At 44.9% G+C, this 119,535-nt stretch overlaps 9 protein-coding genes and 1 non-coding gene across 22 annotated transcripts; 4 read left to right on the top strand and 6 right to left on the bottom strand.

Moving 5' to 3' along the window:
- Positions 1 to 2,169: 2,169 nt before the first annotated feature.
- On the bottom strand, positions 2,170 to 24,091 carry LOC120510073 (suppressor of cytokine signaling 1-like). Of its 4 annotated transcripts, none has more exons than XM_039725491.1 (3): positions 24,056 to 24,091; positions 7,124 to 7,248; positions 2,170 to 3,966 (listed from the first exon to the last, which is right to left on the bottom strand). In XM_039725491.1, exon 3 carries the CDS (start codon positions 3,898 to 3,900, stop codon positions 3,217 to 3,219), a length of 684 nt encoding a protein of 227 aa, XP_039581425.1. In that variant the 5' UTR covers positions 3,901 to 3,966; positions 7,124 to 7,248; positions 24,056 to 24,091; the 3' UTR covers positions 2,170 to 3,216. The 4 variants fall into 4 exon arrangements, with proteins under 4 accessions (XP_039581425.1, XP_039581422.1, XP_039581423.1 ...); XM_039725488.1 differs by lacking the exon at positions 24,056 to 24,091 and adding an exon at positions 17,114 to 17,237; XM_039725489.1 differs by lacking the exon at positions 24,056 to 24,091 and adding an exon at positions 16,436 to 16,657.
- A 3,147-nt stretch (positions 24,092 to 27,238) lies between these two features.
- SERHL2 (serine hydrolase like 2) lies at positions 27,239 to 36,232 on the top strand. 4 transcript variants are annotated; one of them, XM_039725354.1, is made up of 12 exons: positions 27,239 to 27,313; positions 28,708 to 28,932; positions 29,004 to 29,117; positions 30,147 to 30,188; positions 30,890 to 30,909; positions 31,101 to 31,175; positions 31,913 to 32,022; positions 32,298 to 32,377; positions 32,706 to 32,740; positions 33,492 to 33,568; positions 34,996 to 35,089; positions 35,430 to 35,546. In XM_039725354.1, the coding sequence occupies exons 2-12, from the start codon at positions 28,785 to 28,787 to the stop codon at positions 35,544 to 35,546; spliced, it is 912 nt and encodes a 303-aa protein (XP_039581288.1). In that variant the 5' UTR covers positions 27,239 to 27,313; positions 28,708 to 28,784. The 4 variants fall into 4 exon arrangements, with proteins under 4 accessions (XP_039581288.1, XP_039581289.1, XP_039581290.1 ...); XM_039725355.1 differs by lacking the exon at positions 27,239 to 27,313 and adding an exon at positions 27,973 to 28,147; XM_039725356.1 differs by lacking the exon at positions 27,239 to 27,313 and having other exon boundaries at positions 28,785 to 28,932; positions 33,495 to 33,568; positions 35,430 to 36,232.
- A 726-nt stretch (positions 36,233 to 36,958) lies between these two features.
- On the bottom strand, positions 36,959 to 41,989 carry RRP7A (ribosomal RNA processing 7 homolog A). 2 transcript variants are annotated; one of them, XM_039725351.1, is made up of 7 exons: positions 40,443 to 41,989; positions 39,994 to 40,136; positions 39,702 to 39,827; positions 39,318 to 39,441; positions 38,633 to 38,730; positions 38,040 to 38,238; positions 36,959 to 37,592 (listed from the first exon to the last, which is right to left on the bottom strand). In XM_039725351.1, the coding sequence occupies exons 1-7, from the start codon at positions 40,726 to 40,728 to the stop codon at positions 37,507 to 37,509; spliced, it is 1,062 nt and encodes a 353-aa protein (XP_039581285.1). In that variant the 5' UTR covers positions 40,729 to 41,989; the 3' UTR covers positions 36,959 to 37,506. The 2 variants fall into 2 exon arrangements, with proteins under 2 accessions (XP_039581285.1, XP_039581286.1); XM_039725352.1 differs by having other exon boundaries at positions 40,483 to 41,989.
- Positions 41,990 to 42,140: 151 nt separating this feature from the next.
- Positions 42,141 to 57,472, bottom strand: POLDIP3 (DNA polymerase delta interacting protein 3). Of its 2 annotated transcripts, none has more exons than XM_039725344.1 (9): positions 57,315 to 57,472; positions 53,666 to 54,053; positions 51,270 to 51,347; positions 49,289 to 49,384; positions 47,336 to 47,518; positions 46,431 to 46,508; positions 45,734 to 45,863; positions 44,494 to 44,560; positions 42,141 to 44,157 (listed from the first exon to the last, which is right to left on the bottom strand). In XM_039725344.1, exons 1-9 carry the CDS (start codon positions 57,371 to 57,373, stop codon positions 43,983 to 43,985), a joined length of 1,254 nt encoding a protein of 417 aa, XP_039581278.1. In that variant the 5' UTR covers positions 57,374 to 57,472; the 3' UTR covers positions 42,141 to 43,982. The 2 variants fall into 2 exon arrangements, with proteins under 2 accessions (XP_039581278.1, XP_039581279.1); XM_039725345.1 differs by having other exon boundaries at positions 51,270 to 51,344.
- A 255-nt stretch (positions 57,473 to 57,727) lies between these two features.
- Positions 57,728 to 57,876, top strand: LOC120510130. Its single transcript, XR_005629423.1, has one exon. It is a non-coding gene; the product is annotated as a U12 minor spliceosomal RNA (small nuclear RNA).
- Positions 57,877 to 61,468: 3,592 nt separating this feature from the next.
- LOC120510000 lies at positions 61,469 to 68,639 on the bottom strand. The gene is made up of 8 exons (XM_039725343.1): positions 68,184 to 68,639; positions 66,517 to 66,843; positions 66,009 to 66,062; positions 65,630 to 65,719; positions 64,969 to 65,149; positions 64,271 to 64,354; positions 63,515 to 63,592; positions 61,469 to 62,145 (listed from the first exon to the last, which is right to left on the bottom strand). Exons 1-8 carry the CDS (start codon positions 68,486 to 68,488, stop codon positions 61,894 to 61,896), a joined length of 1,371 nt encoding a protein of 456 aa, XP_039581277.1. The 5' UTR covers positions 68,489 to 68,639; the 3' UTR covers positions 61,469 to 61,893.
- Positions 65,090 to 74,642, top strand: LOC120509999 (heat shock 70 kDa protein 12A-like). Of its 2 annotated transcripts, XM_039725342.1 has the most exons (5): positions 65,090 to 65,189; positions 68,877 to 69,079; positions 70,277 to 70,501; positions 70,860 to 71,031; positions 71,930 to 74,642. In XM_039725342.1, the coding sequence occupies exons 2-5, from the start codon at positions 68,936 to 68,938 to the stop codon at positions 72,988 to 72,990; spliced, it is 1,602 nt and encodes a 533-aa protein (XP_039581276.1). In that variant the 5' UTR covers positions 65,090 to 65,189; positions 68,877 to 68,935; the 3' UTR covers positions 72,991 to 74,642. The 2 variants fall into 2 exon arrangements, with proteins under 2 accessions (XP_039581276.1, XP_039581275.1); XM_039725341.1 differs by lacking the exon at positions 65,090 to 65,189 and having other exon boundaries at positions 68,768 to 69,079.
- Positions 74,643 to 77,971: 3,329 nt separating this feature from the next.
- On the top strand, positions 77,972 to 81,567 carry LOC120510006 (cytoglobin-1-like). The gene is made up of 3 exons (XM_039725359.1): positions 77,972 to 78,087; positions 79,997 to 80,228; positions 81,432 to 81,567. Exons 1-3 carry the CDS (start codon positions 77,993 to 77,995, stop codon positions 81,558 to 81,560), a joined length of 456 nt encoding a protein of 151 aa, XP_039581293.1. The 5' UTR covers positions 77,972 to 77,992; the 3' UTR covers positions 81,561 to 81,567.
- Positions 81,568 to 87,525: 5,958 nt separating this feature from the next.
- LOC120510003 (putative RNA-binding protein Luc7-like 2) lies at positions 87,526 to 117,374 on the bottom strand. Of its 4 annotated transcripts, none has more exons than XM_039725346.1 (10): positions 116,997 to 117,374; positions 107,396 to 107,490; positions 97,544 to 97,642; positions 96,588 to 96,698; positions 95,780 to 95,923; positions 94,565 to 94,741; positions 92,467 to 92,558; positions 91,570 to 91,599; positions 90,468 to 90,662; positions 87,526 to 88,446 (listed from the first exon to the last, which is right to left on the bottom strand). In XM_039725346.1, exons 1-10 carry the CDS (start codon positions 117,055 to 117,057, stop codon positions 88,254 to 88,256), a joined length of 1,197 nt encoding a protein of 398 aa, XP_039581280.1. In that variant the 5' UTR covers positions 117,058 to 117,374; the 3' UTR covers positions 87,526 to 88,253. The 4 variants fall into 4 exon arrangements, with proteins under 4 accessions (XP_039581280.1, XP_039581284.1, XP_039581283.1 ...); XM_039725350.1 differs by lacking the exon at positions 116,997 to 117,374 and adding an exon at positions 109,139 to 109,204; XM_039725349.1 differs by lacking the exon at positions 116,997 to 117,374 and adding an exon at positions 107,922 to 107,943.
- A 1,838-nt stretch (positions 117,375 to 119,212) lies between these two features.
- On the bottom strand, positions 119,213 to 119,492 carry FMC1 (formation of mitochondrial complex V assembly factor 1 homolog; the record flags this gene model as incomplete). The annotated part of the gene is made up of 1 exon (XM_039725360.1): positions 119,213 to 119,492. A coding segment is annotated over one exon (204 nt), but the record flags the coding sequence as incomplete, so codon positions are not given.
- Positions 119,493 to 119,535: the final 43 nt, after the last annotated feature.

Raw genomic sequence — 119,535 nt, 5'->3', positions numbered from 1 at the left:
CCCTTGGGGCCCCAGAGCATTACCAACAGACAGCTGGTTGGGAGCAGACAAAGAGCAGTTTCCTGCTGGATGCCTGCAGCATATTGGGACTGAGATCCAGGCCCTTCACAGCATGGTAGAGGAAGCCCCTCTCACAAGCACTAAACTTTTCAACTTCTGCTGTTAGGAAGAACACTTGAAAAAAACCATCTGCAAAGCCTGTGTAAGTTTCCTCAACAAAGTGAAATGAGTCAGCTGGAGAAATGTATAACATAACATATAAAAATGCAAACAATTTTCTTCTATTCCCCAAATGGTGCTCAAGAGGTTGTGAGGAAGTTTGCAATTTCTTTTTAAGTCCCCTTAGGAGCCACCAAAAGAAACATTTGGATACAGACCACCAGGAGCTACTCCTACGTGACAGAGGGACCCATTCAGAGGCAGGGTCATTAAAGTGAACATCTCCCTCTCTAATGAAAGCAGCAGGATAGTGTTATCCCATGGAAGTAAATTCTTACCCTTTTGCTTTGTACATCTTTTTTCTCAAGAGCTGAAAGAAAAAGGTTTCACTTCCAACATCCAGGCAGAGAACGAAGGATTCTAATGCTTGCCTCAGCCAATGCACTTTTCACTTTCCTGTTCTTTCTACATTGATTTCCTTTCTTGCACCAATCCTGATCTGCAGAGTGACCTCTCCTTGGGAATAATGAGGATACTCACACATGATGTGCTTTCAACTTCCACAATATAACAATGCTTGGCAGTAATTCACTGCTTTTCATCCACAGATCTCAAATCAATTCGCTGCAGCACTGCATGGAATTGACTTACTTGTAAGACTGAGACAACTGCTTGCTGCGCAATTAAACAACAAAAAAAACCCCAAACAAACAAAAAAAGGAACAAAATAAAGTAGACTTTATTAAAATCCAAACTATTTCCTTCTCCCATGGTGTGATTTTCCTAAAGTGCGATCCAGGCTGCAAATAGGGCTCCTCTGAGCCCCCAGCTACACAACCCAAGCTGCTCATTTGTGGCCAAATGAGAACAGTTCACAGCCAGGTCAGAGCAATACCATCAGAAAGCTCTTCCCTCAGTGAGGTATAACCGTGGCCAGAAAACAGAAGCATTCCTGTGCTCAGTTCTAAACATGGAAGAAATTATACAGCTCCTCCACTGCCTGCTTTCTGAAGGGAAGGCAGGAAGGGAGCCAAGGCAGCTCAGCAGACACCTTCAAGAAAGCAGAAGATCGAGGAGGGGTGGACATGATGCTGGAGCCAGCAGATCCAGTCCCACTCTTCCATGGCAGAGAGGGAGGGCAGCTCTGTGGCTGACCCTGCTGAGGCAGGGGCTTCACCCAAGAGCCTGGGAATGGTCCCAGAGGTGCCCAGAGCCACCTGGGATACTGGCAGCAAGCAACACTGTGCCCACATGTCAGCCACCCCAGGGCACACACCCTGCAGAAATGAACAATCCCAGCTCCTGCTTTTGCACTGGGCTGAGATGCAGAGCTGCCTCTGGCCTCCCTACAGCTGGAAGGAGCATGCAGCAAGGACAAGATCACCACTTCCCAGACACTTACCTAACTACCTTGGTTGATAAGCCAATGTCCTGAGACAGGCAGCCAGGCACCTCACTGCCAGCAGAGCAACAAAGCCCTCCAGAGAATAATTCAGAGTGTCTAAGTTAGGCTCCTGTGACGAATCACAGCCTGTATCTCTCTCTGTGCCGACCACACACTTGAGTTCCTCAGATAAAACAGCTGAAGACAATAGAGAAAGTCACTGTACTATCTTCCCCTGTTCAGCTTTTTTCTTCCATACAGGTCTGAGAAGAGAAAAGTCAGAATGAGCAAAGCAGGCTGCCTGCCCAGTTACGGATGTTTAGCAGCCTTTAAAATGGTTTGGCTCAGAAATTCAGACTATCTGAATTTCTTCTTTCATGTAGCTGTTTTCAATCACTTATTTTGAAGACATCACACTGACAATCCCTGAAATGAACCATTACCCTATTTAAGCCAACTGTGTTCCTCCCATTTCTACTCATACTCACCAGTTAAGTTCTCTGATGCTGTGCCCAGTTCTAAGATCTTGAATTGCTGTTTTTTTCAAACACTCAGTACAAATTTTAAGGTACTAAAAAAACTTTCTACAAATGTAGGGCTTACATTTTCAGAAGTATTCTCTGTTTAGAAAATTCTTCTCTATATTACACTACAAGATGAATTTAAGTTTAATGTTCCCAACTAGGACCACTCATTTATGCTCTGCTTTTGTTCTTTATGAGAAAGTCACTTATTCAGTTTCAGTTTGATTGCCAAACCTGGGTGCTAAACTAACTGGGGTTCCAGCGTTACAAGGGAATGAAGTTATAGCCATGTATTCATTGACTTTTAAAAATCAGTATAAAAATTTTATTAAAATTTTAGAAGTTTTATATAAAAAATTCCTTGCCTTTCAGAGGCAAAACCAAAACATCTTCTGATGCTCGACAGATGGCAGCAGCACACTACCACATGAGCTTAAGAAAGGGTGCAGGATCCCATCTCTTCACACCCTCCCAGGGCAGACACAACCCTCCAGACCAGAGTTATCTCTTCAGGAATGCCATGCCCTTAAGTACAGCATAACCCATCCTCACTCTCAAAAATCCAACTGAATAAAGCAATGCAAAAGGCAGTGAAGCTGCACGCATCGTACACGGCTGCAGTGGTTCCACTTGGTGCAAACATGGGCCTCTGAAGGAACAGGCATCACATTCGTGCTGCAAGGAGTGAAATGTGCTCTTGCTCCACCACAGCTTCGTGGGTCAGCACAAGGGTCATGTCCATCGATGTCCAAGCTGCACTGCTGTGGGACTGGACTCAGCTGCACTCCACCAGGGCAGCTCTGAGGCAGAAATGAGCTCAAGCACTTTGGGGTAGAAGAGAACACAGGGCTGACCTGGGAGGACAGGCAACTCACCTTTTTCCGGAGCTTTTAAGTTATAAATGGAACAAAGAGCAGGATTTGGTGGCAGTGGCAATGTCTGCTCTTTAGGTCTGGCTTTATCCCAGGCATGTCTGGGGAAGTCACACTCACTGCATATGTATGAGGACACATCTGTCACAGCCAGCTCTGCTCCCTCTGCCCTCCCCCTTCCTCTCCCAGCAGCCAGTCCAGCATCACTGGTGCAGCACACATCCCACCAGCACAGCCATAAAACAGGCATCTCCTTTCATCTCCCATAGGCATGGCATCATCTCCTAGCCCAGGACAGAGAGGAGCTGGGGCCAACGCTCCCCTCTGACCCTCCCCTTCTGTCTAGGGGTGAGAACACCTCTTCCCTCAGACACATCCCCAAGGAGCCCCCCAGCCCTGCTCTGTCCTCCGTCGTGGCACCAGCAGGGAGGCTCCGGCAGCACAATTCCCGCAGCGTGGGCACTGCCCGGCGGCTCCGGCACAAGGGCTCAGAGAAGACCAGGGGAGTGCCCCCCATCTCATCAAAGTGCAAGGGATTGTTCCGGGTCCCCGCCACCACCAGCTCCAGCAGGCGGACCACACAGTCTGCAAACCAGTTCTTGAGGCGGAAATAGCCCTCCTGGAAAGAGATCCGAAGGCTGACAGGCCCCGTGGGCATCCGCACGCTCAGGCTGAACAAGCAGTTCCCCTGCGAGCTGTCCCGCACCAAGTAGGTGCCTACAGGCTCCCTCTGGAGCTTGGCATGAGCCTCCCCCACAGACAAGGGGCCCCAGTAGAAGTCACTGGCCTGGAGGATGTTGAGGGATCGCTCCAGGACTTCCCACTCGCAGCTGCGAAACATCCGGAAACGATCGGGCAAGCCGGGCGGCGCGGGGCTGGGGAGAACGCTCCGATGCTGCCTCTGCAGACGAGAAACTGTGCTCTGTGTGTTGTGCAGGTCATCTGGCCTCCCTCTGATCATCTCTCAAAGAGCCCATGAATCCTGGAAAGATGCTGCCTTTACCATGCTTCCTCCTTTGCATCCAGCCTGTGGGACAGAAGGAGAGTGAGGCAAACCAAATACCTTCTTCAGCCTGAGCAAGACACTTCCCAAGGGAAAAAGACAGCAAGAGTACCAAAGAGGGTACCAAGGAGCTATTGCATGTCACCAACCCCCAGCTGCGGGGGGATCCAAGGATATATGTATGGAAAGGGCTCCAGCTGGGTCCCCACCAGCACAAAGTGGCACTTTACAGAGCTCTGCATCCACTGGGTTTCTGTGATTCACAGCCAGGGGCTCCTGCACCTCCTCCAGCAGGCTAGTTTGAACCCAGCAGATCTCAACATTTCAAGACTTGCCCCTGCTAAACGTTCAGAACTCTTCAGAGTGGCCTTGAGATTGGAAATGACACCACAAATCAAAAGGGAAAGACTTCCTAAAGGAGGAAAGTATCATTTACTTTGTCATTCAGTGAAAGGTAGAAAGGTTTCCTCACACTTCTCCAACCCTTTCTCCAACAAAAAGATTGGGAACAGGACTTAGCAAAAGCAGAAATCCCAGGAACCACTCCCTTGTCCCAAGTCATGCCTGTTTCACTATATCAGGAGAAAGCAAAGGTCTCAGATCATGACCTCTTCAAGAAATGTTACACTGACTTCAAGGCTGAGACTACCTTGAATGAGTTCACTTAACGCTGGTACCAGGCACTGCTGATGCCCTTCCAGATTCTTAACTTCTGTTTCTTCCAGAAGGACAACTCCCCCTGCCTGCTGACAACGCTGCCCTCTCGCAGTCACCATCCTCTAATGTAGTGTCATGACCCTGCTCATCTCCTGCACCTTGTTATCGCCAGGCTGTTTTCAGAAATGCACATTTCTGAACCCAGTGTTGCCATCAGCCATCCAAGTCACTTCAATTATATTAAAAAAATACATATTCTAAATGTGTGTGTCTGTATAGGCACAAATAAAAAAACCACAGCCCTAAGCCAGAGGCTCATTCTGTGTGAGAAGCTGAGCTGTAACATACCACTTCCCCAGGCCTGACAAGTCAGTAGCTCGCTGCCAAATGCTGCCCTCGCTCCCTTGACATACTCCATTAACCCAGTCATACTCACTCACTACAGCCATGCTTGGAGCAGAACGGAGTGCTGGCACAGCCTGCAGCAGAGGAAGAGACACACTTCATCTCCAGCAGCCCCCCCAACACAGACTTGCCAGAGCATTGGGGCTCAGGGCTCATATCAGGCAGGCAGCCTCCCAGGGATTGTGCAGGGACCTGTGCTGGGCTTGCTCTGCAGGGAGAGCTTCAAGTTAAGCTTAGCTCCTTGCAAGGTTCCCCTGTCTCACACCCTTTGCCAGCTACTCAAAAGCCTCACAGTCCTTTTGGTGCTGGTGCCAGCTGGGTGGCCATGCTGGTGGCCACACTGTGTGCCCTGGGAGAGGACAAACATCTTTCAAGGGGCACAGTAGTTAGGGAGAGCAGGCAGGCGCCTGGCAGTGCCTTACTAGAGACATCTTTTCTAGTCTAACATCTCTCTCAATACTTAACAGTAATACCAATAATGTAGCTGCCAGGCACGTTTCATATATGGAGCCATAAGCATCCTTTCCAAGAGCAGCCTGGGAAGCTTATCCAGCTTATAGCCCTGTCATTTGCAGTCCACAAGCTGCTAATGTCCCTGGTACTGTTCTGAGTGCTGTTGATCCTGCCCTCTACTTAGTTTCATAGTAGGAGGGAAATTCCGTGCTTAGAGAAAGGTGGGAGGGGTGGGAAGGAGTTAATCAAGTTGGGTTTTTTCTTTTCCATTAAAAAAAAAAAGGCAGCAGTTGAAAGCTGCTCAGACCGTTCAGCAAGTCAGAATAAATCTTATGTGAAGGTGATTTAGTGAGCAGGATGCAAACAAACACAGGCACCACTACAGCAACAAGGGCCATCTATCACCACTGAAAACTCAGCACAGAAGGCACCACAAGGAGTTGCAGCATCTCTGTCCCTCTCCTTCTCTCTGCTGGGTGAAGAAGCCGCTATAGGGCCCTCTGACATCAGCTCCTATAGAAAACAAAGGTCATCCACCAGGTGCCTCCAGGGCTGTGGCTATAACTTCGAAAGGAGTGATAAAGAACCTTCCTAAACAGCAATTTCTCTTGGATCCAAATGGAAATTTTGCCAATTTCACAGGTCGAGATTGGAAATTTAATTCAAGCACGAAAACAGAAGCAGGCAGCTGTCTGTCAATTCCAGGCTAGTTTTAAAAATAACAACAAATATATAATTTGTTTAGGGCTGTAGATTCTGTTTGACAGAAGAAAACCCCAAACTGGTTTGTCCCGGTTTTCAACCTTTAGTCATTCAACCAAGTCCTTTAAGAAAAATCCACTGCTACTAGAAATCTGACTGACTAAGAACTGAGACTGTCATCATTTCAAATTCAAAGTAAATGCAAAAATAGCACCTTGACAATTTGTTCACTTGGTTGAAATCTACATATAGATCAGAGCCTCAGATGGGGAGAATTTGTTTAGCTTCAGTGACCCATTTCCAAGAGGTAAGTGCCCGGCCTGCAGCACAGCATTAGTTACAGTAATATTAGCCCTAGCAGTGCTTCCTGATTCTACCTTTAAGGTTCACTTTTAATGGGTCAACAAGTCCTAGGCGTACATGACCTTCACATCAAGGAGGATGTGCAGACCCAGGATTAGGAATAAACCAAGCCAGGGGTGTAATAAAACATACATGCTTAATTAGTTCTGCTGATTTATCACACCATCATTTTCTTTCCCTCTTTTCCCCTCCAAAAAAACCCCAAAAAACCCCAACGCCCAAACAAGTTACTACCTCCCTACTGCAAGTCAGAACAATGCTTGCAGTCAAAGTAATGTACCCTAAAAAACTGCTGTCCTGCTAATTAAAAGGCTGGATAAATTTTCCCAGACTTTCTGATTTACTTCAAGAGCTTTTCAAAATAAGTGCTCTTGACACAGGGCATTCTGCTTTCCTCCTCACTCACGACCCAGGCAAGGCAGGGTGTTTTATATAAGGAGACAATTCTAGTAAACCAGGGGACTGTATGCAGCGTGTGGTGTCAGACAAGCCAACCCTGCACCCTGGGGCTTGACAAATCTGGCATGCTCAACATCAGCCTCAAGTACTCAGCTATGATGCATCCTTGCACTCTTCTTCCAGTACACTTGAAAAAGCTTACCTCTTTGTCTTTGCCACCCATAGGGATGAGTTTCTGAATGTCAGGACTGGAAGTGGTCCAAATTCAAAAGCTCTGATGTGGCACTTCCCAGTTTTTGCACAGCTTTACTTAAGAGCAAATCCATCCTTTGAAAAGAAAAAGACATCCATCAAGCAGGTGACTAAGCCCATTAGTTTGCTGTAATGTGGATCTAAAATACAACAAATCTGGGGACAGGTTGTTTGTCTCTATCTCTTTGATCTGTGTTACTGTAGAAACATGTATACATGCTATCTTCAGATAGCAACAGAGACAGCAGATTGTTGCTGCTGTTGTTATTATTGCTATTTACAAAGCCATGAACTGATTAGGTCCAGGCAGCTCACAGGTGGCCCAAGGACAAGTGGAAAGACCATAAAGATGCCATCATCTTCTGAAAGCAGGAACCATAAAACCCAAAAATTAAGAGATGATGGCAACAGAAATAAACCTAAGGATTCAGAACAGCAAAGTCCCAACTTGTTCTGAATACAAAACACAACATTTAGAGTATCTAATTTGATACCACAGGTATCCATTCACTGTGACCCAATCTGTTCAGGCCCATGCTCTTCTGCCCTGCTTCCCCAGCTCTCAAGACTTTTACTCCTCACCTTGCAGATGGAAAAGTAAACCCACCGACCTGGTGGAGCAGCAGACCACCACGTGTGCAGTCATGTGTCTCCCAGCAAGCTGAAAAAACAATCCCAGCTTTCTGCACGCCTTTCAGAGGCAGGCCCTGCACAGCTTCACTTCTACCCACGTAACATGACTTCTCTGCACCCTCCAGCCCAGTCCAAACTGGGCACACACCCCACAAGCTACACTGACTTGCCACTAGCAAAACTGCAGGTCCATCCCATTATTACACCTTCCCATTACTGCTCCATTTGGCTTTGTCATCTCCCAGATATGAACCCTGCAGTCCCCAGAGCAGTTAGATGGAGGCTGGGATAATTAGGAAAAGCTCTCCCTAACGTACCCTGCGAGCCCTTGTGACAGAGTCCCTACTGCAGGCAGCAGAGCCGGAGCAGCCATCGCTTGTTTGCACGTCCGCATCCCACAGAAATGCGCTGCCTACTGATTTGTGGCTGGGAAGGCTGCTCCAAAGGAAAGCTTGAGCAAAGGGCTGGAAGAAACCTCCCTGGTAAGAGCCAAGCACGCAGCACTGGGTTTTAATGGTAGGCCAGCCTGGTTGTCAGGCCGCCACCGCCCGCCACACACCGGCACTGGTTGGAATCGCGCTGTCACCGCCACAGTGCATGGTCACACCAAAGCCCCTTGCCATGAGCGCCCTGCCACAGCCAGGGTGACCAGAGCTGATCCAGAAAGGGATCACGGAGGGGGAAGGGAAAGGAGATGCACAGACATGCCAACGAGAACAGAGGGAGCTGTGGTTAGAGGAGGAATGTGGCCCAGCTCAGCCAAGAGGACCAATGTTAATCACAGCCAATTTCTCCAGCACAAAGCAGGCCACGGAGACATTGCAGTTCCCTCTGTCTTTTATGTCATGGCAGTTTGATGTGAGGGTGCCATTATGTCTGACACATGAGAGAATATGTGGGAAAAAAACCAAACCACACCACACATACATACCCCAAACCAAAACTGCATTTCCCTATACAACCAGCATCCAAGGATGCAATATTAAATAAAATAAGCTGAGGCAGCACACACACTGTGGCAGTTCCTATTTCACACAGCAGAGACACAGTGCAGGAAGATCCTGCATGCAGGCTCTGGGAATCAGCAGCTGGACACCTTGCAGCAACACTTGTCTTATCAAACACCCCTGACATTTTGGGTCTGGAGAGCATACTTCAAAACCCACAAATAACTTTGCATGGATCTGATATTATTGTTTGCTACTTCTTAACATAATTTTCTATGACATATGTTTTCTCAATTAATATGGCACTTTGCTGATAGGGGCTGAAAGAAAACCCACTCCAAGAAAACCCACAAGACAGTGTGATGTGTGCCAAATACTCTTCAAGGCAGGAAAGTCTGCAAGCACTTTGACATGTGTTAAGAAAAACCCACCAAGGTGGCAGTTTAAAGGAAAAAATAATTGTCTTTACTGGGCTAACTGAAGAAGCAGGAAGAAAGACATCCATTTTTAGGGTTTCCTCTTCAAGCTTTGGAAATACGATGCACTTTCAGAAATACTTTTAATAAAATAGCCTATTCCTCATCTAAACAGCCCAATGTGAAAATATAATCCTGCAATTTCAGAACAGAGAAGCGTCATCACTTCCCTGAACTCACATCTAAACAGCCCAATGTGAAAATATAATCCTGCAATTTCAGAACAGAAGCGTCATCACTTCCCTGAACTCAGAGGCTGCTCTGCAGTAGCCACAAGCAACTACAGCTTATTCCACAGCAAGTAAAACTACCAAAACTACCATCTGACTTCTGACAGACATCTTCTACTGAAGACTGAATTATCTCTGCCTTCCCCTGTAACTGGGGAAACAAGAAGAAAAAAAAATAGAAAAAGGAAATCAGGAGGAGTTACTACTAAGTTCCAGAGCTGCAGCTGAGCCTATCCTGCTATGGCTTAAGCAAAGACAGTTTTTGCTTGCCTCTGGCCAACAGCATTTTTGGTAAGTGAGAGAAGCCCAGTGGTGTTGCTTCTGACCTTTGCAGTTTCACAGCAAGCAGCCATTCCTGTGAATGTCAGTGCTGCGCAGCTACACAGAACCTCAGCCCTGTGCCTGGCCAGGGAACACAGAATCTGTGCTGCTGCCTTGCCATCCCTCCCTCCACACCACACACTGGCTCAGGAAGCAGCCCTCTGGGAAGGTGGCTGGAGCTCTCCCCACTTTGGGGGCAGAAACAAGGAGACGGGGAGAGAGGACAAGGAGGAAGAAAAAAGAAGCCAAGATAACAGCAGTCCCTCATGTCTCCCTACTTGAAATGCTCTGTCTCATCTCCCTGCTGAGAGGGGGATCAGTGGGAAGGGGGTAGTGATGCCCAGGGCTGCCTCCAACCCATGATGGCTCCTCAGCATTACCAGCTTCCCCCACGCCCAGACCAGCAGCACAGGTACATTTCCTCTGCCTGTCTCTACTAAACTGACTTTGTTCCAGAACCCTGTTTGAGGAAATGAGTAAATCCTGAGACACAAAGGCCATCAGTGGTCCCTGTGCCGACCATGACCACGGCTTTTTAATCAAAACCATCACACTGAGCCTGAAAGGAATTCAAAGAAGAAGCTAACTCTGAGGAATTAGCAGTGTCTGCAGCTAGAGCTGGTTCAGTATCCTTACCAGAACAAGGCTGCTAGAGGAGTCCCAGATGATTAACCAACAGGAGCACAGGGGGACAAGGGAAACACCCTGCTTTGGCTCTTCAGGAGGACCAGCTTCAAAAGATGTGAGGGGCCATTATGCAGCACCAGTTACTGTGCCTTCAGAGCAAAGGGCAAGGGTCAGAAAGCACAGACACACCACAACACTAAGTTTTATAGTGGGGGATTTCCAACACACAACATAAAGAAACTAGTCCTGAGAGTCAAAAGTAAAAACAATAAAAATTTTTAAAAAATTAAGTCATGAAAGGTTATTTAGGAAACCTTAAGTGACAGAGTGTGCAGACCTCCCACAAATGACGGCACAGAGATGCTGCCTGAGGCTTGGGGGACAATACAGGACACACTGCAGGTATCACTGTAGGTGCAACAGCTGGCAAGGGCTTCTGCTGTGGATCAGAGACATCAAACACACACTACAAAACCACAGTCCCTATTCAAATCTCTCTACAACCTCAATAACCCTTCAGAAGATGAAAAAATAATCCTGGAGGAGCCAATATAAAGGAATATAAATTATTGACGGTAGGGAACAAATTTATATGAGGATGGCTGTCACAAAACTGGGACAGTAGGTGGCCAAGATAAACAAAACAAAACCCAGAAAACATATGGCATTTCCAGTTTATCAAAACCAGAAAACCTCGGGGGAATCATTTAGTTGAGTGAGATACCAGCTAGTGGGGACAGGGACACTGCAGAAAAGTTACACAAGCAAGCAGGTATTATTTTTTTCTTGCACAGGATGTTGAGGAGATTTCCCAGTAGTTAAAGCTGATTAACCTGAAAGGAAAAAAGAGAGTGTTCTATCAGAAGAGACAGGGAAAAGTGATATTAAAGCAGAAAGCTAGCTGGGCACAGTGGACTATACCTACAGATTTGGAATTGGAAGTGGATGGTTGAGATACAAAGAGAAGTGCTCTCTCAAGCAAATCAGCTGCATTAGCAATTGCCAGAGTGCTGCAAGTATTGGAACGAACATTTTTTGACACGTGCTGCTAAGGCAGGAGCAGCACAAGGCTACCTGGTGTGGGGGGAGAGCCAGCCCCCAGGCAGAGTTCCCCATCAGGCAGATGGCACCTGAAGAAGCAACAGATGACAGGACACACTCTGTTCTTCCCCAGAGCAAGTCAAAAAGCAAGACAGCTACATGAGCTAAAGAGCCAGCAGCACGCCAGGACCTGGACCAGCAGATGGGCAGAAGGCATGGGGCAGCCATACCACAGGGTGAATGGAAGAGGGCTGGCCAGAGGAAACCAAGACATTTCAGCCCCTGCACATCTGGTCACCTCTCTGCCACCCTCCCAGCCACTGCATCTTCCCCCTGGTTTGACTCAGCCCACTTTGCAGAGCATCCCACCTCACTCCTCAACAGGCTGGTGGGTACAAGCAGCCCAAAGGTTCCCGCATCTTTTATGCGAGGAGCTCCCTCCCCCCTGACTGTGCAAACTCACAGGTTGACCCAGGTCTCTTCCTAGAATTGTCTCTCCATCTTCAAGCTGTCATTACCCACAACACCCCCAAGGCTTAACCTTGCTCCCCAGCAGGCAGCTCACAGCCTCGTGTTACTTAAATCTAGGCAGCCAACTCAAAATAGTGAGCCCTCTCCATCGCCTTCCCAGGGTAAACAGTGACAAAATCACTTCACTCCCTGCAGGACAGAGAAGTCAGAGGTCATTAAAAATTCGTCAGCAGGAAAGCAGCAGGAGGTCAGGCAAGACTCTGTCCTGACACACGCAAATGCACGCAGGCTTGTGGAAAAACCAGCTGGGTCTATCTTTTCAAGAGCAATAAATTAAGTGGTGCAGCTGACCAATGAGCCAAGTAACAGTGCTGAGGGTTCATTAAGGAAAGCTCCAGCTCTGAATGCAAAAGCAGTCATTTAAAAACCAAGAGGCAAGCGGGACTAGAAGGGTGCAAAATGGATGGGAACGTAACAGTAATGTCACCACCTGAGAGAATACAGTCAGTTCTAGTTACCTGAATAAAAACACACAGAGCTGAAACAAAGAGGGTAGGCCTAAAGATGGGTAATAAGAAGTAACACATAACTGTACGGAGAGAGACTGGAGAAATTTCTTGCTCAGTTTAGAGAGCAGATATATATACAAGAGGATGCCAGAGAAAGATACAGTACAATCAGGACATTCTTTTTGTATTCTTTCAGAAAAACCAGATGAGAGGAAGTTCAAAGGTGACCAAGATTGAAAAGTAACTAATTTTAAAACTCATAAAAGAAAAAACTCCAATCATGTAGACTGGGGAAAGTGAGAGAGCTGATCTGAGAAGTCTCATTTCTCTTCTCTCTCAAATGTCTTTGCTTTGTTTCTATGCTGTACCCACCACGTCATGCTTTAGTAGACCTTAAGCAGAGGAATCCAGCAGCAAAGGGCTGGGTTTTTGAGCTACACCTTTTTAAGTCACCTCTTAACCATTCAAACCTGACATAACACTAAGGGGAGCCCAGCACAAGGCATAAATGCCCTTTGTGCAAAACTGAAGTAATAAACAAGGGCATATGAAGTCAACATGAGGAATCAACTATGGACCTGCTGCAGAGTTAAAATAGCTCTGTCCATGTTTTCCTCATTCTTTGATGACTAAAAAGAACAGCATCTCTTCTTTGAATCTGCTGACTTGAATATCAGCATGCCCCCTAGACAAACAGCAGATTTCAGTCTACTGCTAAAACAGTAAATATTTTTCCAGCTCCCTGCTGACTTGAATATCAGCATGCCCCCTAGACAAACAGCAGATTTCAGTCTTTACTGCTAAAACAGTAAATGTTTCTCCAGTTCTGACTTCTCTCCTTCCACACCACAAAATCTCACCAGAAAACAAGGAAGAACTAAAATATGGATAAAGAACAACACTGTGGTCTGTCAAAAAACATAAACAAACCATTCCTGCACACAATCAAACCTGTGCTCATCACCACTAGTGTGCCAACCAAGGCAAACTTATGCTGAATCCCCTTGCTTCAGCAAGGCACCTTCAGCAGGGTGTGCAGAAGCCCAGCTACACAGTACAGACTGCAGATATCTGGCATTTTCCAAGGGCTAACAGCCACACTCATTTTCTTAGCTTTAGCTTAAGTTTCCAAATAAGCTTTGCTACTGAGGAAGTACGAAAGTAGATCCAAACTGTTTCTGAACTGCAGAATAACATACATGCAAAAAACTCCCTCGTTGCACAAGTCATAGTCTGAAGTCAAAATTTTTCTTCAGCATTTGCAGGGAGTGAGGGGAAGGACAAAAACCATCTGCAACAAAAGCAACTGAATGCTGCCAGCTTAACTCAATTTTGCCAGTCACTGCTCCAGTACAAAGCTAAAGGAGACCATCTGCAAACTTAACAGCGGCACCGCTTGATTCTTCCCCTGAACTTTGCATGTGTTTGTGAACAAGCAGAAGCACACAAAGTGCAGGAGGAGCAGGAAGGGAGAAGGCAGAGAGAATGTGCATTATCAAAATACCTTGAGAGCGGTTCTTGGAAATGTGCAGCCTGCAAGCCTGTATCAGACACTCATTTCCTGTGAAGTGCACACAGGCCTTTTCAATTCTCCACTGAAGAGGATGAAAATAAGGGGCAGCTCTGAACTCTCCAAAGACAACATAAACCAGCATTTAACCATTCTACTAAAACTGAACTTACATTTTCACACTCTTAAATACCTATTGAACAGAATCATTGAGTTCCAGAAGTTTAAAAACTAGGATTTTCTACACCTCTCACTTCTAAATCTTAACTTGAAATCTTGCACTTGGTGCGGGGCGGGGGGAAGAATTCTACTGTCATTTTGATCACTCACTAACACAAAGTCACCAAATCCTGCTACAGCAAACAGCACTGCACCTTTTTTTTAAAGGCTGAGACTGATTTCAGCAAAATGGTGAGCTAATAAATACCTTACTGAGGCAGAAGGATGCAGGACGTGCACAAATGCAAACCAGAAGAGTAAGTTGTAATGAAGTAGACTGACAGGATAAAAGGGGATAAGTTGCTATCATACCTGACTCTGCCTCTACTTACATGTAATCAAGGATCTAATTAATGTAGCATTTAGTTGCATTATTTTAAATAAATATGCCTCCTAATGACATAGATGCTTAACACCTTTCCTCTCTAAAAAGATATGGTTCCTGTATGGCTTGCTCAGCTCTCACACCATCCAAATCTTAAATTAGAGATGCATGTGCCTTCCTCTCCCATCTTGAGAGCTTTTGGCAAGCACCAGCAGCTGAGGTCTGCAGCGGCCTGGAGTAACAGCTCAGGAACACACCACCTCCCCACAGCTTTTATTAATCTAACCACAGTATCAACCTGAACCAAATGATGTCATATTTAAGTATTGGCACTATCTCTTTATTGCTGACCAAACCAAGGTTGGAGAAATCAGGACAGAGAAGCCTTTGGGTGGCAAGGGGAGAGTGGGTGGCAAGGAGCTGCAGGGAAAGACTAGGAGAAAAGAGCAAAACATTCCCAGTGGGGACAGAGAAAAAGAGAAACAAGGGAAAAAACACAGCTCTTTAGAGCACATTTTCTCCTTTGTTTCTCAGCAATGCAACCACAGTATTAGTGACAGAATTAAGAATTTACACCACCCAACCCCAGCTCTATCCTTGCGCAAACCGACCACCAACTTCACAGAAATCCCAGCTGCACTGAGGAGGGTGAGAGGCACTGGCTGCATGTTTGAAGCTGTCATCTGGAAACTGAATTTGGACCTCTCTGAACAGGCACAGAGTGGGGACAGAGACACACACCTGGGAGGATCTGAAGAATCCCAGTGCTCCTCTATTCCCATTCTTGGGGACCCTAGCACAGTTTACCTGTGTCTTCCAACATAATCTTACAGAAAACCCCTGTGTTGCCACTCAACCCCACTACATTTAAGTAAGTGATAAGCCAGGCTATTAAAGGACATGCAACATACAGAATACTAACAAGGAGCACAGAAATAACAAAGGCCCAGATCCCAGTTTAACTCAGGAAAACATGGGAACCTGTGTGGGAGGCTGGCATCCCAGTAATCCTGCGGGTTTGTGCCCAAGAGCCTTCCCCTCTGGAGGGAACAAAAATCCATACTTCAACGACTATGTTTTAAATCACATACCCAGCAGAATCACTCATGAACACAGAAACAAAGCTTGGCTTCATCTGCAGCGACTGGCCACATTTCCTAGTAACTCGATTCAACTAAAAGCAACATTATGTGATAATACAGCCTCAGTCTCACAAACTTCTGTGCATGTGCATGACTTTAGAGCACATGACCATTGCCTGCTGTGACCGAATGGGCCATTTGACATTCACACAGGATCTGAATTGCAGTTGCAGTTGTTTGGAGAAAGAAGATATGCTTGCATACCTTCTTAAGGGCACAGTCAATAGAGAATGAAGCATCAGGAAACTAGTTATTTCTGATTCCACCCTATTTCACAGAGTTGAGTATGGTCAACATGTGATTGGGTTTTTCATTGAAATTCTCTGAGAGCTGCAAGGACTAGAACTAGTAAATGGCACTGTCTGGACCACATAGCCCTAAATAGCAGCTTGCTAACAATACTCTTTACCCTCAACTTTCCAGAACAATGGTCAAGCCACATCCCCCTTCTTCACCATGTAGGAGAAGAAAAAAGCCAGGGACATTAACTTAGCATTCTTGAGTTCTTCTCAGCTACCTCTGGGATTCATCCAGATCCGGTTTCCAAGTTTCTATTAAGCAAGAAGTAATACACACTTAAACTAAATTTTTAAAAAAGAAAAAAAAAAAAAAGAAAGAAACCTAAGAGTAGCATGAGCTGAGGTTTACGTGGTAACCATTCCAAAATTCTCAGTAACAGCGCGTGCGTTTGTGGGAAAAAGTGAGTAGCAGATCCTGCATGGCTGTGAGCACCATGACTCAGATTGCATAAAGAAGGAGGATTTAGCGATAACCTTTGCGATGAGCCTTTTCATGGGCGCGCAGCACCGACCTTCTGAGAACCGGCAGGTGTGAGGCTGCGCGCTGACTGTGCCAGGTCCGGAGGATGGCGAGTTCCTCCGCCCTCCAAGGCAACCCCAAACGGGCATGTACGCCCCCGGTTCACAGTCACCCCACTTCCATGTAACGCCTTCGCTTCTGGCAGGCTTTTCCAGCTAACACTAAGTGTAACACTCTGAGCATCGCTTCTCCAGGGTTTTGTGAAAGAAGAGCTGTGAAGACCAAGTTACCAGGACCTGTGCGGCTGCTTCCCTACAGACCCATCTAAGACATTACATAATTTGCAGGTTTCACTTTAAAAGAAACATCTCCCTGCCCTGACGCTGTGAGGAACACCTTGATAGCAGGACAGTCCCCATGGAGCGTCCCAGGCTGCTCCCAGCGCCCCGCCGCCACCACAGTACAGCACATGTGTCCCTTCAAGCGCGGCAGTGAGATGCCAGCACCCCAAATCTCCCTCGACTCCTCGGGAACAGCCCCCCAAGCCCCAACACGCTCCTTCTTCCCAGCCCAGAACGGCCCCAACGCCCCCAGCAGCCAAATCAGCGGGGGCTGCAGCCCCTCGCAAGCCAAGGGGGGATCGGAGCAGACACGCAGACGGACGGACAGACAGACTCCTCGCAGCCCGCCCCCCAAAAAGGCCGTTTCCAGTTAACGCGGCACAACTTACTCTCGGCACCTCCGGGGCCACGGGCGGGCGGCGCTGCCTCCGGTGCGAGCGAGCGAGCGCTCCGTGCCGCGGCGACAGCGGCGCTGCCTGGCCCGGCCCCCGCCGCTCTCCCGCCCCGAAGCCGGGCCCTCCTCGGCCCCGGGGCGGGCGGGCGCCGCGGCGGCGGCTGCGGCTCGGGGGAGCAGAAGGGAGGGGAGAGGTAGGAGGGGAGGAAACCCCCAAAATGTTTCTTTTCCGAGGAAGGAGCCACGGGGGGAGGGGAAGGGGAGGGGTTTCTCCCTCCTCCACCACGCCGTCTTTCCACGGCGTGGCTCTTGCAAGGGGAAAAAAAAAAAAAAGTAAAGAAGAAAAAAGTTTGGGTTTTTGTAAAAGAAAACTTGGATGGATAAGGGAGAGAGAAAGGAAAAAATGAAAGGAAAAAAAAGGGATGCTGTGAAAGCCCCTCCGCCGCAGACTGGCAGAGGAACCCCACCGGGAGGGCACCGCAGCATCCGCCAGCCCCGGGACCCGCCGGAGCCACGTGTCGCCCCGGGGAGGCGGCGGCCCGGCCGGGGTTCTGCCCCTCCTCCCCTCCCTCCCTCTCCCTCCGGCATCAGCCACCCTGCGGCGCGGGGCTGGGGCAGCGGGGCTCGCCAGTTCTGGGCAAGGGGCAATGTCCAGGGCCGGGGGGGGCGGCGCTGAGGGCTCTTTACACCAGCGGAAAGCAGAGCCTGCGCCTGACCTTCACTGCCAGAGTTCTCGTAGCTCCTCTCGGACACTGCAGGAGCTCTCAGAAGGACACCGGGCACCCTGGAAGCACAGCGTGTGTGCCAGGGTAATACGCATTTAAGGAGCGTGCCCCGAAACGCGCGCTGTTGCCTTGGTGGGTCAAATTAAAATACTGGAAATCATTATTTCCAGTTATGATATGAAATATAAATAGTGCACCGCATGGTGCATCCTGTAAGCATATTGCTGTTCAGAGAGAATAGATGTGATAGAAGAAACGCGCGCTGTTGCCTTGGTGGGTCAAATTAAAATACTGGAAATCCAAGTTTATCCAAGATAAACTTTGGAATTCAGTACAAACTTCACAGTTTAAAGGCCTAACCTGTAATGAAGCTATGATTTGATCAAGTAATCAGAGCTCTCATTCACCTACATACTTTCTTTAGATGCTACACACATTCCCTAGTGTGTGCATACCAGGTGAATTGCCCTGTTGAAAAAGCTCTATACAAACCCCAAACCAGATGTGTTCTGGCTGCTCTGTACCAGCCTAGTGATGCAAAGCAGCTGCAATTCCAGCTTGAGCAGCAGACTAAAAGCTTTACAGCTGCTTGGCATTGCCAGGGAGCATAAAGCAGTCAGAAACACCACTGAATCTGATCCTCAGCCTTGCCAGAAGTTCCACTGAGTGTTGAGACATCAGTTCTTGTTTTTTTCTTTCAACCAAGCATGAAGATATTGCTGACCACAGAAGAATTTCTGAACTTCCATAAGAATCTGGGCAAAGCACTTTATTCTTTTTCAGAGCAGCTTCAGTGGGAGGACCTGCCGCTGGAGCTCTAAATCACAGCAGGAATGAAGTGCTCATCTGTTCCATTTTTGGTTTTTAAGTAGGCTTGTCACACTTTTCTTTGTATTTTTGGATGGCAGCTTCAAAAATATCCTGTGGTTTGCTTTACAGTTGCCTAGTAGGGAGTCTGTTTCCCTCTGTGGATATTTATAACATTTATTGGGTGACTTCATAGACTCTTCCAGCCACCTTGCCTTAATGTTAAAAGGCCTGGTCTAATTCTACCTTTTCTTCTTCTTCTTCATCTTTGCCTGTGAAAAGTTAACATCCAGCCTCACTGCTCCGAGACTGTCTGTTCATCCTTCTCTCATCCACTTGAAAGTGTGACCTGGCAGCATTACAGCTGAAACGTATTGCAGCAGTCATCTTCAGCCATAAAAGCCAGCGAGACATGTCACAGTGGCACCATTGACCACAGCTTTCCAAAGCTCAGATGTGAACCACAGGGTCCAAAATGTCTTCAGGATCAAGGTACCTCTGAGGTGGCTTCGTTATAGGTGGAAAATACAAGGATGCTGAAATAGCTTGTGTCCTGTGCCTCCGTGAAGGAGTGGAAGGCAACCACCTGAAAGGCTTTGTGTAATGACAGTGAGAATACAGGCAGGCTAATTTGAGCACTGCCCACTGCTGACTCTCTGCAAAAAGCAGGATCCCTCCTAAAGACAGTTTTTGAGATGCCCAGGATGCTGATGACAGCGTGACAAGGAATAGCTCCCAAGAAGGTGCTAGGATTTGTTCTTAGGATTTACAAGTTTTATCCTACCTCTCATTTTTTCCCCTGCACATGGATACATGTACCCTCACTATCCCCAATGCTAAAACTTGAAAGCACATTAAACATGAAAGCATTAATTGATAGAGCTGCTGACAGAATTAACCATTTCCAGAGAGTTTTGTCTGAAGTGCTGCTGCTGAGAGCACTAGGTCTGAGTTCATTCTACCTTTGGATCATAGTTCTACTTTGTGGTGTTTCTCTGCTTGTTCTTCAGCAACCTCCAAGTCTTTGGTAAGTTCCAAGATGTTGATATCCAGCAGCCCAAGAGCCAGTAATGCCCTAACACCTTCACTCCTTCTCAGCATGCAGATTCCTTACATCTTGCATAAGGCAGAAGGAGCCACAGTCTGCATATTTACTCCTGTCACTTTGGGAGGTGTGGGAAAACGAACGGTATTTTGGGGCAGGTCTCATTGCAAACTACTGAATAAAGATGGGAAAGCAAAAGGCAAACATTGCCTCAGAGGAAGGGAGAGGATAATATGATGAGGGAAAAGAACTGGTGATAATGAAACGCTGAAAACCTGCATAAGAAAGGAAAAAAGATACCAAAAAACCAAAGGAGAAGAACATGGAGGGCAGAGAGGAGGGAAGGTGAGTGAACACATTAAATCATCCAGTACTGACTTGCCCTTCAGGTTTGCAGACCTGTGTGTGGAAGCTCAGCTGGGGTTGGAACACCAATTCCACATCACAGGAATCAGGATCTCAGTGCCTTTTATGGGCCCCCACCAGACCCAAACGTGCTGTTGCCCACGGTGTGGACACTGACTTTCTGGATGGGATGTTCACAGGAATCAGGATCTCAGTGCCTTTTACGGGCCCCCACCAGACCCAAACGTGCTGTTGCCCACTGGTGTGGACACTGACTTTCTGGATGGGACAAGAGTAGGCTATGAGACTGCCCTGACAATGTAGCTGACCAAGTGACCAAGTGGCCCAGACATGGAGCCCCAAGGCTGGGGGATTCCTGCCAGGTGGTTAGATGGGAAGGAAAGGGAGAGAAGAAAGCAAGGGGAAGACCTGGGTACCCTGGGTTGAGAGGTGATGCAGGCAGTGCCTGAGATTTTGTACAGATAGGAGGATGGAAGGATGCTTGTGGGGTGGATAGGAAATGACTGCCACCATCTCCTTATGTGCTGAACATCAAACCTGCAAAGAATACAAAATATACAACGCATTCAGTCTTAGGTAGTTTTTCCCTTTTGACCTTTCCTCCCCTTTTGAGATGGTCTCTCTCTTAACTTGCTAAAAGCCTCCTTTTAGGAGATGCTAACAGCAAAGCATGAAGAAGGAGAAAAAAACCCAATACCACAAAAAGAGAAAGCTAGAAGGACTAAACCAACACACAAAAATCCCCCAACCCTGTTCCTCTGCTCCCCCAGGAAAAAAAAACAAACAAAAAACCCCAAAAAAACTAACCAAACAAAAACAAACAAACTCCTTCAGTGGTTTAGAGCGAGCAGGGGCTGGTTTTGTTCCCCTCTTACAAGAAAAATTAGCACAAGTAGTGGCCCCTTTGCATGAAGCGGTGGCAAGGCCCCTCCTTCCTCTACCAGAGCTCGGCTCTTCTCAGTAACGAAGAGAAATTGCTTTCCAGGAAAGCGAAGGTACAGGGGCAGCCCGGAGCGCGGTGACCCAGCGCGGCTGCGGGGAGCCGGGCGCTGCGGCTTGCGGGCTGCCAGCCCCGGCACGGAGCGGCTGCGCTGCCGTGCCCGGCCGTGCCGCGTGTCCCGGGCCATGGATGGAGCGAGGGCAGCCGGAGCCCGTGCCCCATGCGCCTTCGTGCCCGTCTGCAACACCCTCTGCTGTGGCGGCTTTGCCCCGCAGAACACGAGTCCTCGCTTGCTGCCAGTCCATGCCCCTGGGTCACTCGAGGGAGGAAGACCCAGCAGACCCTTCTGCGTTTTCCAACAAAGCATCAGGCTGCATAATCTGGAAGGTATTTAGGTCAGGTTTGAGCAGCTGCAGTCTTTTATAACTGTACAGCAAACCACTCCCTCACCTCTGAGTCTATATGTCAAATACCCTGGAGCAGTAGAGGACAATCTGGGATGGGGGAAATGAGGTACCAGCCTTCCACAGCGCTGGACTCAGCTGTGAGCTGGACTCAGCTCCTTGAGGCTCTGTGGCCACATAAATCCATGACCAGCCCAGGTGACTTCTCCCAGCATTGCCGCCCAACAGACACAGAGGTGGAAACTCAGTTAAGGATTTCATTGTATCCTTGAGGTCTCTTGCCTCTCCTTGTTATCCCACATTTACAAGACATGTTACTGAAGGCCAAAATGTGTGGATCTTGCCCAAAATCCCTTTGGTCAGAATCCTTCAGTTGAAGAATGTAGCTCAGTCCTGCCCATGCTTTCTGAGACTTGTCCCTCCCGCACTGAGGCAGATGGTGAACCCCTGAACCCCATTCACAGGACACAGGCACCAAGTTCACTCACTTCAGGCATTTCTCCAAAGCAGACAAAAACAACCGGGGGAGGCTGTTTGCAGGGAGTGATCCGAGACAGAGACCCCATAGCAGAAAGGTCCTGAGTCTGTTGGACCTACAAACAGGGGCTTCCTCAGCTGAGGAAACCAAGCCTCTAAATGAAGTAAAACAATGTAAAATGCTAAGAGTATAGATATGGACTATAATTTTGGGAATGGTTGCAGCAAAACCATTTCAGGTTGGTACCATCTGACAGCAGTGCCTATTGCAGTAGACTAATTTCCAGACCACTCTGCTTTCCACTCTGCTTTCCAGATGATCACAGGACAAAGAACTCTGTCACATTAATCATTGTTGTTTTGTTAAACATCCCATCTTCATTAAAAAACTGCCAATGGTTGGAAAGCTGTCAGCACCCTAAGTAAACCCCTGAAGTATTTAACTCCTTTCTCCATTATCTCCTCTCTGGACTGTTTCTTCTTGTGCCATTGTTAGGCAGTGTGACAATAGGAGGAGCAAAAATGCAATGCTACATTGGTATTCCAAGGCTTTGATCATGTTGGTCCTAAATGCTTCTCTCTCATAAACAGGTCTTAAAGCTCTGCCAGGAAGCCTCTCCAACTAGTTCCCTTCCTCATTGAATCACAGCTGTCAAAACTGGGAATTCTTTCACACCAGTAATCACCTCCATGGAATTAGCAGACACAATATAATCTCCTGCAATATAATCTCATTACACCTGTTCCACATTCCCTGCTTATCCATCGGAGAATGGAATTAGCCTTTCTGACTGCACTGGGAGCTCATGCTCAGCTGCTGCTCTGCTGTGAGTCAATCCTTCACCAGAGCCACTTCTTCCACAGCCAGATCAAAAGTGTGGCCCAGGTGGAGTAAGGGGAGTTTCAAAAACCTCCCTTATATGCTTGTATCAACTTTAATATTTTGACACTTGCTACCTAGTCAGTTCTCAGTCCGATTACTACAAAATGTGTTAATTTGGTATCATTCCAGTATTTTAAAAATCAAAACACAGTGTAAGAGTGTATCAGTTTCCTTGCTGGAGAGCTATTACTTCAACAGTTTTTACTTTTGTCAGCCAAATCCATAACCCAAATCTATAGCTTGCATCTCCAAAAGTTCCCAAGCAGTATTATAGATTCTTTTCCATAAACACATGAAACTTAGTGTTAACCAGAACTTTTCCCTTGTTTTTAAATGAACCTAGTATGTGCTATTTCCTTATTCTGTCTGAGGTCAATAAGGAGTTGTTAGGCCTGTAATTACAAGTGTCAGATTACTTATGGTTTTCACTATTATTTCATCTCAGCCTATGGGGAATCTGCCAAATTTTCCAAGTGAAAGATGGTTAAATCAAGACAAGAGCTGGAGAGAAACTTCTCTTCTTCTCCTGCCACTTCATACATTAAAATAGGGGCATGCTCTAAAGGTGGGTTTTGTAGAGATCTGGAGAGTAGCTCACCCCGCAAGTTAATCTAAACAGGCCCAGGGGATGGGAACCAGCAGAGACTCCTGAATCTGTCCCAAATATAACAGACTTTCTGATTAAGGAGGAAATGGAAAGCTGAGACTGGAAAGAGTTTATTTGTATGATGGGTGCTCATATATAATTTATATGCAATAAATGTTTCTAGCTATTTCATTAGCTGCAAATAAAGTGATACAAATGTGCACCACTTGGACCTGATGCATGGTGTGTGCCTGGGGCTGCTTCCAGCTGAATGGTGCTGGTTCATGTGGGAATGATTTAACACCCCAGCAGCCCCACTACCCAAATTATGCTGCAGGTGAATCCCTGAAGTAGATGCACTTCCCTTTTCCAACTACTCATTGCTTGGCTTAAAACAAAGATTTCCATTTAAATTATCATATTGGCCTCAGACTGTAGTGGGTAAAGAGCCAGCATCTCTTTGTCTCTCCCACCTTCTGCACAGCTGGAGAGCCCTGGAAAAACTGAGTTTAGCTCAGTTGGTTACAGCATGATGCCAATAAACAAGGAACACAACAGATCTGGAGTAAGGGGGAGAAACCAAGCCACCACAGCATTAGTTTTGCACTCAATATGTAAGCAACTTTTTCAGTCAGAAATTAACATGAATTAAATTCAACAAGAAATTAGGGAAAACCAAAGAAAAAGTACACCACACAAGGTACCTGGATGAGTCTGTTGCTGTTGAGCAGAGCCCAGAGATCGTGGGATGATATCCTATCCAAACTCTTCCCACCTGGGGAGCTCATTTAAACCCTTGAGATGTGCTGGGACCATCTCCAAGGCAGGCAAGATTTGTAGATGGAGCTCAAACTAAAGCCTGTGAGCCAGCATGTTGGAACTGCTTGCATAATAATATGCTTGCCTGTGATCACTTTTATTTTCCTGTCTACTATAGATTGCAGCATATGCTCACAATATGGGGCTTTATACAGAGGTGTGTCCTCTGTATATCCTCTGAAAGAAATCAGTTAAGCTAGCAATAGCATGTTTGGTTTTTTTATTTGTATAACTGCACAAGAGAAATTGGGGTACAGCACTATTACTAATAAATCAACATAAATAGATCAATATGTCAGTACTTCAGTGCTTGAATCCAACCAGCTATGGGGAATTTGTCCCCTGGTAGCAATCAATCTGCTGTACTTAAAGTTTCCTCACCAGATCTGCAGCTAGCACAAACTGATCAATGCTGTTCCAAGTCAGTGGAGCATAACAGCTTTGCATGTCCCAGTGTTCACCCTTGCAGGTCTCCTGCTCCTTTGCAAGGACACAGAGGTTAAATTACCCTTTGCTAAGCACATGGGATATCTCACACTAACTCACAGTTCTTTACTCAAAACCAGCCTTTCTTACCACCAATCCAGTGTAGCCCAGCCAACACCTCAGCACCTTTCCAGGTGGAATCCAGTTTGGTCCTCCACGAGCAGCAATTCCACTGCAGTGGCCTGTGGCACCCACTAGAAGTAGATGCAGCAAAATGAATTCTGTGAGCCATCCCAATTCTGCTGTGCACCCTGCATAGGGCCCTCCCCCAGGGGGTTTTCCAGGCTGTGCTGGGGGAGATGCACAGTCTGGTCAGATGTTGGGCTGCTCTTTTAGAGGGGTGAGTAGCATTGCTAGAGAAGGTATGAGGACAGCTCAACAATCTGCCTTTGGCTAATAGGGTGACACTCCTGCCACTGAGGGGAGGGTACAGAGCATATCCCAGTGCAATCTTCTCTGCTAGGAGCTCTATCTGAAATCACCTACCCCCAATCTTTTCTGTGAGGAATGCTTCCTTTCCCATCAGGTGGCTGCTGATGGAGCCTCCTACCTGAAGTGATTTAGGATGCAGGTCACAGGAGTCCAATGTCACTAGGGAATGCATTATTCCCACCTGAGTCCCAGAATAATCTCTGTGATCCAAGGCAACAAGAGCCCAGATCCTACTGGCTGCTGGAATGGGGGAGAGAACCCAGTGTGGTGGTCCAAGACCTGTGGGTGGTGATGCATCTACTTCCAGGGCAAGCATTTACAGCAGGATCCCAGGATTATCCCAAACAAGGCTTGTGCCCAAAACCTGGCATTAGGCAGAGGTCAGGTAGAGCTCCAGCATGTAGCTCTCAGGGGATGTTCCTTGTGGGTACAAGTTCTTGGAGGTGAAGTTCCCCATGACCCAAGCATGGGTGGTAGTGAAGGCCTGGGGACAATCTGTGCTATGCTTGCATGGCTGGCTGGACAACACCACCACCTTCAGTGGGCTCATTTCACTGCTCCCCAGAAGTGGGTCTGGCTCATGAGTGGCAAGGGATTTTCCTGGACATGACCCATTGTCCCACCAACCACTGGAGTGTGTGCCAACAGTCCACATAACTTCTCGTGGCACAGAGTCCTCTTCCTCATAAGTCATGCCACAGACTGAAGAACCACAAGCCTAGCAGCAGCCACTGCCTAACAATCACACTGCCTAACAATTACACTGCCGTCTGGTGGCTTCTTTAGGAGGAATTCCAGGCATTCACAGGAGGGCCCTGCCCTCTATTAGCAGCAGCCGCTATTTGATTATTGTTCATGATTATTGAGTGCATTTTACAAATCTGTTCAGCCAAGCTGTCTCTTGCTTTTCACCTTTTGTAATCAGCCACCCACCTCTGAGAGTTGTAGGAGAGAAGCTGTAGAAGTTGCTGTGGCCTCTCTCCTCCTGCAAAGCTCCCCAGCCCTTGTAGTCTGCTTTCCTTGCTTCTTCAGTATAGAGGCCTAAGAAAAAGCAAGGCATGGACACTTTGCAAACCTGTAAAAATTCATGTTCTGATTTCCTTTCTAATGGCTCACATGGAAAGGAAGCTGTGAGCTACACAGCGCTCTTGTTTCTTCTCAGTGATGGGTCCCCAAGGTTATGTTTCAACTGCTGTGGTGCAGAGCCCATTTTGCCAGGATGAGTTAGAGCTAGGCAGGAGAAATAGGGCTCTAAGCTTCTACACTGGTTTCTTTCAAGCTTTTTAGGCTGTTCTGAAAATATATGGTGTAATTTAGGAGACTGATGTGCTGAACTGAGTATAGGGCTTCCAGTTACCAATATAAAAATTATTCCCTAAGAACATACATTCATTCTGCTTCCTTCAACTGCTCCAGCAGGGGGTCCCACTGCTCACAGTGTGATTTGACTTTGCTTCCTCTGACCACAGAGTCCTTGACTGAAGAGGTTGTTGTCTGCATTACGATTAGCAGACTGACTGCTGGATGGAGTGAGAGGCACCAGCAAGTAGCCATACTTGGGTATTGGCTTCCTTGAAACTTGGTCTAGGCAGACATCAGCTTTTTGGGCAGTTAATGAGGCAAACTGTATAGAAACCTCTCCATCTGAGAGGGGTCTGTTTTCGCAGAAGAGGAGTGGAGCAGTGGAGGCAGTGCTGTCCGCTGTGCATCTGTGGCAGCTTGACCCTGTAGCAGAGTCAGTTCACTGCCATGGGTCACAGTATGGGAGGGTGACTCTTGTCCCTGAAGCAACACGGTTCCAGCAAGCCTTAGGAGTTCAGAAAAGTCTCTGTCAGAGAGTGACAGAAGTTCAGTGTCAGTGTCAAGCACTGGGCCCGTTTGATGTCAATATGAAGCTCCTGGGTCACAGTTAAAACATCTCACACTGTGTCACCACAGTACAGGCAGTTTCCATCGTCAGTAATGTGTCTTCTGGAGGTAGTCACGGATGCAGCCATAGCTCCTTGATTTCGACTCCTCAGAGATTCCCATCACACCCAGGAGGTTGTTCGCAGCTCCAGACCCCACAGCATCGTTAGCTCCCGTTCCTCTCACCGGGCCCGATGCAGACAGAGGCGGGGGCCGGGGCGCCGCAGGAGGCGGGCAGCGGGGCGGTGCAGCCGGCCTGCCCTGCCCTGTCCTGCCCTGCCGCCGCCTCTGCTCAGCCGGCCCGGCCGCTCGGAGCGGTAGGAGGGGTCGGGGCGTCGCGGGAGGGCGGCAGGAGGAGAGGGGGCCGGGTCGGCCGTGGCGCTCGGGGGCTGCTCTCGGCGCCGGGCCGGGGTCAGTTCCCCGGGCAGCCGTTCCCCGGGGCCGGGAGCAGGACCGGGACAGGCGCTCCAGGGGCTCCGAGGCGAAGGCCCGGGTGTAGCGGCGCCTCCTGCCCGGCCACGGAGGCCTTACCCCGGGGCCGGGGGGATCCCAGGGCCGGAGCCCCGCTGGGCCCAGGCAGGACTGCCTGGGAGGGCCGTCAGGCTCTGCCAGGAGCCCAGGCCCCCAGGGCAGGGCAGGTCCATGGTCTGTGGAAAGTCAGCCCACGGTTGTTTGTCAGGATCTGGCCCGGCGAGGGCAGCTGGGATCAGGCACAGCCCCGTGATCAGCAGGCAGAGCCACGGTGCTGGGGCGGGGGCGTTGCTGATGGAGACCGGCACTCTGCAGCACTGCCTCGGCTGTCCCGGGCCGAGCTGAAACACACTCATGGGGAGCCCCAGGCTTGGCTGACAGGGACCATCCGGGCCCTGACAGCAGCCTTCCCCCTCTGTCCTCAGTCCTTAGAGAGCTATGGGCTCAGGAGGGACTTGCTGTAGAGTGATTTAATTGCTTTGCGGTCTCAGAGGGCTAATTAAGGGAGAAGATACACAAGACAAGTCACTAAGAAGGGGATATGACATGAGAGACTTGGAGATAGTTAGGTTGCCTGTGGCTTGGAGGTGAAAGGGAAATGTTTAAACCACCACTGGAAGGTCGCCAGAGGCTGGGTTCACTCAGGAGCTGGTGCTTGAGCAAGGGTCAGTGATTACCAGGTAAATGAGATGGTTTGAGGTCGAGCAAGTGCCTGGCAGGTTGTGGACCCATATCCCATGCAAAAGTCCCTTGCCCTGAGGGCTGCACAGGCGGGTGGCAGCAGTGACCTGTTGTGCAGCATCCAGCCAGCTGCTCTAGCAAATGTGCCAACCAGTGGTGCGAAAGAGAAGTACCAAAGTAAAAGAGGGCAAGGTGGTAACAGTCTCATCATGGAGGCAGCATCCTTATTCCCCAAGCTGGTTTTTTTGCCCAGGACAGGTGCCTGGCTGACTGCAGCTAGCTGGGGGAATTCTGCATGGTTCCCTCTTGCCGGATCTCCTGTGCCTTCTGGTCAGGTTGCAGCTGCTGCAGAGACACAGAGAAGGCTTTCTCCTCCTGCGTAGGGAAAGCTTATTTCTTCCTAGGAGCATAGCTAGTACGTGCTGGGAGGAGGATTCCCCAAACAGGCAGTCAGGAACAGCAGCTTGGGATGTTGAATAGGGAGCTATAAATCATCAAGCTGCTAATTAAGACCACAGGAGACTGGTGAGTTACTAAAGACCGGTATTACTCTTTTCAGAGCTCTAGACCATTAACAAGACCCCTGGGACCTACTCCAAGTACGTGACTCTCCAAGGACATCACCGTGTTTTGGGCATGTTCTCAGAGCTGAAGTTCCCTGTGCCTTGGGGACATGTGGCAGCCAAGGCCTGGGGACCCTCAGAGGGACACCCTGTGCTGTGTTTGCATGGCTGGTTGGACAATGCCAACACCTTTGACAAGCTCATTCCACTGCTCCCCAGAGGTAGGTCTGGCTCATCAGGATGGCTTGTGTTGTGTGGCTCGGCTGCACATGTGATCCTCTTTCCCTTTCAGGTTGTTATTATGTAGCAATGGATTTTTCTGGCCATGGCTTGTCCTCCCACCGACCTGCAGGCCTCCCCTACCATTTCCTGGATTATGTGACCGATGTGCGCCGGGTGGCAGCAGGTGGGTGCTTGAAGGAACCCTCGAGGGGGTACTTGTGGGGGGGATACTGTATTGGTCCTGCTCTTTCCAACAAGCAGGCAGCATTTTCAGTTCCCCCTGCTTCTCAGTTGGATGTTAGCCAGTGCTTTGTGACTGAATAAGCATCCCTCTTTCTCACTGTTTGGGAAAGGAAGAAACTGTAAAGCCCTGGGTGTTTCTGTACTAAAAAAGCTGTAGTGGTGAAATGGTGGAAGCAACTAAGTGGTTTTACCAGACTGGCTTTTTGTAAGCAGTCAGTGACAGGCGTAAGTTGGAAATTTCTGGTTCTCTCTGATGGCAGTTTGCTACTTGCTTTAGTATCATACAAAGAAAGTTGAAGTGTCTTGTACTCCTAATAACTCCTGATGTAACTGTCCATCTGTATATTTGGCATGTGTAGTTTTACATTCCCCATTCAGTACGCAAAAGAGCCTCTAGAAGCTCTCACTTATTCCAGAGGGTAAATCCCATCTTTCAGGGAGGTATATTTCAGATGGGCAGCACTGATAAAGCTGTATTTTCCTATAAGCCTCCCAGAGTGCCCTAAAAATGGACTGAAGAGCCTGATGTGCTAAATGGTGCAGAAAGCTTTCACTTGGAATCATACTTCCCTCAATGCAGCAGACCTGGGTCTGTGTCCTCACATGTCTTGCAGAATGCCCTGTGGCAGGATGCTCTGTAAAGGTTTCTCTCTTCCACCAGATGCTACCCAGTCAGGCTCCTCTGCTTCTTGCCAGTGTCTGTATCTGGCAGTGAATGGGACTTTGCTGGAGTTTGATATACAGAGAGAGCTTGAGAGCTGTATGACTTAACTACCATGGAAATGAGGTGGTAAATGCTCTTTTTCTTCAAAATCAGCCTACTCAGCTGCTTAGTTTCTGAATTAAGAAGCAAATGTGGTAGTGCAAAAGCCCTCCTGGGAGAAAGGGCCCATGTCAGTGGAGAAACAGCAAGATGTTGCTGCTCTGGTTTCTGATGTAGCACTGTCTGTTTTTCTCTGTTGCCATTTAGCCTTGCAGTGGAGACGGTTCACCTTGATGGGTCACAGTATGGGTAAGTGTCCTTGTAAACTGTGAGATTAATACAAAGCAGTAGATAATTAACTTCCAAGACTTGCTGCTAGGAGCTGGGTTGGAATATTTATTATATTATGCCAAGTACGAGGTTCCTGCCTGAGTGATTCAAAAATCTGTATGTGTGTTTGAAATGCCTGTTTTCAAGACCCTCCAGTACAGACAGTGGTAACTCTTGCTGTGAGCATTTCCCCCACTCACAGCACGGAACAGTGATTGCCAAAGAGGGGTGGTCTATGCAGGAGAATTCACAGCAGCAGGCCTTCCTGCCTGGTCCCCACAAAGCCTGGGAACAGACAGCCCATTTGGTGGGCTGTAAAGGTGCCTGAGGGGAACTGGACTCCAGGATCCATCCCTTTGAGCTTGGAATATGATTTGATTTTGCCACAATTTGGAGTTTGCTTCCCGGGGCCGCTCTGGTCACATCTAACAGGACCTGCACACCAAGACATTTTAAACAGTAACTCCTCCTTGGCCTTTGCTGAGGGAGGTGGGAATGGCACAAGATGGGGAACACAGCAGGTCAGCAGCCCTGGTCTCTGCCTGCATGTTGTGTACTGGGGTTTTTTCCCATGGTACAATGCATTTTTATTTCTGAGGTAGCTCCTGCTGTGGGCAAAGTGAACCTGTGTTTCCAGGGGCTGTTCTGTGCATTACTGAGCACCCTTTTCTTCTCTGCAGGTGGGGCTGTGGCAGGAATGGTGAGTAAAGCACCATTTCTTCATGGGGTTGTGATTTCTGCAGCTGCAACAACAAATGGGAGAGGAATGAAGGGACAGATCTGGATCTCAGGGGAGGAGAGGCCCTTCCCTGACCCCTCTCCCATGCAGCAGGATAAAGACATCACTCAGTACTCAGCTTTTCATTTTCTTATTGTTTCATCTCTCCTCAGTTCAGTTTCCTTTATCCTGAGATGGTGGACAAGCTGATCCTGCTGGAAAGTCTTGGCTTTCTTCTAGCTCCAGAGGTTAGAGCTCATATGTCCTTACCTTCACTTTTTTAAAATACAAAAATACATTTTTTTTTCTTTCCCTCACTTGTTCAGAGAAAGCACTGATGTGACCACTTCCTGGCAGGTCATACAGGTCCTAGGGCTCTTCCTTTTGGCAGGCAATGATCTGCTCCTTGTTGCACAGACTGAAGTTTGTCCTTAGGGTGGCCCTTGGGGCACACTTGGTAGAGCTCCACATCCTGCAGTCCCCTTAGCACTGAAATTTGCTTGTCTGTGCCAAGCCCTTGTACAAAGGAAGCTGGAACCTCTGTCCAGGCAACTGCCAGCTTTTTGCCAACACCTTGTTGGGTGACCTGGGTACAAGACTGGTAGATTTTTTTCTGTTGCTGGCAGTTCATAAAGCTACATTCCCAACTTGCCATCATTGCTAACAGATGCTGGAGCTTTCACTGGCAGTAGTAGGACAGAAGCCCTAGGTCAGAGAGACAAAAAATATAGAACTTTGGAGAGCTGTCCTCAACTCAGAAGTGAGATAGGAAGGGTTAGAAAAGATGGCAAGGATAAAAAGTTAATAAGTACATTACAATAATGATGTTCACTTTCTCCCAGAAATGGGCATTTTTAATAACATACCCATAACTGATACCAGTTCTGAGGGATGTCGAAGAGTGAAAATCCCTCTTCCACTCTCCAATAAGGGGTAAAATACTTCAGAAGGGGTTACTCCCCTTCCCTACCTCTCTGTATTTCAGGACACCGAGGCATGGCTGAAATCAAAACGGAGGGTGATCGACAGACTGCTGAGTCTGGAGGCAAAGCAGCAAACTCCCAAAGCACGGAGCCCTGAAGCAGCATTGCAGAGGTGGGTTCCCATCCATCCTCTTCATTTACTGCCTGCCCTCACCTTGACAGAGTTACAGCTGCACAAATGAGAAAGGAAAACCATCCCTGCATTTCACCTTTCAAGTCCTTTTCTGGAATCCCAGCAAGACCTTTTGCTTCTGCTGCCAGAAGCTGCTGCTTCTTCATGCTCCTTTCTGAAGCAGCCTGAGAGCTCACTGTCACCTTGTCATGGCATTTTTGCTTCACTTCCTCCCTTTTTCCAGCATCACAATCTCTCTGCCATGTCTCCCTCAGGCTTTTAGAAGCAAACAGCCATCTGACAGCAGAGGGTGGGGCAATCCTGCTGCAGCGAGGAGCAACTGAGACACCCGCTGGTAAGGGGCTGTGTGGTGCTGGGCCACTGCTGGGTGTGGGAAGGGACTGATGCCAGCAGCCATTGTCTTCTGCAGGGTACAGGGTGCCCTAGCTACAGATTTACACAGCCTGAATGGGATCAATTAAGTCTGGAGGAAGAGTTCTTCATTCCCAGCAACTGGGTTTGGTGCTCAAATCCTAGAACAGCTAAAGAAAATAAGTTAAAAAAGGGAGAAATCTGAATTAATCCTATTCTTCCCATCTCAGAAAGTCTTGGGCAGACCCCGAAAGTGAGTTAAAACAGAACAACTCCTGCTCCTAAGAAAAACTTCTGTTTTTTCTTTCCAGGGCTGGTGTATAACAGAGATATGAGAGCCCGTACGGTGAGCACTGCTCTTCTGACATGCCCCTTGCTACTTTGGAGCCCTGAGCTTAAAAACACTCAGACAGAGGATGCCTGCTCACTGAGCTAGGCCCTGCCTCCACCCAGCTGCTTACTTTCTGCTTCCCGAATTCCCACACGTCCTTTAAATGCTGCTTTTAAAAGAGCCTGCACTTGATCATTGATTCAGCTTACAGTCACTGGAAAATATTACTGTTTGTTTTTTTAGAAGTTCCTCTGCCCCAGGGCCTCCTGGCCACATTTTCCTGCTGTTATAACTCTTCAGGCAGCACATGGATGGATGTTTTCTGTCAGCTTGTCAGGTGACCTGATTAAGAAGGGGAGTGGAGTAAAGTCCTTAGGTTTTGTATTTTGATAGTTTTGTGCCACTTTTGAGCAATTAGGGCCTCCTCTATCTGTGCTACTGCCAGGATATGGAAGCAAGGGTAATGTACTCTCTCCTTTTTAGTAAAAGGATTTTTAAAGCTTTTCTCTATGAGATCATTCCCATATGTGCTGCTGCCCAGCAGGCAATGTTGTTGGCAGCCCTGAAACACAGCTGGACAGAAGGAGCCTTTGCAGAGCCATCTACTCCTGTGTGCAGCCTGGACGCTTGTCATGTGTCAGCATGGAAGCTTCAGGGCTAGTTACTTCTACCTTCAGAGCCACTTGTGCAGGAGGGCCTGGGGACACCCTCTGCTCCCAGCTGCTCTCCATGAGCTTTGACACTTTCTCTCTCTTTGCACCTGCAGCAGAGTCGAGAATTCTTCACGGTGGAACAGTGTGTGAAGCTCCTGCAGAAGATCCAGGACCGTGTTCTCATCATTGTGTGAGTGAGGCACAAACCACACCAGCCCTTGCTGTTTCCCTCAGTGGAAGGAATGAAGGATAGGAAGGAGTCCTCCACTACCCCTTAATGTACACTAGTCCCCCAGACTTTTGGCCAGCTGGTGCAACAGTACAGCTTCATGTGTGAGAAGTATTTCCCAGTTCCCACCACTGCCCTGGGTTGGGCAGGCTCCTGGAGAAGACACACAGCAACTGGAACATCCTCCCAGCCTGGCACTCTACTTTCAGGCTGGGACTCCCTGGTGCAAGGCTGACTGAGGAAATGTTAGTCCTGCCCCATCTTCCCCATGCTCCTGGCTTCACAATGCCACCTCACAACTCTCCATTCCTTGGCACTGTAGCAAGGGGCCATCCTTGCAAATATGTGACCCTCCACAGCACCACACCTACTTGCTGTCCTGACCTAACTCTACCCCAGCCAGCAACCCAGCCCGCCCCCTTCTCCAGGCCCCAAACCCCCTTGCCTGAGCAAACAGGTGAAACTGCAGAGTCTCCATCTCCTCCAGCCCCTGGTCTGACTGAGCTCCTGCAAGCTCTCTCCTGTGGCACCTGGGGCAAGCAGCTCTGGGGACATGGCCAGTGGCTTGCCAAGCTGTTAAGCTGTCTGCGTGCACAGCTTGTACTGTGAGTTGTCCTCTGCCTTTTCCCATCTCCTTTGAGGGAAAGGTGTGCAGGGCTCTGGCTACCTTGGCTGGTGGGGTGCTGTTAAAAATTGTCTAGAAAACAAGAAGTGCTAGCAGTTGAGAAAAGAGATGCAGTTTTGACTTCCCTGATTTGTTTTAGTATCATAACAGGTTCAGGTTATTCCTGCTTGTCCAGACATGTAATATAGGTCGAGTCCTCTGTGCCACAGAAATGCCATTGAGCCTGGGATGTCCCCTTGTCCCATCACCAGCACAGTAGGAGACAGCATGATCTTAGCTCTGCAGGAGATCTAATGCTGACTTCTCCAGGGCAACTGCCCTGGTACCTCCCTCTCTGAGCAGGGCCTAACTTGGTTAAATAAGCAGTAAAGAGGCAAAAGGGACTGAGGGGAGATGTGGAAATTCTAAGGAAGGAAGAAGTTAAGAGCAGAAGGCAGAGCAGGGGCAGGGAAGGATGTTTACAGACCAGTTACAGAGCCAGCCCTGGGAGGACAATATTTAGCCAGTCCCCACTCTGATACCACTAGGCAGTCACCCAAGGTTTTACACCCTTTAGTTGGATAGAAAATAGCTGCTTAGCCAAGCTGTGCAGTGCACTCTGACTATCACGTGTGACCTGTCACCTGCTGCTTACGAGCAGCCTGCAAAGAACAGTTGGGTTTGTTACCCTCCTGTACTGGGGACACTGATTCTGCCCAGGACACCCACAAAAACAAATGGAGGCACACTGGGTGCTGTACTGAGCCTCACTGTTGTTTTTCAGATCACAAGATGGACTCTTGGTACCGCACAACCTACCGAGCAGAAATCACTTTGTGAAAGCCCTGCAGGAGGCATTTGAGTCTAACCTCAAAGAGGTGAGAGCAAACATCATCCTTGCATCTCCATTTGCCACCAACCTGGGAGCAGCAGCTGGGAAGCAGCTGACCTTGGTGGACACCCTCCACTAGGTGACTTGTCCTGAACAGCACAGCCCTTGCATGGGGAAGGGGGTGGAGTCAAGGGAGGAAGCCAACTTTGTCCCTACTGCCAAAGTCCCAAGTTAGTAATGCCCTCTGGACCCAGCTCTTCTCTGGTCCTCCCATCTTTGTCCTGCCTCACTTGCTCTGTCCCTTCCCACGAGTGTCACACAGCAAGCAGAGTGTGCTTGAGGGATCACTTTCCTGGTCCACATCTTCTTGTGTTCTTTCCCTCCAGCACATCCAGCTAGCAGAAGTGCCTGGGAGTCATTTTGTGCACCTGAACGAGCCCGAGGTGGTATCTGGGATCATCAGCAACTTCCTGACAGCACAGAACACCAGGGCCAGACTCTAGGAAGCCCTCACAGCTGCAGCAGTTCAGGAGAACTGGGAGCTAACAAGCAAGCTCCAGAACTGTCACCATTCCTACCTCACATGCAGCATTAGATCGTGATAATCTTTCCTATGCTTAGCTCAGTGCAGGGTGGAAGCAGGTCTGCCAGGGGTACTCTGAAGGAGAGCTGAGCAAAGTATCTCATTTGCCAAAGGGAGAAGGAATTCTTGCTGTACTTCCTCCAGCTCTGTGAGTACAGGGATAGAGGCCCAGAGTGGCCTTCCCCTTGGCTTACTCCAAACTTGCACCCTGAAACAGAGCAGAACACAAGGCAGAGGCATCCTCTGTGACAGCAGCAGCTCCCCAGCTTTGGCAATGTAATAGAGGTGGCTCATCTTGCCTCCTCCCTGGGGATAGTGTGGACAGCTGCTCCCAGGATTTAACCTGCTGAAAAACAAAGTGTTCTGCTTCTCTGCTTACTTCCATAGATGCCTGAGCTCAGAGACCCTCAGTGGCTCTGTTCCATTGTGAGAACTAATGTTTAAGAATCACCTTAAGTAAGAGCTCACCTGTGCAGAGAAGGCCATTTTAATGAACGCTAGAGAATCCTTAATCCTCTAGCTGAAGCAGCTGGGAGAACTACAAATTATGGAAAAGTTGGCAGAGACAATTTCTGTCCTAAATAAAGATTAATGCTCCAATGTTAAGTCTGTCTTCTTGACTCTATAGGAGAACAAACCTTCTTTCTCTTTCAGGCTGCTCACCCAAGCAGCTAAAAGGCATCTTGGGAGGCAGCAATTTTTACACACTGTCTGCCTTAGGTAGGCCTTATTAAGGATCTGCCTCCCAGTTAAATTGATGCAAAAAGCCCACTGAAGCAGGCAGGCTTCTCTGCAAGAAACACACAACTGTATTTCCAGTCAGTTTTTTAGGAGAGGGTAAATCCATTTTATCTCAGCTCTCTGGAATTTACCACCATTTCCACCTTACATTCCATGGTCACATCTCTAGTGAGGCTGCAGACAGTAAAATAAATGTGTAAAAGCCTGGGGCTGGGTGGGTTACTTTGATCATAGACCTACCACTATTTCAGAGTTGCACAAATGCTACAGGAGCAGTACAAAGCCACTGTCCCACACCTAAACATGCCTGCTGCCATCCTTACCTGCTTTCTGAGGGCTGGGGACAGGTTAAGTGGAAACAGGGCGTGGAGAGTCTGGTTTCTCCTTCCAAACCAGGCTGCTCAAAGTGGCATTTGTTCTTGCAACAGTGCTGGGTATCAGGAATTTTCTGTGTCCTAGACATGGCTGCAGAGCTCGCAGTGCCCAGTCATCCAGCTGTGCATGAACACTTGGCCAGGGAGGGAAACACCAAGAGAAGGGGTAGGGCTCTGTACCAAACCACTGCTCTTTCCTTGTGACAACAAGCTGCAGTTAGGTTTTTCCTAAAGTCACTTTACTCCTCATTCCTTCAACAAAATGTGCAAAGGAGCACCAGGTTACAAGCCATGATTTTTACTGCCACCCCAGCACACAGGAACTGTTTCCTACAGGAGACTGGAGGGGAGAGAGAAGCATTCCCATGTTCTGAAAACAGCAGCAGCAGTTTATTTACAGTTCTTCAGCTGTTCCCTGCCCCTGCACAGGCTGTGCTAGGTCAATCCCAGTTCTCACCAAGCTTTAGGAGGTGTGGTTTTGGGTGGCAGGGAGATAGAGGTGGTCACAGGATGTGCCTCAGCCCCTTGACCTGAACACCCTGAGAAGTGGTGCCATGGGGCTCAATGACAGAAGAGCAGGAGGATACTGGTGCAAGTAAAGGGAACTCTCCTTCAGCAGCAGTTGCTGGGATCTCCCATTTCAGATCCAAGGGTAGAGGCAACCCAAAGCTGCCTCAGTTCCTCAAAATCCTTTGGCAAATGGAGTCAACAGGCATCTCTCCTACCCTCTCCAGCACAGTCACCTGAAGACCAGCTCAGCACAACCTAGTACGGCCGAAACTTGCGCTGGGCTCGCATCAGTGCAATCCTCTGCTTGTCCTCCTCAAATTTCTTCCTTAACTGGGCAATGTCTAAAACAGAAAGAACAGGTCACACGAGAGCAGCAGATCTCCCTCTCCTGGGAGCTTCACTTCCACACACCAGAGGGGCTCAGTCCCAACAGCCACAAACACACAATTCCAGAGCAGGTCCTTTTACACCTCAGCTGAGTGCCAAGCTGGGGCTCCAGCTGTTCATCTCTGGTGGTGCTGCAGCTCCCTCTTGGGGAGGAATTGGCTAGTTCCCCCCTTCAATCCTCTGTGCAAACTGAATAAGCACCTTTTGGAAAACCACACCCTCCCAAGAAAACATGCCAGCAGCCCTTGTGAGGACAGGTGGTGGCAAGAGGCCATTCAGACCCAGCCAGCCAGTTGCTCAGTGGCAGCTGGGTGTCACCTGCCCTGAAGGCAGAAGGATGCTCTTCGGGCCACAGTGTGAGACAAGACCCAGGCGGGGTGGGAGGAGCCTTGCACACTCACGCTCTCTCTTGCTCTCGCGGTGCTGCCAGGCATAGAAGTTGAGCAGCTCTTTGCGGGCCCTTTTCCGTTTCTCCTTCTCCAGCAGGCGCAGGTTGGCAGCCTCCGTGCGGGGCAGGCCGGGCTTGCGGCCCTTGCGGGTCACCTTCACCCAGCCCTCCTCATCCGGAACACCCTCCTCCTTAGCGGCTTTGGCCTCCTCCTGTAAGGACAGGAGTGTGAGGCAGCCCAGGGCAGATGCACAGCCTCATGCACAGCTCCCCACAGCCCTCCCTTAAACACAGGCAAAGTTACAGCTCCTGCTTCCATGCAAGATTTAAAGGAAGGCATGGGATCAGGGCTGCAGGCATTCAACTTGCAGTCAACACTGCACATCAATTAATTTGTGGGTATCTGTTGTAAGCCCTAGGGGAAGGGTCAGGTATCGCAGACCAAACCTGGGTGTGCCTGCCCACCAGCAACTGGGAGCAAAAAACCTCTGCCAAACAGAGAGACCCTCAGCCCTTTCCACTATGGCTGGAGCATTGAGAAATCTCTTCTTTCCCTCTGCCCCAAGAAAACTGCTTAGCTGGGTTCCCTCCCTAGCCTGGCCTCACCTCTGCCATCTTTTTATCATAGTCTTCCATGTAGGCATCCACCTCAGCCTTCAGCTCCTTCGGATCCACGATGGAGGCCTGGTAGCTGGCGATCCACTCTGAGACACAGAGGGCACAAGTCAGCAGCAGCTGCTGTTAGAAGCAGGCGAGTGTGCTGCTTTTGGGCAGCTCTAGAGCGAACTCTAGCATGGGGGAAGGACATACTGCTCCCATTTGTGTTCAGCTTCCCCCTGCCACAGCACACACTGACTTGGCTGCAGGCACAATCAATATGCCATGGGAAGAGTTTGCAACTTGCCCAGGCAGAAGTGGGCTAGCCTTAAGCCTAAGGGGCACATCATTCTGTGCTTCTGTCAAGAGATTATGTGTGAAGTGCTGTCAACTTGACAGGCATGCAGGGCCTGTTGCATGAGTCTGGTCTCCATTTTGAGGACAAGATGCAGACAGTATCTTTGAATCTATGCAATACTGAAAAAATGTCAGGAAAAAAGGACCCTTCCAAGTGTCCCCACTCTCCCACATCTAGTTCAGTAAGATTGCTTATCCTGTGAATAATGAAAGAACACATAACACTGAACATGCCTCAGCTTAGAACAAAATGAGACATGCAGGTAGAATTCAGCAAACAATGAGTATAGTTCTTCCCCACCATTAGCCCACAGAAAGATAGCCAGAGCTGACATACTGCTAATGCCAGTTTTCACAGGGTGGCTTTCTGTTGATATTAGCAAGGGACCTTCCTGTGATAGAGCCTTGGCTGCCTGGACAGCTGCTGGTTTCCTGAACACCACGTATGCTACTTGAAATCCCTAAAAGAAAAAAAAACACCCAGGTGAGTCAGACATATAAGCAAAATTGGTAATGGATCAGGAACTGCAGTACAAATAACTTAAAAATAAAATAAAAATCAAACCAAAACAGGGAGCAGGATAGCAAAAAAAAAAAAGTGTAAACTTAAGTAAGTAATCATGTCACCCCGTGCCCCATATGGTTTCCTGTGGAACCATTCAGTACTTGCCATCTTTTCCCACTGAAGCATCAGTACTCCTCTCCCCCACCCAAGCTTTACCTTTAGAGTTTTGTGATCGAAGAATTTGGACGCCAGTTTATCTTTTTTCTCTCCTGGCCCTGGCTTGTCACAGATGTCCACAGACTGCACATGCCCGCAGCGAGAGAACAGCCTAGACAACGAGTCCTTAACAGGGAGAGTAAGAGAAAACACGCGGCTCAGCAAAGCAGGAGCGGTGCCTCCCTCGAACAGCCGGCAGAGCTCTCCGGGCGGCTCGCCGGCCCCAGCCCGGGGCACACGCCGGCTCCCGGGCCCCCAAGCCCGGCCTCGGCCCCCAGCCGCCCCCACTCACCGGGCCGCAGTACGGGGGCACGTTCAGGACGAAGAGGGTGCGGCGAGGCGGGTGCGCGGTGTCGGCCCCTTCCCGCACCTGGTGCTCCTTCACCAGCAGGCAGTGGTGCGAGCGCTGCCGCTCCGCGAACTTCACCGCCAGCGCTGCGAGGGACGCACGGCTCTGAGGCGCTGCCCCTCACCGCGTATCCCGCCGCTCCCGTTCCCGGTGCCCCGCGCTGCCCCTCACCCGCGTATCCCGCCGCTCCCGCTGCCCCTCACCCGCCAGCCCCCCGGTGCCCCGCGCTGCCCCTCACCCGCGTATGTATCCCGTTCCCGGTGCCCTGCGCTGCCCCTCACCCGCGTATCCCGGTTCCCCGCGCTGCCCCTCGCCTGCGTATCCCGTTCCCGGGGCCCCGCGCTGCCCCTCGCCCGCGTATCCCGTTCCCGGTGCCCTGCGCTGCCCCTCACCCGCGTATCCCGGTTCCCGGGGCCCCGCGCTGTCCCTCACCCGTGTATCCCGCCGGCGCCGCTCCCGCCGCACGCCCCGTGGCGGCCGCCATCTTCTCTGCGCGCGGCGGCGCGGGGGCCGCCGGGAGCTGTAGTTCCCCCTGCACGGCGCGGCCCTGTTAATGGCGGCGGCAGGACTCGCCGCAGCCCCGGGCTTGAGTTTATGTTTTTGTATAAACAGTGTAAAACTCATGCACTGTCCGTAATCTGAGAGAGTTAAGTAAATCCTAAAGAGATGTAGAAACATTCCAAGGCAATTGCTTTTAAAGACTCTTGTTAATTACAAAAGAAAAAAAAAAACAACCTTTACAGATGAACTTGTAATGGAAGACAGAACCATTTTAAAAATACTGAAAGCTAATGTAGGAGGTGACAAAATATGACATGACATGGAGAATTGATCCAACCAAAGATCAAGTTAATGAACATTATCAGAAGGTACATGCAAAAGCCATGAAAATAGATCAAACTTGCACATTGTGGCATCACTTCAGAAGTCCTCACATTTTTGAAATAAAAGAAAGAAACCCAAAACAAAGGAAACACCATTACAAATTACCTAGCTACCACCTGTCCTGGCCAGCCATTTAACTCAATGTCTACATTAATGCACATTAATTCAGAGTGCAGGCAATTAGTACTTCATATGCAAGTCCATAATTTCTACCAGCCCAGAAGGAAAAAAACCCCACCAAAACAACACAAAAATATAACCATGTTGCATGATGATAAATGTAGACAGAAGGTGGTAGGTTCGAAATCATGATTAGCATGACAACTGCAGGATGTCCAGGAGAAACTGGAGAGCCAAGGTGAACGTGAACCACCTGAAAAGGACTGGGAATAACCTGGTAAGAACTGGGAATAAACAGTTCCTCTTGTTTCAGTGCCCAACAGAAGCAGCCATGCAATGGTGCATTAAGGAGCTGACCAAGACCAGAACACGACTGTACACCAAGACACTGCTGTAAGACGAGCCATGGAGTGGTGTTTGGACACCCACTTAATGCACAGATTTGTAAAAAATAAGAATATGCTGCCGTAGATCACAGAGCTATGGCACAGAGCAGACAGTCCTTCTTCCATGGAAGTACGTCAATGCCATCATAAACTCACAGATAACCTAAACATAAGGCAGAGTTTAACAGTAAGTTAAAATGCATCTTGCTACTTGGCTTTTCAAAAGGACACAAATCTATTAATCAAAAAAATCCTTGAGTCTCCCCGTTCTTTCCGACGAGGCAGGAGATGCACTCCCAATACATGTTTCACATTTACACAGCTTTCTGTCTAGCTGGTAATGAAAGTATCCCACTTCACCTGGAACAGGTACCCTGATCTCAGAGCTGTTTTTGCTATAAAATTACTTTTTAAATGACTAGGCTGCCACTAACAAAGGCTGTTTTTTTCTCTAAAAAGAGAATTGGAATTACAAGGACACAAATGGCTTCAATTTAGTAGCAGGAGTCAGCTGCTAATTTGCATGATCCAGACTAGAAAGTGGATGAGTAACAGCTCTCTCACCCATGAGCTCCTCTTGCTCTTCATCACCTTATCAGAAATGTCTGTGTTCACTTAGAAAGCGCGACTGACTCAACATTGGAACACCACCACTTATCTTTAGGTGCTTCGCAGCATCTAAAAAGGCTTGGAATCCACTCTCTGTATAACAAACGTTTATTCAGAAACAGGTAATACATTATCTTTTCCAACCCCTAATGTTTCCTCCCCCTCCCTCCCCCCCCTTTTGTTTTTATTAAAACACATGTATTTGGTGGGCAATCTAAAAAAGGAGAACAATAGCTGTCTTAGGTCCCCTCCTCTACAAACATCTGCTGTTCACATGAAGCACCCCACCAATCATGGTGTCACTGGCCTTCCAACCAAACAGAGTACTCCAGAAAAACAAGTCCTGCCAAGTCCTTATTATTTCCATGGCTAAAAGGGATACAGTGAGATTAAGGAATGGTCTGCAAAAGCTAGATAGAAGAAAGAGTTCATACAGAACAAGAAAGCAAAAGAAACATGGGGCTGTCCAAGAAACAGAATCTGGACTTCCAGGAGCTACTCTGCAGAGCTGAACAGAATGGATTAGTTTAGTCTCCCAGCTTGTAGGATCAAGTTCAAACCCCAGCCTGGTTCTGCAAGTTGCTCTCAGCTTTCCTCTCTTCCAATACAGTCTGAACAAACACAAACGAGTGGAGCTACTGGGACTTTCAACATCCAAGGTGCCAGTGCGGTACAAACAATGGGAAGTACTGGAAGTGCCACCTAGTGGCCTGTCACACACACTCGCTGGCCCACGCCACCTCCTCGCCGCCCTGCCCGGGACTTGACACTCCTCTCCGGTGTTCCTCACACAGTACTCCGGGACTTGACACTCCTCTCCGGTGTTCCTCACACAGTACTCCGGGACTTGACACTCCTCTCCGGTGTCCCTTACACAGTACTATCTGCCCGCTGCTCCTAAACCTCTCCCTGAAGCCACAGGCTGCAGCCACCATCCTCCAAATCCAGGCATGCCAGCAGCATAACCGCACAGCAGCCAAACAAATAGCATCTCTCAAAGAAACGAGCTCTCAGACACTAGACTTTGTGTGTATTAGGATCTGAAAAGGGTCTCAGGTCCCGCCTTTTTATAGGAGACTGTCTGAGTTAGAAGGCAAGAAAGAAACTCATGTCCGTGCATCAGCAGGAGGAGGCAATATAATCTAATGGGACTCAAAACAACGGGGTTTCTTCTAGCTCTGAACACGACTGGTTCTCAATTTTTCAGTCCAGAAAGAGGAGAGCAACTGAGCCTGACCCTCCAGAGCAAACATATTCCTTGTACAAATGCCAGAACAACCCTCCGGCACTAGCAGAGCTGAAGCACGCCTGCCCATGGCACAATGGCCGCTGCACTTGCACACATCCCTTCTGCCTGACGCCTCCCCTGGCACACTGCAGGCAGCTCTGCTTCTCCTCAACATCCCAGCTGCTGACAGCAAAGTGCCCAGCAGCCAGAAGGAAGAGTTATGTCACAAATGCACACAAGTCCTTTCTGGAGGGAACCCAACCTGCCTTTGTACCCAGTGCTGCAACTTCAGAAACAACGTGGTGCTCTTGCCTGTGGACAACCAAGGGGATGCACCCTTCAGTTAAAGGTCAGTCAGATGAAAACAGAAGGAGATCACCACTCCTTCCCTCAAAGTCTATGTGCACTTTTAATGGCCACTGGGGGCTTTGGAGTAAAGGATGGAGTTACATGGTATATGCTTGGTAATACATTACTGGCAGAAGGAGAAGGTTATTCTCTTGGGAAAAAAAATCATGGAAGAAAACTCCAACTATGAAAACAGAAAGTACACACACAAGAGGAAACACTATTGTACAGTAAGGTAGCGATCATAGAAAACAAAAAATTTCAGGACAGGCAAATGCAAATAACATCTGCACTCCTGCACTTTCCTCATCCCCCAGCTTATATGAGTTTTCCAGTCCACGGCTTGCTCCCCCCTCTCAGAGTTTAATTTTGAATTCTGTGGGCTGCACAGATGCAGAGACCCCTGAGGATTTGAAGAGTGCCTTCAAGATAGTTTCAGGGTCCACTTCAGCTGGGGGATTTGAGGAGGCGCTTGCACTTGACCGGCGTGGTTCCCCTTCCTTCTTCACTGAAGGGGTATCACTCAATCGGCTGGAGGATTAAAAAAAATGTTTAAAAAGGCAGTATTTAACCTCTCTTTATGAGAAATACATTTTAACACTGTGTCTGCATTTATTGTTATCAGTGTTTTCCTCTTACCAATATCAGAGATAAAGGTTTTAAATATGCTTTTCTCACAAGAAAATACCCTCATCTCAGATTATTTTTGAGCCTCAAGGCTGAGAACACTATGAAGTCAAGCAACATTGCACTCCACTCAACATACTGTGCCACAGAAGGAGAGACAAAGAAAATTCAAGGAACAACAATTCTCAAAATAGAACCTGCAAAAGCATTTGGACCTTTTCCCCACTGAAGGACACTTACAGCAATATAGGCTGGTCTGAGGTGATGACATTTCCATTCATATGAAGATTGCATTTCATTGGTTGACCTAAATAAAAACAAAACACAAAATTCATTCTATCAGAAGTGGAGTAAGGCAAGACCCTTGAAACATCTCAGTGCAACCAATAGAATTCGACATGCTGGGGAAACATGAGAAAAAACAGCTGATAAATCTTCTGTTGCAGAATCAAAGCAATAGAAGAGCCACTGAAACACTCCACCATATGAAGTATCATACTAATTAACAAGTTACACAGAAGTATGAAGCCCTTAGCAGGGACACAAGAGGACCTCCCATTCTTAGCTGTCTGTTCCTCATCTGACATCCATAACATGTCACTCATCTAAAGCAAGAAAAAGCACCTATTTCCAGCTAAAAATTAACAGTTCAACAATAATTTCAGTTTAACATGGTTAAAAAAAATAAAATTGCATTATTCAAAGTTTATGGATAATCTGATACTATTTTACAAGTCCAATTCAAAACGTTTCTGAGTACATCCTGAAACTATTGCAAATACTAGTTTTACTTGTACTTTGCAAGCAGCTCTACAAGCAGGTAAAGCCTTTGTAAGGATTTTCTGTGGAAGAGGTTTTACAGCGACTTCTGTGAGCCAGAGAGATGTTTGATAAGAGGATCCATGTTTATCCCTGAAAGAATTTTCTTCCAAGGTCGTTGACATAGAAACCAAGAAAGAAAGAAGGACAAATAAGAGAAATCTGCAACTGCCTGTTCCAATAAGCACTTTGTCTCTCATGACCAGTGAGTAAAGTGTGAACTTATGAGTTTTGTAAGAATGTGTAAAAATCATGCATATTATAATAAAAAACAGTTTGAAGCCTTCTGAAAATGGAGTGTGTTGCTTTGTGTTGTCTCCATCTCAACTACAACAACTTTCCAGCTCTTGGTACCAAATTAGAAACACAAGGAATTTCATCTGGAATTTAAACCAGGAGACTCATCAGGACCCTGCCTCCAGCTCTGAACCTCCTTTATAAAGGAAAATATGGGTGGGTTTTTTTATTGCATTTCAATAAACTATGCATATATTCAGCTAGTTACACAGCAATTATTATCTTATCTAGCTCTTGAACTGATTTTCTGATATTTCTCTCTTGCTAGCATATTAACATCTACGATACTTTTAAATCTTCCACTCAGGTGGAAAACTAATTCTTGATTTATTTATCCTACATGCAACTTTGGCATCAAACTTACCATCTAAACACCTGTTGTTGTATTTCTTATATGCTGTGATAGCATCTTCTTTCTTCACAAACACTACCTCAGCCACGCCAGGGTGCACCAGCCGGGCTCGCTTCAGAGCGCCACACACACAGAATAACTCCTGAGGGCAGAGAGTCAGCCATGACCACGGGCACACCAAAGGCACTGCATGGCAAGGCTTTACGTGCTTCATCACACCACCCATGCTGCTTATTAAATACCTGACAGATCTGGACACTTGTCTCACTGTGTTTGTTATGGTATAAGTACTTGGCACTAATAATAGAGAGTACATAAGCAGGGAAGTTCAGGGCCAGTACCCAGTAATGTTTTTCCCATGGGAATATCAGATTCATTCTCAGTCCAGTGAGAATAGAAGCCCCCAGATAATTTGGATGGGGGCATAAGTTTGGGTAGAAGAATCATTTGGCGTGAACTCTTCTTCTAAGTGATGCCAGGTATCTCAAAATACTCTGTGGGATTTTGTCCCATGTTCTTAAGCACACACTTTTAAAAAAAGTGTAAACAAACCCCAAACAATCAGGAACCCTCAAAGTTTTTGCACGAACATAAACCCACATCACACCCTTCTTCACTGCGTTCACCACAGCCAAGTGATTTATCAGAAGAGGTAGGACACAGAAAGGAAGTGTCACTCATGCACAGTCTGGCAGTAAGCAACACTCACAACAATATCTTCTTCTGTGACTCGAGGATGCAGATTATTTACGGTCATCTTTGTGCCTTCCAAAGGACTGAAAGCCAGCTGCCAACACAAACAAATGCATCACAGAGATATGGCTCACAATACAGCACAGCACAGAAAGCAATAAAAAGTCACTAAGGATATATCTGGGAATGTCTGTACACACACACATAAAGGAGAAAGCTACAGGTAGTAATGGTAAATATCACTGTTTACTAAAGCCCAGCTCATCTGACAGCAAAAAGGAGCTTCTTTACCATGCTAGTTTTTCTCTGAAGTAACTTTTCACTCTTATTCCCAAGAATAACATTAACTTAATCTGCATACACAGTACTCTGGTCATGCCCACACTTTTAATAGCCTGTCTCTGTTGTACTCTAGACCAGCCAGCAAACCCCTAAAATACAGCTCCAGGCTCTCAAGAGCATGCTGAACTCAGCACACCTAGGAACACCTGGTGGATTACTTGGTTCCAATATCAGGCAGTTTGGCAAAGCAATTCCAGGCAGGCTGTCTACAAATTGCCTGGGAGGTCTCATCTGTACATTTGGAAGAATTCTATTTTCTTCTTGCTAGCTGGAGTCAACATAGAACATATCAAATAGTGTTAAAACACTACTCCTAGGGACATGAAAGCCACCAAGGAGTGGCCAAACAATTGCCACCTCCCTGTAATATGGATTCCTCTAGGATCATGTGCAGGGAAAGGATTTTTAGACAGGTTTCAAATTCTTGGGCCATGGACTGCAGTTATCAGAATAACCTTGATGACATCCTGAACTAATGATGAAAGGCAGGCACAAATGAGCTGCTCACATGTCCAATGAACAAATTTCAGATGTTTCAGAGACTTCTCTAAAGAGCATTTTCCCCTCCCCTGAGCTCACCTCAACAGGTGCTGGCTCTTTTGGAGGCACTTCCTTTGTCACTAAGGTCCGGGACATGTTTGCCAAGGCCTTTGTCCGCACAGGAGGGGGAGTTGCAGGTGGAGCTGTGTATGTATCGTTCTGGACCACTTTAGTCAGGGGAACAGTCTTGGACAGAGAGAATTTATTGCTGCTCAGACCAGTCTACAGGAAGAAAAAAGAAAGTATCTCAGTGCTACAGCCTACAAAAGCCATCACCTTTCTACAGGCATCACCACCAGAGTGTTACTAGTATGCACTGCATATCCTTCCCAGTGTCAAAAACACTACAGTGCTGGAGACTTTCAAAAGGCTCAGAGAAAAAAATCAGTGCAAGTTTCTGGGCATAAACATAAAAAGTATGCTTATCCAGAAAGAGCACTTCCCTCATAAGCACTTTTTGGTTTCATATTTTTCATAAATGAACTTTAACAATGTGATCTGAATTTGAAAGGCTCCTTTCATCCACATACTTTCAAGTACTTTACAAAGAGTTCACAAAGATGGCTCATTAACAGTAAGATTGAGAATCCACAGAACAAAAAGCAGTAATTCCTCAGAATCACCAAGCTAGAGCACACAAAGACATGGAACTTAGGCTGAAATACCTGAGTTTAAAGCCAGACTCAAACTTGTGCTTGGAAGCTGCTGTGAACACTGAAAAGAACAAATTTACTCCTGATAAAAACCCTCATAAGATTATCTGAGAATCACAAATAGCCAGAAGCTGTATTCTGAATACCCACATGAGGAAATAAATTTCTGGGGTAATCACTGTACTACAGTGCCTGCACGATGGGTGAAACCACATGAATTTGCTTTTCCAAGACCAGAAAATAACTTAGCCCAAAACTGTGCCCACCTCCCATGTCTGAAGCAGGGCTAACTTCAAACACACATTAGGCTGGCAAGGGCCTATCCAGCTAAGCACTGAATATTCAAGAATGATGACTGCACAACCTCTCTTGGTCCCTGTGCCAGATGCTGATCAATACTCTGAGAATTTCACCAACCAGAATTTCTTTTGCTGCAGCACATTTATTTGTTTGTCTTCTCCATGGTCACTCTTGAAAAGTGTTGAGTTTTGCTGCCCTTTCCAGGCAGTGAGAGTGGACAGATCTCACTGTAGCCTTCTCAGCCCTGAGACACTGCTCTCTCACCCTCTCCTCATGCACAATATGGTGCAGCCCTCTGACCAGCCTGTTAACTGGTTCCAGTCATGTCTTTCTTGTATTGCAGAGCCCAAAGATAGGCACAGAATTCTGGATGATTCTCAAAATGTCAAACAGGAATAATTATCTTCCTTGATTAATTCTCTACAGTTGGCCTTTGTTTCTGGAAGGATGCACTGCTCACTCATTCTGAGTAGATCACACAGAAGGACCCCATGGCTCCTTCCTACAAAGCTGCTGCTGCCAGTCAGTTCTCAGTTTAAGCTGCAGAGGGCCATCCTATGCCAAAAGCAGGACCTTACATTTGTCTGTACTGAAATTCCATTTTCTTCAGAGCGACAGTCCTCCCCAACAAGATGCCTACTAAGATTTTTGCACAGCAAGAGATTTCCTGCTTTGATGCCCAGTCTCCAGAAGCAGCAGAAAGCTTCCCTTGCTGGTTTACTCAAACACTAACAAGACAGGTTCAATGCATTTCCTCAACAAGAAGAAAGAGCCAGGATACAGCAACCTGCCAGCAGGGCAGAAAGCACACATGGCTGCTGAGAACCCATAAAACCAGTTACCCTAAAAGAACTCTGTTCCAAAAATAACAGTAGAAGCATTGGCAAAAGGAAGGGTGGGGCGAAGAGCAAATATTTGAGGAGAAAACATCATTTACAGACTTTAAAAGAACTGATAGGGTAAGTCCTGTAAAGACACAGCCTCTGTGTCCCTGCAATGTGAGCATGGCATGGTGGGGACTGTTCAGATGACCCCTTACCGAGTTGTGCAGGAAACTGTTTGTGGTGGTGATTTTCATCTGTTTGCTAGGAAGGGGAGAGACACTTTCATCATCATCCTCTGTGTCATACAGACCCTGAAGTGAAGAAGAGAATAGTTTACATGCAGGTAGATTTCATTGAGACATTTCAAAAATAGCTAGTTTCTCCTGCTCTCAACCAACCTCAGTTAATGAACACAATTACACTGGATTTTAGTTTCAGGTATGTAAATCCATGTCAAAACATCAGTATAAAAACTATCAGACTTTCTTTCCAAAAACACCACTGGAAAACTGTTTCCATAGATGTACTGAAATCACATACAGATTCCTCTACTCTTGGACCTTATTAGGACTGTTGAAGCTACGTTATTAGAATAAAGCCTCAGTGTCTTACATTTTAGCACCCTCCTACCTTTACAGCTGAAACCTGTGCATGTGATTTTTAAATTAGTTTGGGGGTGTATGTTTTTTTGTTGTTGTTGTTTGGTTTTTTTTCCTTTTTTTGGGGTTTTTCTTTTTTTTTTTTTTATTTTTATTAAACAAGTGCCTGCTGAATACACCTAAACAGAACATTCCTTTTGAATAGCCTGCTTTCCTTAGCACAGGACATATCCATCTGGCCCTAGAAAACACTGCTCTAAGAGCTTTACTGAATGAATAATTAATTTTCAGTTCAACTTAACACCCATAGCCTTGCCTTGAAATACTGAGGTGAGCTCCTACAAAAGCATTTTTATTCATTGACTCTAAATAACATTAAGAAAAAGTCTAGACACATATAGCAGTGCCCAAAACATAAGAAATCATAATTGCAAACAGCTTCCAACTAATTCAGTAAAAAGGTAAAGAAAACTGGAGGGATTAGCAATGAGAGCTTGCAAAATCAGTGGGCTGTCCATAGTCAGCAAGATTCTGGTTTACAAGCAGGGAAGTTGTTCCAGTGACAGAAATGCCATGAAGGGAAAAAACCCCAAAATGGACAGAGAACAGAGGAGAATTGTGCAGAAAATAAAAGAGCTGGGAAAAACACTAGATATCAGGACAATGGACTTGAGTTTGAGACAAAATGAAATGGATTCCACGTGTACAGTGATAAGTTCAAAATAATGAAGACACTTCTTTAAACAACTGCATCTGGGATAGGTGAGGGCAGCAGGCCAGCATATAGGTAACACACAAAAATAGCTAAAATTGCTATAATCATGGCAAAAAAGTCACCTAACATGACATGGTGAATGTCAGTTTTCCACTGTTTCAAGCGATACTTTGTGTATACACACGAAATAACATAAGTAATAAAAATATCCAATTCCTCTCTGAAAGCACCTAAGGTAGTAAGGTGGCTGAACGGCTGGGGGCTGTGACAAAATCCATTAAAACTGATCCCAGAAAGACAATGCTCTAAGGTCTTTCTCAAAACCTGCTTGATAAGGGCTATGGGAACTCTGGAAGTACATCAGAATACTAGTTAACATCATTCCCTATCAGGATTCCAGCAGTGGCCCACAGCTGGGATTTCACAGGAAGGTTATACCCTCTCCCACCTCACTGCAGCACATCTGACCCTGTACACTCACATCTCTCTGAAGAGGCTGGCAGCATGGTGAATCAAAACAGCCAACAACTTGATCTGATGTGATGTCATAAGAAATTCATACAAAAATATCAGAGCTAGAGGTCAGCCCAATATACCATTAGCAAAATATATCATTAGCACACAGGTAACACTGGGAATATCTGCTTCTCATTCCTGTATCTCATTCAGAGAGTACAACAGGAATCAAGATAAATTATACTAAATGAAAACCTCAATTACCATGAAAGTATTTTAACCACACAAGACATGGAAGCTAAGTTGATGGAGAACTTTCAGATGTTTTTCTCTCCTACTGAAGAGTTTTTTTTTGTACCTGCCAAAGTTTATGGACACGTGTTCTTCCCTGTTAAAGGTAACAAAGAGCACAGAGCAGGTACACACCTGTTTATGTGTATGGTTGTTCACCACATTGATCCTCATTCCTGCTGGATGAGAGTGTCCAGGAACTGGAGCCTTCTGCTACAGTTGGAGACAAAGAACCAAAGCATGAAGCACTACAGTCCTTCAGGTTAAGTTCAGAAGATCAAAGCTTTAGTTGAATACCCTGAGATCATTTATATGAAACTTACCTTCCCTGCTGTGAAATGTATTATCACAATATGCTCCTAGGTAACACCTGTATTTCCTGTGATACGTTCAATATGAGAGAGCTTCACTTAAATTAAAATCTAAGACCACAGGAAGAAATGGATTCAAATTACTTAGGGTTTAGTCCAAGATTACTGGGAAGGGAAGTGAACTTCAGTCCTGTCAGGACTGACTAGATCTACATTTCTGGTAATACAAAACCATGAATGGGGTGAGTCAGAATGTGTCTCTTCTTTCATGCCACAGGTAACTAAACACAGGGATCTCCATCAAACAAAAGGAGAAGTATACACTGCCCCTTAGCACTAGAGCTGGAATAAGCTGTGGTGGAATACAATGGTGCACAGGGTAGTGTGCAGCCCACTACACCATGAAACAGGGAAACCACAACAGAAGGAGGTAGGGAATATAGCTGTACTAATTGATAACTGAAATCATGCCAGAACACCTGTAAAAATGCCCTTCTGTTTTTTGAAAAAGCTGGAATCTGTCTGTTAAAGAATAGCTCTTCTTACAAAAATAGTAATAACAGGTAATAAAATCTTCAGATTTGCATTTTCTCTAGACTGCAACTTATACCATAGCACCTCATGTTTCAATTTGCTAATCAAAGAAACAAGGATACCCATCCTACAGAAACAGCAGCAGACCTACTGTCATTTTTTGGTTTCAAAGATTTTTCCTTGCTTTATGATAAACAAGACCTCAGGACAGCACATTTAGAGCTGTGTTCTGTACCTTGGATCAAGATACACTAGTTTGATTCCACTTCCATGTTCAGGAAGAGGGTCATGGGCAATTTGGAATTTCAGTACAAATATTTTAAAATTTTTTAGATAATTGCTTATGTCAAGGTTCTGTCTACAGTCTGAATCACCATGGCACCCTAAGTATAAATATATATATGTTCCCTTGCACTAACAAACAGAAAATACTATTGGTCAAAAAAAGTCAAACAAAAAGCCCACAAAACACCAGGTCAGAACAAACAGCTACTGCACCAAGTCTCTGGAACCTATTTTAACTCCTAGTAACTCTGTAGAAGATGTTCAATTCCTCATGGCTCATGCTGGTGATTTGGCTTAGAAGGACATCAAGAGTACTAATCACCCTCCTAATTAACGGCTGCTGAACAGACTGCTCGGCCATTAGCCCTCCTTACTGCCTCAAGAGCCCTTTCTCCTTCTCACATCAGCCTGGCAGGAAACCTGCAGACTACTGGGAAACTTCCCAAGCCAATTTGCACAAGAAACATGTTTGATGTTTCTCTTCAGCAAAACCCGCAGCTGAACAGAAAGCAGACTCATCCAGGCTTTCAAACTGATGGCAATAGATTCCTGGGTATGAGCAAGCACACTGCTGATTTTTGGGAGGTTGAAAATGGAAAAGGTAGACTAGGAACTTCAGTTACATGCTTGTAGAGGTAAGGGGCAAAACCACTCAAACAACAATCCCAACAGTCTGGAAATTTCTCTCCTGACTCTACACATTGTACTGATAGGCACAGTTCAAGAGCAGTTGTTTCTCAGAGAAGCTGGCTAAGAATCAAGTTGCTATGCACACAGCAAAGTGAAATCAGAAAACTGGCCCAGGAAATCAGCAGGTCAGGGTGATCAACCGATTATAATATAATTGAAATAAATCTTGAGCCTCAGCAGGAATGCTTCATGTGATCAGGCAAATCCCTGGAAACCAGACAAGTATAAAAAGAGAAAATTGTAGAACAGCTCATTGAATTTTAAATTTTCTTAGATACAAACACAGCTGCATATTCTAAACTGTTATTCCACCACTAGGATAAACCAGTTATCTATACAGGACAATCCACTGCATCAGACTTGCAAAGAGGGGCAGTATAAGAATGACAAAAAATCTGCATCATTTTGCTTGCATTCAGGTAGGAAAGACACTACTTAACCATTCAAGACATCTTTAATGCTGACAGGAGCTCTGCCTTAGTCTTTTTGGGCCGAAAACTGAAGTGAAAATTTAAATGAGAGGTGTGATTCTACAAAAAGTCCCAAGCAGCTGCAAGGACACAGGAAAGGATCAGAATCCTACCCCACAGGCTGGAATTAACTGTATCATTGCTGCTTCTATTGTAACCATCTGAACATGCTAAAGTATTCTCATGCCTACTGAACTGCTGTAGAGTAACTGAGGGGCTCAGAGGTGACTCATTCACCTACTTGGATAGTTTTGGTGATTTTCATGGCTGGATTGACTGTCCCCATAGCCGGGCTGATAACAGCTGGAGTGCTCCTTTTTAAGCTGATCTTCTCTCTGGCATCCACCACTTTGGTCACCTTTTCAGCAGCAACACTTTGCTGCTTACGGGAATTCAACATCTCTCGAGCATCCTGCACCTTCCCTTTGATCCTGAAGCGAGCATCCTTTTGAACCAGTTTCTCTCGGGCATCTTTGACCCCCAGCTTGTGCCGGGCGTCGGTGAGTCCGATCTTCTGCCGGGCATCAAAAGTCTGCTGGAAGCTCACGGTTGGTGATGATCTATTCAGAAGATTTGGCTGGATCCCAATGCGAGATCTTACACCCCCAAACACTGGCCTGGTGTTAAGTCTGAGGGGGAAAAAAGAAAAAAAAAAAGGGAAAAAGTTTCAGGCATTATAAGATGTGTCGATACAGTGTCAATACAAGTATCTGTGCTGCTGCAAACAACAATTCATTATTACTGCATAGAAATCCACTCTGGTTGGACATCTAAATACAACAGTAGAACTCCTAAGCTCTTTTATGCTGGATTTTTTTTCTTTCTGCATAATCAGCTAAGGAACTGATTTCCAAAATCCATCCTTACATTTACAAACTAAAGGGTCTGACTTCAGCTGTGCAAAGTACATACTCTATTTAAACAAAATTCAACAACTCGGGTATTTTGGGGCAACCTTTGAAGACAAAGAGGAGCAGGAACACTTTCTAGCTTTAGGATGAACAGGTCTGCTAGAGCACCTCCTGTAATACAATAATACATCCTGATATGAAGGAAACATGCAACTACACATGATTTCAAGAATTCTGGGCAGCAAGTTCAGATTTGTGGGAGCACAGCAACTTGAATTTTAGTATGTACAAGCACCAGTAACAATCTCAATTCAAAGCCACCCGTTTCCAGGTTGATTAGCTTCCAGCAAGAATAGTCATTAGTCAAATTACTTTTTAACATGACTGCCTCTTCTTTAATCTACTAAAAGAACTACTGCACTTGATGGCCTTTACTTTTTAAGCATATAATTAACACACTACTGAGCACAGAAAGCCAACAGCCCACAAAAACTACAGCATTTGTACTTGTAGACAAGTATTCCTAAAAAGCAGCAGAATACAGGGTGAAAGCTAGAACGACCTTCTTATTACAGGTCTGATACACCTTTTCAAAGTGTGCCCTAAGAACAAAAACAGTTTATCTAATTTTTTAATGGAGTTCCTCTGATGAGTATTTGTAAAGTTTTTTTTTTCCCATTGGGTTTCTTTGTATCCGAAAAAAAAAAAAAAGAAAGTAGAAAGAGAGAAAAAAATATTCTTGCTGTTGACTTTTTAAAAAAGTCAAAATAGAGGGCTACAAAGTTCATCTGCTTTCAGAAATGTGTTGTTCAGTATTATAAAATCTAAAAGTAGGTACCTGGAATTTGTTTTCATAATCAAGTGGTATCACAAAATCAAGTTATGATGCTATTTCAATTCTTCATGCACCTTTATATTAGTATTTACTGATCTAACTCCACTACCTTCACATTATTTATAGTCAAGTATTTTCAATGGAGAGATCTTAAAAAAAAACAAAAAACAACAACCCAACCAACTGAGAGATGAAAGACTTAACCTCTGCTTCTGCCTCTTTCATTCCTGTGTCTAGAAAGCTGGGCCTGGAGTCCCATTTTATTCCTAGCTGAGAGTCCTATGGCTGCTCTCTCATACAGCCAAAGCAAACCAGCTAGAAGAACCAGGAGGATTATGAAGACCATCTATGAAAATATACCCAGAACACAGGAGACTAACAGTACCCATAAAGCAACAGACACAGCAAGACTTTCCTTGCAATTTTAAAAAGATTTATTTAGCCATGTTGAAAGCAGGCAGCTGGAGTGCTGCAAAGGGCTGGATGAGTGGTTCGTGACAAAGTAAAACCAGAAATGTATCAACATTTAAACTAGAATGAGTTAAGATTGTTGATGACAAAACCCAATGAAACAGAAAAAATTAAAAATAGAAAAAGAAAAAAATAGAAAAAATAAACTGTACTGAAGGTTACACCATTTTTGAAGAGTTCTCTTTACCTAGTAAGCAACTCTCTTTCACAGATAATTGCCTACCCTACAAGAGCATTAACTGCTTAGGTATTTGTGCCACAGCACCTGAAATAAAAACAGATCTCAAACATCTAATTCACTTTCCAGGATTCCAAGCCCTGGCTTGAATATGTTATGGATCAGTATATTTTATAAGTGAAAATTTTTCTTTTCTTTCATCTGGACTGCTGAATAACATGAATATAATGATTTAACTTTATTCAGTTTATCTAGACTTCACAAAGCCAAGTTTGCTACCTCAGCAATTTATAAAGTGAGCTAACACAACATACAAGAAGAGTGTGGGGCACAACAATTCTTACAGTGCTGCAGAGGGATTATTGTTCAGCAAAAAAAAAAAAAAAAGGCAGGAAGAATTCCTGAAAGAAGTGAAGAGTTAAGGGGGAATTTGAAAAGGGATAAAGGAGGTACTTAGAGCATAGTAAGCAGCCTAAGACTCTTCCAAATATGCAGGATAACATGAACGAAAGTGCAAAGCCAAGGCTTTGTCTAGACTAGGATTTAAATATGTTTGAATGTTTTGGTAGTATATGTGAGCAGGTAACTTTCAGAATATTCCTGTAGACATGTAAGTGTATACACATTCAGAGTCAAAAATAAGGGCTAATAAATTTAAAAAAAACAGAAGGGAAAAAGCCAACAAAGCAGGAGCACACTGAGCTAACAGAGATGGGGGACAAGTTCTTCAGAAGCATTAAGAGACCACGGCAAAAGGGAAAACGAAAAGCTACCGAAGGAGAATCCAGGTAAGAACTGCCAACTGTGGCAGCAAATGGCCCGGCCCACACTGGAGACATCTGCCATGCAAAGAAATAACCTGACCTTGCAGCTCCGATCTGCAACATGCTCCACGTCCTCTCGGCCGCCCCACACAACGGCTCGGAGCTGCGCTAGAGGGAGAGCCCCGCCGAGAGCCGGGCAGCGCTGCGGCCGCAGCCCCGGCAGCCTGGCCCGCGCGGCTGCCCGGCGGCCCCGGGCGGTTACGGTTCCCCCACGGCGCTCCCACAACGCCCCGAGCCGCGCCCGGGGGCACCGGGCAGCGCGGGCACCGCCGGGGTGACACCTGCAGCCCCCCGGCCGACCGGGCTCGGGCCGCCCGCCCCGTTACAGGCGGCAGCGCTGGGGTGATCGGCGGGGACAAGCAGGAGGCGGCGGGGACAGGGCAAGCCGGAGGGGTCAGTGAGACAAGGCACGGCGCCAGGAATCCCGGCAAGGCCGAGCGGGGACGGCCGGGGAGCGCCCGGCCCCACCGGGGCAGCGCCGGGCACGGGGGCCGACACGGGGCCCGACCCCCGCCCGGCCCTGAGTGACGGCCGCCGCCGCCAATCGCAAGGCAGCGCGGTCCCGCAGGCCCGCGGCTCGGCCAATGGGAGCGCGAGGGCGGGAGCAGGGCCGGGCCGCGCCGAGACAGCTGCGGCCCGCAGCCCCCGGAGCGGAGCCGCCCGCGGGGACACTCGAGGAGCGGCCGGGGGCCGCCGGCCCGAGGCGCTGCGTCGCCGGCCCGAGCACTCACCTCCCCTTCACCGTCACACCGCGTTTCCGTATGAGCTCGTCCAGAGACAGGTCCGCCATCTTGTCGCGGCCCCAACGATGAGACGCAGCGAGCGAGTCCCGGAGGTGACACAGTGCGACTTCCGCTCCTCGCCCCGCCCCCAGAAGTACGGCGGGCCCCGCCCGAGCTCCGCCCGCTGCGACGGGGCGACCCACAACTCCCCGCGGCCGCCGGGAGCCTCATTTGCATACGGCGCGGCACGTCCCGGCTCGGTTCGGCCCGTGGCAGCGGATCCGCGGCGCGGAAGGGGGACAAGGACCGAGCGCAGTGCTGGGGACACTGTAGGCTAGCTACAGGCCGCGTCGGCCGGTGCTCGCCCTGACCTCCGGAGTTAGCGCGGAGCAGTGTCAGGGCGGCGCGGCGAGCTGCCGGTCATGCCTTAAACTTATGAGTAAGGAAAATAACGACCCGGGGTGACGCCCGGGTCCTCACTCGCAATGTGAGAGGAATTTTTGCGCGGGTACAGGTCGCCCCTGGGTGCCCCGCTTACTTCGCGGGATGCCCGGGTGCCGTGATCTGCCCGACCCTCCGTGGCGCTGGTGCCAAGAACAGAGCGGCCGCCGCCGGGCTCCCCCCCGCGCTCGGGCCCGGCAGGCGGGACAGCGCGCACGGAAATCCCGGCCGGTCTGAGGAGCAGGAGTGCCTTCACTGCGCTTTGCTCTTTTTGCGCTGAAGTGCCCTAAGGGTCTTCACGAGGCTTAGAAAAAACACACCAACCCTGCCTAATAAACACTTCACGTGTCTGCAGGAAGCAATTCCTTTTCTGCTCTTCTGAGGGAGCAATTGTACTGTTTAAAATCCAGCCACGAGTGAAAGGGATTCTGAGCCTTGTGCGGCTCGGGCAGCGGTGGGCTGCGCGGGGCCTGCCCTGCCGTGACCGCGGCTCTGGGTCTCCCTCGAAACGCCTTTTGCAGCTCGTCCCGGCCACAGCTGGTGCGGAACGCGGCTTTGCTCCGCCCGCAGCTCTGCCGCGAGGTGCACCCGTGAGCCCTTTGCCTCTCCCCGCTGCTGCCCTTCCACGTCCTGAGCCGCAGTAACCCCGGCGCTTTGTGCGTGCTGCAGCGCCCTTCGTGTTGCTGTGCAGCTGGCGGCCCAGGCGCGTTCCCCGAGATCCAAGGGGAAGCTCCTGGGCTTCAGCAGTGCGAGAGCTGCCAGGGAGGGATAAATGCAGAGGAGACCTGTGCAGCAGATGTGGCTGCTCACAGCCACACAGGCTCAGGCTCCCGCAGCACTGATTTCCTCTCAGGAAGCCTTTGTGGGCCTAAAGTCGTTCCAGCGGTGATGCCAGATCTCTGCTTGGCTGTGCACTGGCGCTTGATCCAGCTCCAGGGTGGCACAGGACTGCAGTGCTGCAAATGAAGGAGCACAAACCACAGCCCTTTTTGTGCTGCCGTTCTGCAGCTGTTGAGGTACTTGATCAAACTGAGGCGATGGGATGTGTCATAGTTGTTCTGCTGTTGCAAAACCAACAGGCAATGTTTGTTTGAGCAAATTCATTTAAGAGCAGCCCAAGTGGTTCCAGACTAGAGGGCCACTTCTCCAATATCCCATTTCCAGCCTGCAGGGAGTCCTTTGGAGGTGGCTTCCAGACACCCCACCAACCTTAGTGCTGTTTGTGCAGCCACCATTCCTTCAGGCAGCACCTCCACTCTCTGCTTCCTCTGCATCCTCCTGTTTGTTTTGCTTCCATCAGCCCAGTTCTTGCAACTGAAGAGTGCATGTGTAGCTGCCACCCACCCTCTCTTCCACCTGTGATCCCTTTTGTCCAGGCAGAGAATTCCAGGCCTGCTCAGACATTCCTACAGTGAAGCTCCCTTCCCTCTGCAGGCTTCCCCCTTCCCATGTTAAGTCTCTGTGGGAGGCTGATTAGGGGGCATGAGTCATGCTGTTGTGGGAAAGGAAGGGTTTAAACGTCAAGATCTTCCTCTGTCTTCCTCTTTCTGACTGTTTTTCCCTTCCTGTTAGACACAAGCTGTAGCTCAGCTTTCACAGGTTCTTCATGGTTTCTTTGAGCTGTGGATGAGAAGTTCAAATATTTGTTCCAGGAAGGGCCTGGGCCCCTGCTTCCCTCCTTGTGGCTGGGAGAGGGGTAAATGTGTTGTCAGCAGCAAAGAGATCTCCCTGCGTGTAGGGGTCTCTACAAAGGGCTCCTTGTCCCAGTGTGCTGGAAAACTTTCAGGCCTGCCCTTGTTTTCCAGAGGCAGATTCCCTAAGTGTGTCTCCTCCATCTGCTGGGATCCCCCCAACATGGAAGTCAGACCAGAGGAGACCATCTCACACCAATTCCCTGTTAAAATATTAGGAAATTATGCAAAGGACATCAGGACATCATATTAGCCTTGGAATGGTATGGGGTACAGCATCTGATGTAAATATTGTCTCACCCTCAAACATCAAGGACTGGAAAGAGAAATTGTGTTGGATCATGGGCTGGATGTTGTCCTTTGCAGCAGGAGATGTGAGATTCAGGTAGTAGGGGAATTTCATGCACAGAGACACTGCACAGTAGCAATCAGTGGATCTTTTTGTTGCTAGTGGAGGAAGTACTGTAGCGAGAGATTAAAAATCCTCTGATTTTAGCAGTTTGTTCTCTCTTTCAGGACTGCTGAACCCTAGGCCTTTTAGCCTTCTGAAGACTTTTAAATCAGTCTTTGGAATATAAGGCCTTGTAAGATGGGTACTTTAGCCCAACAAAAATGATGTTAAGGAGAGAAAAATCAAAGGAGAGGACACACCTGAGGAGATGCAGAAGTGATGAGCTTCAGAGACAAAACTGATGCGCAGCATGGGATCCAGACAGACTCAGGGAAATACCAAAAAAAATAGGCTAAAAATTTTCTGAACAGGTAACAAAGAGAGCATGGAAGCTTGCCATATGTGTGGTATTATACCTGTATCATCACATGGCATTTGGCTCAGGGTCCTGCTGAAACTTCTGCTTGCCTGCACTGGACAACTTCCCTTTCATTTACCTTCTACGGCCTGGAAAAATTAAATATTATTGCACTGCTCATCTGAGTCTACAACATTTAAAAAGGCATGAAAAACTGACTATGGTAGTTCTTTCTTTTTGTGGAAATTGTAGGAAATATGGTACATATGTAATTTTACTTCACTTGTTCTATTTCATAATAGATATTTCCAATAAAGGTCTTTTTACAGTCAGTTTCTCAGAATACTCTGGTTTTCTAAAAGCCAATTTTCTTGCACACACCTGGGTCCCAGCTCATGTCAGTGACCTGCAATATGCTTAGGGAATACTAAATTCCTGAGAGAAGCAGAGCAATTTGCTTGCAGAGAGCTGCACAGAAATTTGCCTTTCTTTCTGGGGGCCCATTGAGAAAATCCCAGAGAGTTTTTGTAGCCAAGGAAACGGATGGATTAGAAAGAAAAACTGAAGAAAAGGACTTGGCAGGTGTTGAGTTATGAGTGGGTCTTGGGTCTTCACAGAGATAGGAGTAGTTGTTGGTTGTTGTACAGTTGTTTATTATATGAATACATCAGTATTGAAGGTGAAGAGTTTAGAGTATTAAAGTTTGTGCTAAAAGCTTTCTGGTATAGTCTTGATGTTCTGAGTAGAAGCAGTAGAAGTAGTAGTAGTTAGTAGAAGCAATTAGCACCTTTTTTGTACCCCAATATAGGGGAAATTTATTCATAAATAATCGAATCAGCTAAAACATGATTCTAAAACATTCTTTCTACACTTATCTAGGCTTAATTCTAATGTGTGAAAGTAGTGTTAGTTTTTACACAAAATCTACACATAGTTCTGTCTGTTCACACAAATAGTTCTATCTGTTCTATTTAGAAATATAAGCAATGTTCTGCTATGTTTTTGTTATGTCTGGAGCTAAGTTGATTTTGTGAAAGGTAACAATACTGAACTTTAAGCTAGGCTTTAGGGTTTTTTACTAGCTAATACAGTTTCTTAAGGCACTGAAGATATATTTCTATTTACTTAAAACTAAAACTTACACTCCTACTTGATGTCTGTGTAGTTTAATATATTTTAGTTTCTCTAAAGGTTCCAGTTCAATCCCTGTATTCCTTTCTCTCTCTGAGGGACTCAGAGAGGCTTCTATTCCATGCATCCTAACAGGTGGCATACAGCAGAATTTGAAGTCTTTTTTTATTCGGTAATTCTCAGGTTGCTTACAGAATATTGTGTCACACCAAATCACATAAACATGCATTTGCCTCCTTGCATCCCCAGTATGCCATGGAGTACAACTTTTAGAGTTCTTTGGTCCAGAGCTGTGGCACTTGTGTAGCTGAAGGACGTTGGGACAGGTAAATTGCACAGATGTGGGAAAGCAGAGGAGTGCTAACAGGCAGGTGGCTTTTGTGAAGAGACAATTGGAATAGCTTCAATTTTTAATACAGGTTTGTTAATGATGATTTATCCTATGTGTCCCAAGTGGGGGATGTCTAACTTATTAGCTCTGAAAAGTAGATAATTCATGGGAGAAAGAAAAGCAGAGTATTACATAACAGCTGTTCCATCTTCTTCTGGCTAAGTAAGTAATTAATAGCCCAGCTCTCAAGTCATTCTCCTTTGATCCCAGACAACACCTTTCACAATAATTTCTTCCCCACATTTCATTATGGGCCACAGAAGTGATACTTTTTTCCAGTGCATTACATCTTTCTTGTCCACATGCTCTACATGCCTTCTGTTCATCCTCCACTCAGCTTTAACTGGTGGGTCCTGAAGAAGCAGCAAACAATAAATTTGGCAGCACTGCAGCAGGAACTGTGTTTCACTTTCAGTTCTTATGTGAACGTCAGCTTCCTGAAAATCAAATGAAAACAGTTTTCAAAGCTTTGTACTATTACGCTGATGTATTGTTATGTTGCCTCCCCGCTCTCATTCTGTGCAGCTGCTCCACAGGAACTAAGCACTCACGAACTTCACTTGTCAAAGCTGCTGGTACTGTTTGAGTGGGACATGCAGGGGTCCCAGGGTCACTTTAAAAGTTCTTTTATTCACTAAGTCCTGACTCCTGGATTGTGCCAGTGTCCAGCACTGTGGTAGCAGGTGGTGTCCTGACCGGAGAGCGATTGGCATCTGACTCCATGATGCAGAAGGCTTGAAAGACTCTTTATTATCTAGTGTAGTATTAAGAAATCTACAGTTCTTATAGGAACAGTAGTGGACCTAAGACCTGATTGGTCTTAAGGTGAAAACCTCTAACTCTGTTGGTGCACTATGAATAGAGTTCTCTGAAGGTACAAATCTATAAACAACATGGACAGAAAGAGAGATAATAATTGTTTTCATTCTTCCTCTCTCAGTTTCCCAGGCCTGAAGCCTGGGAGAATTCTCTTTGAGTGAACTGAGAATCTCCACACAGCACTTCTCTCTATTTCCTCACAGAGAGACCTGCAAGGGGTTTGGTAAGACCAAGCTCTTGGAAAAGCCCAGCAAGCTGCAAAAGGAGGAAGCTCCTCTTTGGAAGTTTCATATATCTGTGATATATATGTCATATCTTCCACAAAAAAAAAAGCCCACTAGAGACTTGTCCATTTGGATAGCAGGTGTCAGGGCTCTGCACATCAACAGCCTCTGCATGCTTTCCTCTGCCTTCCCAGGGGTTTGGCTGCTTGTGTTCAAGGTCAGCTCAGATTTAGCACGACCATTTGACCTTGTATTCAACTCCTGCAATAACAGGCAGTTGGCAGAAAGGTGGTGTGAGGAGGATTTATGAGAAGCCTCATCTTCACCCCAGGCTGGCCACCAGTTGACCCAGGAGCTGAGTGCTGGCTGGGTGCTTGACTGAGCTGTGGTGTTGGGGTGCCTATGCCCAGTCTTGCTGGTCCTGACCCACAGACCAACTTCACAGCTTGGTCTTGACCTGGCTGGTCACTGTGAGCTTGCCCTGGTTGTGGCTGTCACTGGTCACCACCACTGGCTCTTTGCTCCTTGCTTGGGTCCAGTAGGGCTGTGCCTTGTTGGTAGGGGCGTGACCCTGCTTGTCCTGCTGTACTTCCCTTACAAGATTACCTGTACTTAAGAATATTTTGGGAGTATATGGGCTGCAAGGACCTGGCCAGAAGTGGAAAACAACCTCATGCACAAGGGAGACCTCTCATGTTTTAAATAACAAGCTGCACAGAGAATTGAACCATTGCCCTGGTTCCTGGGCTGTATCTTTACTCACTTGAACAATCTGGTCGTAAACCATTGAGTTTTGGTGATAATGTTGCCTGAACAGCTTCATTAAGTCTTGCATCACCACCTACAGAAAAATCATAGCACAAAGCAGCCTGTTACCATGTGATAAGGCAAAAATAACACTGGGAATTTTTGTTTCTCATATTGGATCAATCAGTAATGGGGAAGTCACTCATTTCAGGCTTTGGAGGAAGGTCCCATAAAAGCAACACAGGGTTGGAAAATGCTTTCTGCACTCATATAGGTGCTTCATCCAGCTGGACAATTCAGATATGCAGTGTATGGCTGTGTATCATGGGACACAGAATAATTTAATTTTGGAAGGCTCCCACAGGGATCCTCAAGTCCAGCTCCCTGCTTCTCCGTGGAACAGCTGAACTCTTAGAGAGAAAGGCCTGTTTATCCAGTGCTCCTCTCATCCCTCGGGTTGCTAGAGCTTGGCCCCAAACCTCTCAGCTCAGAAGTTATCCTCAGTGTCACTGCTTAACAGCTGAACTCTTAGAGAGAAAGGCCTGTTTATCCAGTGCTCCTTTCACCCCTGGGGTTGCTAGAGTTTGGCCCCAGACCTCTCAGCTCAGAAGTTACCCCAGTGTCACTGCTGACAGATTTTGAGCAGTGTCCTAAGCAGAAACAAACTTCTAAATGCAATGGCAGGTGCCAATGGCCCTTTTACAGGCCATAAAGGGCCCTTTTACAGAAACATAAAAAAAACATAAAATACCTTGGTCAAAGGTATTTTTACCTTATTTGAAGGTGGAATGTAAAGAACTTTAAGTATGTCCTCTGTTCTCTGTTGTATATCTTTTTCACAGGCATCAAACACCTTCTGCAGTGCAAAAACAACAACTGATTACAGCATCAATCACAGTGAAACCACAGGTGTATTGTGCAAAGCTAAGAAAACATCTGCATTAGAGTGAATTACAGGGCTGCTAATTGATTGAAATATGTCTTCAATGACTGTGAAACAAACTGTTTCATCAAGCTGCTTGCATATTGAGCCCATTCTTCAGCATCTGTGGGGCCTTGTCATCACAGTCAATGCTAATAATGGCCTCATCTCAGTCTTGTTCTTCAAGGTAATACCACTTTGGTATTTTCCTTTAGATGTCTCCAGCATCACAGCAGTGAGTCAGACATCAAAATGAGGTCTCCCAGCTATCAGTTCAAGCACTAACATAAGGAAAGTGGATTGTTTTCCCACTTGTGCTTAACACGTGTGAGAGATGGGACTAGTATTTGAGTGTGCCCTTCTGCAAGGCAGGAGGAAGAAGGTCACTGTCAGTTTGATCTCTACAGCCTTCCACAGGCCCTGCTGGGCTGGAAAATCAGAGACCCAAACTTAGGCCCCACAGAAATACAAATACTCAAAGGCTGCTACATGGCGACACCATAATTGATGTGATAAGAATCAGATGAAGAAAATGGCCTTGAACAAACCCTAATGGTGCAACTGCCTTCTTCATAGGTCCAGCGGTGGGGCATGGAGCTCCTGACTTTCTCCCATTCCTGCAGCCTCAGCATCTCGTATCTCTCCAGCACAGCAGACAAACGTGAAGGGTCATTGATGTCCTCAGAGTGCTGGTGCATGGCCATCACTTTAGCCAACAGCTCTTGGATTCTAGGTCAAGGAGGATATTAAAAAACATATCTAAGTCAAGGTGAAATAATGAGCAAATGTAAATATTTTACGTATGAAACTGTTTAATGAATGCCATGTTTTCTACAATGCACTTCTCATTTATATTCTATAGGTGGCAAGCAGCTATTTTGTGGAAAACAGTGCTTTGTCAGCTCAGTTTTGCATGATCATAGTAGAATCTGATCAGAGGGGCATCTTGATCATGTCATTGCAGACTGGTTTCTTTTACTCTTTATTTAGCTGGTTACCCTGAGAATGTCTTCTTCCCTTTGCAGAACAACCCAAACCATCTTCCAGAAGTCAGTTACAAAGAGATGCTGGCAGGTTGAAAGTCTGGAGAGAAGGTGTCTGGGATGTCTGGTCAGAAATAGAGTCCCCAGGGACTGGGGGAAGCAAGAAGTATGTGGCTTTTCAGTGTAGAAACACACACTATGTCTGAAATATGAGTAAATGCCTTACCTTTCCTCTAGCTTTTTGGTCTTCTCTTTCAGCATCTCATTTTCCTCTTTCTCCTTATGCAGTATTTGGATTACCCTCTCAGGAAGTGCTCTGAAACAGATTTGGGAGATCTCTTTATTTGTACTTGGACACTGGCACAACATGGAAATGCCCCTATTGAATAATGTGAGTTCATGGACAAAAGCTCTGAGGTGGGAAAGGGCAAGAGCATCCAGGAAAACTCCGGAGAGCTGAACACCTCCCCTAAAAGCTCCCACCCAGAATTTATGCTCAAATCAAGTGGGAAGCTATTTACATCAGAAGAAATAGAGGTGTGGTTGTGAGGATCATAATGATTTTCCCCTCTTACACTGATTATTAATGAAAAGAATCACATTACCTGTTGTGACTATCCAGAAGGTGAAGTAGAGTGTGAACAGTGTCAGACAAAGCTCTGTTCTCATTGTCCATCCATCCATAAAGGAAAGAAAGAAACAATAAACCACATTGCAATCAGTGGGCAAGTATGCAATAAAGTCTTAAAAAATGCACAAGCTAAACTTCCTCCCTCCAATTTCTGATCAACCCATAGTGAAAAGAAATTTAGAGACCAAAACTTGTCAAGGCTGTTCTTTGCCAGGTACGTGGTTGGTCATTCTCTGAGTCAATACCAACAGTGCAAATAAAATACCCGAAGTGTAAGATCTGCATGTTACATGGTGCAAAGCCAGCAGCTTCTGTGAATTGGCTCTGGGTTCCCAGTATAGTCTGGGCAAAATTTGTTGCTAATGCAGAGCCCTCCCAGTGTCTGGCTCATTTTCTGTCCCACCCACCCTAGTGAGCACCAGCTATGGATCATTGTCAGAGGCCACACTTAACAGTGTCATTTTTGGTCACTGGACTCTCACATTATTTTGTTGTCCATCTTTTGCATAATTTCAAGTATTTCCTTTGTGTTCTTGTTGTCCATCTCGTTCATAATTTCGAACATTTCCTTTGTTTTTTTGTTGTCCATCTCTTTTACCATTTCAAACATTTCCTTTGTTTTATTATTGTCCATCTCTTTTACCATTTCGAGCACTTCCTTCATTTTTTTATTGTCCATCTCTTTTATCATTTCAAACATTTCCTTTGTTTTTTTGTTGTCCATCTCTTTCATAATTTCAAACATTTCCTTCATGTTAGAAGTCTGGTCTCCATAGGGTGATGACTGTGGTGAGGTGTCAGATATATAGCTGAGGAAAAAAGAAAAGGGAATTCTTATAATGAAGCAGGGTAAGAGCACATCCTTGAAAAAAGTACTTTATAATTGCTGCTCCTGTGAGCAGAGGCTTCATGGCTACATCCACACCAGGAAAAGGATCAGAGACAGGACAAAGGGCACACAGGTGCAGATTTGGAACAAGTGAGTTAGCACTGTCCCAGATAATGCCTGATACAGCTCAGAGGACTCCACAGGCTATCTATCTTAGCCACCCTAAAACTCAAGCTATTGTTTCATGTCCTTACTTGCTGTACTGTTGTAACTTTTTCTACTTTCAGACTTTTCTGCTGCAGCTAGCTCTTAAGTTTTCTGTTCTTCCTGTTTCTAAGGCCTGCTTCTAAAGCTTTCTAGAAATCTTCTTACTTTTGCTATTTCCCACCCCAGGGTATGCCAAAACCAGGAGGGTTTGACTAATCATTAGGTCTGGATAAAGTGGGCAAGATACAAGGACAGCTCCTGGAAAACAAACTCAACCCAGACTTGCAGAGAGGAGGGGAACAGCAAATGCAGGTGACTGTTCTGCTAGAACCAGCTTTGCAATGTACATTTATTTTTAACAGAGGAGTACAAAGTTCTGTGTTCTCAAGGTAATTTTTTATTTGTACAACTGCTGTGTCCTGTTTCCTCACAAGGATCCCAAATATCAACTATTATTAGAGAAACAGTCCCAGATTAAGGTGCTCCTGCAGCGTGGATCCAGGTGGAATACAGAACAATCTCATCCCCACAACCAGATGTCAGAGCAAGCCTCAGCATGAGGCTTTACCTTTGGTTTATGCTAATAGGAGGCTGCACAGCTGCTGCAAGGGACTCTGCTGCATTACTCCTTCCCACTGAAGCACATTTTGGTTTTGTTTACTTGGATTGATACCTTTTCAGTTAAATCACTTCACTTTCAGTCTTTCACTGAAGACACTATCTTTTTCTTTAAGCTAAACAATCCAGTAAAAAATTTATATTTTACTCCACCTTTCCTTGCAAAATTGATGAGCTCTGAGTCAGAGCCATGAAATCCCAGATCTTGTCACAATCTTTATACTGATATTTCTAGTTCCTCTTCCTCTTGCACCAATTTAATGGGATCTGCCTCCCACTTTGGAGTTGAACTTGAGCAGAATTTGGGGACAGTTACCATCTCTGTGATGGCTAGAAAAGTTAGGAAGTGGAAAACAGAGCTCTTACTGAATATTTCACAGTCAGAAAATGTTTGCAATTCAGCACTCATGCAACCCTCCAAGAAACTTTGTAGAAATATTCAGACCTAGGAAGATTCAATAAGCTTACCCAGAGATATCCCCTTGTGTAACATACCTGCTGCCTTCTGCAGTTGTCTTTCTGGGATCAGTATCCTCACATTGTCTTTCCAATACCTCTCTTCCTCTGTTGCCAGAAACACTGTATGTATGCCATGACTCTGTTTCTCTGGAGTCAGAAATGCTGGATGTACGCCACACTTTTGTGCTGGAGCCAGAACCACTGGGTGTACCCAACACATCTCCTTTGCTGGAGCCAGAAATATCAGGTGTATCCGACACTTCTGCTTTTCTCTGACCAAAAACATTGGCCACAACCCACATTTTTCTTTTGCTGGAGCCAGAAACCTTTCGTCTGTTCATGCGGCAGCAAAAAAAGTTTGTTGAAACGTGTGGGCAGCACTGAGGACCGTTGATGCTGCTGGGAGTGCACAAAGCTACTGATAAGACAGTTCCCTAACAAAGGCACTTTGCTGCTACAAAAAGCAGAAGAAAGCCCTGCGTTTTTACAGGAAAACGTAGAATTTACAGGATGTCTAGGGTCACATCTCTCTCCAGCCAATAAAATCAGGGGACACTGCCCTTCCTTCTGCAATATCAGTCCTTTCAGTTTCAGTCCAGTCCTGTTTACGCCTCTCTCTCCCAGAGCTGTGTGCCTGCCCTGCAGTGGCCATGGCCAGCCAGTCAGTCTTCGTCGTCGCTATAGATTTTGGCACGTCCTACAGCGGGTACTGTTTTTCTCTTGCTTCAGGTACGGACCAAATCCGCCAGGTTTACTGGGGAGCAGAGCATGGTGTAAAGACCCCAAAGATGCCTACGAGCATCTTGTTCAACGAGAAGAAGGAGTTCAAATATTTTGGTTATGATGCTGTGATGAAGTACAAGAGCCTGCCCTCCAGCCAAGCTGACAGCTGGTACTTCTTCCAGAACTTCAAGATGCAGCTGTACAACACGGTAGGTGGAAGTTACTACTAAGGGGGGTCGGGGCTATTCATTTATTTGAGGGGTGAGGGTTAGAGAATCCAGTAAAAGGGCTGAGTAAGTCTGGTTGGTGAGAATGAATGAAGTCAGAGAGTATTTTGATGAACAAAATAAAAAAAATTTTTTTTTTTTAATTGCCAAAAGCTTCCCAGGCCCTTCCTTTATTATGTTTTTTTGTCTAAAGACAATAAACTGTGACTGCATACATGGGTGAAGGCAAATACCTGTTCCTAATATAAGCTGCCCTGGTCCTGAGATTGACAGAGAAACTGGTCTCCCTCTGGGACTCTACCTTAGTCCTCAACAAGAAACAGGGATCAAGTGAAATTTCCTGTAATTCAAAGGAGATGGGCAGTCTTGGGATTACCTAAATTCTCATCCCATGTAATAAAGCTCCCCCTAGCTTGTCTCTCCCTCCCTTGAAATGTTATGCTGAAGCTAACGTAAGGGTGTCCAGCTGTCTTTGAGGCCTGCAGTGGCTTTATCAAATTTCTCTCTGAAGGCTCTGTGCTGGTTTGGAATAGTTCACAGCTTTATCTGTGTTTACTTGTTCAGCCAAACACCAGACTACCTTAGGGCCTTCCTGTCTGTGCTCCAGCGTCCCACAGGGCCTCTCAAGCATAGAATAAGCTATGCTTGAGAGCACAAGGCCAGTCCCAGGAAAAGCCTCAGGTCCTCTCTTTGGTGGATGGAGGCCTCTTTGAAGATTTTCCTCCTCAGGACAGCTGGGGATGATGTGGTCTGTCACAATGTCACCTCTGGAGCGGTTGGTTCACTTTCAGCAGGGGCTGGAGAGAGGTTTTAGTTTAGAACTATTTCTCTGCATCTGAGGAGCAAGTGGTGAAAAAAAATTTCATTACAGTATCACTCCCCACTGGCTCTTCAGGAATCTATAGGATCTGCAGGGTCTTTACAAAATTTGGCCGAGGAGAAACAGCTGAATTATCAACCACATTGACATTTTGCCTTCTGAATCACAGGTGTGGTGGGTAAGCAGTTTGGTAGCTGACCTGTGCCACTTAGACTCTGCCACAGTAGTGAAGCCAGTGCTGGGAGTTTGGTTTGGAGACAGGGGTGTCTGGGTGCCTTATGTAGTGCAGTGCTTGGTGTGAAGGGGACAGGTCTCATACCGACACTGCACCGTGTGACCCTGGGCCTTTTTTTTGGTAGAATGTCACAGCTGGCATGAAGCTGAAAGCCACCAATGGAAAGTTCCTTCCTGCCTTGACAGTCTTTTCCGAAAGCCTGCGCTACATGAAGGAACATGCTTTGAACACCATCAAGGAGGCCTCTTTCCACACTGTCTACGACCAGGAGGAGATCACCTGGGTCGTTACTGTCCCGGCCATATGGAGCGCTGCTGCCAAGCAGTTCATGCGTCTGGCAGCAAAAGAGGTAAAAGCAGGGGTTACCCCATTTCCTCAAATGACCTTTGGAGGCTTCTTTGCCCAACTGAGCCTCAGGAACTCCTCAATATGTAAACAACTTGTATTCCAAATTTCAGTCCACTGGGCAGAGAAGTCTTTCACATTGAGGGTGGTGAGGGAGAGGATGTCCCCAAATGGCAGTACAACAGCTCTGCCCTCTCTCCCCACCACTGGGGAGAAATGAGCCCCACAGAGATCAGCAGTGCAAGAACCACCACCCCTGCTTGAGCTGCTAGGGTGAGAACAGTCTCCCTAGCAGGAGGTGTTCATGCAACAGTAATCTCACTCCCTTTCCTTGACCAGATTCCTCTCTTTTGTGATTTTAGGCAGGAATTATCTCTGACATGCTCTCTAGGAACCTGATCATTGCCTTGGAGCCAGAAGCTGCATCGCTGTGGTGCAAGCAGCTTCCACATGAAGGGTTTATGGCAGACGGCAGTGACAAGAAGAAGTTTGAAGACTCCCCTGGGATCCAGTATGTTGTCGTTGACTGTGGAGGTAAAATTGTCCCTGTTTAACAGGTACCATCTTTGCTGGGCGTGGTGCATGGCTGTTTCACAACAGGTGAAGGTTCCAGAGCTTGGACTCCACTGCTGTGCTTGTCATGGTTTTTTTCTAATGTTATTTCTCACCTAATGAGATCCTGCGAGCAGGCAGAGAAATAGGAGGAAAGAACAGGGCTGTGTCTCACATTGCAGTGCTCTTCAGGCCAGAGAGTAACAACACGAGGCCCTGCCCCACACCAGATCAGCCAGCACGGTGTCCCAGCGTCAGCCACCGGCACGTGCCACGTGCTCTTGTGTAGCCTGAGCTCGCAGCCTCCTCTCCAGAAGCAACTGTATTTAGTGCCCAGTGAAGTGACCAAAGAGAAGAGCTAGCAGGCACTGGAGAGTAAGTCATTAAGAATATTTGATGAAGCACTTCTCAGTAATATTGCCAGATTCCTGAGGTTTTTTGGTGTGAATTTTCTGCCAAGAGCAGTCTGGTGATTGCAAACAAATACCAAAGAGGCATCAGGAGGACAAGAAGTTCCTGAGAGTCTTTTCACCACTGCTCAGGAGTCAACCTCCTATGTGAGGAGGCCAGGCTCAGTCTGTGGTCAGACAGGAGATTGGCTTGTTCAGTGAGCAAGCTGGAGCATCCAGCTCGTATCAGAAATAACTGTAGGAGCCTCGTGAGAACAGGCTTGTAAACAAAAGTGCAGAAATTATTGAAATCTAGAGAAGTACAGGCAATAACAGAAGAGTGAGGATGAGGAAAGAAAGCAGCAGAAAAGCACATCTGTGAATCGGGAATTCAGAAGGTAAGATTAAATTCTTTGGAAAGTCGTGTACTTTAAAGCAAACAGCACAATTAATTTGAGTCTCTGTCCCTGTGTGTGTGTTTACACATGTAGGTGGCACCATAGACATCACAGTACATGAGATCCAAGAAAACCATTACATAAAGGAGCTACATAAGGCAACTGGAGGTGGATGGGGAGGCAACAGAGTGGATGAAAACTTCATCAATTTCCTCAAGGAAATATTCAGTGATGACTTATGGGATGAATATGTGAAGAAGCACCCTACTGAATTTCAAAATATGATGTACAACTTCAGCCTACAGAAATGCTCTGCTAGCAGGGAGGCAGTCTACATACGTTGCTACTACAACCTGACCAGACTGGCAGAGTCCAAGAAGGACATCTCCAAGTTCTTTGAAAAAGCAGCAGGAGCTGTGTGGTGCGATGGGACAATCATGATTACATATGAGAAAATGAAGAGCTTGTTTGACTACAGTATCAACAATATAATTTTTGCTTTGAGGAAAATTCTTTGCAAACCTGAGATGGACAAAGTCCAGTATATTTTACTTGTGGGAGGCTTTGCATCCAGCATCATCCTGCGAGATGCAGTCAGGCAGGCCTTTAGCAGCAAGTATGACATCCTTTGTCCCATGGAGGCCCAGGCAGCCATTGCAAAAGGGGCTGTTTTATTTGGAGTTAATCCACACATCATTACCTCAAGAATCAGCTGTAGGACATATGGCTTAAGAATATGTGAGAAATTTGATGATGCTATCCATGACGCCCGCAAACGGAGGGTCTCAAAAGCTGGTGACTATGTTTATTGCACGGATCTCTTCCAGAAACTGGTGGAAATTGGGGAGTCAGTGAACATACATGAAGCTGCCTGCTATGATTTCTTTCCAATAGAACCAGATCAAACAAAGGTAAACTTTGCTTTCTATTGTACAAAAAAGCAGAATGCTCAGTATGTGGATGAGGAAGGGATGGAACTGCTTGGCTCCTGTTTAGTGCCATCACCAGCCACGTGGCTGGGGACAAATCGAATGCTGAAGGTGGAGATTCAATTTGGGCTTACTGAATTTAAAGCCACATGTACTGATGTTACTTCCCAAGCAAGTCGGACAGTTATAATGGATTTTTTATCTTATAATTACTCATCATATTGAACAGGTCTTAGATGCCTTTTCCAACCATTATAATTCTAACAATTCTATGACTTCTAAAGGATAAAGGAGACAATTGGACTAATAAGTCCATCATTCAACTTTCTGTTTACACAGGAAGACTACTAGTCTGATTCTCTGGTTCCTTCCATTCCTCACCAACACCTCATTTTCTCTTGTATCTGACAGCAGGTTTTCCTGCTGCTTTATCTCATGCCCTTTTAGCTTGCATCTCTGAATACAATAGTCCACCCACCAATACAATCATCTGTGACCTACCTGTGTTTGGATGGAAAGCCTCTGGACTGGTGTCTAATTTCCACATAAAGCAGCCCATAGCTGTTTATTTTAGCCTGATGTTGTCTTGCAGCTATGTCTTCTCTTTCTCTGACATCAGGTCACTTTATCTGGAGTCCAGGTTTAATTCTGCTGGGGGTGATATTCAGTGGATTTCTATTTTCTTCAGAACATGATTTATATAAACTCTATGTAATTAAAGCTCCAGTATCCTAGACAAGGGAGTTGAGTGACCCAGTCTAGGGGCTTGTGTCTAAAACCTGTGGGAGTGCTGTTTCCATTAAATGATTGGGTGTTTCAATCTCATCAGTTGGGCAGATATAAATGCCAGATTGTAACATTACAGATATGAACAGTGTATATGCTGCTGCCTGATGCCTCTGTCCAGCCCTGGTACTCTGCATCTCTGATTTGGGCACGATATTTTCTAGATCTCTAAAAGCTGATCTCTTTCCTCCTGCCTGCAGCACCTGTGCAAAAGTTGAGCACTGTGAAGGCTTCATGAGCCTAAATTTGTCCACAAAAAGGATGCAGTCCTGCAGTGTGCTGGGTCTGGCTGAGGTGGAGTTAACTTTCTTCATAGCAACCCTTATGTTGGTGTATGGTTTGGCTCCAGAATGATGCTGATAGCACACTGATGGTTCAGGGTGGGCTGGGGTTTGTGGAGTTGGCTTTCTTTCCCTTTACTAAGGATGTCAAGTTTCTCTGCTGAACACCAGCCTCCCCCAATGCAAACTCTTGGTTAGGTGGATACAGTGCAAGAAAACTCAACACTGTCATCCTTATTAGTTAATGATCATGTTAGAGTCACTGCTGGCCGTGTACTGAATGTTGTTAATCATGAGAGCAGCATTCAGGACTAACCTGCATAAAAGTGAAATGATTTTGAAATTTTAAATGTTAAATTTAAAATGTTTGTGCATGCAATAAAAATATTCACAACAAACACCAGTGTGCATTTCTACCAGTTCGGGTGGTACCACTCTGAACACTCCATAAGGGCTGTTCTGGGGGCTAAGTCCCAAGAAAATGAGTAATCCTGCTTTTTTCTTACTCTTTGCATTTGGTATTTTCACCAGTGGAAAGCCCAACATGGCTCCACCGAGCTCACCAAGGCCCTGGAATGGGAAGAGAAGTATGGTCTGGGAAAGTGGCAGTGGGGAAACCTTTCCCACCCATGTGCCAGGTGGGCTTTGGGATTCAGACACCGGCAGTCATGACTGCAGCTCCTAGTTTTGCTTGTTCTGATGAGCTGGTTATGTTGATAACCTCAGACACTGAGCATGAGCAGATGCAGGTGTTTGTCCTTTCTGTGAAAGCAGCACTGAGTGTCAGGGTCTTGGGCTAAGCATCCCTGAAACCTGGCAATATGGGGGGCTCCACCCTCAGCCTGACACTACCACGGGTATTGGGAAAATAAGAGTTACAGCTGCTGAGCCCCTGGCAGCCATCCTCTGAAACAGGTGTGTCTGCTGAGCTGGGGATGAACCCTGCTGGACAACAAAGAGGGTATTTGTGATAAAAATCACAGAGCCACAGATCCCCAAGTTTCAAGGATAAGAAAAGACACTGAGGTTTGTAGTGCCTGTAACCAGGACATCAGTGAGCTCTAGAGGTGTGATGGCTGCTGGATCCTGGGTGAGTAGAAGGTGCCACCCATTTCTGTGGCCTGATCTTGCCAGCTGCCTTCTGCCTAAAGCACATGATTTCTTGGAAACCGAGAGAAAGCAACCCCTACTCTGCCGTACTGACACCACTTCCTGGCAGCAAAGTGGGAGGCACATCCTCTTCTCCCCCAGCTGGGGACAGAGAGAGGAACAGCTTTGTCACAGCCCAGACACCATGGCTGTGCTTTCTGCCTCTGATTTCCCAGTGCCATCTGGTTCACCTTCCTTGCTTGATGTCAGAGGAAATTAAAGATTCACAAAAAGTTCACAGTAACTACAAATTAGCCTTGAAACTATGACATTAAAAAATTTGTTACACAAGCATGAGTGACCAATCTCCTGTTTCTGTAGGATTCATTTTTGGTTACCTTTTTGTAAAAAGGACTCTGCTTGTTTTCCAAAAGGTTGGAAAAGGCCTGGCCTGGCACCCTGTTCTTCAGATTTGTACTAAAATCATGTCTCGACTCAAAGTGTTGATTTGCTCCTGCACACGAGGATTCCTTTCTGTAGGGATAAATAACATCCAGAGGAGCTTCACCCCTGTTAGAAAATATGTCTCTCATGCAATAGAAATTATACTTGAGAGGATTCACTTCCTTTGGCATAATAAACAAAACAAACCACAGGAGAGGAAAAAGAAATAAACCAAGTACTCATTCTCTTGCTCACATGTAGGGAGGTGTCAGCAATGACTTCATGATTAAACAGCACATTTTTCATTGCTTTTCCATTTCCAAGCCAAACTAAATGGATTTCTGGAGCTTTTTTTTGTTTCAATTGCTAGAGATTGCTGAGATGTACCATAAATGTACATAGCCCTGTTAGAGATGTCAAAACTTTATGAGGGATTATTGTGTTCATCTTACAAGGACTTGGCAAATCATGCAAGGGGAAAAAAGAAGATAATTTTCCAAAACAGTAAAAGTAACACCAGAGGATGGAAGAATAGAAAAGCATGTCACAGAGAGAGCATGGTGACATGCTTGAGGGAAGATGTCATTGCTTTGTCTGGTCAGGGATTGCCCTGTGCTGCTGACACCCAGCTTGGTCACAGAAAAAATTGTCACACTGTGGCCCAGAACTGAGCCAACCAAGTCAGATTAGTGCCTCCATGGAAATGTGTTTAAGAAAGGGCAGGGAACACTGAAAAGGGAGAGACAAGTTCAGGGCAGGCACAGTATCCAGCAGGATGATGACCAGTGGAAGAGCCCGTGCTGGAGCAGTTGAGTAGGACACAAGGAGCAGCAAGAGCAAGGGACTCCCACACACCAACCCCAGCTCCTGCACCACCCACGGCCTCACCAAAAGGTCTGGGTGTAACCTGCAGCAAGGGGTGGGGAAACAGGACAGGGGAAATGAGGCATCTAAGTGTTGGTTGGCTGGTTTGTTACTTGGCAATAAAGCAATTGGATTGATGTTTCTCCACTCAAAATAGGTATTTTTTTGGCCCATGACAGGATATCTGACTATATACCAAGGGATGGAGCTTGTTCATCCTGCAGTGTCCCAGAGGAGAATGGGGGAGAGCAGAGGAGAAGTCTACTAGGGAATCACAGAATGTTTTGGATTGGAAGGGACTTTAAAGATAATCTAGTTCCAACCCCTCTGCCATGGGGAGGGACACCTTCCACTAGACCAAGCAGCTTGAAACCCCATCTAGCCTGGCCTTGAACTCTTCCAGGGATGGGGCACCCACAACTGATTTGCAGCTTTCTGTCAGACTGCTCTTTGTTTCCTGTGTGGTAAAAAGGGAGTCAAGAGGGGACAGATTTCAGTGCAGTAACTTGAGGCCTCCCTCAGCAGCAGTGGGACACAACCTCACCAAGACCAGTCAGTCTCTGTGAGTTTGCATCCAGCACTTTCCTTCTGCCCTGGGTTATCAGGCTGGTTTTTCTGGACTTGCTGCATATTTTCCCCTCACACCTATTCCTTCCCTCCTCTAAACCATCCCAAACAATATGAGGTTTTGTCTGCCCTCAGCATCCAGCAGCAGTTTCTCAAGCCCCTTAGCCCTTATTTTGCATGTGTGTCCCGGACTTAACCAGAACATTCCTGCCAGAGGTTAAGCCCAGGCATTGCACGGATAATCCATGAAAACTTTTTGCCTCCAGTTCCAAGTGACCGTGACTGTAACAAGTCCAGAGATGCTGTCTGCTCCACACTGGTCCTTCTTCCACCCCTTATCTCTCTCCCAGGCAATCAGAGCTCAGAGACAGGACAGAGATCCCAGCTGCAGGCCAAGAGGATTAGGAAAGTGAAATGCCTCTGCTCCTGGCCTGGCTGTGCTGCACCCTTTACCTCCAGTGCTGAAATGAAGTGGCTTTGCAGGGCACTATGGCCATGGGTGCTGTGCCACGCTGCCATCACCAGCCCTGCAATGCTGTCATTTTGGGCTGGTGAAGCCTCCCACCCTCCTGGGACCAAGGCTGGGAGCAGCTGTGGGGTGAGCCCTTGTTAAGCCAGAGAGCTGTGGGGAAAGCAGAGACCATGGCACGAAGGCAGGACTGGAGAGAGTTACTGGAGCTAGAAACAGGATCTTTGACTGAAAGACCAGAGAGTGCCAGGGAGAGGGGATGGCAGGGCACCACAGTGCCCTCAGCACAGCAGCACTCTTGGGAGAAAACCAGGAAAATTAATGCTCAGGCAAGGATCACCTTCAGAAAAAGGAGCCAAGCACTGGCTTTGGCAGCAGTGAGAGGGGAAGAGAATTGATCTTTTTTTTCCCCACTGAAAACTGCCTTTTTTCCCTTCTCTCCTCAGACGGTGAGACCTTTGCTTTGGCACCTGACCTATGACTACAGGGCTAGTCCTCCTCCTCATGTGGTCGGTTTCTTTCCTGATTAAAAGTGATTAGGTAGCTCTAAAACCTGCAGAAATGTTACTGGGGGTAACAGAGACAAAGAGACCCTTCAAGATCTCTTAAATCCCCAGGGCAGTATTTAGAGAGCCCTGAGGAGAGAACTGGAGCAGAAAGACCCTGCCAGGACCTCCCTGTCCTTGTCCCTCCTGCTGCACCCTCTGTTGCCAACATCTCCTCCACAATGTCACTTTCTGAAGCAGAGGTGCAGAGTGCTCGTGGTGCCTGGGAGAAGATATATGTGGATGCTGAGGACAATGGGACAGCTGTGCTGGTCAGGTAAGGAAAGAGCCCATCCAACTGCTGCCCTGGAGGGGTGAAGGAGGAACATCAAGGATGAAATTACTGCCTAGGAGCATGTCATGATGTTTTTCATGCAGCCCTTGCTAGGAAGAGGAGGAATCCACACAAGGAAAAATAAAAAGAAAGGGGTAAGGGGGTGGGAAAAGAAGAAGAGACAAGAACAATATCTTCACCCAAGTATAGTAAAGAAAATAAAGTGTGGTATAAAAGAGAATGGGAACAAAACATGAGCATTATTTCCCTTTTCCTCTTTACCTCTAAACTGTTTTAATTATTTTTTTCAACTCAGTATTTCACTTCTGATTCTCCTTCAGCCTCAGTCCATCTGTTCCACTGTATTATAGTCTTTCTGTAGACTTTCCTCTCTTAGTTTCCATCCTGTTTCCCACTCTTCTGTACACCTTTCACATATTCCACTCTCATCTGGGTCTTACATCACCTCCATAAGCATGGATCAGTTAAAATACTATTTCTAATTATCAGACATTTATCCCTCCCTCCAGCTTTCTTGTATATCACACCTTGTGCCTGGATTACCCTCACCAAGTCTTACATGCTGCTCTTTCCTTCTGCAGGTGACACAATCTGAGCACAGTTAGGGTCAGAAATGCAGCCATAACATGTTAGCAGCATCCAGCAGCTTGCCTCCCTGGGGTAATTTACTCTAGAAGGTTTTGCTTTAGTGTCCTACAGCCCCAGGATTGCCTATAGAGAAGGTCAGGGTTTCCCAGAACAAGAGAGATGTGGCCATGATGGAAAGAGTCCAACAAAGGGCCAGGAAGATGATGAGGGGACTGTAGTATCTCTCCAATAGAGAAAGGCAGAGAAAGCCATCACTGCTTAGCCTGGAGAAGAGAAAGCTCAGGGGAATCTTGTCAATGTGTACATAAAAACCTGAAGGGAGAGTGCAAAGAAGGCAGAGCCAGGCTTGTCTCAGTGGTGCCACGAGACAGGACCAGAGTCAACGGGCCCAAACTGAAACACAAGAGGTTCTCTTGAACATCAGGAAACAATTTTTTTTTTACTTCTGAGTGCAACTGAGCACTGACACAAATTGCCCAAAGAAGTTTTTGAGTCTCCATACATGGAGATACTCAAAAGCCATCTGACCACGGTCCTGGGCAACTGGCTTGACCAGTGTATGGACCCAGATGACCTTCAGAAGTTCTTTCAAGCCCAACCATTTTGTGACTCTGTGAAATGCAATGTGGAGTTTGCTATGGATATTTCAGGTGGATAACCAGTTTACCCAATGGAGTAAATTGTTTTTTTAAAAAGAGTTTGACCAAGATGACTGTAATTGATCAAAGGTAAGTTTAAACACACTGGATTGTGTTACTTTTGAATAAATGGAATGAGCAGTACCCCATACTCAAACAACAATCCATCACAGGCAGTAAGAAAACTTTGCAGTGGACTACAGGAAGGGGTTAATTAACAAAACAAATAACAGGGTTTCTCTATAAAAACACCCACCAGTATCACAGTGATCATATCTGCTGTGCAAAACATCTTTGGGAATATTAAACTGTCACAGTCACCCCATGTGAATGTGCTCCCACTTCTCTGTGAAAGCAACACGGAGTTAACACTGAGAAAATATTACCTTTAGAAGGAGTGGAATAAGTTCATTATAGGTTTTAAGGTGGAATGAGCAAAGGAAGTGCCCTGGGGAGAGGCAAGGGAGAGAGGAGTGGCTGCTCTGTGCATGGGGGTTATGCACAGGTGCAAAAGGCAAAGGAGAAACAAGGAATGCAGAAGTATCTGTTCTAATAAAGAGAAGGGGAAAAGGGACATAAATGCAGAAGGCAAGGCCTGGAATATGTGGCTATGCCTGCACTGATACCTTGGTTCACAAGTCAGGATGTCTCTCTTTCCTCAACAGGATGTTCACTGAGCACCCAGACACCAAGTCCTACTTCACACATTTCAAAGGCATGGACTCTGCTGAAGAGATGAAACAGTCAGACCAAGTCAGGGGCCATGGCAAGAAGGTTTTCAGTGCCATCAATGACATGGTGCAACACCTGGACAACTCTGAGGCTTTTCTTGGGATAGTGACCCCACTTGGCAAGAAACATGCCACCCAGCTGAAGATTGACCCCAAAAACTTCAGGGTGAGTGAGCAGCCCTCTTCCCAAAGGGTGTAATTTTAAGGAGGGCATGTTTTCCCCTTTGAGGGGTAGAACTGAGGAACATAGGCTTTGTATGTAGGAACACATAGATACGCCTCAGAGAATGGAGGTGGTGGAAGATGGCAGGAGTGAGAGATCTGGCATCAGTGGGGAAGACAGCTGGACAGCAGATGTGGTGCCACAGGTGATGTGGAAGGAGCAGCACAGCTGCCCATGAGCTGTAGAGGGTTTTCTCAGTGCAATACTATTCCCACACCAGCCATTTAAGAACAAGATACAGAAAAGTACTTTAACACTGGAGTTCAGTCCCTTATGTATGTTGTAACAGGAGCTGAGCTTTTCCAGGACAACTAAACCAGCTGTTATTGAGCAACAATGACTACAGCATTGTCATAATTAAACAAACTCTAATAATAAATACAGGATCAAATTACTTGCCCAGATCCACCTAAGGTCACTAGAGGAGTGCATTTATAACTATTTTATCTGCCTTACACAGCAAAAAGAGGCACCTTCTGGCAAAGATTATTTCCAAAATGAAGGTGACTTCAAAAACAGTGGGCCAAATTTTCAATGAGAGGGAAAATAAGGGATGATTTCTGTCTGAAAATACTTTTTCGGGGTAAAATGCACACAAAACAGTAAATGCTGTACAGGAAAGGAGATGGCATTTAAAAGTATACCACCTACCTGACTGCAAGAACTCTGCTACAGAGTGCTGGATAGCTAACGAGCAGGAAAGGTCAGGGAAAAACTTACCCCCCAAGCCACGTATTCCATAGGTGTCCAACAAAGGGCCCATCATGGCCTCTAAATATTTGGGACAGTCCCCTGCCTGGAGAAGGATTGCAGTGGATGGATGAAGCACATGAGTCCTATACAGCCATCCTTAAGTCATAGGTGCAGTGAACATTAACTAGGGTAGTTAAAAACAGTTAACTGTTTTTAACTACCCTAGTTAATGTTCACTGCACCTGTGAACATTAACTAGCAGGTTTTTTTGGTGAATTCTATAATGCAGCTTATTTTCCACGCCCTGTTACAAGCCCTGCAGGTCATGTGCTCTGAATTGTTCTTGTACCCCTTTCTGCCCTCCAAGAATCCCAGCTAAAGATATGTAAGTTCTTATGCCTCTAATATGGAGAAAAATTCACACTGGCTGTTTGTTCCCTTCTCCTTGTTTAGATTATCTGTGACATTATCTTACAACTGATGGAGGAGAAATTTGGGGGAGACTGCAAAGCTTCCTTTGAGAAGGTGACCAATGAAATCTGTACCCACCTGAACAATATCTACAAAGAGGAGGGTTGGTGAGGACGTGCACCCTCCAGGCTCTTCAAACAACTTGCCAGCACTGATTTGTTGCTTTTGGGCCCCCAGCCACAGCTGGAAAAATTAAAATTTAAAAATAAAAAAGCAAGAAAAAAGGCTTATACAATATAGAATATCAATGTCAATAATTTCTTTAGCAAACTGTTTCTACAGCTAAACAAAACCTGCAGATACATCTAAGTCAACCAACAAATCCTGATATGCTTTGCAGTTTCAGTGTTTCAGGTGGATTTCTCTGGCCACTGTCCCTGAAGACATTTTAAGATGGTGACTTTAGGCTTTCTATTCCTAAAAGTCTTGTTCCTGCCAGCAGCACCAGCAGCTCTTTGGCTCACCTGCCACCTCTCTGTCCTCACGAATGACAGGAAGGAGACCATTTTGAAGCATCTCCAGAATCTTGGTAGAGGTCATCATTTAAGAGGCCTGAGTATTGTTTTGTGTTTGAACTAAAACAAGGGGGAAGTGGTGTATGGGAATGACCAACATGTGGGAGAGACAAGAGGAAAGTCCCATCTTGCATGAGCCAGAAGAGTCACCCAACCTTGGTTTCTCAGAGCAGCTTTCAGCACAAGGGATGACAACACTGAGTGTGGTCACCACTGGACCCCTCTGGGCAGGGATGAACTTCTCCAGGATGTGGATTTCACCGTGTTACTCCCAGGAAATTACTTGGGTTGAGTTTCCACCTGAGGCAAGAGCAGAGCTCACTGGCTCTTGTGCACTCAAAACGGAGACTGCTGCCTTGCTGTGTGGGCAGCACAGGGGCCTCAGCCTGGCATGGGACACTTTCTGTCCAGTCACACAGCCTGGGCCTCCCTTCAGTGCTAACTGGGTCCTGAACTATTTAATTGCTTTTCTTTGTATTCCTTAGACTTGGTGAAATAATCAGCTAATAACTGGAAATAACCACATGCTGGTTTGCTTCAGTGTAATGCAATAAACACAGAGAAAGCAGATGTGCCCTCTCATTTGCTTCACAGAAAAGGTGATGTGCAGCAGTGGCAGCTGGTTATAGTGCACATTTACTGGTGGTACTGGGACATTTCCAAAACCAGCTCAAGCTCCCACCCAGGCATTCATCACACTTGTGGCAGTCAGGCTGCTCATGGTTTTCACTTCACCATAATGCAAGTTTTGTAAACAAGTAAAAGTGCAGAGGTTTCCTTCATTCAACATGTAGTTTTCATCACCCACTGCATTTGGCAAAGGATGCTAAATCCCGAAGTCCAGAAGAGGAACTCTAGCTAGAGGGGAAGATGGGGCAGGCTGCTTCATTTGCTTGTTTTCTGTTCAGCTCGGGGAGAAAGGGAAGCATATTGTGCAGCACTGGCAAGGACTGTGAAACAAGAACAAGATGTGTAAAAAATATTTATAGTCTCAAATCCCTCTAAAGGAGTACAAGTAGTTAAAGCTCTGAGAAGAGGTGGCGGCAGTTCTTTACTCCCATTGCTCTGCTGCAAACCAGTTTGAGCTTTGGAAGATTTGAAGGCAGCAATTAGAAAAGTTACAGTGGTTCCAATGCAAAGTCCCCTCCCACTTACCACTTTCCAGAGATGGAGACAAGCTCCAGCTGGGCTGAAGGTGCCTCAGGGCCAGTGCTGTAAAAGTGCCTTTTTGCAGCCTCTCTGAGCCAGCACCTGGAATGATTTCTAACCCTTGTGCACTTAACTGAGCATCACCATCATACTTTTCCACAGTCAGCACTTGTCAGATAGTTTCAGGCTGGGAAAGGGCTGTACAGCCACAGCCATGGCAGCTCCTGCTGCTCTCAGGCCCTTTGTGACCGTGCTGGTGTCCAGCCCTGCTCTGCTGCTAGTTAATCCTGCCTTTCTGATGGTGCATCTCCTAGAACTCTGCTTGCCTGCAGTGCTCTGGCAGCACCACTGAGCCCAGGGGAAGGAATTTGGGACTGCAGTTTCTCCAGCAACAGGAAGTGAAAAGCCAGAGCCAGGAGAAGTAAGTCATGAGAGAACTTTCTAATTGCCTGCCGACTCCAGTATATGCCCACAGAGGGGAAAGCAGGGATAAAGTGGAGAGCCAGGGCTAGAAGGAAACATTTCTTCCTCTTTCCTTGTATTTCCAGCTGCTGATACAACTCCTGCCCAGCAGTCTGCTGCTTCCCAGTTTTGCAAACTGCAGGGAAAGACAGATTTCAGGTCTTACTGAAAAGAATAAATAACTACATAAGTAGTGACAGTGCAAGAATTTATTAAGCAAGGGGAAAAAAGTGATCAAATAAAAAAAAAAACAAACAAAGAGCAAGAACCATCATGCAGGACTGGATGAAGAGTGCATTAACATTTTTTATAAGCCCCTACCTCAGAAGAAACTAATCTTTACTGCCTTGGAGTAAAGGAAAATGATACTGAAGGCAGCATGTGAAATATGGGACAGAGAACAGTAAACTGGAGGGGTTATCAGGTGCTGCATGCCCCTACACAACACTGCACACTGCCATTGCCTCTGAAGCACGGCTCACTCTGCAATTATACTTAGTTTAATGCTGACTGCAACTCCCATCTTCTGTGTCACTACAGCTAAACCCATCTGCTTGGCTGTAGCCACCCATGCCCTTGGCTGCCTTGCACTGGCCCCAGGGGTCTGAGGTCTTGCTACCATTCTCTCTTCAGCTACAAAGATAATCCCTGCATTGGTTTAGAGAGCTGGTTTACGTATTTTCTCCCATTGTCCCTGGGGATGGGTGGTGCAAGATAGGCTGGACAGAGAGAGGGGCTCCAGAGCAGGGCTATCATTGAAGAATGGGATGGTAACTCCCAGATTGAACAGCTGATGGAAGGCAGGGGGACAGAGGAACAGCCTCCTGTGGCAGCTCCACTGGCAAGTCTTAAGTTAGGTAAGGGGATATGGTGGCACTAGGCCAAGCACCTCTGCTTGGAAATGTCACCATTTTACTGCATGGTTCCTGCTGCTGCAGTGGGAAAGCAACACAGAGGCTGTGGTGGCACTGGGCCAGAATGCCCAGGCCAGGAAAAGGCCTGGCACCTCCCTGCCCAGGGAAGTGGCTGAGTTGCTATCCATGGGGGTACTTAGAAGACATGAAGATGTGGCACTTGGGGACATGGTTTAGTGGAGGGCTGGGCAGTGCTGGGTTAATGGGTGGATTCAATGTTCTTGATGGGCTTTTTCAAGGTAACCAATTCCATGATTCCATGTTCAGGAGAGGATCTCATTTCTGGTAATGTGCCACTCTCCAGCTCCTTATCATCTTAATCGTTTTGTTTTGCACTCCCCTGACTAATCTGGACTGATTATGAGATATGGGAATGATGCTTGCAGGTTCACCGCAGTTCAAACACTTTAAATCAGTTAGGTAATTTACTTTTTCTGCTCACTTTGTACATCTTCAGTTTGAGAAAAACTGCTATGGAGCTACAACTGCATCAGCAAAATTTCCAAGATCTCAAAAGCTGATGCTCAGCTACAGCACCCCTAGGTTCCCTCAAGAGCTCAATTTCTTAATCTATTTAACCATGAAGACCAAGGTCAGTCCATACCACACTTCAGCTGTCCAGCAGGAAATCTACAGGTGATGAATACCTCAGTTTTGCAATCCTGGAAATTAAGGTCATTGGGTTCTGTTGAGTGGAGGATCCATATTTAGGCACAACTCTCCTCTTCTGATAGATGCTCCACATCTTTTGCATCCTAAGTGTGTTTCACCAGTCATCTTAATTTTTTCTTCCCAACTGCACTTCAGTCCTGCATTTCCACAAGTAATTCAGATTATTTTATGAGGGAATCAGAGATACCTTCTTGCTTAACATTTAGTGTGGTACTTCATCTACATAAGGGAAGGCCCAAACCCAATCTCCCTTTTGCAATTTAAATTTAAAAGCCATATGTAAAATGGATGGCATATTATCCAGCATTTGCTAGTGTGGAGTCTAGATACTGTTTTGTCACAGTATACAAGTTTCACCCACCCTCCCTTCGTCCCCCTTTTTACAATACAAAATTTCTAGTTGCTGGCTGCAGGGGGAGACAGGTCCTGAGTATTTCTGGAATATTATTCCAGAAAGGCATTCCAAAGGAATCACTGGCACTTGTGCTATGTAAGATATATCTAGAAATGACCAGTCACCTTTTGTCACACCACTAGAACTCCATTAACAATTATGTGACAATAGATGTTTTCAAACACTTACACTCTGGCTGTAGCAGATGGACAAACACCAGTAACTTCCATTCACCAACCACCTGGGCCATCCAGGAAATCAAGAAACAGTCCCAGGAGGGAAACTCATGCTCAGAATTCAAATGGATAAAAAAGTTAAAAAAGGATTAAGCAGTTAGTCATCATCATTTGGCAGCTTAAAATGCTGTAAATTTAAAGTGGAATGTGCAATGCTGGATCAAAGTCCTGGCAGAGGTGTAAAGGTCCTGTTCTAGTTTTCACTGCCAGCCAATACACTGCTAATTTATCTTCAGTGTTAGAATTATCACCCACGTGCTCTGACCGTACCGAAGATGCCACAGAAACAACACTGAGGATGAATGCACAGAGTGAATGGTATTACACAACAGTGTTAGCAGTTGCACTAGGGAAAGACAGGCTGCAGAACCTGCTGGAAATACCAATAAATCATTACAAACACTGCTCTTAAACATCACTATTAGATAACTCAGTGGTTAGATAACTCAAGGAGGAAAAGTTACCAATATCTAAATTCTTCTGTGTTGGAATAGGATATATCTGAGTCGTTTAAATACCCCAAAGCACTTTCAATCCGACAGAATGGACAGCAACCCCTTCAGATCAAGAGCACCTTCAGCAAGTTGGTGCAGTCATTGCACTGGAGCAAAGGGATACCATCCACAGGGAGCTCATCATCTACAGGGACCTCAACAGGCTTGAGGAGCAGGTCTGTGCAAAGCTCAAGAAGTTCAACAAGGCCAAGTGCAAGGTGATGCACCTTAGGGCAATCCCAAGCACAAATCCAGGCTAAAGGATGAACAGATGGGGAACAGCCCTGCTGAGAAGGACCTGGGGCAAATGAGGGGCTGGACATGACCCAGCAATGGGTAAATGTGTCCTGTACTGCACCCAAAGCAGTGTGGGCAACAGGGTGAGAGAAGGGATTCTGCCCCTCTGCTTTGCTCTGCTGGGACCCCCACCAACCCCACCTGCAGTGCTGCATCCAGCTCTGGGATCCTCAGCACAGGAAGGACATGGACCTACTGGAGCGGGCACACAGGAGGCCACAAAGATGATCAGAGGGATTAAAAACCTCTCCTCTGAGGAAAGGCTGACAATTCAGGTTGTTCTGCCTGCAGAAAAGGCTCTGTAGAGATCTTACAGCATGTTCTAGTAGCAGGTTCTTCTAAAGGAAGCCTATAAATGGAGGGAGACTTTTGCAAGTCCGTGTAGTGTCAGGACACAAAGAGGAATGGCTTTAAATTGAAAGAGGGTAGACTTAGACTGGATATTAGGAATCAATTCTTTGCAGTGAGGGTGATGAGGGGTTGTCCACAGAGGCTGTGGATGCCCCATCCTTGGAATGGCTCAAAGCCAGGCTGGATGGGGCCCTGAGCAACCTGGACTAGAGAAAGATGTTCCTGACCACAGTAAGGGGGGTGGAACTGGATGATCTTTAAGGTATCTTCCAACCCAAACTGTTCTATAATTCTGATTCCACATGTTTCTGCTTTTGAAGATTTTAGAATAATCAGGATTGTAAGCAGAATGGCTGCTTCTCCTAGCACAGAACTTAACATCTGTATGTTAAGTACTAATAATCAGATATTTTTAAAAAGACTGAACTGCTAGTTAACCATCTTAACAGACCAGTATATCCTTGTTAAGTTATTGGACAATATGGTTTCTTTTTATTTTTTTTATTCTTAATTTTTCTTTGTTGTGCTGGTTTTTTTTGTTTGTTTTAATACAATTAAAGATGTACTCCACAAGAAAAAGCAGAACGAGTCCTTCTGGAAAAAAACAAATATATTGAACACATACCAATCAAATGGTACAGATATGGGACTGGCTTTGATTTCAAAATTTAAGTAGAAATAAAAAAGATGTAATGCAACAGCTGTTCAATTTCCAAGTCTAAATAGGCACTGTAAAAAGACATTTCCGCTTTCTCCAGTACAAGTTCCTGTCTAAATGCTCCCACTGTAATCAACTCCTAGGATCCCAAACAAAAATAAAACCCAACACTGGGAACATAATTTTAGAGTAAAAGTTAATATCCATCCACCCACCCTCTTACAAAAAAAGCAAACAAAACAAAAATTCCCCAAATACAACCTTTCAATGATGCTGTTTTGACTGGAGCAGAATTGGAGAATTTATAAAGGTTCAAAAGCACCCAAGGCAAGTAGTACAATATAATTTGTTCACTAACTTGTATTGGAAAGGAGATTAAAAACATTGAGATCTGCATCTTGGTACATAAAACTGTTGTCCTGAATAAAGAGAAATCTTTCAGAAAAGTTTTACAACTTGGTGGAAGTCCAGGACCCAGCTTTAGGCACCATTATTCACGGGGTTTAATTCTCACTTTGTTATAACCACTTTTATATACTGTACATCTACCCTAAGTTGTATCAGTGTTGGAACTGCTCACTGGTGTCCCTTTGAACAACTGTAAACTAAACCAAAGTATGCAACTCCATAGGAAGCTAGAGATCAGGTGAATATACAGCCAGTTATATCTCCCCTGCTTCGCGCTCCTCCGAGCTCCTGGGCTCCTCCGACCGGCCGTTGGCGCTCTCATAGGAACGTTTCTTGTCCTTGAAATCCCGTGGTGACCTCTCCCTCGAGCTTCTGTCTTTGTCACGGGATGTTCTATCGCGATCTCTCGAACGCTCTTTGTCTCTGGAAGATCTTTCTTTAGAGGATCTGCAAAGTGCAGTGCATTTGAGAAGTCAAGTTAGACATGAACTGGTAGCTATCAAACAGCACTTAGGTTTTGTATTTTTCTTCTTTTTTCCAACCCAGCTTTAGATTTATATGAACAGAAGTGTATGAGAAGACACCAAATCATTCTACCCTTCTCCCTTTCCTACTTCAAAAGACAAGTACTTTGAGGGAGGATTTAATCCACATTTATTCAGAGACCAGATGAAGTTCAATGTGCTTCACTACACCTATTACTTTCAGCCTCCATCTCCAAGTTCACATTAACTAGAGTTGAGTGGATATTTCTCATCTGCAGTCTCTAGTTTAAGAACAGTGTCTAGCCCTTCTCAGACTATAAATTACAAACTTAAAAAACACATTTAAAACCAGGAGTTTGCTTAAAAGTAGCAGGAAATTAACTTGCATAATTCTGGAAGGGAGGCTCTATATGACAAAACAAATCTGGAATCTGTTCTACAACCATATTTTGTTAAAAGAATTAACCCTTTTGTGACACTTTGAAAAGTTGGGGTAGTGTTCTTTTTAGATATTTTGCTCTGATAAATAGGCGTTTTCAAAACCTTTATGATGGAGATAGAAAAGACCTGTTTTGTTAAACAAACCAGGTAGTTTTAAACTTCATTAGTTACCTGTATGGGAGAAAAATGGATTAGACACATCCTCCTCTATATTGGGAGAAAAATGGATTAGACACATCCTCCTCTATATTCCCTTACATATGCACTTAGGTCTGTATTTTACCATATACTGCACTCACAAAATGTTTTAATACAGATTTTTACAGAAATATTTTAACAGCTAGCCAGTCATTTCCTAGTTGAAAAATTTGGTACTCTGCACCATGAGACTGTACTCTATCCACTTAGAGAAAGCTCCTTCACTTAACTTCCAAACTTCAAAACTAATGTCTGCAAAATGCTCCTCTACTAATTTCCTTTTGTAAGCTTACAAAGAAGTGACCTTTCACGTTAGTTGCTCATCTGAAAAGATTACTTTCCCTACAATGCAGTACTTTGCAAGACTCAATACTTGCAAAAAACACTGGGATCCACAGGCATTACCCTATTCCATAAACTACTTGTCACAGAAGAAGAGAGGCTACATGCCAAGTAAGAGCTTCATCCTGGAGTTAGTACAACTGTTCACCAAGTACCTTGTGCCCAAGTCCCCTGCAGAAGTAACTATGACTTAACTCCTGAAATAATTTGAACTATAAGCCCTGCATGTGTGGCCACTTCAAAACCTGAACTTCCATCTTCTTGTAGGTCAACAGTCTCAGGGCTTTGAGACTGGTCACCCTTTCACTGTACTGCTCTTGGAGTATGCCACAGTGGGTAACCTATACAAGAAAGGAATCCTGTTTCTGAGCAGACCTCCCTACCAAATGCCTTATTGTACAATCCCAAGTCTTTTAAGTTCTGCTCTCCTCAGGCATGTAAACAAGCCAGTCAATCCTCAGGAGCAGATAGCAACTGAATAATTGAAAAGCAACAGCTCCAGCCTGCCCCCTGCAGTAATCTTTCCATGAGAGATCCTTGCAAAGCACAATCTTCAGATGCAGTGCAAAAAGTTTACTTTCAGGCATACCTAAACCAACTTTTATCTGGTGCAGTTCACAACAGATGGGTGTTGGGAACAAGAGCCCAAGGGAAAACCTGAATGTACTGACAGTAAGATGACTGCTGATATCCCTGGGTTCAAATGAAAATCAGCTGTTTCACTTTCTATGCTGCATGCAACTGGTATCAACTTGACACCAATACTCTGTAGCACTCATCCAAAACAAAAATAATATATAACCCTGTTATTGTTATATTAAAAAAAAATAGATAATAAAGCACTCTGGTGTGTCAAATCATAAATATGCTGCAGCTGTAACTGAAATCGGAGACAGACTCAAAATGTGTTGAAATTACTGAGTGGTAAGCATAAACTCAATTTAGTGTGAGAATTCTCATTGTGTGTTGGGAGAAGCCACTTCTTTCTAGGGCAACACTCACCTCTTTTTGGAGCTGCGCTCCCGGCTCCTCTCCCTGGAGCTGTGCCTGCTTCTGTGATGGCTGCGGCTCCGGCTGCGGCTGGCGGAGCGGGACCTGTGGCGGTGGCGCTTCTCCCGGGATTTGGATCGGGTCCTTCTCTTCCGTTCCCGCGAGGCTGAGCGGGAGCGGTGTCTGCGGCGCTCTCGGGACCTAGACCTGGGGACAGAGAGGGCTTACAGCACACACTGCTCTCAGCCAGCCACTCTCACCAGCTACTGTGAGCATCACACACGCGATGGCAAACACATCTGGACAGAGAATGAATGGCCTGCAGTGTTCAGAGCCATTGCAGTGTCTGATTCGCAGGCAAACAGACAGGGGAAAGCAACATTAGAAAGCCTACAAACTCCTTTCTGACTAATGCAGACAATTTTATAGTTAATTCATGACTGTGTAGCAACAGCATAGCCAATTCAGGCTCCTGAAAGCAAATAAAAATCTACTTAACATTTTAAACTAGTATCTGTATCAGGCGAAGAAGAACCTAATGATGCACTGACAGGGATCATCTGCCAGAATCTATGTGTTATTATGTTCTTTAAAAATTGGACTATGTTGTTCCCCACAGCTACAACAAGAAGACTAATCTGGAAGATTCTAAACACTATACAAATTTCCTATTTTCTTCTTTTTTCCCCCCCTCCAAATCACTTTGCAATCATACCTCACTGGTGACCTTCAACTGTGTAGATTTGAAACTACACTCATACTATTCATGGGTGATCTGATGAGTTAACCTGGTGCTTAGGGATTTTGAAAGCATGGGCTTTCACCAAAAGATATTTGCCAGAACCTTTTGTAAAGAAAAAGCAATTTTCTGTATTTTAAGTGTTATTTGGGACATGAAGCTGCATTGCAATAGCCACAAAATAGATGTAGATGTACAAACTCAGTAGCATGGTGATAAATAGTGTACAAACACACAGAGAGATGACTATGTAACAGAAAGCTCTGTTTGTAAAGATGGACATCTTAAACTAACAGTGCTAGACAGTCTTAAAATGTTCCAGCTTGTGAAAGGCTAACTTCACCGCTGGTATTCCTTGTCTGCAGATTTATATACCTTTTGGCATGCTTGCTGTGGGATCTGGACCTGAAATAAATGGAAAATAGTAATTTTTCTTAAGAGAATCTCACTGTCAAATAAAGTGCAGTTTAGTAATAATAAACCAGACTAGCTGACCTGTTATTGTATTTCTTGCTTTAGTAGCAAGTATTTAAAGGCCTTTTATTTGATGTCAACATCTTTGTAACATGTTTATCAGGAAACACATCCCTGTTTCGTGTTGGGTGGGTTTTTTAAATTTTATTTTTGAGACAACTCTACTAGAAGCCCAGAAGATTATCTAACCAGCTTTTTAACTTACACCCCTCCCACAGAAAAAGCTTCCAGAGGAAGTCAGTATTCCCTGATTTCCTGATAGGCAAATAGTACCAAACCACAACAGATTTCAGAAATTCACACTGTTAACTTCTGAAACTTAACATGTCAAGAGAACTGCAGCTCAGGTTCCATTCCACTCCAGCCCCACCAGGCCTGGAAGCTACTACTCCATAGAAGAACAGGGAACTGCTTTCCTTAATCATACACTGAACTGCTTCCAATAAGGAAAATTTCTGACATCTCTGAAGAAAATTGCTAAGAGATGAAAGGAGCTCATATGCTCATATGTAAGCTCATATCTGTCAGGTCTCTAAAGAAGGTACATGCCTGAAAATTATTCCAAAGGCCCTTTGTTCAAATATCTAGAGATAATACTATCAGCAGTTTTTAAAAAGGCTTTTTATGAGAATAATTCCATGTTTTAAGATTTAGAATGGAATTCCATCTCAATCCTAAGTTTCCAAGGAATGCAATCTATTGTAATTCTGTGTATTTAGAAATGTGTATGAACTATATCAGTTTTCTTATTAAACATAAATAGGTCATAATGTACATGCAATTAAAACAGATCCCTACCTCCTTAGTTTCTCCCTTTCTTCTCTTTCCCTCTCCTCTCTACGTTTCAGACGTTCCTGATTTCGTTTCTCCTGTTTATCAGCCACAATCCTCTGAAAACAAAAGAATTTATTAAGTTATATTAAAAAATTTCTCACATGAAGGTGCTACAAAAATAATCTAGACAGTTAACATTCAGTTCTTTCCCTCAGGCATATCCCCTTTCCCTTGTGTATATCATTCCCACTCTCTTCCTCAGTATATATACATTTTTTTTTCTTGAAGAAATAGAAGTTATTGCAGAAGAGCTGCATGTGGGTGTTACATGAAGACCTGAAATATGCAGAGTTAAATATTAAGTTTTTAATAAAGGGGAATTCAGAACAATAAGTCATGCCTTTAATGTGAGAGCTTCCATGCCAATCCTATCATAGTTTGGACACTGGGGAAAGGCAGAAAGGAATCAGAACAGGGACAGTTAAGTTTCTTAAAGGACTTGGTTGGGCCAACACCTAAGTTTTGAGGCTACTTTTTCCTGTATTAGATTGTGGGACAAAGTTAGAGCAGATGCTTCAGCTGATAGCCCCCAGGGTGAACTCACTACTACTGGGGACAAGGCACGCTCAGTAGAGGGCCCTCAGATGTGGAACTCACAACTGGAGATCTGGCCAAACCCAAGTCTTGCCACCTTCTGGACATGATGCAAGAAATTCAACTCTTTGTAAAGACCTTCTTCTGAGAGGTGGAATTGCCCCAGCAGCATCTTGATTAGATCTCTGAGGAGAGCTCTGAGGAAGGAGGGGATAGTTATTGTTTTCTTTCTTTATCAGCAAAGCACTTTGAAAGATTAATTTACTGATGCTTTGGGAATGTGAAATAGTTATCCATGCATATTTTGTCCCAAATGATGTAAATAATTAGTTATTTCAACCCTTTTCATCAAATTATATCTATATTTCCTTGTACAACATCAGAAATTTAACTACAAGCAAGGTTTCTTGTTCAAGTGACTCTTTGGAGAATTTCATGGAGGGATGAGAGGAAGTACACATGACTGTTCTAGGCATCTAAGATTTAAGTTATACCAGCTATAGTTAGGAGCCTAAAGTGGCAACATCCACAGGAAGAGTTGGCTCTCTGAAGGGTAAGTCACAGTATCCATGCAAGACAGCTGGAATATTACAGAACATAAACCAAGTCAATTTGTACAAATCCAGTAGCAGCAATTTCTGCTCTTAGGAATTCAACCAATTTACTTATAGCCTTTAGTGATTACTACAGTTAAAATGCTTAACTGAACTATGAACTCCATAATTTGTCAAAAATTATGGTCATAAATGGCATCAGTGTTCAAACCCATCCTCTTGAAAACTGGAAGTCCAGAATATAATTCCAGTAAGTCTTTCTTCTGGCATATGATTTCTGGTCAAGATAGGTTATAATATTCCAACTGGATTTCAAATGATCAAGCTATAGAGAACATGCAACCTTCCCCATAAAAATTATTTCTGACTTCAAGATATACATAACTTAGTATTCTATTTTGGATAACTGCAGTCTTGAGTTGTTGGATTCTATTCAAAATTTCCTAATCTTTGTCCAGGTAAAATAAACAAATTGAATTTTAGTCATTCACCATACAGCAGGTTGAGTTCCAAGCATTTCTTTACATTTTTTGGAAGACTCTTCCAAGTGTTATCATCCTCCTTACTAAATGCTTTTGTCAAGAGTCTCCTTATTACTTTTAGTCAATCATCTGGCTAAAAGCAAAGTTCATCTGGCTATCTCCTATAACTGCTAAGTATGTTTCAACATTGCTGTTGTTCATTCAAAATACAGTTCTCCATTTTAAAAGGAGATTCAAGATCTTAGTTCCCAAGATGCATTACTTTGAAGGTGCATTTTAATCTACCTCAGTGCAAAAGAGGTCATCTTACAAATCTATCCAGGTAATTGTTGCTAAATTAGAATGTTTAGTGTTTTTAGGCTAATGAACTCCCAAAGCTTAAAGTGATATGAAAAAAAAAAAAAACCACACACAGAGAAATAAATATTCCATTAAGGCTGCATGGCAAAAAATTAAGTAGGAGAATACACAAAAAATGTAACAATGATTTACCCTGAGTTCCTCAAGCTTCTCTCTTATTTCAATAAATCCCAAATGTAGTTTTCCTCCAAAGTGATCAGCAAGTCGTCGGTCATTATCATGAAGACCAAGATAAGCCGAGCACACTTCACAAACCCGTAGCTTCTGCTGCTGAAAGCTAGAGGCAGGCATAGAATTCCTGTATACCTCCTAGAAAATAAAAACATTTGCTGTTACTTCAAAATGCACATAAACACACGGATGACGCTTTACTGAAGAGACATGACAAATAACCAAATTCAATGTACAGCAGAACACCCTTTAGTTAATGCACACTGTTCATACTTCAACTGTCTCACTAAGACACAGGGCATATTTCCTTATTTTGAAAACTGAACATATTTAAAAGCAGGACATCAGCAACTGTTTTTAAGATTAAATTAAAAAAAAAAAGTTGGGTAATTCCTACATTCAGATTACATTACATAGAAGCATGATGTACTTTTTCATGTACAACAATGAATACATATTAAACTGCAATTGCTATGTTGACAAATTATGAAAATATGACAGCAGTTTTAGTTCTGAACCCCATTTAAAACATTAAGTTTCCTGAGAAATTTACCTGCTTTTTAGACACTAATTAAACACATTATCTGAGCAAAATTTACCTAATACATTCAGATGATGGACAAGCAAGACTGCCAGCAATCCTTCTGGTACTACTGAAACAGCTGCAGACATTGGTTTCTAGAAATTTCACTATCTTTGCATAATACAATATGGAAAAGCTCTTGGTGAGCTCTGTCACCTGAACATTACAAGGATCATTTTGATTTTCCTGATACACAAGACATGAACTCTCTTTTAGTGAAGACAGTGGATGACTTCACTGAAGTTTTCCAGCACGAGATTATAACAGGGCTGCCAGAGTAAAAGCCATGAGACCAAACGAGCTAAGTCAGTGCAACCATCACAGCCACAAAGGCAGTGTCCACAGATACAACTGACCAACACAGCCAAACTAAGACAAATGCATCATTTGTGGAAGGAAGTATAATTTTTAGTTGTATAGGAGTGTATTAAAGGGTAGAAACTTTAACTGGATGCCATCAAGCAATTTCTTTAGTTTTATATGTAGCAATTAGCTAAGGAATTAACAGAGATGTCTTGCACCACACAGAGGCCATGCAATTTAATGTTTGACCCTGCCCTCTCCATCCCCCAATCCTTACACAATCGACTTACTTCTGCTTCTCTCTTCTTTACCCGAGCCTTCTCCACTTCATCCATTACTTTTTGAGATTCTTCCACATTCCCATCAGCTCCAAGCTGTTCTACTTTGGCCAACAGTTTCCCAATTTCTTCATTCAATTCATGAACTCTTTCAGCCTTGAAAGACAAGGAAAGGCTTAACATAGGAAATACTTTTTAATTATGGAGAATAATCTGAACTACTACTGAGTTATGATATGCAAAATCAGAAGGACAGAATTAAAAGAAACACACAGAGAGAATTTCCCCAATTGGAACTGATACAGAAAATGCCTCTCTGCAAGAAACACAGAAAAAGGCTAAATTACCAAGTCTATGTAAAATTCCAGAAAAGGATTTTGTTCAGCAAACTGCAAATAATTCACACTTATCTATACCAGTCTTGAAAAATTAATATTTGTACAATCATTTCTCTTAGCATTTGCATATATGTGAGGAAACATTATAGAGTTTTTTTTCATTCAAAAAGATATAGAGAAAAGGATAGTGATTTTGTTTCCTTTGTAGATGAAGTTTGGATCAAAAAGTGTAAGAATTACTAACATTTCTGTAGGATGGATTCAGAGTCAAGTTTCCTGAGGTCAAAAATATCAGAGAGGTCTCTTCCCTCTATTCTCTTCTGTGCTTTAAAGGCAGTTTTAGGAAGCACAGAGAAAATTTATTGCTTTTTCCGCCTCTTCAGTAGGAATTCTCAGATCTGATATAATTTTAAAACTTGAAACTGGCTCATTAGAAAAGCTGGCCTCCAAAAAGACAGCAGTAACTCATCTGCCATGCTTACTTTAGCTGCAACTTCAGCACTGATCTCCTCTTGAGTCTCTGCTAGTCTTTTCTTAGCCACTTCTGTTCGCCGGTCGCAGTCTGCAATAAATGACTGCAGGTGGTCCATTGCCTGAAACATCAGTAACAACAAGGATCAGTGCTGTCAAGAATATAAATATTTCATTAGCTGTAAGGCTTCTTCAGTTTATTAAGGCTTCACTTTCACAAGTTTTTATTAGCAATTAGTGAAACAATCTACCGGTTTATGCTGACTAATCATACATATTCATACGAATGGTTAAAAAAAATTAGAGTCTACACACTGCCATAGTTTCCAAGTATTTGCAGAAATTTGGATGTCAACCTGTCTTACGACAGAAGAAGTCGTAGTGAGTATTTCTAGTGGCACTGAAATTCCTGGAAGGCTATTCAGGATCACTTCATCCAGCCATGACATGCAATACTGAAACTTTTTTCACTAGGGTTTAAGTATGCATATTAACCATCCCTCCAAATAAGAATTAAAAAACCCAAACCCTTTTGTGCTAGCAAAGGCTAACTTCCTAGCTGGGAGTTCAAAACCAACTACAGTGTATGGAGACACAGTATATGATTTGTTATCTCCAATAACAAATTACTTTCTTTGTTAACTGTAGAATTTAAAACTCTCTTCAAAGCATGCATACGCAGCTTTAACATTTGCTTGCTATTTGACAGCACTAAGACAGCACTCAGGTTTATCATACTGAGAGGCTGCTAACAGTTCTACCTGGAGATGACTACCAACACAAATCAGCATATAGTCATGAAGAGTCAAGTATCTTTCATGTAACTGTGCCAAGAGTTTCTCTGCCTCTTTATAAAATCACTTTTCAAAAGTCTTCCTTCAGTCTGTAACAAACATCTGTTGCTCAGTTTATCCACATAAGTACACAAACTAATGCTTTCTCTCCACCATTAAGACAAAATACATACATCAAGCTCAAAGAAGAAATCTTGATCTTTGGATGCTATTTCATAGTCTGCCCTTAATGCCAGGTCATGCACTTTCAGGCATTCTCCAAGGTCCATTCTCTGAAAAGACAAAGGCAATGTGGTTTAACTTTTCAGATGTGTTACAAGGAATAAGGGTAGCATGATTTTCTTTAACTGTCAAATATTCTGAAGCAAGTAATATCCCCTGCGGTAATGAGAGTTTAACAAAGCTATAAGGTTGTACCAGGTCTTTGACAGACATGCATGAATCAAGAAATAATAACAGCAGAGAGAATGAACAGCTCATCTTATAATGATGTCCATTTCCATTAGTATTATTGATACTAAGCATCTAATGATACTAAGTATCATTGCTGATGTCATATCATCAGTGATACTAAGTATCATTGATGTCCTGCAAAAAAAAAGCTGTTTTACTAGAATTAAACTGGAAGTTCAAAAAAGTGACTGAAGTGGAACATCATGTATTGAACTGAAACAGTTTAGTAGAGACAAGTTCCATGAAAATAAGTAGCAGTTAAATGGTGAAATTCTTGACCTGAACCTGTCTGCACACTCCATGATAATCTGTTTCCATTATATTCGTCACCTGAAAGAGCTACAACCACAGCACCACTGTAAGTGCTGCTTAAAAAACATTCTTGAAGCATTTCAAGTAACACAACCAAAAATCAAATCCCTGCAAAACATTTTGCAAATGAGGGAAGATGAGCTGAATGTTGGACTATGTTCAAGAACCAGGGAATAAAAAGTACAGACATTTCCCTTGTAATTGAAAACCGTTCTAGAAGGGCAGTGTCAGAACCCAGGACGCCCCTCTGGGTGCCCTGGATGACACGTGCCCCTGGCAGGAAGCCAAAGACACTTGGGATTTCGATCCTAACCCATGGAACAAATCACAAGTCACAAAAGTTTAAGCAGAGTGATAATGAATTAATCACAGGGTGAAAAGTGCAATTTTGGGGGTTTTTAGTATAAGGGTCTAGGAGGCAAGATGGAGGGATTTGTGCATTGTCCTATTCTTCTTCTTTCTTCCTAGCCTCCATCTTCTTGGTGATGGTGACATATTGAGATTGGTTTAGAATAAAAGTACACAGTGTAACATAGGTGAAAGGTATTGGAAAATAATGATAAATAAAGTACTCGTAATTCATAGTATAAAAGGTAGACACCAGCCCAGGGGTGGGCAGTGTGCCCTTGACAGACCTGCTGAACAGACCTCTGCAGGTGTGAAAAAGAATATTTTAGTTAAGAGACAATAAACAACCTTGTGAACCAGAGCCAAAGAATCCTGACTCTTTCTTTGGCTATCAGGCAGGGGAAAAGGGACTCTAGGGGTCATCCCAACAGCGGAAACCCGAGAGGGCAGGAAAGAAGGATGGATGTAAAAAGTAAGGAGGCTGCATCACTTATCTTGCATACAATGCCAATGAAGAGAGTGCCCAGAAACTTACTGGGTAACAACTACTGTTTAAAAATTGAATTTTGCACAGGAGATAACATAAGAAATTCTAATTCAGTTTGTTCATGGCAGGTCTGGTGACAGAGCAATGTGCACTCGACAAAAAACAAATTGAAAAACTCCACCCACAAACAACCACCAAAAAACCCCAAACCAAAAAGTTAAACCACCACCCCCAACCAATTTGTAATGGAAATAAAACAGAATGAACCCAAAGCAACCTCTCTGCAACAGCACAGGCTGATGTAGAATCATTGGAAGTGATTGTTATTTATAGCACTTAAAACCAGCAGTTTCAGTTAAGTCTGCTCTTAAGGCACTGCTCACTTAATATTAAGAAAAACTAATCCTTTCTTAACATTGATAACACATGACAAAAACTGAACTCTGATAGAAGAAGTTGTTACTGTTGTAGCTAAACAATATAAAATCCAAACCTAAAATAATTAATAACTGCATCGGGAGTTTTGTAATTAGAAGATGAATGTTAACTCAGAATCTGCTGCAAGCCAAATGAGTGAGGGTTTTGTTGGGTTTTTGCTTGCTTGTTTTTAATAAAATACTTGGATTTAAGTAAACAATCAAAGCCTCATAAGTACAGAAAATAAACAAACCCCAATTATTTTAGTATTTTCAAATTTTTACTTAGACTTCCAATGAAACCATTGAAGTAATTTTTATGGAATCTGTTGGTTTATTTCATACAGAAGTTTCAGACAGAGAAAAAACCCCACATTGGTAAAATAAAGAATTTTGAATTTGAAAAGGTTTTTTATAAACTGCAGTTATTTAAATCCCCTTCAGCCACTATAAATCTGTTTTCCGGAAAACATTTGATTGCAGTAGGGAACATCTGACTGCAATGATAAAGGAAAAGATTAGCTTTTCCTTTTGCAACTATACAGGACCTCAGCAATTTTGTTAACTGATGCAAATCCACAAAGACCTTGAAGCTGAGCAATGTATTATAGAGGTCTTTTTCCAAGCCATGCTGACATTATTTAAACTGAAGCATTTTGTCGGGAAAGTACTTCAGTACTAGGAGAGGAATGTGAAAGAACTTAAAAAAATATCTGAAAATCAGACACTTGAAAATTATCCTTAAATTATGAAAAGAGTGACTTTATGCTGATTCATCTCTTGTACGGAATAAGTCTTTAAGGCTAAAACAGTAAAACTCAAGGACAATTCTGTTTGAAGTGGGACACTGAAGTTATAAAGGTTAGTGACACACTTCAAGAGGTCTGAATACAATGACAAAAAGCCTGAAACACATCCGCCACACACAAACCCTCCCCCCCCACTATTCTAAGATGCAATCTGCATACACTTTGAATAAATGCAAGAAAAAAAATTCCATCACACATTAAAAAACCCCAGAATTCACATAACACTACCAAGATATGCTGTTCACTTGACATGTGTTTTATGCTTTTTTCTCTCTATTTGGATTGGATTCAACCTCCACAAAACAGTACTTTTTCTGATTTCTTTGCCTCTTACTGGGAATTGTAAATCCAAAGCCTGAAAGGATGGTAATTAGTCTGAGCCAGCATTACTACTGAGAAATGTTCTGTCCTCCCCTTACCCCTGTGCTGTGCCACTCTATGCTGGCACATCTGCCTGTGCTGTAGAACACAATCTGGGTAGTGACTGGGTAAAAAAACACCTCAGCAAATCAAAAAGAGAGGCAAACTCTTCAGCAGCATACCTTTGTCCAACTTGTTGGGCAGCCATACAAACAATGTGCTGAGAGCATGTAGGGGACAACACAGCAGTGAACTTCAGAAGCTGGGGTCTCTTACAGTATTAAGATGGCTAATTCAAAAGCTGTTGAAAACCTTCGGTAATTTCAGTGGAAATTTTGGGGAGCAAGAAGTATGTTATGATTTCTTTTTGTTAGATGCCTCAATCACAACAGAAGACATTTTGGCTCCCCTTCCCCCTTTTGACCCAACAGGGTGGCCTGATAAATACTTAGGTGGCATAACAGGGAGCAAGAACAAGCAGGTACAAGAGAAAAGGATTATCAGTAGTTTTGCTGCTGAAGCAATTATATCATTGTTGGAACTGCTCCTTAACACAACCTATATTAGTCCTGGGTAATCCTTTGAAAGTCCTCACAGAAATATTACTAGAAAATGTCTTTAATAAAAGTTCTATTAGAACCCCAATGTAAAGAGATTTAAAAAACACACTATGTTTAAAACCCTTAAATAAGTTTGCATATTAAATACAAAACCAGGCTAAAAACCACTTCTGCTGGTGTAAGTTATGCAATATCAGGCAAAGACAACTCATCTTGGGGATGGATGATTCATTACTGTCAGAAGTCTATGCTGGATCATGACTGCCAAGAACCTCAACAAGCACAGAGCAGCTTGCAGTATAATCTGGCTCATATGGGTAGCTGCAAAGCAGATGGACAGCAGATGAAAATGGACAGAAGACACATTAAGACACATTATTTTCCTTTTCCACAAGTCCACCTTGCAGTTTGGTGCCAAGACATGCCCTCCACCCAGAGGCAAAGAATAAGCATGGTAGTCTGCCATTTGAAGATCAATCACATCTGAAACAGAAGATGGCTAAGAGGGAGACTCATGCTCAGACACTGAGTTAATGGAAGGCTTAAAAAGAACACACACTGTTTTTCACTGTCAATACACTGACTTTCAGACAGAATTACATTACCTAAAAGTGATTTACAGAGCAGTTCAGATGAACAACACAAATAAAGAAAGGTGAAATCATCCAAGTCCCCAGGCTAGACATAACTGAAGTTCATTGAGTGAGCTGAGCCATGCTTTGGGTCTTTCTGCAGTTTTCTGCACTTTTACTGAGATTAAAACCTGAAGAAAAGCCTCTATATTTGGAGACACTTTATTTGCAAATGAAAGTTATTGCTGAAGATTAGTCTAGGTAACCACACACAAAGCAGGATATCAGGAGTCTTTTTGTTATTGCTGGGTTATACTTAAGAAACTAGTGCATTCTAGCACTTGCTGACCACTTTCTAACAATAGTTTTTTTATTTATTAGTGTTAGATGGGCAATTAAAGCCGATGGATTTCCCAGAGCTGAGGCTTAAAAAACTGGTCTTTCACTAAAAAAAACTTTGTATTGAAATGATTTAGTAATAATTTTTGTCATCCCATCCACAAAATACACAGAATCTCTTTGGTATAATAAAGAAATATGGAATATGGTTTGCATAGTGCTGCTTCAATCAAATCAGGTAAAAAAAATTATCACATTAATTAATTACGAGTTAACAAGAAAGAGCTAGCCAAGAATCTGGCAGCAGATAATCTGTAGAGTTTATTTGCAAAACAAATGTGCACTTTGAGTAGCTGACAAATAACTGAATAGCAAACTAAATTCTGATGTGATGCTGTTTGTGGAACATGAAATTAAGGTGGGTTTTTTCTGCCCCTTTTCCTTTTCAGCCCTTGAGCTACTTACCTACAGCAAAATTCTCCTTTTGCCACTTCTACAACTGCTACAAGTTCCTCTGACAGCAGAAATTTGATTACTGAACATACTGTACACAGACTGCAGAAAGAGCACAGAACAGCTAAAGGCACTTAAAACACAAAGGAATGATGTTGAGCCAAGTGACATGGTAGCACAAACTATCAAATAGTTTTAAAACCATCAGGTATCTTTCACAGGTTTTTGAAAGAAAATACTCTGGGCAGTATTTAAGTAGGTATTTATTTTTAGATATAAGGATACCAAAGCAGTTCACATTCAGCAAGAGAAGAATTTTTTGTTTGTTTGCTTAGAAAGACCTGACATTGCTGAAAAATTGACATTGGAGGAACCAGATCTCCTCCTTTATCAAACTGCCAAGGCACTACCAGGGTATGTATGAGAACACTTACTACTGATAAAAAGAAGCTGAAGACAGACTCTTTGCTGAAATCTTCCTTATTATGGAACTCATTCTTCAGCTGCACTACCAATTTTATTTCGAACAGATTTCTAAACTTGTGATAAAACCCATCGTTTCTTGTAGGCAACACATATTTAGAAGGGGATTTAAGTTCTCTGACTCCACTAACAGTTTTAACTTTTGTAGGACTTCACTAGCAGGAAAGAAACGCTAAAAAAGTAAAAGTAAAAAGATGTAAAAAAGTAAAAGAGTAAAAAAGATGCCGAAATTATTAAGTTGAAGTCCTTACTAACCACTGAATTCCAGGTATCTTCTGAAGTATAATACTTTTTAAAAAAACATTTCTCCATGTAACCATACTCTCATTTCTAAAGACTTCAACTTAGAATAAATCATCACTACCAAAACTAGCAGCAGTCTTTATTATTAAATGAGCTGTTTCACTGTTTACATAGTATTTGTTCTTCTAGCCTGACTATAAAATATATTAATATTAACACTGATATTGATAACCGTGCAGAAAGTAAAAATCTCCCCCTTCACCTCAATAAATTAAACCCATTAAAATGGAATGTGGTACAATCAGTTCACCTTCCTGGTGCTGACCAAAGAAACTGAGAATACATTTCAGGAGACTGACATGATCACTTGAGAGGACAACAGTGCACTTCACAATTCATCACCACTGGGTTGAAGGCTTCCAACCTGAGGTAGCTTATGCAAGCCTAATTTAATTTGATTTGCTAAGCTGAAACAGCTCACATGATCAAATCAGTCCTGAACTGAAAAGCTGATATCCTCAGACACAATGCCTTCTAACAGCTTCTAATGCTTTTTCTAGAAGTGCAGCATAAAATCACAATCACACCCCAAAACACAAGTTTCAAGCATATAAATAGCTCCAGAGCCAGTGAACTACTGGCAAATAAATCAACTACAGATTAAAACTCCTTACTAACATCTATCTGCAGATGTGTGAAGTATCCAAACTTCTCTTACACAGTAAAAGGAGACACAGACAGTACATTCAGTGAGCCTAAAGGGGTTCAGCCCACCTTGAGAGGGGTACCCATGGGCAGGTGAACTCCATCTTTTTCTAGGCTCCACTGCCTAGAAACCTTCTGACTTCAGTGCAAGCTTCAATACCCAGCTCCTCAGCTGAAATCTAAATTTAGATGTCTTAATCTGGAGCTGAATTCCACTCCTAATAAGATTAAAGTTAGCAATGTATTCAAATATATTGCTAAATCAATGTGTTGATTAATGTGGTTTTTAGTCAGTAAGAGTCCTGAAGAGCTGCATGCAACAAATTTAGGAGCAACTAAAGATATGCTTAACTGCAGGATGAGCCAACAGAGCCTATTTTCAGGTCTGTAATAAATAAAATGAAAGAAGTATTTTTTTCCTCTATTAATACACATAAATACAAAGTCAATTCATTGAGCAGGTAAGAGTTTCTGAACCACTGTTTGCAAGACCATGTATGATATTTGTGAAATTTTTTTCATCAAGGAAGCACCATCAAGTTGGTAAGAAAGCCAGATTAATGAAGAAGTGTTGAGATTTTCGAAGACAGTTACTGGGTTACAACTATTCAGGACATCGCTACTTAATAATAGCTTTATTAAAGGTATTAGTTTTAAATCTTCCCACCCAGTCACTTTCATTAGTACTCTGCTATTCATTCAGAAACATGCAAAGATAGAGAAAACACACACATCTTATAAAAGCTGCAGGAGACAATGCAAACCTTACATCCAGAGAACACTGCTCAACAGGTTTGTACCATTATGGGGGAGTCATCTGACTCCTACACATGCAGCTTCAGTCCCTAATCTCATAATATGGATTAACAAACATTTTTGTAAAGGAAAAACCCAAACACCCACAAACAAAAACCCACCTCAAACCAAACAACCAAAAACCCATAATCATTAAGGTAAAAGTAACAGTGTTAACCCTGTAAGGCAAAAACAAAGAAAAACTGCTAGCTGTAACTAGGAAAATTATTCACTGTCTCATCAGCTGGGATTTACAAAGTCCTGCTAATTTCTTACTGTAAAATTTTCAGCCCAAAATGAATGGGGCAAGCTCTTAAACCACTGATTTATATATGCAAACTGGTGTCCAAGTGATCATTAACACAAAAACATCAAAACACCTTCACCAGGCAGAGAGGCACTTCTGATCCCTTGACTTGAAATTTCCCAGTCAAAAAACCCAGAAACTCAGTAGCACAAAAACATATCCATAAATAAAATCCCTAAAAAAAAGTATAAACACATGACACCTTTACCAACACATACTGCAACCTGAGGAACATAGGGTTTTATTGTCAAGGGAAATCAAAGCCTTTACAGAGTTTTGGGAATTGGCCATTAAGGGAAAGAACACACCAAAATAACAGGGCCTACTCATATGAGTCACTTTGTTTGTCTTCTGTTATCTGTCAATGTCCTCCTTGAGTGGTTTGAAAGAGTGGGTGGGCTAGAGATGTACAGAAGTCTGCATTTTGCAGACAGGAACAGTAATAAACAGTATCTAGGAATTGTAGATCATCTTGTGACACACAAAAAAGGCAATTCATATCCAGTATTTTGTTGATAATACAGTCAGTATAGAGACTTAAACTCATAAAATGTCCCCAGAGAACTTACTCTTTCAGGAGCATTCAGGGACTTGAATTAAAAAAAAAATCACTCAACTTTTGTGAGTATAGGTCTTGAAAGCAAAGATGCATCAATATCTTCCTAACAAAACTCTGGGAAAAACTTCAGAGTCATTTTCTAAATCAGTGACAAACTGTTCAGTAAGACCCCAGGGTTCCTGCCCTTTTAAAAACTACTGTTAAGAGAGAAGGTCCATTCCTGTAGATCTATGACCAGGTAAACAGCAGAACATCACACGGCCCCAGTAAAGCCTGTCTCTTCTGAGTCCCCTTTCTACTACTCCCACTAAAAGGATTAAACTAGTTACTGCTTCTCTGCACTCAGATTTACACTGTGGAACACATTTTCTGGTATGATGACTAACTGCATGAGGAAGGAAAAGACTGATATTACCTAAAGAAGCAGTTTCATTTAGTATTCCAAGAGCTGCAGCAAAATCTGGTATGAGGCAGAAGAAAACTTCCATTGAGGACTTAAACTGTGTCAGCTGCCCCAGCCTACATGAGTGACCTGCAGTGTGAGAGGTGCTACTGCACGAAAGCTTTGACTCTCACAGTTCTGAAGATCAACATTTCTTTACTTACAGCTGTTAGAGAAATCTCTGTTTACAGAAACTGGATCACAATGAAAAGCTGTCAAACAAATCTTTGACAAGTTTCTTCCTGTAGATTATAACCCATGCCTTTGTATGTTTTGATAGTATACCAGCACGTCCCAAGCAGGAGTTATTTTGCTCATCACATAACCCAAGCATCACCAACCTAACAGATGGGTGAAAAGAAACACATTGTTCTCCCTTCTCCCCCCCATTTTGTCTAGACAATAATGCACAAAACAGTTCAATATAAAACTATATATACATTGATACACAATACTACTTAAAATAATCCCTCAGACAGATTTTCCAGTACTTATTTTCTGCCAACATGAGTGAACAAAGCTACCCTAGCAGCATTAAGAACAGTAGGCACGTGGGACTCTGTATCCTCATACTGCATCTCTCTACTATTAATTATTCTGATCATCAAACATTAGATCAAATAATCAACGAAATATTACTCCCCTGCCTTTCACAAAAGATGAGCTACCTTAAACATGGATCACAAGGTAAAGCACAAGCACAATGACAAAGCAAAGCTACTGGCATGTGTCAAAGCCCCTTGTTTCCTATGCTCACTGTGGAACTTCTACAGCGTGCACAGAAGTCCAAGTCAAACAAGTTACTAGTATGCCATAAATGGAGATTTGAAAATTGCTTTAGAATTTATGACAATGGCACAGTAACTGGATATTGTATAGTAAGTGTCACTATCATACTAAACATAACTAAACTTTTAGATACTTAATTATTTGAACTTTCAATTCTTTTCATTAAAATATTTCTGAAGAGAGAAAAATCTCTGTACTTCTCTATACAAATACATCTGTGGAATACTTTCCCACTATAGCACACATTTTAAAGAAAGTAACTTCATAACTTACACATACAGTGTATTTTATTTCTATTATTTGCAACTGTACCACTGTAAGGCCACTCTGCTATAGTGTGATTCATGTCTGTGATGTTGTGTGGCTTTTCATGTAAACGATGAAATTTAGGTAATGATTAGCATATAGAACAGAAGAATTCAAAAAAATTAACTTCAAAACCCATAAATTTATTGCTTATGAAAGTTCCTCTGAACTACCAGAGAGTGCTAGATAGTCGCTGAAAACCACGAAATTTAAGGAAATACCACAAAGAACAGCTATAATTCAATTTCTCCACTTATCTAAACAAAGGATGAAATTTAGCTACGTACAGTTCCAGAGAGCACATCGTGAGGGCAGCAGTTGAGCAGGTGGCTCTTGCACACTCGGTCGTCGCTGAACTTGATCCGCTGACGGGTGGTGTCGCCTGCAATAGAGAAATCAGCACATGCCAGGTCAGAGAGCTGCAGCACTCAGACGTGTCCTGCAGCTTACATGCAAAGCATTAACAGTGCCCTGTCACATACTGAAGGTCTATGGAAACTACAACTCAAAACACTCTATGCTTCCTTGTCAAACAACACCAAAACCACAAATGTGTGTTTTAATGCTCTATAATGCTATTGAAAAATCCTCTCACACTTCCCCTTCAAAAATGCAGCAGGAAAAGTGCTTGAAACCAAAAAGTCAGTATTAGCTTAAAAACACTTTGTACAATAGCATTTGTTAAATGAGCTATATAATGCTCTGTTCAGACTTTGCATGAAATAGTGACATATTTCTATGCAAGAATTAGCATATCAAAGCAGCCTTATAAACACAAAATGAAACACATATAGAGTCCTCACCAAATCCCACCTGATACTCATTTTATGATTTTGCTCTTGGATGCAATGCACCCTTTAACATCTGATGGGAGTAGCATAAAGAGTTGGCAGAAGAATGATTTTAAATGCTTACAAACCTGAAAAAAAAAATCAAACATATGGGCATATCCTATATGCAAAATATTTTAGAGGTGTCTGCATATGATAAACCTTTTTTCTTTTTTCCTTCTACGTGCTGTTAGTTGGGCTGGAACATCTTAATTGTATCTTCATTGTGGCAGGTTGCAGCTCCTGCATCAGCAGAAGCATCAACCTGCCCAGACACTGAAGTCCAATTGTGAGGTTAAATATCCCTTCCCTGAGCAAGACCTGAAGTCTTCAGAACAAAGTAACCAGCTGCTGTTCTGGGGTGAGGGCTGAACATGTTTCCCTTTGAGTAAAATAACTGTCACTGAAATTCAGAAGAGAGATCACTGCAATGGCTCTCTTCTATTTAAGACAAAGGCATGATAAAACACCTTAATCTCTCTAAGGATGCAGCCTTTTTTTAAACATAATTTGATATGATCCCTTATAATTGAAAACCTACTGGTGAATTACTGAAGCAAAAAGAGCTGCTGGGAGAAAAAGTGACATACAGTGAGCTCAGACAGCAGACTCTTCCATTTCATCAAATATTTTAGAGAGTGTAGATACATTCTGCAGTTATTAAAGTTTTTTTTTTATGGCTTCATGATTTGAAACACTAAACTTCTGGATTTGAATGTCTTAAACAATTCAAGAAGCCATGTTCATTACTGAGGTTAACTACAACAGAGAGGAATAAAAAACCCGTATTTTTTCAGTCAAACCTTTCTTACTATTATGGAATCAGATTTTATAATATTTGTTCTATGTACAGGATGCTAATACATAACATTTTCAGATGGGCCATGTTTCAGATGATTAAGTAAACAAAAGCTTTTTTTAATTTGCCTGCGGGACACAACAGGTAAAACCTGTAACCCACACACCAAAGAGCTTCAAAGCAGTTCAACAATAGGTTTTCTAGAGGGCAACCTTACTGCTTGGTTATACTTACAGTATTAAAAATTCAGAGTAATCCCTTTATAATCATGCCTACTACTGCAGTAAAGAGTTTTGCTCTTTTTTTTTTTTCTTTTTAGGAGGTGGATCTTTAGTTTTTAAACACATAACTGCGTTTGTTCCACATTCATTAACACATCTGAAAAGTTATTGATAACTCACGGCTCGGCGAATGCGGGGCCTTTCTGACACTCCCTTGCAGATTGATGTAGGCAGGCAAAGATACATTGAACCTTTATAAATAAAACAAGGGGCCAGATTGTTCAGTTTGTATAGAATAATAGACTCTGCCAGCAATTTTAACACAGCATCTAGAAATACATGTTGACTGTAAAGATTCTTCTATATAAAGACACATCAACAAAATAACGTATTTAAAAACCCCAAAGCCAATGGCCTAACAGCACTAACCTATTGGGAGTCAAGGAGTTACCAAGACCAGAAAACTGCTGAAAGACTCATGCTCCTTAAGTATAGTTGGCAAATAGTATTTTCACAGACATTACCTCCAAATACCTTTTTTCACACCTCTATCACCATTAGGTACTGACACTACAGCTGAAATACAGTCCTTTTTCATCAAGTGGCTAGCATGATAATCACAATTACCAACCCGAGGAAGACAGCATAGGAAAAAAAAAAGTGGCTGAAACTGATCAACAAGAGCCTCAAGAATACACATTTGTATTTGTATTTTCAACTTTTATTCTTTCTGCACTGTGCCTTCATTTAAGCATTTAAAAAAACTTTCAGAAAGGTTCCCTTACAAATATGATTTGGGTATTTACATTTTCTTTTCTACAAAAAGCAATTTTATACATTAGCATTTCTTTTTAATATATGCTGTTTCAGAAGGAAAAGTTTAAAAAAAAAGTGTCATATATCACATTCTAACAATGGCTGTTTTGTCCCTCTGGCAGCCCATTTGCAAGTCTGACAGCTTCAGAAGAAAATGCTTTTATTTCTTCAAGAATTTTGTGAGCTCCAATATTCCTAAACAGTGCACACCTCTTGGCAAAGACAGAAGATTTATTCTGCTGCTGACCTACAGATGAATCATCCTGAGAGAGTGATGGCCTGGGATCTGCCCAGGTTGCTGAGGGGGGAAGGGAAGAATAAAACCTGTGGATCCACAATGCACCTGACATTCTGCAAATGACACCTGACAACAGCAAATGAGATTTATGCAGATGCCTTCTAAGAACTAAAACAACACAAACAGATGTGTTCTTGAGACAAGGACTTCTGCAATACAGTGGGTAACCAAGATGCTACTTCTGCTTGTCAAACTGTAGGGAAGTTGATACCTTCTCTGCATGGTCAAACAAACAAGCGAATGCTAAGTCTAAATAAATGAGTATAAAAAAAAAGCTTTATATATTCTGTAATAAGAAAGTAATACACCCAGGCACCAAGTAGATGCAGTCACCTAAGTTTTAGAAGTATTCTTGAACATGTAAAGAGGACACAATCACTGATATTTCAGACCTTATTACAAATTCTATTTTAATTGGTAAATAATTAAATCAGCTCAGAATAGCAGTTTATTTAACCTTGCTTCTGAAGAACAGCACAATATTTGACTACCTGATCTTTAAGACTTATGCTCATTACAGAAATGAAAGTAATTTACCAGGGCATTACAGGAGTCAAGATCTATTACTGTAAGCCATTCCTGTGTTTCAAATGATAAATTTTATCAACCATATGATTTTTCTTTTAGTGAAAAAAAATCTATGGAGAAAAGATAAACTAAATTTTCCCCAAGAAGTATCATTTTTAATTTTACTTGAAGTACCTGTCCCAAACCACATTTCTCTAAGAGATTACTTTCCCACTAAACAGAGAACTTTGAAACAGAACTGAAGAGAAAAAAAACCAAAACACCAAGGAAACTTCTATGCTTGCAAATTTCAGATCCTTTACAAGCATAAGGAAACTGCACACAAGATACACAAATATTCAAGAGATTATGGCAGCAATGTAAACTTTCTAGAGGAAGTTTTCTATTTTGGATAAAACATACTGACTACAAAATGAACATCAATATTTAAGACCAGCGCATACTGCTGATTAAGGAACATCCAGAGGTTAAGCTTACAATGTGCACTTGTACTACACAATTCACTTTGAACTCCCAAGTCTGATCTCTCAGCAGGCCACCACAATGTCATTGCTGTTCAGTGTATTTTAATCACAAAGCAGCAGAACGAACACTTGTGCATCAACAATGCTTAGCATGGTGACATGCTCATAACAATGACTTCTTTCATCCAGCAGCTCTTACTAGTCTGACGTCCCCTAATGCACTACTGTCAACAATCCCAAAGCACTGATGAGAATCCCCCTTTATAATCCAACTGTAACCTCTAATTGTAAACCAGTGATACAATCCATGCAAAGGAAACAAAGTGAATTTTCATTTTCATGCTGTTGACTTCCTGAATTAAGGTACATCAACAAAAAATGGTTAACTTTCCACTCAAATTTCTGAAGCATGAGTCCCAACATATTGGCAAGGGACCCTGAAAGATTTATTCAAGAACTACTAACAGGGTGGAGTATGTGTTTAAAAACTGTGTATCAAATTCCACCCACAAAGCAAGCCCTGTCTAAGCAGTATCCAACACCATTATTTATCTGAGGCTTATGCAGGCACAGAAGATCCTGTTCCTGCTGCACAGTGAATGTGCAGCTAATTCTGATACTCTTGTCACTAACACTGGACATGTCCTGATCCTAACACTTTTACAATAATACATATTTCTAACCAGGACTGCTTCTGTTTTACACCATGGCTGAAGTAACACTAGTGAAAGCAGAATATAATGAAGCCATCCTTTAGCTAATGCATTACAAGTTGAACAAATACAGGAATGGTTTTCCTTGAGGTATGAATATGCCCATTTGCTTATTCGTAAATCAGCATCCCAAGAAGAGAATAATTCCTCAAGTTCTTCACTGTTCCCATCATTTTTAAGGTCTAAACCACCAGAATTTTATAACAAAGCCAGAAAATACAGCCAATTCACTAGACACTATCATTGCTCTTAAAACCTGAGCACTCCTGATTGACAAATTGTCCCTGACACAAATAAAGCACCTTTTCATGAAGTTCTTGTGTTGTGACTACTTTCAGATTTCTGAGCTGATTTCAGTTCAACATTTTGGGGAGGTTTAGCAGAAATTCCTGTATATGTGGTATTTTTCTCTGCCTTTGCTGCTGCTCTCTCTGTATTTGAAAGCAGAGCTCTTGGAAGAGGCTCTTGGCTTCCTAGCCTGGCTCTCAGCCTGCAGCTACCCAAAATGGCTACAAGATCCTCAACAACGATCCATCAAAGTTTAAACACACATACCACCTTCCACCTCCAAGCAAAGTGGAAACCAAAATCTACCTAACCCTGCAAATACCAACACAAACCCTCCACCCATTGTGAAGTACACAGAAATTCTTCAGTAATCCCATACTAAAACAATGAAATTTAAAAGTGGGTTACACGTTCTAGATGACACCTCTGTTACCATATAAATCGTGCCACCAAACACAGGATGAGTAAAATAAGCACAGAAGTGTCACTTCAATTCCTTCTAAACAACAAGGACAGAAAAGTCTCACATTAAGGATAACTGAAGCATAACCCAGAAAAACCAGTCAGGATGTGAACAGATGCAAAAAGGGTATTACAAGCTTCAAAGGCAGAAGATGATCTACAACAAGTGTGTTTGCTAGCAACAGCTGAAGGACTGAGCTGAAGACTTCAAACACAGCAGCTCGGCTCAAAAAGCCAGCAGGTGAAGCAAAAGGAGAGGACTGGCACTTCATATATATGGCTTCTGTCTAAAGGCTCCTGAGATTTTTCTTCTAGTCACATAGCACAGAATTTGTTAAGAAGCTTGGGGAACCTTTTCATGACCACATGTAAGTCTCAGAAGCATGGACAAACCTACCTGTCTCTTAAGATAATCTAATTAACTTAGCTAGATTTTCATATTTCTAACTCTACTCTAATTTTGAAGCGGTGGCAATTATTTTAAAAACACAAATCATCACCACATTTCTTTGCAACAGTCAAGTCTTAGCAGCTTCAAGATGTTGTGTGGCACCAGGGCTACTGGGATCTGCAGTGCCTGCACTACTGCCACAAGAAATGATCCTGCTTCACGCCGTGCTTCCAGCCAGCTCCTCAGGCTCACTCCAGCCCTCGCTCCTGCAGCAAGGCAGAGCACATGACTGACCAGGTGGAAAATCAAACTCTTGGGCAAGGTAAGCTGATTCAGGATCAAATGGGATCTTCCCCCATCAGGCCTTTCACAGAAAAGTTTTCAATCTTTGCCCATTTAAACTATATCATGGAAAAAGACCCAAACCTGAGGATCCCAATATAAATTGTTAACATTTCACCCAATTTGCAAATGACTCAATTTATAGTTATGATCCTATCTGTAAGGTTCACTCCTGTCTTCTGGAGAACAGGGATGGCAAAAGCAGGGTTTACCTAAGCATACTATTAAAAAAAGCTTACTCAAATTTACAGTTCAAAACCAGTATTCTAAAAAGTAAAAGTCACACTTTTCTATGTGCTATGTACTCCTAAATGACAAGTTCCTGCAGCTCCAGTCAACAACAAAAAATTCAACTTGAACCAACCTTTTGACATATGGAATATGTGTATGGCAGGTTATCAGTATTTGGAATGCCATTTCAGAGATTTTTTTCAGCCTGCAGTCGGGACTATATTAAAAAAGCCCAGCTTTCTACTAGCATTCAAAATCAAAGATACTTTTAATTTTTTTTTTAAATTTTGGTACAGTCCATATCCAATTCAGCTTTCCACTTGTCAGAGATGTGTGCAAGAGAAGGTTAACCCAGGTAATACGCCATGTATTTTCAAAAACCCACGTGCTTTTAAATAATAATTAATAAATGTTTTCCCAGGTGTGTAAAAAAACCACTCCTGCCATTCAGATATTTCTTTGCATTGACATCACCAACACAACTGCTTTTCAGACAACCCAGCTGTATTTTAAGAATGGGAACTCGCTGGCAAGTCCTGAGAAGCAGCAGCCAAGTGCCCTCAGTTGCACTCCCTGTCAGGTGTCTGTCACATGAGCAAAGGCAGGCAGGGAGCAGGGAGCACTGGGCACAGCGGCTGCCAAGAGGCTGCCCAGCCCCACACGCTGGCAGGTACCAGCCAGCGATGCCCTGGGACTGCAAGTGCATCCATCCTGCTGCCCAAAGCCAGCCAAGGGAGGCAGCAGGCTGCCAGGGAGGAAGGGAAGCTCTCAGCTGTCCCTGCCCTCTGGGAAAGGGCACAGCCTGGGGCAGGCCTGGAGCAGCACACCCGGATTCTGCATGGAGCACGCTGAGCAGCCCTGCTGGACAAGAGGAGTCTCCTCTCTGACACAGATTATTTTTCATTAATATTCCTACAGCTTGGTGGGTATTTTCTGAATCACTGTGATCAATATGAACTGTGCTTTCTAGGTGTTCTCGGAGCTTAACAGCAAATCTATAAAAACATTTCATCACTGCACCTTCCAGGCGTTTCCTTTCTGGCCCTAGGGACACCAGGCATAATGAGTGTGCACACTGTCCCACAAATTACAGCCTACAGCTCATCTCCTAAACCCTGTTTGAGCATCTGATCGTGGAATTTTCAAAAATCATTTTCAGAGCGTTTTCATATTTTCTACAAATGATACAATAACCTAAAAGGGAAAAAAGAGACCCAAACAAAAAAGTCCCCTACATATATTCAGGCACAGCTGCTGGTTTTAAATTTACCTCTGAGCGTTTTCTATTCCCACTGACAAGATCAAATGTTTGATCTACCTTTCCTAAAACAGGTAAGATTTTTAAGCCTTCATATTCTAGGTTTCTCAAAAAAGCCCCGAACAAGACAAAAAGACCTGCCAGACTTTGCAAAGCATAAAACTAAAAAATACTGCGGTAATATTGAACAGCATAGAACAAAAACATTGCCCAAGAAAGATTATTTTTTCAGAAACTTTATTGCATTTTAAACTCTAATGTGCTGCCAGGAAGAGCAAAATCAAAGGCAATGGGGACAAGTGGTGAAATTAAAGTTCTGACCTACCAAGAAATTAAAGAATTGACACACTCTAATGAAAAGCTGCAGTTTGCATGTTAACAGAAATAGACTACTTGTCAAAGGTAAGAGGAGTAATAAAAAACCTAACAACCCCAAACCCCACTATTCTCAAGGTTAGCAACATTTCAATGACCTTGAGCCTGGCCTTGGATTTCTTAAGTACCAGCTTTGCAAAAAAAGGTTCATTTTCCATCCCTGTGTACAATTCAGTACAAATGATGCTGATGCTCCAGCTCCACTGGGCTTTTTTTTTTAACTAGAATGGTGTTACACAGAGATCCTCAATCCAGTCATGGAAGCCAGCTTCACAAATGGTCTTTTCTCCTTTTCCTTCCCCATCCTGCCCATTTTGTTTAAATGCTTCCTTTCTAGCCAGTTCGTTTCTGAACAGTTCAGCACATGTGGTTTAGGAATTACAGAGTGAGCAGGAGAGAGGGACTACAATTATCAATACAATGACTGCCTTCTTACAAAACCAGAGAAAATATAGCCTGAAATGGCTATTCCTGGTTTAGATTTTAGTCACTTAACATTTCTGGGCAGCTGTCTCAAGTAAACAACACTCTTCTCCCACCATCCAACAGAAAATACCTTCAGAGCTCCTCCACCCCCCTCAAACCTTCTGTGCAGTGTTAGGGTAGCACTGAGACAGCAATCTGGGTGCCAGCACTGGGAAGACTCGAGTCCCACAAGCACAACGTTACTTTGCCAAGCACTCAGACATACACAGCCACAACTGGAGGAAGTACTGGAAAATCTTCTGGAGCAAGACGAAACCACCCCAAATTAGATGCTGTGTGATGACAACTCACTGAACAGCCTTACTCTGGAAGACAATCTTTGCAGAACAGTAATTTAGAACTCAGCAAAAAGCGTTCACGATACAAGGAATATGTGTAAACCAGTTATATGTTTGGAAATTCTAGATTATACTAAAAAAAGCTGCCGTATCACGTTAGCCCAGTACCGAGAGATGATCAGGACATACACGGTAAGTCCCACCTCCCACATCCTACTCGGTGCACGGGGACACAGGTAACTGTTAAATCAACGTGCAGCTTCCACAAACATAACTCGTCTGCAAGAATGAGTACAGACTGAGTCTGCAGAACATTTAAATTATCTCTAATTGCTGCCTGCCCTCGGGTGCAGAATTCTCTTGCCTGCAAGTTAAGAACTGCCCGGCCTAAGCAGAGCTGCTGTTCTCTAGCAGATGCCCCAACTATCCGGACTGATGGGCCAGGGCCGGTGCAGACTTTCTGACAAGCTGATCGCCACGCACCCCGACAAAAAGCAATGCTGTCCACGGTGCGATCGCAGAGCGATCTCAAACCTGACCGTACATCTCGTGTCTCTCTGGGGTATGACTGCCTCCAGATGTTAAGCTTTTACTTGGCTGTTTAGGGTTTGTTTTTAAAACAATTTGTCCGGTTGGGTCAATCCCACACTGCCTTTCAGAAAGCAACAGCCATACCCGCCTGCTGCCTAGCACGATGGTCCGAGCCAGAACTGAGACCAATCTACCACGACACAAAACCCCGCCCTGCTCTGCTGAAGGGGCTCTTGGTCTGGGGGGATTTTTTCGGTTCGCTATGTCCTCCCCGGGACGATGAGACTCTCGCACGGGGGTGTGCCCCTGCTCGGTGCCCGGGCGGGAAGCCGCCAGCAGCGCCTCTCCAGCGGCAGCAGCAGCGCCCGCAGCTCCGCGGGGGAGGCGGCGCCCGGCCCCCCCCACCCCGCCGCTGACGGTCCCGGCAGCCCCGCCCCGCGGGGGGTGCGGGTAACGGGCTCGGGGCCTGCCAATCACGGCCAACACCGCCCGGCCCGCCCGGTACCGCCGTGACCTCCGGGGCTGCGGCGGCTCCGCCCCCTGCTCCCCGCCCCACCGCGGCCGGGGAGGCACTTACCGTCCCGGGACGTGCCCATGAGCTGGTCCAGCATGGCGCGCATCTGGGCCTGCGCCGACATCTTGAGCGCGGGGGGGGCCGGCGCGGCCCGGCCGAGTCACGCCGACAGCGGCCTACAACGCCCGAGGCGCGGCGGGCGCTCGGCCCTGCCCCTCGCGTCACGGGCGGGGCCGCTCCCCGGCCGCCGCGGGGGGAGGGAGGGCGGGAGCAGGCGCTGCCCCCGCCTGGCCTTCCCGGTGGGAAGCGGAGCGGGAAACTCGCGTGGTGCCGGAGCCGCCGCCTGCCGCCCCCACACGCTCCCGCTCCCTCCCGCGCCCGCCACGCGCGCGCGCCGGCGGGAACGGAAACCCACGCGCACGCGCCGTGCGCTGCTCCGTCCGCTCCGCGACGTCAGCACGGACGGGCCTCGGCGCTCGCCCATTGGCCACGGCCTGCGCCGCTCGCCTAGTGACGCACCGCGCGGCGAGGCTCCTGATTGGGCCGCCGGGCTGGGGCCTCGGGGCGCGCTGATTGGCCAGGGAGGCCCGCGTGGCCGGTGTGACGTCACGGTCTCCGGGTCAGCGGCGGCGCCGGGCGGGGCGGGGCGGGGCCAGCGCCCGTGTGGGGACGGTGCCCGATCGGGGACAGTTCCCTCCTGGACCGACGCGCAGCACCACTGCCACGGCCCCTGCTTCTCTCGAGCGCCGGGCACAGGCCTGGTGGGACAAGTTACTGTAACACCCCGCTGACTGAGAGCCTCCCTTAAAACTGAGCCTACCGGCGTGCGTGGCTGGGAATTCAACTTACAGGCCACCAAGATCCATTAAAAAAAAAATCCAAACAAAAAACCCAAAACAATGGATTTTACCCATTCTAACGCCTGCATTTTGTGACTCTTCCTTTGGCAGCCGTCGTGTTGCTGTCTGGTGCCCAAAACCTGTGGCAAAGATCAGTTCTAATCAGCCACAAGCGTTGTCGTGTCCAAGGTTAGCTCCATAGGAGTGAAAAAGGGCAACACGCAACCTCCCCTAACAATAACCCCGTCACCCCTGCAGTTATCTGTATGTCAGGACTTGCAGAGGATGCTCTTCTGTAACACATCCAGGAAAAGATTCTCTACCCGGTGCCCTTCAGCTAATTAGAATATTATATAGAAATTAGGTTTTTCTTTAAAATCTAAATTTACTTTTGTTAGCTGTCACGTTGGATTGAAGGGGAAGTAGATGGAGGAGGCACCAATGCTTGTTAGAGCTGTCTGTTCAGTACAGCTTAGGGGAAATTGAGAAATTTCAGTGACTATTTACACCAAACTTAAAGAGCATCTGTGTCTGGCCAAATGATCACTTTTTTATTTTTTTTTATTTCCCTTTCCGAGCAATATAGTACAGAATGCAGCAGTTGTCATTGAATAATCCTGAACCAGCAGTGTGTCACAGCCATTGTCAGTGTGTGGTGACATCCCACAGCTCTGACCTACTGCGCTGAAAATAGGTGGATGCTTTTCCAGCCATTATATCAAGGCTTTTCAAAAAAAACCCCCGATTTAACTGGTGAGACACTGTAAGACTTGCAAACTGGAATTCTGGCCAACAGAACCCTAAAACCTGTAGGTCACATCTCCTTGCAGTACCTAAGCAGCCCAAATTTTCCTTTTTTTAAAGATCTGTTGTGCCTATCCACTATACTGCAGGGATTAAACCATCTCCAAGTTTTAAATACAGGGGAAGGAATCAGTAGACTTGAACTAATTCTCTTTGCAATGCTCTTCTGACATGTAACTCATTAAGAATTCACCCCTCTGAATCGCTACTGCCATGGAAAAGAACCCAAAAAAATCTTTAAGGTGGAAGAGGTTTGTGCTGCTGCAGTGCTGGCCAGAACGCAGGGATGCTGCACAGAAGAGACCTTTGTTCTCGGGAGAGCAGGGAATCCCACACGCACACAATGTGGCTGGAACGTGCCTCAGGGAACACTGGACAAATTCACTTACACCTTTTGATTCCCGTGGGGGAACCACGAGCCCCTGCAGCCCCTCAGCGAGCAGCTGTCAGTGACGGCTGGCGTGTTTTTCCACTACAAACAACCTCTCTGTGAACCCGAGGAAGCTCCCGACACCCACATCAGCCCGTGCTCCTCACAACACCCATCCCCAAGGACGGGAACCCCGACACCGGGAGCGGGGCTCGGCTCTCTCGAGTCACGGCTCTCACACCACAGCCTCACACTGACACAAGGCACCTGCTCTAGGCCGTTTATTTATTTATTTATTGAGGAATGAAGGCGAGCACACAGCCCCGCCGGGCACACCGTGTCTCAGCCCTTCCCTCCCGGCTGCTGCGGCAGTCTGAAGCCCACCAGCCCGGCCACCTCCTGCGGCGAGCGCTCTCCCCGGCCGTGGTACTCGCGGTGCAGGGCCTCGTGCTGGCGGACGCTGCGCAGCAGGCACAGGTAGGTGTGCGCCTGGAAGTGCAGCTCCTGCTGGGCGCGGCACAGCTTCTGGCTGGTCACCTGCGGGCAGCGCGGTCAGGGCGGCGCCGGGGCCGGGCCGGGCCGGGGGCGC

This window comes from Passer montanus, unplaced genomic scaffold, assembly GCF_014805655.1.
Source record: "Passer montanus isolate IOZ18808 unplaced genomic scaffold, ASM1480565v1 scaffold55, whole genome shotgun sequence".
NCBI lineage: Eukaryota > Metazoa > Chordata > Aves > Passeriformes > Passeridae > Passer > Passer montanus.
This window is presented reverse-complemented; position numbering and strand designations above follow the sequence as displayed.

Bases quoted from the DNA above. Each gene is read 5' to 3' on its own strand.
- LOC120510003 (XM_039725346.1), bottom strand. From the start codon at position 117,057: ATGTCGGCGCAGGCCCAGATGCGCGCCATGCTGGACCAGCTCATGGGC. The intron at 90,663-91,569 runs GTATATAAATCT...CTCTGTCCCCAG, and splicing joins CACAGCAAGCATGCCAAAAG to GTCTAGGTCCCGAGAGCGCC. The intron at 88,447-90,467 runs GTGAGTGTTGCC...TGCACTTTGCAG, and splicing joins GAGCGCAGCTCCAAAAAGAG to ATCCTCTAAAGAAAGATCTT.
- LOC120510006 (XM_039725359.1), top strand. From the start codon at position 77,993: ATGTCACTTTCTGAAGCAGAGGTGCAGAGTGCTCGTGGTGCCTGGGAG. The intron at 78,088-79,996 runs GTAAGGAAAGAG...TTTCCTCAACAG, and splicing joins GGGACAGCTGTGCTGGTCAG to GATGTTCACTGAGCACCCAG. The intron at 80,229-81,431 runs GTGAGTGAGCAG...CTCCTTGTTTAG, and splicing joins TTGACCCCAAAAACTTCAGG to ATTATCTGTGACATTATCTT.
- LOC120509999 (XM_039725341.1), top strand. From the start codon at position 68,798: ATGGCCAGCCAGTCAGTCTTCGTCGTCGCTATAGATTTTGGCACGTCC. The intron at 70,502-70,859 runs GTAAAAGCAGGG...TTGTGATTTTAG, and splicing joins TGCGTCTGGCAGCAAAAGAG to GCAGGAATTATCTCTGACAT. The intron at 71,032-71,929 runs GTAAAATTGTCC...TTACACATGTAG, and splicing joins TGTTGTCGTTGACTGTGGAG to GTGGCACCATAGACATCACA.
- LOC120510000 (XM_039725343.1), bottom strand. From the start codon at position 68,488: ATGAACAGACGAAAGGTTTCTGGCTCCAGCAAAAGAAAAATGTGGGTT. The intron at 64,355-64,968 runs GTTTGTTCAAGG...TTTGCACTGCAG, and splicing joins AAGGCAGTTGCACCATTAGG to AAGGTGTTTGATGCCTGTGA. The intron at 63,593-64,270 runs GTAAAAATACCT...ATTTTTCTGTAG, and splicing joins ACATTCCACCTTCAAATAAG to GTGGTGATGCAAGACTTAAT.
- LOC120510073 (XM_039725491.1), bottom strand. From the start codon at position 3,900: ATGATCAGAGGGAGGCCAGATGACCTGCACAACACACAGAGCACAGTT.
- POLDIP3 (XM_039725344.1), bottom strand. From the start codon at position 57,373: ATGGCGGACCTGTCTCTGGACGAGCTCATACGGAAACGCGGTGTGACG. The intron at 46,509-47,335 runs GTGAGCTCAGGG...TTGTGTTGGCAG, and splicing joins AAGAGCCAGCACCTGTTGAG to CTGGCTTTCAGTCCTTTGGA. The intron at 44,158-44,493 runs GTAAGTGTCCTT...TTAATCCTCCAG, and splicing joins TCAGACCAGCCTATATTGCT to CCGATTGAGTGATACCCCTT.
- RRP7A (XM_039725351.1), bottom strand. From the start codon at position 40,728: ATGTTTCTACATCTCTTTAGGATTTACTTAACTCTCTCAGATTACGGA. The intron at 40,137-40,442 runs GTGAGGGGCAGC...CGTCCCTCGCAG, and splicing joins CCGGGAACCGGGATACGCGG to CGCTGGCGGTGAAGTTCGCG. The intron at 37,593-38,039 runs GTGAGTGTGCAA...TTTCTGTTTTAG, and splicing joins CCGCGAGAGCAAGAGAGAGC to ACATTGCCCAGTTAAGGAAG.
- SERHL2 (XM_039725353.1), top strand. From the start codon at position 28,785: ATGTTCTCAGAGCTGAAGTTCCCTGTGCCTTGGGGACATGTGGCAGCC. The intron at 28,933-29,003 runs GTAGGTCTGGCT...TTTCCCTTTCAG, and splicing joins CATTCCACTGCTCCCCAGAG to GTTGTTATTATGTAGCAATG. The intron at 32,378-32,705 runs GTAAGGGGCTGT...TTTTCTTTCCAG, and splicing joins AGCAACTGAGACACCCGCTG to GGCTGGTGTATAACAGAGAT.